General features: G+C 38.8%; 6 protein-coding genes across 6 annotated transcripts in view; 4 read left to right on the top strand and 2 right to left on the bottom strand.

Annotated features, from left to right (window-relative positions):
* Positions 1-24,125: 24,125 nt before the first annotated feature.
* On the bottom strand, positions 24,126-29,166 carry LOC104609114 (putative disease resistance RPP13-like protein 1). Its single transcript, XM_010275340.3, has 2 exons — positions 25,242-29,166; positions 24,126-24,937 (listed from the first exon to the last, which is right to left on the bottom strand). Exon 1 carries the CDS (start codon positions 29,002-29,004, stop codon positions 26,071-26,073), a length of 2,934 nt encoding a protein of 977 aa, XP_010273642.1. The 5' UTR covers positions 29,005-29,166; the 3' UTR covers positions 24,126-24,937; positions 25,242-26,070.
* Positions 29,167-48,668: 19,502 nt separating this feature from the next.
* On the top strand, positions 48,669-78,696 carry LOC104609113 (nucleoid-associated protein At4g30620, chloroplastic-like). Its single transcript, XM_010275334.3, has 7 exons — positions 48,669-48,830; positions 53,249-53,403; positions 61,773-61,873; positions 61,975-62,014; positions 76,317-76,388; positions 78,267-78,323; positions 78,406-78,696. The coding sequence occupies exons 1-7, from the start codon at positions 48,740-48,742 to the stop codon at positions 78,475-78,477; spliced, it is 588 nt and encodes a 195-aa protein (XP_010273636.1). The 5' UTR covers positions 48,669-48,739; the 3' UTR covers positions 78,478-78,696.
* Positions 78,697-79,678: 982 nt separating this feature from the next.
* LOC104609112 (serine carboxypeptidase 24-like) lies at positions 79,679-87,962 on the bottom strand. The gene is made up of 9 exons (XM_010275333.2): positions 87,540-87,962; positions 84,256-84,363; positions 83,636-83,731; positions 83,444-83,536; positions 83,102-83,187; positions 82,143-82,543; positions 81,922-82,017; positions 80,207-80,312; positions 79,679-80,094 (listed from the first exon to the last, which is right to left on the bottom strand). Exons 1-9 carry the CDS (start codon positions 87,784-87,786, stop codon positions 79,951-79,953), a joined length of 1,377 nt encoding a protein of 458 aa, XP_010273635.1. The 5' UTR covers positions 87,787-87,962; the 3' UTR covers positions 79,679-79,950.
* Positions 87,963-100,149: 12,187 nt separating this feature from the next.
* LOC104609110 (protein DSS1 HOMOLOG ON CHROMOSOME V-like) lies at positions 100,150-112,622 on the top strand. Its single transcript, XM_010275332.3, has 3 exons — positions 100,150-100,309; positions 101,135-101,244; positions 112,121-112,622. The coding sequence occupies exons 2-3, from the start codon at positions 101,154-101,156 to the stop codon at positions 112,249-112,251; spliced, it is 222 nt and encodes a 73-aa protein (XP_010273634.1). The 5' UTR covers positions 100,150-100,309; positions 101,135-101,153; the 3' UTR covers positions 112,252-112,622.
* An 11,454-nt stretch (positions 112,623-124,076) lies between these two features.
* LOC104609200 (uncharacterized) lies at positions 124,077-134,823 on the top strand. The gene is given in 12 exon segments (XM_010275454.3): positions 124,077-124,145; positions 124,385-124,476; positions 131,461-131,694; positions 132,687-132,771; positions 132,854-132,949; positions 133,075-133,227; positions 133,342-133,388; positions 133,390-133,447; positions 133,569-133,688; positions 134,231-134,356; positions 134,461-134,544; positions 134,632-134,823. Coding segments are annotated over 12 exon segments (1,290 nt in total). The 3' UTR covers positions 134,758-134,823.
* Positions 134,824-141,911: 7,088 nt separating this feature from the next.
* LOC104609109 (magnesium transporter MRS2-1-like) overlaps positions 141,912-144,179 on the top strand; it is an 8,833-nt gene continuing 6,565 nt past the window's right edge. Inside the window, exon 1 of the mRNA XM_010275331.3 lies at positions 141,912-142,664. Within this exon, the coding sequence (XP_010273633.1) occupies positions 142,077-142,664 (588 nt within the window). The 5' untranslated portion in view covers positions 141,912-142,076. The remainder of the gene's footprint in view (positions 142,665-144,179) is intronic.

Raw genomic sequence — 144,179 nt, 5'->3', positions numbered from 1 at the left:
AGATGCATGATAGTTGTATAGCCTCCACCACATACTATCAAGTCTTTCTTTTAAAATAATGGCTGTTAATCTAAAAGACTAAAACACTAATAATATATTATATGTTTTCCGAATATTCTATTCTTCATCTCCTCTTTGATGTTTACCGCCTATAGTTTGTTCCCCATAAAAAGATCTATCATAAGCCATAACTCATAATAAACCTTAGTTATTTCAAATACTTTTTTTCTGTACTTTTTGTACTAAATGAACCAGTAAAACACTTGCTTAAGCCTTTTTCCTAGCATGCCAGAATGCCCTCCCACATGAGCATGCAATATTCGTATCAGCTTAGTTCATTGGTTACCAGTACTCCCAATGCACAAACTACCTTCGTACTTAAGGATCTCACTAGTGTAAGGCCATGTTTGGGAGTACTTATGTTAAAAATAAGTGCTTAAAAATAAGTGCTTATTCAAATAAGCACTTATTTGCATTTGGAACTCGAATTTTTGAAGTGCTTAAAAACAAGTGCATTTGGAATCTCCAACATCAAAGAAGAGAAATCCTTCACATAGTTTTGAAGGGAGCTTGTATGCTTGAGTCTCTTAAGGTTCCTTCGGACCAAATACTCCGCATTCTCAGGATAGAATTGGGGCTTAATTTCATCTGTGAAGTCTACCCAAGTGTTGATGAAGCATAGCTCCTTCTCCATACAAGGCTGCAGTGTTAGTGAGGTACCTAGTGGAAATTTGAATCTTGGCTTTGTCATCCTCCATGTGGATAGCTTCAAAGTACCGCTCTGCATGCCACAAGAAGTTGTCTAAGGTCTTGTCGTCTCTAGCCCCCTTGAACTTTGCACAAGGCCAAGTCGCTCTTCATGTCTTCCAGTTCTGCCTTAAGTGTTGCCATCTCGCCAATGGCCTTAGCTTCGAGGGCATCTCGGTTAAGTGCCTCCTCATGCACCAACTTATTGAGAGTGACAAGCACACTATTCCTGAGGTCTCCGAAGTCTCTCACAATGCCTTCCACACTTGAGCTGACCTCATCAACTTTGTCTCTCATGTTGGCCATTGCCAATTCTACCTTGGCAAGCCTAGCTTCTAAGGCAGCAATGATATCCCTCAACTTATCCCTCTTCTTCATGTGGCCCTCCAGCTCCTTCCTAAAGCCACCTCGGTTGTTTTCAACAAGGTTACCCCTTAGCTGTGAGCACTCAAGATGTAGGCTTTGATACCAGTTGTCATGATCTGACTACTCCCGTTGGCTAAGTCGTGTGGCCCTCACTTGGCCCTCCAAGCAAGTTAACTATACTGCACGCCCAAGACCCTTTTTACCATATTGCTTAAGTGCTAAGGACACACACTAAGGCACACAAGAGCACATCAAGTATTGTAAGAGGAAAGGTTGTATTGCACTAGAAGGAAGCTTACAACTTGGATGCCTTCTACAACTTGGAAGCCTATTGTAAATGAGGGAGGGGACCCCTATTTATACACTAACCCCTCTAGGAATCCTCTAGAACTATGTACAGTTGGCATGATCTAGAAGCACCTTTAGAATAATCTACCTTCTACACTCTTCTAGGGGATGCCTACACCATAAGATACAAGAACACTCTAGGGGAATTGCTCCCAACCCCTCTACGTTGTTTCACACAAACCCAGATGGTTTCACAAGGTTGTAGAGACTTCCACCACTATCTAGACCCTTCTAGACGCATGGAACACTCTAAAACGCCCCAGAACGCTCCAAAATTGGCTAGAAGCCTCAAGAAACATATGGAAAACCTCTAGTCAAGCATCCTATTGTGTCACTTTGTGACATCCCGCACCGAATGTTTTGGAGGAAACTGAATAAGGCACAAAGCTAGGACTTCGGACTTGCCAACCACGTCTTTTCGGAGATATCAAATATAGTGCATGAAGCCCATGCCAAACAATGCCTATATAAAGGTCTCATTTCCAACCTCCAAAGGTACGTGCAATTTAGCTCTCGCAACTCTCTAGATCTCTCACTTTTAGCTTTCTCTAAAATCTCTAGTTCATTGACTTAAGCATCGGAGTGCTCACCTCAGGTAATGCAGCCCAGACACAATAATACTGTCTCTTTGCAGGTCGACCCAACGAATAAGTCAGCTTAGCATCTGAGTTGTTGTTTAGCATGGAGCGGCCAGATCGCACATCATTAGTGGTCTTTTTCTCCAATAAGCAATTGTGACTCTTTTGTCCTCCATTTTCTTTCAAAATTTCAAAATACCAATCCAAAGTGAAGGAATGAAAGTACTTTGATGGAAGTGCTTTTATAAACGTGTGTTCATAAAAGCACTTTGATAAAAGTACTTCTGTAAAAACAATTTTATAAAAATACCTTCGTAAAAGTGTTTTAATAAAAGTGCTTTTCGTAAAACTACTTTCATAAATGTACTTTTATAAAAGTACTTTCATAAAAGTGTTTTCATAAAAATACTTTAATAAAAGTGCTTTTGTAAAAGTACTTTCCTAAAAGTGCTTGTATAAAAGTACTTTTGTAGAAGTGCTCTGATAAAAGTAATTTCATAAAGGTACATTCGTAAAAGTACTTTTATAAAAGTGCTTTCGCAAAATTACTTTTATAAAAGTGTTTTTGTAAAAATACTTTACTTTCATAAAAATATTTTTCATAAAATTACATTTATAAAAGTGCCTTTATAAATTTACTTTTGTAAAAGGGTATAATTGGTATTCTAAAATTTATCGGGGACAATTCTGAGAGAAAAATTTTGAATAAATACTTATTGTATGAACACTTAAAAAAAGTTAGAAATTTGGGCTTGAGCTTTTATTTTAAAAATAAGAACTTATTTGAAGCTTATTTCCCAAACACCAATAAGTGCTTAATGGTATGATCTCCACTCAAATAAGCACTTATTTTTAAGCACTCCCAAACATGGCCTACGTATATCCAAGATTAGAATCTGGTTGTAACAAAATAGCAGCCGCCACCAAGTCCTTAGGTAATTTTACTCTTCTATTCAGGAACGAGAGAACTGGCACTGCACAATGTCATTCCTTCTCCATTTCGAGATAAAGCAATAAAGCATCAGCTAGCTTGTTTTCTTTTCCTTTCTTATAATGAGTGACAAATCTAGTCCTAGAAGTTTAGTCATGCCCTTCTATTTCACAACAATGATGATTTGCTGCTCCAATAAAAGCTTCAAATTTTCAAAATCAATTTTGATTATAAATTAGACATTTTGTAAATAATGTCTCCACTTGGAAACAACCATGAGTATAGCTAAAAATTCCTTCTCATAAATTGAAAGACCTATACTCCTAGGACTAAATGATTTGCTTAAGAAAGCAATCAGTCTTCCATTTTGAGATAAAAAAAACCCCATTCCCCAATTTCAAGAGTGAAAGTTTGACTAAAATCTAGAAGAGACAAAACTAGTATAGACATGGCACACTTGAGCTTATTAAAAGCCAATGTAGCTGCATTATTCCAATAAAACCCATCCTTCTACAGCATGTCTGTCAATGTCTTTTTAATCACTTTGTACCCCACTATAAACTTCATATAATATCCTTAAGGCTCAGTTTGGAAGGAATACAAATGCAAATTTGTAGAGTGCAAATACATACAAAATACAAGGTTTTACACTCTACAAATTTGTATTTGTACTCCTTCCAAACTGAGCCTAAAGCTTTCATTGAATTAGGTAAAGGCCAAGGCATCATAGCTAGCCTCCGCCTTAGAAGGCAAAACAGAAAATAGTTGATAATCACAACCCCATCACCATTGTTACCAATATATTATAGGAGAACGACGGTTCAGCCCAGGGTCAGAAATTTTAAGCCCAAAGTACAGTTGGGATGGGTGCCAGCTCGGAATTGATGCAGTTCACAGGCAGGCATTGGTGTATAGAGTGAGGGATTTTGACATTTTCAATGTTTATAAGTCTGCAGTGGAATTCAGAAATATGCATTGGGCCTGTCCATACTTTTCCATATATTATATTATTAGAGAGAGAGAGAGAGAGAGAGAGAGAGAGATGTTAGGATGTTTGAGTATTTTAGGCCCCTTTAAGGACTAATGAACTCATGGTACAAAACCCCCAAACCCCTAATATTAATAAAATAATATAATATTATTAAATTAATAATAAGATAATAATAATAAAATAACAATAGCGAACAAATATATTAATTATTAAATATATTAATAATGTATAAATAAAATATTAATACAATATATTTTGGGTAAAAAATAATTTTAGTAATAGTAATATTACTAATAACTAAGTAATAAATAAACAATAAAATAAAAATTATAATATTAATATTAATAATTAAATAATATAAAGTACAAAAATAATAATATTAATAAAATTCATTATAAATACTAAGATATTAATTATTAAAGACTAATAAAATAATAAAACAACAATCAGAGTTCAATTTCAATTCCGATACTATCCATGAACCAAATAGACCCTAAAATAGATTTATCTTATAACAGTTAATAAGAATGAAGAAATTTTGGTTTCCTTAAAATGTTAATTAAATTGCTTCAATTCCACTTAAAAATAAAACATAATAAACACTATATATATATATATATATATATATATATATATATAATCTTACCCCGTTAATCATTAATTTAACTCTCTCTCCTCCAATAACCCACTCCACTAATTCTCTCTCCTCTCAATTACTCCATCAAATTGCTTTTTTTTTCTTTTTTCCTTTTTCTCTTTTCCTTCTTTATTTTTATTTTATTTTCTCTCTTATCCTTCTTTATTTTTATTTTATTTTCTCTCTTATCCTCATTAATATAATAAACCAAAATCAATTTGCTTAGGGGTGACCATTTTTGTCTGGCCTAGGCCCTAGCCCTTGGTTGCATCAGGCCCATAAATTTTAGGGCCAAGTTGGGCCTAATATATTAAGCGAGCATGGGACCAACTAGACCTATTCATGGGTCGGGCCAGGCCGGGTTTGGGCTGGGCTTTTCCTCTTTATAAATTGAAAACGACTGGCCCAAGCTCAAGCTCTGCTTGACCATCAGTCCTAGATCTTGAGGCTGAGTCCAGCCTTGTATAAAGTTGAAGCCCGACCTAGACAAATATTTTATATTATATTAATTATATATTATATATTATATATTACTTTTCTACTAAATATGTAATATTATTGGGTTAGGGTCAGGCTTGGGCCAGGTTTATAGTCAGGCATGATGTTTAAAGCCTGAGTCCAAGTTCATTGGGCTACTTGACCCCATGAACAAATGATAGAGAGAGAGAGAGAATTCTAAGACATAGTTCCCACAATTTCCATAATTAACCTATTTAGCATCTTTGCATGCCCCCTACTATACAATGAAAATAGATCACCAGCTCTCTTCTCCTTCCAATTTAGAAAACCATTCAAATATTAGTTATGAAGTCTCAACCTCTCAACCTCTCAACCGCTCTTCTCTCTTCTCAAAGACCACCAGTCCACCACCGTTCATTGCCAATGATTCCACCATTCTTGTTGGTGGAAGTGAAAAACCAAATTCTTCCGCATTATAAGACTAGATTCTTCTTCTTCTTCTTTTCTGCTTTTGAAGTGAAGCAACGGTCTCTCCATAGTATCTATGGATTTTGAGGGAAACAAGAGATGGCGAGAGAGCATCAATAGAGTATAAGTGGAGGAGGTGGGAGTAGTAGAGGGTATTTAATGGTGGTGGCGGGTAAGAGTAAGATGTGGGATGAATTGGAGCAGCAGGATGCATAAGTGGATGAGCTGTTGGTGGTGTTGGGATACAAGGTTAGGTTGTTGGAGATGGTGGAGGTGGTGCAAAAGCTGGAGAAGGTAGACATGGTGTTGGATAGCGCTCAAGAGGATGGGCTTTCCCATCTTTCTTCTGAGAATGTTCATTACAACCCATTTGATCTTGTTAGTTGGCTTAAGAGGATGCTTTCTGAGCTCAATGCTCCTCCCAACTTTGATCATACTCCATCTCAACAAGCTTCTTTGCCTCAGTCCCTCAATGACTTACTTCTAGCACCAACTGAATCTTCCTCCATCACCACTGCCGATTTTCCTAATTCTAGGTAGCAGCAGCAAAAGATTCAACCTTGGCAGCAACAACAACAATAATAGCAACAGATAGATCAACCTTCTCCAATTTATGATGAGCCTACAAATTATGATCTTAGGGCAATTCCAAGCAGGGCCATTTACAACCAGATGGAACCGTCGAACAAACGGATGAAATCCACATCAACATCAATGTTTGCATCTTCATCATCATCAACTTAATGACTGATGTCAATTTTCACAAAACTTGGGGGTACTTTAAGATAATTTGTAAACAATAAGGGTAGAGTTGGTCAATAGGGGTATTTTAAGAAATTTGCCCTTAAAAATTGGATAATGGACAATCCTTCTTTCCTTTTTTGGTAAAAAGGATTAATAAAAAGAAAAATAAAATATAAAATGCTAACAAACAAGGGAAGTAAGATGATGTGGCAATAATATTTGAGTTGAGGGTCAACCCAAGCCCAATCCTAAGTCTCAAACCTCGAGTTCAAACTTGTTCTAACTCAAGGTTAAGTCCGAGTTTATAATCCGAGGCCCAACTCGAGTCTAACCTAACATTGGGCTTGTGTGTTGAACTTTGTAGCCCAATTTTCAAATAGAATAAATTGTAATATGTAGATATATATATCATAAAATATTAGGCGGGCTCAAATTGGGTCAGGTCAGATTTGGGTTATAAGGCATCAACCCAAGCCCAACTTGAATTTATAATTAATCATGAGGGTAGCTAGGGATACCATTACATATGTATGAGTGTAAAGATTTTGAAAGTTAAAAGTCCAAATTATTTGGAATTTTCATCACTTTTATTAAAGAGGTTCCTACCTTGTGGATAGGGATACCAAAGGACTCGGCGGGGTTTGGGCTGGAGCCAATCCGAATCCAATACTACTAGAATGGATTAGAGCGGTCCAAACTTAATGATCCAATATCTTGGAGTAGGATTTAGGAGTTTATTTGATGGGAGGTATTTTAAATAATGAGCTAGTAGTTTTGTATGGTTGTTGCTCATACTAATAAATCTTCATTTTATTTGGCTGCAGGCGGGAACGTGCAGATTATAATAAGGAGACTTGTTTTTGCAAGTTAAACTATATTTCAAGTTGTTGCTTGCTATATACAACGATGGAATCTTTTGATTCTTAAATCAGTTAGTTATAAAACCTTTTATGGTAATGATCGATATGGCCATTCCCTGGTCTCTCAAACATAATTTAGACAATATTTTCCTAGTTTATTCAAATTTGCTGAAAGTGTAATTTTGTCATTTTAGTTGAGGATTAATAGAATATATAGTTGCTCATAAGTTGGTCTAGTTTGCTAATTTTTTTTATAGGGAATAAAGTTTTGTGTGGAGATATCTACTTGTTTACTTAAAGAAGTATCTTTGCAATCACTTTGATTTCTGGATAATGACTTGTTGTCTTATCAAGAAGAAAAATCTAATTAGAAGTTTTCTGTATTCCAACCTTCATGAGCATCACATGCAAGGTACCAATCAAAGGGTTGGTAAGATCTCATGCTAGTCATAGCGGAGACTTTAGGATCGTACCCCACCTGCATCTCGGTTGGGGGATGGGCTAGCCCCTAGAAGGAATTCAAAAAAAAAAAAAAAACCTTCAGCATCATATGGGCTTCCTCAACTACACCAACCCACCAACTAACAACCTGCAGCACTTGTAAAGTTGTAACTCATCGTTTGCATTCATTCCATCTTCATTGCTCATGATGGTGTAAGTTATGTTGAGTAGGAGTGGAAATTTATGTTCTTGTATGATATATGTTATGTTAAGGTAGGGGTATTTGAACATATGGATTGACACGAACATGATGTTGTTAGTTAATTGTGTCAAATTTTTAAATACGAATATGATTTATTGTACAATTAATGTGACACGATCTACATAACCTAAAATTAATGGAATGAATTATTAATAAAACAAAAAATAATTATTTTATTTAATAATTTATTAATAAGAACTTATTAAAAATAATGAATTATTAATAAAACAAAAAAAAATAATTTGCCCATTCAGCCACTATTAATTATAGTAGTTATATTTTAAATTTAAATTATATTTACAAATAATTTAAGTTATAATTTAAATTATATTTATATAAATGAGCCCTCTAGGGAAAATATGACACCTAGCACCTCATGCCAACTAAGTGCAGCCACTTAGGGGCAGCTCGGAACCTACAAGTAGCTCGGCATAGATTGCTTGCCACTTAGGAGCAGTTCGGCATAGGTAGCATGCCACTTAGGGGCAGCTCAGCGTATCGCAGGAAGATCTCCTGCCTGACAACTGTACCTAATAGATCCGGAGACCTGCGCCCACGTCTCTCGCCAGGCGGCGCCGTGTTTGCCAACCCTGAGAGTTGTCCCTTGCCTGGCAGAGCTGTACCCTGCAACAGCTGCCTGCACCTGCCACCTCAGCTCTGTCAGTAACAGCTACGACAGAGAGATAGAGGCGGTTATGCCTGACTTGACAGAGGCGGTTACGCCTGATTTGACTGGACACCGCTAAATAAGGACTCGGACACCCAAAGACAAAGGGTGGAGAGAATGGAAAAATAGAGGTAATCCCTGCTCTCTAGCTCTCTCATTTCTCTCCAAGCCTTCTGCAATCAGAATGCTAACTTAGGCATCGGAGAGTCCCCACCGGGTAAATACCCCCGGGTCCACTGATTCAATTCTGGCAGGTTCCTCAGTTCCCGCCGCCTACAAAGAGGAGGAAAAGATGGAGTTCTCGCAGGTGTCTTAGCTCCCGCCGCCTACAAGGAGAGGAGATCACCTCATTCAGAGTGCAGTCGGGTTGCACTATACCAGGGAGCTCGTCACCAGGTAGCTCACCACCAGGGAGCTCGTCACCAGGGAGCTCCATCATCCTCTGAGTCACAAGTCACCTAGGAGTAGGTCAAATCATGGGGTACTTAGCCAAAAAAAATTGATACATCACAAAAAATTGGTACGTGACCAGAACTAGTTAAATCAATTGGAGTCGTCTGTGGGAACACGCGACAAAAGGCTAAGTTCTCATCCGACAAAAGCTAAGCCCTCTCCTCCCAAAAAGATAAATCCTCACTTTTTAGAAACTGAAGCTCTCTCTTCATAGTTTCTATTTTGTATGAACTCAAAGACTATGCAGGGAACTAACAGGCTAAGTAGCTCTACCAACTTTACTTTCAATTCAGATAAAACCTCGTCAGTCCTCTTCGTGAGGTCCCCCCCTACAAAGATGAGCTCTTCGTGGTTTCCACGGCAGTTGGCGGCCAACAGATTGCACGGGCACCCTTGCTGGTCGAGCCTTCCAAGGCTCCCGGGTGAGCTGGCAACCTAAAGTTAGTAGTGCTGCCCCCGAAGGTCGAGCTCCTAGTAGCTTCTTGTAAGAGTAGGTGACCGGCATTATGAGGCTGATGCAGCGCAATCATAGCTCTAAGGCACCTCACAGGTAGTTCGGCACCCGGTCAGCCCGACACCTTACAGGTAGCTCGACACCTGGTCAATTTGGCACCTCACAGGTAGCACGACACCTGGTCAGCTCGGCGCCTTACAGGTAGTTCGGCACCTGGTCAGCTCGGCACCTCACAGGCAGCTCGGCACCTAGTCAGCCCGACACCTCACAGGTAGCTCGGCACCTCGTAGGCAGCTCGGCACCCGGTCAGCCCGACACCTCACAGGTAGCTCAGCACCTGGTCAGTTCGGCACCTCACAGGTAGCTCGGCACCTGGTCAGCCCGACACCACATAAGTCCCAGTCACCTCTTTGGCATGGGCAAAGTCAAGAAGAGTGGACTACGAGTCACTCCCAAAGCCTACGGGCCACATTACTGCTAAAAAACCCAGTCGCCTCTACGGCATGGGCAACACAACTGCTAAAAAACCCAGTCGCCTCTACGGCATGGGCAACACAACTGCTTAAGACCCAGTCGCCTCTTTGGCATGGGCAAAATCAAGAAGAGTGGATTACGAGTCGCTCCCAAAGCCTACGGGCCACATTACTGCTTAAGACCCAGTCGCTTCTTCAGCATGGGCAAAATCAGCAGAAGTGTACTATAAGTTGCCCCCAGAGCCTAAGGGCTACAGTACTGAACTGGAGGAGACCTCCTCACCTTACAAGCAGCTCGCCACTTGCAGGCAGCTCCTAGAGCCTAAGAAATTGGATTAGCGCTTACTAGCTTGTCGACTTATGGGCCAAAAGGAGAAATCTACTCCCTTCGACGAGTTACTCTCAGCTCGGGAGTGGGGGCAAATGATGAGGGCGGATTTGACCCTCTAGTGAAAATATGACACCTGGCACCTCATGCCAACTTCGGGAAAGCGAGGAATGGCCGCACCTTCGACAAGCTACAACTTCGGGAAAGCGACATCTAGCCCGCAAGTACATCTCTAGTGGGCTTCAGTGGAGAAGAAGTCAGGCCCCTCAGGCGAATTTCATTACCCGTAGAGGTCGGGACATGACCTTACATCGCGAGGTTTGAGCATGCCTTCCTAGTAGTCGCAACGCCTTTGCTATAGAGTGCCATTATAGGATGGCCCATCACCCATGCACCTCGCACGGTGGTATCTACCTACTACCTGGCCATGAAGTTCCCCACGGACTTCGGGGTAGGGGTAGTTTGGGGCGACCAGCTCGAGTCCCAGAAGTGTTACGTTGCGGCCCGCAAGGGGAAAGCCAAGTTGGCAGAAGGCGTCGAGCTCGAATGGCCCATAGAATATCCTGAGGAGCAAGCTACACCATCCGAAGGAATAGTCCTCATTCTGACCTCGAAAGGAGATCCGGCCAGGACTCCCCAGATCGGGGCAGCAATCGAAGAACCTCTTCGAGCTCAACTAGTAAGTTTTCTACTAAAAAAATTAGATATATTTGCATGGTCCGCGGTAGAAATGCCCGACATATTCTCGATAATAACTCACAAATTAAATACTGATCCCATAGTCAGGCCCGTTAGACAGAAGAAACGGAACTTCGCCCCAGAATGCTAGAGGAAAGTCGATGAGGAGGTCGGGAAACTTTTTGCAGCTGATTTCATCAGGGATGTCCATTACCCGAGGTGGGTAGCCAACCCCGTTCTGGTAAAGAAGGCCAACGGTAAATGGCACATGTGCGTCGACTATACCGTCCTGAATCGAACCTGCCCGAAGGATTGTTTCCCGCTCCCCAAGATCGACCGTCTAGTGGATGCGACCTCCGGGCATGAGTTGCTGAGTTTTCTAGATGAGGGCGGATTTGGCCCTCTAGTGAAAATATGACACCTAGCACCTCATGCCAATTAAGTGTAGCCTCTTGACAACTAGGTAGCTTGCCACTTAGGGGCAGCTCGGCACTTACAGACAGTCTGGCATCTTACGAGGAGCTCGCCACTTAGGGGCAGCTCGGAACCTACAAGTAGCTCGGCATAGATTGCTCGCCACTTAGGAGCAGTTCGGCATAGGTAGGTCGCCACTTAGGGGCAGCTCAGCGTATCGCAGGAAGATCTCATGCCTGACAACTGTACCTAATAGATCAGGAGACCTGCGCCCATGTCTCTCGCCAGGCGGCGCCGTGTTTGCCAACCCTGAGAGTTGTCCCTTGCCTAGCAGAGCCGTACCCTGCAACAGCTGCCTGCACCTGCCACCTCAGCTTTGTCAGTAACAGCTACGGCAGAGAGACAGAGGCGGTTATGCCTGACTTGACAGAGGCGGTTACGCCTGATTTGACTGGACACCGCTAAATAAGGACTCGGACACCCAAAGACAAAGGGGGGAGAGAATGGAAAAATAGAGGTAATCCCTGCTCTCTAGCTCTCTCATTTCTCTCCAAGCCCTCTGCAATCAGAATGCTAACTTAGGCATCGGAGAGTCCCCACCGGGTAAATACCCCCGGGTCCATTGATTCAGTTCTGGCAGGTTCCTCAGTTCCCGCCGCCTACAAAGAGGAGGAAAAGATGGAGTTCTCGTAGGTCTCTTAGCTCCCGCCGCCTACAAAGGAGAGGAGATCACCTCATGCAGAGTGCAGTCGGGTTGCACTATACCAGGGAGCTCGTCACTAGGTAGCTCACCACCAGGGAGCTCGTCACCAGGGAGCTCCATCATCCTCTGAGTCACAGGTCACCTAGGAGTAGGTCAAATCATGGGGTACTTAGCCAAAAAAAATTGATACATCACAAAAAATTGGTACGTGACCAGAACTGGTTACATCAATTGGAGTCGTCTGTGGGAACACGCGACAAAAGGCTAAGTTCTCATCCTACAAAAGCTAAGTCCTCTCCTCCCAAAAAGATAAGTCCTCACTTTTTAGAAACTGAAGCTCTCTCTTCATAGTTTCTATTTTGTATGAACTCAAAGACTATGCAGGGAACTAACAGGCTAAGTAGCTCTACCAACTTTACTTTCAATTCAGATAAAACCTCGTCAGTCCTCTTCGTGAGGTCCCCCCCTACAAAGATGAGCTCTTCGTGGCTTCCACGGGAGTTGGCGGCCAACAGATTGCACAGATACCCTTGCTGGTCGAGCCTTCCAAGGCTCCCGGGTGAGCTGGCATCCTAAAGTTAGTAGTGCTGCCCCCAAAGGTCGAGCTCCTAGTAGCTTCTTGTAAGAGTAGGTGACCGGCATTATGAGGCTGATGCAGCGCAATCATAGCTCTAAGGCACCTCACAGGTAGTTCGGCACCCGGTCAGCCCGACACCTCACAGGTAGCTCGACACCTGGTCAGTTCGGCACCTCACAGGTAGCACGACACCTGGTCAGCTCGGCGCCTTACAGGTAGTTCGGCACCTGGTCAGCTCGGCACCTCACAGGCAGCTCGGCACCTAGTCAGCCCGACACCTGACAGGTAGCTCGGCACCTCGTAGGCAGCTCGGCACCTGGTCAGCCCGACACCTCACAGGTAGCTCAGCACCTGATCAGTTCGGCACCTCACAGGTAGCTCGGCACCTGGTCAGCCCGACACCACATAAGTCCCAGTCACCTCTTTGGCATGGGCAAAGTCAAGAAGAGTGGACTACGAGTCACTTCCAAAGCCTACGGGCCACATTACTGCTAAAAAACCCAGTCGCCTCTACGGCATGGGCAACACAACTGCTAAAAAACCCAGTCGCCTCTACGGCATGGGCAACACAACTGCTTAAGACCCAGTCGCCTCTTTGGCATGGGCAAAATCAAGAAGAGTGGATTGCGAGTCGCTCCCAAAGCCTACGGGCCACATTACTGCTTAAGACCCAGTCGCTTCTTCAGCATGGGCAAAATCAGCAGAAGTGTACTATAAGTTGCCCCCAGAGCCTAAGGGCTACAGTACTGAACTGGCGGAGACCTCCTCACCTTACAAGCAGCTCGCCACTTGCAGGCAGCTCCTAGAGCCTAAGAAATTGGATTAGCGCTTACTAGCTTGTCAACTTATGGGCCAAAAGGAGAAATCTACTCCCTTCGACGAGTTACTCTCAGCTCGGGAGTGGGGGCAAATGATGAGGGCGGATTTGACCCTCTAGTGAAAATATGACACCTGGCACCTCATGCCAACTTCGGGAAAGCGAGGAATGGCCGCACCTTCGACAAGCTACATCTTCGGGAAAGCGACATCTAGCCCGCAAGTACATCTCTAGTGGGCTTCAGTGGAGAAGAAGTCAGGCCCCTAAGGCGAATTTCATTACCCGTAGAGGTCGGGACATGACCTTACATCACGAGGTTTGAGCATGCCTTCCTAGTAGTCGCAACGCCTTTGCTATAGAGTGCCATTATAGGATGGCCCATCACCCATGCACCTCGCACGGTGGTATCTACCTACTACCTGGCCATGAAGTTCCCCACGGACTTCGGGGTAGGGGTAGTTTGGGGCGACCAGCTCGAGTCCCAGAAGTGTTACGTTGCGGCCCGCAAGGGGAAAGCCAAGTTGGCAGAAGGCGTCGAGCTCGAATGGCCCATAGAATATCCTGAGGAGCAAGCTACACCATCCGAAGGAATAGTCCTCATTCTGACCTCGAAAGGAGATCCGGCCAGGACTCCCCAGATCGGGGCAGCAATCAAAGAACCTCTTCGAGATCAACTAGTAAGTTTTCTGCTAAAAGAATTAGATATATTTGCATGGTCCGCGGTAGAAATGCCCGACATAATCTCGATAATAACTCACAAATTAAATACTGATCCCATAGTCATGCCCGTTAGACAGAAGAAACGGAACTTCGCCCCAGAATGCTAGAGGAAAGTCGATGAGGAGGTCGGGAAACTTTTTGCAGCTGATTTCATCAGGGATGTCCATTACTCGAGCTGGGTAGCCAACCCCGTTCTGGTAAAGAAGGCCAACGGTAAATGGCACATGTGCGTCGACTATACCGTCCTGAATCGAACCTGCCCGAAGGATTGTTTCCCGCTCCCCAAGATCGACCGTCTAGTGGATGCGACCTCCGGGCATGAGTTGCTGAGTTTTCTAGATGAGGGCGGATTTGGCCCTCTAGTGAAAATATGACACCTAGCACCTCATGCCAATTAAGTGTAGCCTCTTGACAACTAGGTAGCTTGCCACTTAGGGGCAGCTCGGCACTTACAGACAGTCTGGCATCTTACGAGGAGCTCGCCACTTAGGGGCAGCTCGGAACCTACAAGTAGCTCGGCATAGATTGCTCGCCACTTAGGAGCAGTTCGGCATAGGTAGGTCGCCACTTAGGGGCAGCTCAGCGTATCGCAGGAAGATCTCCTGCCTGACAACTGTACCTAATAGATCAGGAGACCTGCGCCCATGTCTCTCGCCAGGCGGCGCCGTGTTTGCCAACCCTGAGAGTTGTCCCTTGCCTAGCAGAGCCGTACCCTGCAACAGCTGCCTGCACCTGCCACCTCAGCTTTGTCAGTAACAGCTACGGCAGAGAGACAGAGGCGGTTATGCCTGACTTGACAGAGGCGGTTACGCCTGATTTGACTGGACACCGCTAAATAAGGACTAGGACACCCAAAGACAAAGGGGGGAGAGAATGGAAAAATAGAGGTAATCCCTGCTCTCTAGCTCTCTCATTTCTCTCCAAGCCCTCTGCAATCAGAATGCTAACTTAGGCATCGGAGAGTCCCCACCGGGTAAATACCCCCGGGTCCATTGATTCAGTTCTGGCAGGTTCCTCAGTTCCCGCCGCCTACAAAGAGGAGGAAAAGATGGAGTTCTCGTAGGTCTCTTAGCTCCCGCCGCCTACAAAGGAGAGGAGATCACCTCATGCAGAGTGCAGTCGGGTTGCACTATACCAGGGAGCTCGTCACTAGGTAGCTCACCACCAGGGAGCTCGTCACCAGGGAGCTCCATCATCCTCTGAGTCACAGGTCACCTAGGAGTAGGTCAAATCATGGGGTACTTAGCCAAAAAAAATTGATACATCACAAAAAATTGGTACGTGACCAGAACTGGTTACATCAATTGGAGTCGTCTGTGGGAACACGCGACAAAAGGCTAAGTTCTCATCCTACAAAAGCTAAGTCCTCTCCTCCCAAAAAGATAAGTCCTCACTTTTTAGAAACTGAAGCTCTCTCTTCGGGAAAGCGAGGAATGGCCGCACCTTCGACAAGCTACAACTTCGGGAAAGCGACATCTAGCCCGCAAGTACATCTCTAGTGGGCTTCAGTGGAGAAGAAGTCAGGCCCCTCAGGCGAATTTCATTACCCGTAGAGGTCGGGACATGACCTTACATCACGAGGTTTGAGCATGCCTTCCTAGTAGTCGCAACGCCTTTGCTATAGAGTGCCATTATAGGATGGCCCATCACCCATGCACCTCGCACGGTGGTATCTACCTACTACCTGGCCATGAAGTTCCCCACGGACTTCGGGGTAGGGGTAGTTTGGGGCGACCAGCTCGAGTCCCAGAAGTGTTACGTTGCGGCCCGCAAGGGGAAAGCTAAGTTGGCAGAAGGCGTCGAGCTCGAATGGCCCCTAGAATATCCTGAGGAGCAAGCTACACCATCCGAAGGAATAGTCCTCATTCTGACCTCGAAAGGAGATCCGGCCAGGACTCCCCAGATCGGGGCAGCAATCGAAGAACCTCTTCGAGCTCAACTAGTAAGTTTTCTGCTAAAAAAATTAGATATATTTGCATGGTCCGCGGTAGAAATGCCCGACATATTCTCGATAATAACTCACAAATTAAATACTGATCCCATAGTCAGGCCCGTTAGACAGAAGAAACGGAACTTCGCCCCAGAATGATAGAGGAAAGTCGATGAGGAGGTCGGGAAACTTTTTGCAGCTGATTTCATCAGGGATGTCCATTACTCGAGCTGGGTAGCCAACCCCGTTCTGGTAAAGAAGGCCAACGGTAAATGGCACATGTGCGTCGACTATACCGTCCTGAATCGAACCTGCCCGAAGGATTGTTTCCCGCTCCCCAAGATCGACCGTCTAGTGGATGCGACCTCCGGGCATGAGTTGCTGAGTTTTCTAGATGAGGGCGGATTTGGCCCTCTAGTGAAAATATGACACCTAGCACCTCATGCCAATTAAGTGTAGCCTCTTGACAACTAGGTAGCTTGCCACTTAGGGGCAGCTTGGCACTTACAGACAGTCTGGCATCTTACGAGGAGCTCGCCACTTAGGGGCAGCTCGGAACCTACAAGTAGCTCGGCATAGATTGCTCGCCACTTAGGAGCAGTTCGGCATAGGTAGGTCGCCACTTAGGGGCAGCTCAGCGTATCGCAGGAAGATCTCCTGCCTGACAACTGTACCTAATAGATCAGGAGACCTGCGCCCATGTCTCTCGCCAGGCGGCGCCGTGTTTGCCAACCCTGAGAGTTGTCCCTTGCCTAGCAGAGACGTACCCTGCAACAGCTGCCTGCACCTGCCACCTCAGCTTTGTCAGTAACAGCTACGGTAGAGAGACAGAGGCAGTTATGCCTGACTTGACAGAGGCGGTTACGCCTGATTTGACTGGACACCGCTAAATAAGGACTCGGACACCCAAAGACAAAGGGGGGAGAGAATGGAAAAATAGAGGTAATCCCTGCTCTCTAGCTCTCTCATTTCTCTCCAAGCCCTCTGCAATCAGAATGCTAACTTAGGCATCGGAGAGTCCCCACCGGGTAAATACCCCCGGGTCCATTGATTCAGTTCTGGCAGGTTCCTCAGTTCCCGCCGCCTACAAAGAGGAGGAAAAGATGGAGTTCTCGTAGGTCTCTTAGCTCCCGCCGCCTACAAAGGAGAGGAGATCACCTCATGCAGAGTGCAGTCGGGTTGCACTATACCAGGGAGCTCGTCACTAGGTAGCTCACCACCAGGGAGCTCGTCACCAGGGAGCTCCATCATCCTCTGAGTCACAGGTCACCTAGGAGTAGGTCAAATCATGGGGTACTTAGCCAAAAAAAATTGATACATCACAAAAAATTGGTACGTGACCAGAACTGGTTACATCAATTGGAGTCGTCTGTGGGAACACGCGACAAAAGGCTAAGTTCTCATCCTACAAAAGCTAAGTCCTCTCCTCCCAAAAAGATAAGTCCTCACTTTTTAGAAACTGAAGCTCTCTCTTCATAGTTTCTATTTTGTATGAACTCAAAGACTATGCAGGGAACTAACAGGCTAAGTAGCTCTACCAACTTTACTTTCAATTCAGATAAAACCTCGTCAGTCCTCTTCGTGAGGTCCCCCCCTACAAAGATGAGCTCTTCGTGGCTTCCACGGGAGTTGGCGGCCAACAGATTGCACAGACACCCTTGCTGGTCGAGCCTTCCAAGGCTCCCGGGTGAGCTGGCAACCTAAAGTTAGTAGTGCTGCCCCCGAAGGTCGAGCTCCTAGTAGCTTCTTGTAAGAGTAGGTGACCGGCATTATGAGGCTGATGCAGCGCAATCATAGCTCTAAGGCACCTCACAGGTAGTTCGGCACCCGGTCAGCCCGACACCTCACAGGTAGCTCGACACCTGGTCAGTTCGGCACCTCATAGGTAGCTCGACACCTGGTCAGCTCGACGCCTTACAGGTAGTTCGACACCTGGTCAGCTCGGCACCTCACAGGCAGCTCGGCACCCAGTCAGCCCGACACCTCATAGGTAGCTTGGCACCTCATAGGCAGCTCGGCACCCGGTCAGCCCGACACCTCACAGGTAGCTCAGCACCTGGTCAGTTCGGCACCTCACAGGTAGCTCGGCACCTGGTCAGCCCGACACCACATAAGTCCCAGTCACCTCTTTGGCATGGGCAAAGTCAAGAAGAGTGGACTATGAGTTACTCCCAAAGCCTACGGGCCACATTACTGCTAAAAAACCCAGTCGCCTCTACGGCATGGGCAACACAACTGCTAAAAAACCCAGTCGCCTCTACGGCATGGGCAACACAACTGCTTAAGACCCAGTTGCCTCTTTGGCATGGGCAAAATCAAGAAGAGTGGATTACGAGTCGCTCCCAAAGCCTACGGGCCACATTACTGCTTAAGACCCAGTCGCTTCTTCAGCATGGGCAAAATCAGCAAAAGTGGACTATAAGTTGCCCCCAGAGCCTAAGGGCTATAGTACTGAATTGGCGGAGACCTCCTCACCTTACAGGCAGCTCGCCACTTGCAGGCAGCTCTTAGAGCCTAAGAAATTGGATTAGCGCTTACTAGCTTGTCGACTTACAGGCCAAAAGGAGAAATCTACTCCCTTCGACGAGTTACTCTCAGCTCGGGAGTGGGGGGCAAATGATGAGGGCGGATTTGACCCTCTAGTGAAAATATGACACCTGGCACCTCATGCCAACTAAGTGCAGCCTCTTGACAACTAGGTAGCTCGCCACTTAGGGGCAGCTCGGCACTTACAGGCAGCCTAGCGTCTTATGAGGAGCTCGCCACTTAGGGGCAGCTTGGCACCTACAGGCAGCTCGGCATAGATTGCTCGCCACTTAGGGGCAGCTCGGCATAGGTAGCTCGCCACTTAGGGGCAGCTCAGCGTATCGCAGGAAGATCTCCTGCCTGACAACCGTACTTGATAAATCCGGAGACCTGCGCCCACGTCTCGCCAGGCGGCACCGTGCCTGCCAGCCCTGAGAGTTGTCCCTTGCCTAGCAGAGTCGTACCCTGCAACAGTTGCCTGCACCCGCCACCTCAGCTCCGTCAATAACAGCTGCGACAGAGAGACAGAGGCAGTTATGCCTGACTTGACAGAGGCGGTTACGCCTGATTTGACTGGACACCGCTAAATAAGGACTCGGACCCCAAAGACAAAGGGGGGAGAGAATGGAAAAATGGAGGTAATCCCTACTCTCTAGCTCTCTCATTTTTCTCCAAGCTCTCTGCAATCAGAATGCTAACTTAGGCATTAGAGAGTCCCCGCCGGGTAAATACCCCCGGGTCCTCTGATTCAGTTTTGGCAGGTTCCTCAGTTCCCGCCGCCTACAAAGAGGAGGAATAGATGGAGTTCTCGCAGGTCTCTCATCTCCCGCCGCCTACAAAGGAGAGGAGATCACCTCATGCAGAGTGCAGTCGGGTTGCACTACACTAGGTAGCTCGTCACCAGGTAGCTCACAACCAGGGAGCTCGTCACCAGGTAGCTCACCACTAGGGAGCTCGTCACCACGTAACTCACCACCAGGGAGCTCGTCACCAGGTAGCTCACCACCAGGGAGCTCATCACCAGGTAGCTCACCACCAGGGATCTCGTCACCAGGGAGCTCCATCATGCTCTAAGTCACTGGTCACCTAGGAACAGGTCAAATGGTGGGGTACTTAGCCAAAAAAATTGATACATCACAAAAAATTGGTACGTGACCAGAACCGGTTACATCAATAAATTATATATATTTTAAACTGTAACCAATTGTAATTAGATTTTAAACTGTAATTAATAGTAATTATATTTAGATTATATTTAGATTATATTCTAAGTAACATTTAAATTATAAATTTGTTGATAAATTTTAAAAAATTACAAAGTTATTATTTTTAAACTTAATTATTATTAATCTAAGATCCCCTAATCCATTTAGAAATAAGAAAAATTAATACTAAATAGAACTTTAGTAAAAGTTAAAACAATTTAATAAAACATAAAAACTCATACAATTAGGAATGTCATAATGCTCCTTCTTAGGGTGCAATTTGGTTAGGTTGGGTTGAGTTGAGTTAAGGGTCAACCCAGGCCCAATCCTAAGTCTCAAACCTCGAGCTCAAACTGTTAAGTCCGAGTTTACAATCCCAGGCCCAACTCGAGTCTAACCTAACATTGGACTTGTGTATGTTGAACTTTGTAGCCCAATTTTCAAGTAGAATAAATTGTAATATGTAGATATGTATATCATAAAATGTTAGGCAGGCTCAAATTGGGCCAGGTCAGACTTGGGTTACCTAAGGCCTCAACCCAAGCCCAACTTGAATTTAGGTTAGGTTTGAGTTTTTTGGCCTAGCCTATGCAAAATCTTTGGTTGAGCTGGGTTATGCTCGGGTTGGGCCTCCCCAAGTTGCACCTCTAGCTCATTTTGCCTCAAATTCTTTTAACAAAACCCTTGCATTGCATAGGTCATGGATGCTAAACCTAGATATACCTAGGCCATGTTTGGGAGTGCTTAAGAATAAGTGCTTATTTGGGTGGAGATCACCCCATTAAGCACTTATTGGTGTTTGGGAAATAAGCTTCAAATAAGTACTTATTCAAAATTAATTTCTCAGAATTGTCCCCGATAAATTTTATAAAAATTACTTTTATGAAAGTAAAGTATTTTTGTAAAAACACTTTTATAAAAGTAATTTTGCGAAAGCACTTTTATAAAAATACTTTTACGAATGTACCTTTATGAAATTACTTTCATCAGCGCACTTTTAGCTTTGTGCCTTATTCAGTTTCCTCCAAAACATTCAGTGCGGGATGTCACAAAGTGACACAATAGGGTACTTGACTAGAGGTTTTCTAGATGTTTCTTGAGGCTTCTAGCCAATTTTAGAGCGTTCTAGGGCATTTTAGAGTGTTTCATGCGTCTAGAAGCGTCTAGATAGTGGTGGAACTCTCTACAACCTTGTGAAACCATCCGAGTTTGTGTGAAACAACCTAGAGGGGTTTATTAACTATAGCCACCAGCCAATGGACAGCTTGCATCACTTGTCACTCGTCACTTGTGCCCATTTTATCTTTATTACTCATGTCCCCATGTTCTTGACAATGTCTAATCGTTTGATATTAAAAAGTGTGGAGAAGGTGTGAAAGGTTCAAAGTCGCAAGTAGTTGGAATTTTCATATAAACTAGTTGGATAGGAATGTTAAAGGAGCATGTTTGGTCTGGACCCAATCTGAGTCCAATTCAATTAGAATGGATAGCATCGGTTCAGAGTTTATGGTCTAATATTCTGCATTAGGATTTAGGAGTTTATGTGGAGGGATCATATGTACTGAGCAAGCTAGGAGTTTATGGGGTTATTGCTTATAATAATGAATCTTTATTTTGTATGGCTACAGGTGGGCATGTCTAGATTATAACAAAAAGACTGTTTTGCTGGCTGAACCACGAGCTTTATTTCAAGCTGCTGCCTTTGTTGTAGATCAAGGATGGAGATTTTCAAGTCTTACATCATATTGTCTTTTAGCTATTAAAGCATTGAATGGTTATGATATGGACATTCCATGGTCTATCAGGTAGTAACGGATAATGAGATGGAGAGTAGAAGAAATAAGGGAAAATGGTCTGAGAAGGTTTGGACCTACTATAGATTTATATATATATATATATATATATATATATATATATATATATATATATTTGGGAGTTGGAGGAGCGTTTGAGGGCATCCTTTTACATTTTACTTACAGTTTTAGGGACTCAGGACCCAGCTTGTCACTCATCGTTTGCGTTTATTCTCTCTTTTAACACTCATGATGATCATATGATGTTCCAAACAATGGAATAGGAAAAAACATAACCCATAATATATATATATATATATATATATATAAATGAATGTAAATGAGTGGAAAGTTCAAAGTCCAAACTATTTGGAGATTTCTTAGCTTCGTATTAAATAGATTCCTACCTTGTGAATTATGGTGTCAATGGAGTAGGTTTTGGCTGGACCCAATCCAAATCCAATCTGATTAAAATGGATTGGACTGGTCCATACTTAATAGTGCAAAACTTTGGATTAGGTGTTTAGGTGATTTAAGGGATCGTAAATATATAGGCTGAGTTTGGAAGGAGTGCAACTTTATATTTTGTATTATTTTGCATGTATTTATGTTGTACATATTTGCATTTATACTCTTTTCAAACTGAGCCATAGTGAATTAGGAGTTTATGGGGTTGTTGCTTATACAAATGAAGATGAGGAGAGTGTTATCGGATCACCAACTATGAGATCTGACCCGATCTTCATATCGGATCGGATCTAACATATATTACTGGATTGGAGGAGTGGTAATCATCAAACCCATTCGAAAGCAGAAGTTATCCCCAAAACTACTTTCAAGACTCACACCACATTCCAATAGCACATATAAATGGAATTTTTGCACCTTTTTTTATGGAAATTAATTTGTGCTTGTTTTCTTTGATGCATGGCATACTCATTTACAATCCATCCCTTTATATCCACCTCTAAAACTTGTCCTATATCACGCATGCAACAGCAACTATTTTCTAAAAGAGGAAGTACTCTTTTGGTCAGAGAAATGTGGAATACCCAGGTTATATTATCAATGGTGATGGGGTTGTGATTATCAACTATTTTCTGTTTTGCCTTCTAAGGTGGAGGCTAGCTATGATGCCTTGGCCTTTACCTAATTCAGTGAAAGCTTTAGGCTCAGTTTGGAAGGAGTACAAATACAAATTTGTAGAGTGTAAAACCTTGTATTTTGTATGTATTTGCACTCTACAAATTTGCATTTATATTCCTTCCAAACTGAGCCTTAAGGATATTATATGAAGTTTATAGTGGGGTACAAAGTGATTAAAAAGACATTGACAGACATGTTGTAGAAGGATGGGTTTTATTGGAATAATGCAGCTACATTGGCTTTTAATAAGCTCAAGTGTGCCATGTCTATACTAGTTTTGTCTCTTCTAGATTTTAGTCAAACTTTCACTCTTGAAATTGGGGAATGGGGTTTTTTTTTATCTCAAAATGGAAGACTGATTGCTTTCTTAAGCAAATCATTTAGTCCTAGGAGTATAGGTCTTTCAATTTATGAGAAGGAATTTTTAGCTATACTCATGGTTGTTTCCAAGTGGAGACATTATTTACAAAATGTCTAATTTATAATCAAAATTGATTTTGAAAATTTGAAGCTTTTATTGGAGCAGCAAATCATCATTGTTGTGAAATAGAAGGGCATGACTAAACTTCTAGGACTAGATTTGTCACTCATTATAAGAAAGGAAAAGAAAACAAGCTAGCTGATGCTTTATTGCTTTATCTCGAAATGGAGAAGGAATGACATTGTGCAGTGCCAGTTCTCTCGTTCCTGAATAGAAGAGTAAAATTACCTAAGGACTTGGTGGCGGTTGCTATTTTGTTACAACCGGATTTTAATCCTGGATATACGTAGGCCATGTTTGGGAGTGCTTAAAAATAAGTGTTTATTTGGGTGGAGATCATACCATTAAGTCCAGCTTTGTTAAAACTGATGTTACAATGTAGGCAAAATTACAAAAAATGCCGTTTAGATTCCCTTTTGCTCATTGAACTTTTATTTTACCTTTTGTTCCATATCATTTCCATACTTTCTTTTAATAAAGAATAAAAGCATTTGAATGGAGCAACAAAAATAAGTGAAAAAAAAGAAGAAAATCTGAATATGGGCATTTTTATAATTTTATCCTCACTGTAGCATTAATTTTAACAGAGTTGGACTCAAATGTATATTTCTAAAAATTTAAGGTACAAAAATGTCACACTTGAAGAAAAGGTTAGGTTTGTAAGTGTCATTACCCACAAAGCAAAGGATACCTATCTCTAATTTAACAAAAAAAAAATAATAAACTCGTGAAGAAACCAAAAAGGGAAAATCTATGATGTGGAAAAGATATGGTATGGAAAGAGTTTTAACTAATCAAAATTCACTCAAAATTTTGATAAATAACACTTGATTCGCTATCACGTTTATGATTCCAGTTGATTGGTCAGACGATTTTCCAATATCATGTCTTTTCCATATCATAGTCAATATATAGTAACAAAACACAATCCATTTAACTTCTATATTTTGCTTTCTCAAAAATACAAAAAGACAGAAAAGAAAACAGACAATCAGAATTACGAAGGCAAAAAGGACAACTTAATTGCGGCTTTGGTGCCGGTCGAAGAGACTCCCATGTTTTTGGATCACTGCCGAAGTTTTTGAAGAGAGGATAACAGGATTCATTTCAATCCAAAAGAGGGAATGTACATGAGAGGATTTACAAGAAATCACTTCCCATCCCTCGTTTCGCTAGGCTGGTGGTGCTGATGCTATCACAAGCTTGCAGAGATGTGGGCATCTAACGCTTGAAAAATGCTGAACGGTCTAATCAGAAAATAAATGAATTATGGTCCTGCAAAGATTGCCACCCATCATATTGTTATCAAAATCCATGTTTTTGTATCCAGCCTCAAGAGTTCGAAACATGCCTTCCGTAATTACCAGAAATGTAAACCTAAACCTTATGGATAGATCCTTTTTAATTTGTTAGGCCAACACTCTTGGGAAGGATTTTCCTCTTCTTCTCACCACATCCGCTGATTCTGGAGATTGGAAAGAAGATACAACAAACCAGAAGAAAATGTTCATCTGAGCAATACCAATAGCATAATTTTATTAGACAAAAACTAGTCAAGAAATTAAAAACGTAGTGACAACCATTTACAGAAAGAAGAGTTGAAAATTTTTAAAAGAATAGAAATGAGATACAAGAAGTTTTTAAAGCTAGGAGAAATATAAAATTGATCTACATTCAGTCTTTACAGAGATCATTTTGGAAAATGTTCAACCCAGATATCCATATTGATCTTTCTCCTTGCTGCATATACAAGAACCAAACAATATAAAATAAATGTGATGCTGAAAATAATTTGATTACCATAAAAAAGATTTTTCTAATGCAATTTTCTCTTCATCTCAAAAGAGGAAAAAGATTCAGCCTTTACAGAAAAAAAAAATAGAATGTTCTATTGAAGAAGGCAAAATAATATATGGTGCAGACTGCGGAGAACAATATATTTTACTTGACAAATTTTCAGTGTGAAATAATTGGAAAGGAAAGAAAGACAATAAGAAAAAAAATAAACGAAGTTACAGAGAATTCAGAAGATCACGAACCATACCGTCAGTTGCTTCAATGTTATCATCGGGACTCCCCTGTTCTGCAACAACTATCAAGTTCAGAAGTTGACACTGCGAAGCCCCATCTTGCATTTAGCAACTGTGACCAAGACAATAAAGGGTTCTTTTTAAGAAGGCTCTGATATAGAAGACCGCCGGCGCCGATGTTGTCACATGATTGCAAAGAGGTCGACGGCAAATGTGTGAGTATCCCTTTTGATTTGATATGAGGTGCTTGAATCATTGAATAAGCTAACCAGTGAACCATGATCCCTACGAAACTGACTACTTCTGCTTGACAACAAATTGGCTGATCTTTTCTTCATTATTGCACCGAAGAGAGAAAGGAAACTCTCTCCTAGCAGAAGCAACTGCTATTTACATTGGCTTCACAAACTTGTAGCAATCACTAGAAAACTGATCTCAGAAAATCTTTATAGATGGGATGTGAGCTATCTTGGGCCAATCTCTCCCTACATTCTTTTCGCACGATTCTTGTAGAAGAGGAGAGTTAGAGATAAACAAAAACTTAATTTGGGAGGGGATTCCCCCTTCCGGCAAGGAAGCAAGCCTGGGAACACGGTGAATTACAAGTTTTGTAAGAGAAGTGAGTCCACTGAGCCACATGGGTGGTAGGAATTCTAGACTCTGAAAATTGATGAGCTCTAGATGTGTAAGACTTGTAGGCAGCTGCCATTCCTCCTCCTCTGGTAAGGACTTGAGACCAGAACAATTGCTAATAATCAATGATTGAAGAGAAGTAAGTTTGTGTAGACCAACACTCTTGGGCAGTATTTCGTTCCTTGTCTCACCACATCCACTGATCTCTAGTTATTTTAGCTTGTTAGTAGGCAACCCCTCATTTGGAAAGGTCATCAAGCGGGGACATTTATAGATCTTCAAGTAATAAAGAGAAGTGAAGTTGTACATTTGTTCAGGTAGGGATTCAAGTTCCTCACATACTGCTATTTCTAAGCTTTCCAAAGAAGGGAAGGGAGTGAGCGCTGCCAATGCTCTAAGCTTGGGGCACTTGTATATACTAAGCCTATTTAAATTAGGAAGCTGTTGTCCTTGGGCAAATGCTGATGAGGATGAAATTTGAGGGCTTGTAAAAATTGTTGTCAATTCCTTGCAATTCATTATGCTTAAGGTTTTCAAAGCAGGATACCGGTAGAAAGGGAGCCCCTTGAGCTTGGGACAGGAGGAAATATTGAAAAACTGAAGGCAGGGGAATAACACTTCTTTATCTTTCACCTGGTGGATTTCTATTCCTCCTCCTGAGCACCATTCTCCTTCACAGATGTCCATTCCACTTATTCTGAGAAAGCGTAATTTTCTAAGAGGAGGAAGGAAGTTGCATCTACATCTGTCCAGTTCTAATTTCCATAAATTGGACATCTCTGCCATCCAATTAGGGAATCTTTCACCATAATACCCCTTGATAGTGAGTTCCCTTAACTTCATATTTGCTGGTTTGATACACTCTATTATTTTCTCAGCCATAGATCTCTCTCCCATTCCCCTGAAAACATTATCCCATACTAATGTTAACATCTGGGGATCTTGATAGTTCTTGAAATTAACATCATCTTTATTGACATTTACAACAACATTCTCTAATCCTGAAATGATAATGTTTTCTGCCCTGATGCACCTGCAACGCAACTTCAATTCTTCAACTCCGTTCTTTCTTCCATTTCCAGGTGCAACTCTGTATCTATAGGTATTGATTTTGACAATTTGAATGTCAACAAGTTGATTGTCAAGGCTGCTGCTGATGTTTTCAGGCAATTCCTTAATATAATCCAAGCCCTCAAGTAGCAATATTTGTAAATGGTAGAGGCTACAAACTGATTGAGGTAACCTTCCAATTTTAGTGTAGGAGAGGTCCAAGAACCTTAGCAGTTTTAAGTTACCAATTGAATCTGGCAACTTTTTGATAGAAAGATTGCGCAAGCACAACACACGCAAGAATCTCCATGTTTCAAATAAAATGTCAAGCTTTTCTAGTAAGTGTGGGATCCTCACAATAGATTTCCCTGATGATACTTCTAACTTCTCCACACTCGACAGTCCACCTAGCAGAAATGTGCGTGAACTCTTAACTTTGTACAAGGCATCAAATAATTTTTCATGCTTATAATACTTGCTTTCAGAAAATATTGACAAATGACGAGCCTTCATAAGATTAGGAATATTCCACAACTTATCATCATTCTCATCATGTGGTTCTTCTATTCTAAAACATACATCCTTGGAAATAAATTGTGCTAAATCGTGAATCATGTCATGCATCACAAACGTCAGTTTTTCATTGAAGTATGATCTCTCATGAAATTGATGAAAAAATGACCTGAAACATAGCTCATCAAAATACTCCCTTCCTATGTCTTCCATTTGTCTATTTCGCATAGGATGTATAAATCCTTCCCCCATCCACAACAAAACCAATTCCTCCTTTTTAAACAGGTAGTCTTTGGGGAAGATAGAACAATAAGCAAAACACCGCTTTAGATGCGGTGGGAGATGTAGATAGCTCAACCTCAGGGCTGGCATTATACCATCTTTATCCAATTCCCATATTTCACTCGTCAAAACATATTCCCACTCCCCCTCTTCAATTTTAGAATGCAAGAGGCCTCCAAGTGACTTTACTGCAAGAGGCACACCTTTGCATTTGTTTACAATTTTCTTCCCGATTTCTTTTAGATTTGGATGTGCATTCAAGGTGATATCATTTAGAAACGCAGACTTCCTAAATATTGACCAACAAAACTCATTTTCCAAGCCATTGAGACGGTGAACAGGAAGAGTACCCATGATTGATGAAACTCTTTCACTTCGTGTTGTTACTATAATTCTACTTCCTTTTTCCCCATTTGTGAAAGGAACTCGTAAGATATCCCAGGCATGCGGGTCTTCGTTCCAAACATCATCCAGAACAATTAAAAATCTTTTCTTATTCAGTGTGTCCTTAAGTAGACATTGGAGTGGATCAAGGTCGCTGAGTGACACTGCATCCCTAGTAGCAGATTCAAGAATAGCCTTTGTTATCTTGACAGTATCAACTTCTTCAGACACACAAACCCACGCTCTGAGCTTAAAATGTTTCTCTACGTTCTCATCATTGAATATAGACTGAGCAAGCGTAGTTTTACCTAGCCCACCCATACCAACTATGGGAAGCACTTCAAAATTCTTTTCATTATCAATACCATCCACCATCAACAGCCTAGCAATTATCTTAGCTTTATCAGTCTCTCGACCATAAAAGCAAGATTCGTCCAAAAGGGAGCTTGTTCGTGGCCTTCTTACCATTTCGTTAATCATCCTCCCTTCTACGTGGACCACTTTCAGACCTAATATGGTCATTATATTTTTAAGTTTCTCCAGCCTTTCGTTGATATTCTTTACCCCAGATTCTATTTGATGTTTGATTTCAGAGGGGATGGAGAAACATACCTGGTATTGTTCGACATAGATTGCATACTCATCCAATATGTCTTCAGTATCATAAACCAGATGGTTGAGTTCATTTAACCATTTCTTCAGTGCCTCCTTTTTCCTCTGTTGTGTCTTCTTGTTTATCTGTTGTTCGGCATCCACCAGCACAGTCTCGATCATCAGCAACGTTTCCTCTAGTTTTTCGAGATCTGCATCAATTCCCCAATTGGGTGAGGAATCTTTAATAATTGGGCTATCCAATTTGTCGAACAGCACTTTAAAAGAAGCTGATAGAATTGGTTCTCCCTGTTCAGCAGCCATGATCTTGTTTCGAACTCTAATAAAAGGAAATAAGCGACTCAAGGAAAAAGCAGAGATTATTTTGCAAGTGAAGCTCCAATAGATCAAAGCTTCAGTTGATGATACAAGTTAATAATGCGGTCCCCTTACCTCCTTCCACATCAGGAAGGAGAAAAAGTGGCTCTCTTATCTTTTAATTTGTATGAGAGCCACCAGTTTTTCCTTACCCTTTTTATCCTGTAAGGCTGTTACATATTAACCTTGTTCTTCGGTAATATACTCCAAGGTGGGTCACCATCCATGTAACTTCACAAGCTAGATATTTTGCAGTTAGAAATTGTTGGCCGTGTGAATTAGAGAAAAGGTTGTACTACCAAAGCAATTAGCAAATTAGTAACAAATAAAGTAAGGTGTTTGGAGTATTTCTTTTTGTAATTTCTACTTGCGTTTTGTATTTCTATTTTTAGATGTATAAATTGGACCATGCTAGGCCGGCATGGCAGGGCATGGCCTCTATGTAGCCCGTCTTTCTCTCCTTTAGTATATTTTGGGGTGTCAACCCGGTACAGTTCATGGTCTAAGTCTACACGGGCCTGTGCCATGCTACAGGCCGAGCTGGTTCGTGAGCCAAGCCTTTCGTCAGGCTAAGTCATAGATTGGTCCAAGTCATGTTTTTTTTTTTAATTTTAAAAAAAATAATGAAATTTTAATATAAATTAAAAAATATATCCAAAAAATTAAAAGGATCTTAAAATTTTATTTTATATGAATTTTGATATATACAATTGTTTGTATATGCAATAAAAATATGAAATAATATAATAAAATTGAAAAATAAAATTATGTATATTAATATATTATATAATATAATATATACATACATATTATACATATATGGGTCATGCTGAGATGTGTCGGCATGTGGAACGCGGGTTACAAGGCCCACTCGGTCATGACATGGCATGCTAGCCCATGGACCTGAAACTCTAGGCCTAACACGGCCTGCAATCTGTTGTGTCAGGCTGTGGGCGGCACAACCCGATTTACACCTCTATGCCTTTGGTATGTACAAGTGATAAAAGTTAAATCTAAGCATTCGTTTGGTTCATAGCTAGTCAGAATGAAATCAAAATCCCTTGGAATTGGAATCGGAATTGAAATAAAGTAGAATGGGATTTCATTCCTAAGGTAGGGGGAGGAAGTGGCCATTCCCTCAAAAAGGTCAATGCCATTCCAACAGGAATGAGAATGGAATTCTAATTCCACCCAACCAAACACTTGGAGTTAGAATCAGAATTTCAAACCCCTATTCCTGTAAACCAAATGGGCCCTAAATATCATATATAAAATACTTATATCTACAAGTACATATTATGTGCTTTACTGCTTTTGTTGTATAAAACATAATAGCAATATAAGATAATTCAACACAGGTCCTTTTTTACCTAGCAACAATGGAAAACATCCATTGTCAAATTGCAATCCAAACCTCTTATCCACAACCACAAGAGGATGCTATAGCTGTACATTGGGAACATCTCCCCATGAATAGTAACATGCACTACAAGAAATTTGGTCTAAGCCTGCAGTTGCTGGCTTAGGCCTTAAGACCTTCGGTTTTGATCTAAGGTGACGGTCTTCAGTCTGCCCCCTAAAGCTTTGTCGGCTTAGATGCAAAAGACCGCTGCCTTAGGTGGCCGATTCAAATTGCTCATAGCATTAAACAAGCGGCAGTTTAGACCGCTGGCTTAGATACCAAAAGACCGCCACCTTAGATTTCTGTCAAACTCCCTTGTGTTCTTAGGTGGCAGTCCGAACCGCCGGCTTATATATTAGATGACCGTCGCCTTATGTGTTATTTGTGGCTAAACCGGTGGTTTCATGACCGCCGGCTTAGATTTTTTTTTTCATTTTTTAATTATACTAGGGTAATTCTAACATTTTTAGGTCATGTTGATAGCTAAGGCGGCAGACATGACCGTCAACATATACTATTTTTTTTCAAAAAAAAATGCATATACCCACTAAATTGCAACATTTTTGTGGTACCATTTTTTATTGATTTAGCATTTTCATACATGTTTAATATAAGAAAACCATTTGATAAAATTCAATTTAAAATGAAATCTATTAATTCAAAGATTATATATTAAAATATCCAAAAGATATTGTTCAAATACCATATCCAGTTGACATATAAATACTACAAGAACTTAAAAAAATTAATCAAATTCTCTAATAATGTAGCACATCTTCCAATGCAAATCCACTTAACATATTGGTTGAACCTGCAAATCAAAACATATAAACATTAGAATTATATTCAAGTATTTTAACTATAAAGATGGGAATAGTAACTAAAATCTACATGGGCTGAATTCTAAGCAATTAATTGGAATATCAATAGTAGTTCAAAATATTCTATGGCATCCATAAGGGAATACTAGCATTGCATCACTTATAATTGGAATTCGAGCAGGAACCGTAAAACATGGTTTTAAATTTGAGTAGTTCAAAACATAATTTGGTATAGGAACTGTAAAAGATTTAAAAAAAAAAAAGAAAAAAAAAAAGAAAAAGACAAAAAATTCTAGTAAAACAACATGAGAAGGTTATGATTTTACTTATTTTCGATCTATTTTTGATATGCACACTTCTAGAACCCTTGAAGCTAATAAAGACATCAAATCATTCAATTGAATAGAACCCAAGAAATTGAATTGAAGGGCCTTCTTACAAAGCAACCTTGTTTACTTCATTTTACATTCACCCAACAATGATAAAAGCATTCAAAGACAAGCTAATATTGTTTCATGGTTTAACTTAGCAACTACTTGTTAGATTTCAGAACTTCCTGAAGCACTCCTTCATTACCTAGCATTAATGATGGTCCAACTGGATTAAATTAAACAGACATCCATGAATATGTATTGCAGTATATATGAATATCGAGGAATAGTTGGATAAACAATAATATAACCTATCCCAGCCCAACTCAACAAGGCCTGCTCCAATTATATGAGATTGGCTGCATGAATGTTCCATTCTATCAAGGACTATATCCTTAATTGCCATATGCTTGAAATTAAGTTGAAAATAAATTATTTAGGCCTAATTCCAATTATTTAGGCTTGGGACTGAAAATGAAAGACAAGCTCAATATTATTAGAATGAATTTACTAAATTATCATATACTACATAGTCATGCCAATTGTCAAGTTTTGACTCCTTATATTTAGGCCACAAGTTGCATGGAATTATGTTAATATTTATCTATTACACTAAAAATAGTGTTGATGCTCAAGCAAATTTGAAACAAACTGTTAAAGATAGTTAAAATGTTTAAAATGTCAGCTTTAATTACTTCGTTAGATAGGTTAAATCTTTTCATTTCAATTTTTTTGGAAAAGTAGCAATAAAGTACTCTCACTTTTTTTGATATATAAAGTACTCCCTCTTTTCTATCAATGGAAATAAAAGAAGATGCATTAAGAAAACTTCTTCAAAAGATCATAATAAAACTTGAAATGTTAAAAGGGCCTGACATAGCCCTACGTATGTTGATGCATTTAGCTTGGAAAAAAAGAAAATACAAGGCCCTTAGCACACCTTGACACTAGAAAAATCAATCATACCTAACTGACGCACTGCTTGGAGTCCTTCCCAATTATTTGCTTTGTTTCCCAGTTGGTGGTGTCAATAGAACTCCAAGTTCTTGCCGCAACAATCAAATGAAGGCAAGCCAAAGTATGCCATCATTTGATTTATAAACATGTATAATCATTACTAATAAGAAAACATGGATAACTTATCTCATCTTGCAGATAAAAAAACCAACAACATTAATGACGTAACTACAGGAAATTTGCCAAAGGTAAGACATTTGATTGTATGCTGCTATAAAGAAAGAGTACTCATACGGTTAGTGTTTTAAGGTTGATATCTTTCCTTAGGTTTTGAGAAGCTCAACCAATAAAAATAGCCAAACACACAGGAGGCCAACTTATGTCCATCCCTGGCCAAACCAATGATGAGTGTTAATATCACGCATAGAGTGAAGTAAACAATCAATAATAGAAATATTTTGTCAATTAGTATAGGAAATAAGTGTAAGTACACAAGTAATGACCATCTTAAATCATCCAAGTTTTTTTTTTTTTTTTTTTTGAGAACTGTAAGGTAAAGTATTTCATTAAAAACAAAAAGGCAGATTACAAAAGGCTATACAGCATAAAACGCAGAAAAACACAGAAAAGCCAGCATCCGAAAAACAACCGAACAAAAAAATATGATCTTCTTACAAAAAGGAAATCATGCTCAAAAAAAGAACAAGTTTGCCTATTTTTAAAGAGTGGATGGTTTGTCAGCCACGAAAACACCATCCCCATAATCCTATTGAGCACCTCTTCTTTTGATTTCTTTCACCCCATTCTGCCTATAAAACAGTCACGGGGAGGATACTTCATGCTATTTTTCCAGCCTCGCTAAGGCCTCCTAGGAACCAAGCCTCTAGAAAGCCCTTCACATCCTTTGGGAAACAAAAATTAACTCCAAAAATCTGTAGCAATCTTGTCCAAACCTAGTAAGTGAGATCACAATGCAGTAATAAATGACTAGTACTTTCCACATTTCCATTATAGAATGTGCATTCCAGATCTGTCACTTCTAAACCTCTTCTAGATAAATTCTCCTTGGTTAAAATCTTATCCAGCACTGCAGACCAAACAAAAAAAGCTAGTTTAGATGGAACATGCCTGATTCAGATCCTATTGCTTGGAAAGTGAGAGGAAGAAGAAAGATACACTTTTGTCCAATTTCCCCATTTCACCCCAAAATTCATCCTCCTCAACATGTAATCAAGGAAGTTCCAATTTACATGGTCATATGCCTTCTCCATGTCTACTTTGCGTAACAGTCCTGCATGACCACTTTTCTTCCTTGAATCTATTAATTCATTTGCTATGAGAACTCCATCAACTATTAGTCTTTCCCCCACGAAAGCACCTTAGGTTTTAGAAATCAAGCTTGAAATCACTTATGCCATCCTATTAGCCAAGATCTTAGTTAATATCTTGTAGACATTGGTTAAGAGGTTGATTGGTCTGAAATATTAATTTTACTGCACCTTTCTTCTTTGGAATTAGGGTGGTGAAAGTGTGACCAAGACTTCTTTCGAGAACACCTTTTTCATGGAATTTCTTAACCACCTCCATTACATCGTGTTTCATGAAACCCCAACACTTCTTATAGCATAAGAGTATGAAACCATCGGGCCTCGGGGCCTTATCACCCTTCAACCCTTTTACCACCTCCCACACTTCTTCCTCTACAAAAGGGCTTCTCCAAATCTCTAGCTTGCTCAGCTGAAAGGGACTCAAACTGCAACCCATCCAGCACTACTCTAGACCTCCATTCTTCCTTGTACAAGTCCTCATAGAATTATGCAATATGACCTTTGATTTGTCTTCCCTCTTCTATTTCCACCCCCCTAAACCTCTATCTTTTTTATTGTTTTCTCCCTTTTTTTGCTTGACAATTTGTGGAAAAAATTTGTGTTGTTGTCTCCATCTTTCAATCCACAATACAAAGCTAGATTAGTTGTCAAAGGCTATCGTCAAAAAAAAGGGAATTGACTTTGAGGAGATTTTCTCGCCTGTTGTCAAAATGTCTTCTACCCGAGTTGTTTTTGGTTTGGCAGCCAGTCTTGATTTAGAGGTTGAGCAGATTGATGTAAAAACTGCTTTCTTTCACGGTGATTTGGAGGAGGAAATTTACATGGAGCAACCAGAAGGTTTCGTGGTGAAGGGTAAAGAAGACTATGTCTGCAAATTAAAGAAAAGTCAATATGGGTTGAAACAAGCCCCGAGGCAATGGTACAAGAAGTTTGAGTCTGTTATGATTCAGTAGGGATTCAAAAAGACTACCTCAACCATTATGTTTTTGTGCAGAAGTTTTCTGATAATGACTTCATCATTTTATTGCTCTATGTTGATGATATGTTGATTGTTGGTCATAATTGTTCTAGAATTGACAAGTTGAAAAAGGAGCTTAGTAAGTCTTTTGCAATGAAAGACTTGGAACCAGCAAGACATATACTTGGCATGCAGATAACTCGTGACAGAGAGGCCAAGAAGTTGTGGTTATCTCAAGTGAAGTATATTGAGAAAATACTTCAACGGTTTCATATGGATAAAGCTAAAGTGGTAAATACACCTCTTGTTTTACACTTTAAGCTTAGTACTAGACAAGCTCCTTCTAGTGATAAAAAAAAAAGAAGACATGCAACGTATTCCTTATGCATCTGTAGTAGGAAGTTTAATGTATGCAATGGTTTGCACAAGACCTAATATAACTCATACAGTTGGTGTTGTTAGTCGTTTTCTATCCAATCCAGGTAGATAACATTGGATTGTTGTAAAGTGGATATTGAGATATCTCCAAGGTACTTCTAGTTTAAAACTCTATTTTGGAATTGGGAAACCTATTCTTCGCAGTTATACATATTCAGACATGGCTGGGGATGTCGATTCTAGAAAGTCTGCTTCCGGCTATTTGATTACCTTTGCAAGGGGAGCTATGGCCTGGCAGTCTAGGTTGCAGAAGTGTGTTGCATTATCTACGACTGAGGCTGAGTTCATTGCTATTACTGAAGCATGTAAGGAGTTGCTGTGGATGAAAAAGCTTGTGCATGAACTTGGTTTCACTCAACAGAGGTATGTCTTATATTGTGATAGTCAGAGTGCTATCCATCTTGGCAGGAATCGTACTTTTCACGGTAGATCTAAACATATTGATGTGCGGTATCATTGGATATGGGATGTTTTGGACTCTAAGTTGATAGAACTTGAAAAGATTCATACAGATGATAATGGTTCAGACATGTTGACAAAGACTCTGCCGAGGGGAAAGTTTGAAGCTTGTCGTTTGATTGTCGGTTTGGCATTTGCCTCCACTTGAATCAGAGGGGGAGTTTGTTGTGGATCCTCCTCAAGTGGGGGCCTACAATCCTTTAATATAAAAAGAAAAAAAAAACACCTCATTATTTTATCTCTATCGACGAAACCGCCAAATTGACTGAGATAAAATTTTTGGATAGGCGACCGTCGCTTTTTTCCTTTCTGCGAACGGAAAGAAAACCCTCGTCTTCTCTGCTTGTTCGACATTCGGTCCCAACCTTCACCGATTGCCGCTCCAGCGTCACCGCAATAGTAACAGTCACCACCGGCCGCCACATGCAGTAGCCAACGACGCCAGCCTCATCTTCAACCTTCAACGAGAGAAGATTTCTGCTCACTATCTTCATCAAAACGGGTAATCATTTGTGCTCTGTTTCTGATGATTTTTCAGTATATTGTTCTTGACATCATGGACTTTAATCTGTATGGTCAGATTTTTGTTTCTTCATCTCTTTTGGTTGGGCTGTTTGTACCCTATTGCGGGTTATTTGGACTGTTTTTAGTGATTTCCACTAGTTGATTGTGAGTAGGGGCTTGTGGTGAATCCTTTTGTTTGGAGACACTTTGTTGTACTTATTATATCTTTGGTGGAGATTTTATTGGACAAGGTCCCATGGTTTTTACTCTTACTCCTCACATTGAGGAGATTTTCCACGTTAAAAATTGTGTGTTCACTTGCCTATTTATTTTTTGTAGCATTATCTGTTGTCAGAATATTTTTGGTGTATTCCCAACAATTTGTTCAATTTGTTTTGGAGGTGAGGTCTCGTATTCTGCGTTGATGATGCAGTAGTTGTTTTTGCTTTTGAAAACAAAACCATTCACATTGTCGAATACCACCTTTGTAAACTGAAGTTTAACAAATTTTATATTGCATTCTACCTAATGGTTCAACGTTCTATATACCAATCCACCATGTCAGAATTAGGCGATGCATTTTGAAAACTAGTGAACTGAAAGGAATTCAAATGGAAGGCAAGCGAGTTGTCGCCTCATGGAGAGTATTAGGTGGGAACACGTTTCACATGCTGGCCTTTTAGACTTGGATTTCAACTAAAGGATTCTCATTCCTCTCTTTGATGTGGGATTGGGGGAGAAAATACTTGGCAGGTAGAGGTAAGCCTATACTAACATGAGGCAGGATTAGTGTCCTGCACGAACATCTAGTATCATGAATCCAGCCCCTTGATAAGCAATAGCTTATGGACCTTGAACATTGAATTTCTTATTCCCTGATGATTTTTCCTTTTAGAGTTCTAGTATTACCAGTTTGTCTCCAAAGTTTAATGCCAAATGAGTAGGGTTTTCATTCCTTAGATTGAGGGGATGAACACACACAGGCATACACAACAACGAAGGGCTATTATAAAAAATAAAAAAAAAAGCCCCCTAACAACAAAAACTTAGAAGGCGAAGAAGCTCACTATACAAAGAATCTGTAAAATCACCCTAGCTAACCCGTCTGCAATACAGTATATTTTTTTCAATGCCTTCATTAACTTTGCTTTTCTATGGCAGAAAGTGAATGGGAACAGGATCAATACACAGAGTGGTATTGCAGACAACATCATTCTGAACCATGACTTCTCAGGAGGGCTGCATTCTTGGCACCCCAGTTGCTGCAATGGGTATGTTGTTTCAGGACCGTCAGGTAACCTTGAAGGCGTGTCATCTATCTCAGGGGGAAGTTATGCCGTCGTTACAAATCGAAAGGAATGCTGGCAAGGCTTAGAGCAAGATATTACGGCCAGAGTTTTGCCAGGATCTACTTATAATGTCTCTGCTTGTGTTAGAGTGTTGGGGCCTCTTCAGGGATCAGCTGGAGTCCAAGCCACATTGAAACTAGAGTATCCAGACTCAACAACTAGCTATTTGTTTATTGGAAGGTACTGCTATTTCCATTGCTTCAAATGGTTTCCATTTGTTCGAATTCAAATTTGAATTTGATCCAGTTAAGGTGATTGGAGTTCATTTTGTTTGTAAATGGGTTGAATACAGATACAACCTATCAAATCCAATTTCATTTAAATATATATGCTTACATATATTTAAAATTTATATTGTATCTATTAGTAAAATTGGTTTGAATGTTGTATTTCTATACACAGTTTCAAGTTTCATACACGTTATTTTCAGTTCATTTTGTTCATGATATACAATATCAAAAGTCATTTCTAGTTCATTTTACTAATATTATATAATATTTTGATCATTTTAATTTAATTTATTGATGCTATTTAGTAACCGATTGTAATCTGAATTCAGTTTGAACCCAATATAAATCCGATGAATAAGTTTCAATTTGGATCAAATATTAATGAATCAGCTTTGGATCTAGGTGTATCCAATTCAATCCAATCTATTTGCAGCCCTAGCTATTTCTTTTTATATCATGGTGTCCTGCCTCTTGGTTTTACATCAATGACATTTGCTGGTTGCAGAGCCCCAGTGTCAAAGGAGCAGTGGGAGAAGGTGGAGGGCACATGCCCAGCCGGGTTGTATTTTATTTGGAAGGGCCTTCCCCTGGAGTAGACCTACTTATAGATTTCTGTTGTGATCTCTACTTCCAGTCTCAAAGAGCATAAGGTATACACCTTATCTAGTCTTTACCTGGGTCATAATACATTCAGGCATGTATTCCACCAGGTAGAACTGTGCCACATAATTCACATGTTGCAGCCAGGTCAAGCACATATGGCATAAATACCACATGACTCGCATGTTGCAACCGAGTCAAATTTATAGAACATAATTAGTTATTATGCATTTGCTTGGTTTTTGCTCCCATATCAGCAAGGTTTCTTCTTTTTTCTTAATTAATTATGTGATTGCAGCTTTTGACTTATTGATTCCTAATTTAAGCTTCCTACTTTATCTTCAAAGAGTGCATACCCGAGGTGCTTAAATGATGGAAATGAGAACATTATACTGAACCCTCGTTTTGAGGATGGACTTAATAACTGGTCTGGAAAATGCTGAAAAATTCTATTACATGACTCTATGGGAGATGGAAAGATAATGGCACTGTCAGGTAATTTCTTTGCTTTTGTGAACTTCCAACTGCACTTTTTTTTATGTATGTTTTATCGAAGAATGAATGTTTCTGTCTGTATTTCCCAACTCCAACCAACTGTGCTTTCTACAGTCACTCATAAAAAAACTGCAAGTGAATTTTAATATAATTGTTAGATAGGTGATAAAATATCTATATTCCATTTAATATAGTATTCAATGACGATTTGGCTGCTTGCATGATTTAATAGAGCTTGAAATAAGTTGAAACTCTATCCATATAAAGTGATAAATATGTCTAGGAATGCGAGGAGGAAGTCTTCTATCCAAATAAATTATGGTAGTGTAAATGATTTGAATGTAAATTCTGACCTATTTTTGCTTCAAATTTTAACTTATTTTGTTTGGTTGCAGTACCAATGAAGTAGACATGAAGCTGAATAAAATAAAATTAAACAAGAATTTGCATTTTTTTTCATTTGCACTCTCATGCCTTTATACTAGTGCAAATAAAATTGCACTGTAACCAAACACATCCTTAAGTGCATATTTTTTACCTTGAACAGAAGCAAGTGACATTGTGTTGTAGGGTTGATCATGGGTCAGAGCCCTATGGGCCGGGTTTTACATGGATAATAAGGGCTTTAGCCTAGACCTAGGAGTGGCCTGGACTGCACCCCGGGCCTAGATCACATGCCCAAGTCCGGGCCCTACATGGGCCTAGCTTGGGATCATAGGCTCTTCTGGGTTTGATCACTTTGGGCCTAATGAATCTAATAAAAGTTTAATTATTTAGAATTTTTTAAATTAATTAATATATATAATACATGAAAAATATTGCACAAATCTAAACTTGGTTGGACTTGTCTGGACTTTGGGCCTATGACACAAAAAATAAGGCATATTCTTTATTTAATTCTTGGGTTTGGAACAATACTCAATAGTGACAAATCCCGCATTGCTCACTAATGGGAATGAAAGCTTTGCCTTCATCTATACAAAGCCTTGCCATGGAGGACAGCTCTCATATTTGAATTAATTCATATATTGGCGCATGTGTTAACATGTGAAATGGAATATAAATATAAGATATAAAATATTAAGTATATATAATCTATTAAATATGATATTTAATATAATATATTGTGATATAAAAAATTATGTATGTTATATTATATTATGGGTCGGGCCGAGCCAAGCCAAGAATGATCACCCCCATTCGTTGGACATTTAAAAACCATGCTTGAATGGATGATATATACACACTATTTATAGTGAGTGCTGATGCAAGAATTAGAGTTTAAGAGGTAGTTCCCTCTCAACTTCTATACATCAAATTTGTTTAATTGTATGAGATTTTAATAATGCTAATTTGGTAAATACAGTGATCGGGGTGCAATAGTAACTTAGTAAGACGTCATGCTCACTTGAGTGTAGGAATATAAGAACAAAACAAGATTGATAGTCTCTTTCTCTCCAAGTCTTGAGGCAAATCAATTCATCAAAAATTAATTAGGTTGTTCTGCATGTAGAGCGGAGACAGTGAACATTCTTGAGGGAAGCCATTAAGGTTATGTTTGGTTTGAAGGAAAAAGTAGGGAAGGGAAGGGAAACATAAGGAAACCTATACAAGGTTTGTAAAGATTTCCCTACATTTCCCTTCCCTTCCCTTCCCTACTTTTTTCTTCAAACCAAACATAGCCTAAGGTCCTGTACTCGACTATGAAAAAAATGCACAGCCACTAGTTTGGGCTTTAAAGTTTGTAAAAAAGTTACTTTAAGCCGTATGCTCAGTTTGGAAAGAGTACAAATGCAAATATGTACAGTGCAAATACATATAAAATAATATAAAATATAAGGTTTCACTCGACATATTTGCATTTGTACTCCTTCCAAATTAAGCCTTAAGGCCGCGTTTGGAAATGATGCAATTATTGTACTAATTATCCTTCCAAACTGTATTACCCTCTTAGACAATGATGAAAAAAAAATTGATAATTGGACTAAAAAGTTACTGTATTACCCTAATAGACAAGGTAATAGTATCTGCTTACTACACTAACAACCTGTGCTATGTCAGGATGAATGTACAACATTGCATACATGAGGCTCCCCACTGTAGTGTTATAAGGAAACTTCATGTTTTCTACTTCCCCGGGTGTCTTTGATGGCATGCCCTTGGAGTGAGTGACTCCATGTCTAAATGATACCAAACCCTTCTTCAAGTCTTGCATGTTGAATATTTCTACAATCTTATCTATGTAAGTAGATTGAGATAGACAAATAACTCACTTCACTCCATCTCTATAGAGTCAAAGTCCTAAGATGTAGGAGCCTCCTCCTAAGTAGAGGTGTAAATTAGGTCATGCTAGCCCATGGGCCAAGCCAAGCCATGCTTGCTACCAAGGTTCAAAATATCAATACAGGGCGATACACTGGTAAGGCATATTGGCTTGTATCAATACTCTTTTTTATGTTTTTTCTTTTTTATTTTTTTTTTTTTTTTTGAAACTGGTTCAGGGGGGGCCAGTTTAAGGCTGGTCTACCCCCTAAACCACTCGTCAACCCGAAACACCCCCTGCAAGGGCATATCAGGAAGGCGACCGATAGAGCAAATATGTTGAGAAATTTTGATCCTTGCTTGCTATCTCTAGGATACTTTAGAAGTTTGGCCCAGGACAAGCCCAAGTAGGCCCGGGTTATGCAATGCCGTGTCACGGGCCGAACTAGTTCATGGGGCAAACCTTGGGCCAAGATAGGTTGCAGATTGAACCAATCTATGAGAGGTATATTTTAAAAAAATTAAAAAAAAATAGTGAAAATTTTAAAATAAATTAACAAAATAGACAAAAAATTGAACAAATCTTAAAATTTTATTTATATGAATTTTGATGTATACAATTTTTATATATGCAATAATAAAATTATATATTAATATATTCTTGTTATATAATTATTATATATATATATATATAGGTTGTGCCACGGGTCGGGCCACGTACTGGGTTGTGCTAGCCCATGGGCTTAGAAACCCAAGCCCAGCACGACCCAACATATCATGTCGTACCTGGCATGACCCACGTGCCATCATGCCAAGCCGACCCAATTTCGTGTTGGGCAACGGGTTGCACGGCTCAATTTACACCTCTACTCCTAGGTCTTTTATAACGAATTTCTATGAATGCCATGTCTGATAATGTATACTCTTAGCTCTAATCAAATTAATGTACATAAACTTAATTTTATGAATAAATAAAATCAATACATTTATTGTTTTATGTTCAGATTGATATGTTTCTATGAATCACTACTATAGAAAACAAGGAACAAGTTATAGTTGCTGATATCAAGCTTTCTCATCCATGTAATGAAGAGATGAACACCATTGAAAGAGCTATCCCTTCAAAACACAATCAAATTATCATGGAAGATGAACTTAGTATTACAGAGAATATCTAGACTGAAGAGAAAGGTTCCACAAGGATAAGGAAGTTGGGGAAGATACATGGTTCATCATGAGGATTTGAAGGTATGCTTTCTCTGTTCTGATGGTGGTTATCAGTTGCTTAGAAGCTGGACTAAATGGTAAGAGTGGATCCCATTTCACAGCAATATCATGCTTTTCTGGTTGAAGCAGCTTTTAGCTATTAGTATTTTCTAATTGATTTTTCTTATAGGTTTCTAATTAATGGAACCGTCTTTCCATGTCGACATTCAGAATCTGTGGTCATAGTTTGAAGCAAGGCCACATGCCGACCATTTGTAAATCAGGCTTTTCTGTGATCAAGAATTCAGAGGATCGAAGACCACTGTTTACGGGCTACATTTTCAGCTAGGTCAAATCTTGATAGGCGAAAACTTGTAGTCAGGGCCTGAGGGCTACTACAGGACCTGTTAAAGCCTGACGGGATTCATATATGTTTATGAGAAAGTCCGACCACGAAGATAACTATGCCAGATTGATCTTATATGATATTATAATTGCTGTGCTTTAGTGAATATTCATTTGGAGTTTAAAGAAACAAAATCCATGAAATCTCTGAATGGTAAATCACTGATCAAATGGCTGAATGTAATTTGATCAAGCCATTTTTTAATGTAGAAACTCTGTTAGATAGTATGATTTACTTTCAACCTATGGGAAATCCTGAATTTTATTTAATTTTCAGATAGCCTGCATATTTGATTATAAAGCATTTGTCTTCTATAGAACAACTATTTTACTCTGACTTGAAGTGTAAACTCTGAGACTGTGTTTGGTTGCAATGCAAATAAATTTATACTGATGCAAAACTATAGCAGTGTAAATGATTTAGTGTAAATTTTGACCTATTTTTATTTTAAATTTTAGTTTATCTTATTTTATTGTATTATAAATAAAATAAATTAAGACATAAAATAGAATAAAGTAAAACCCAAAAAATATTTAAATGAGATTTGCATTTTTTCATACTCCTATACATTTATACTAATACAAATAAAATTGCACTGGAACCAACTAGAGCCTATCAAACACTGCCAGGGAGGGGAAAATTTAATTCCCTCACTGGAGAGTGAACAACGAGGGAGGGGTATGATGATGAAACACGACTATACGAAAGAGAGAATACCGTCTAGGAGACGACTGATTCCACACAAAAAGATTAGTGAGATTACATGCAAGCTGTTTTCAAGTTTTTAAGTGGCGTCTAGAAGTCTGAAGCTCTAAAGTCTGGTTAGTTCTTGGTGGGGTAATAGCATATCAATTCTAGTGTCTGAACAGTCAATATGAACATATTTGCTCATGGATTTTAAAAACGAACCGGTGACTGAACTGGTCAGGGGTTCGGTTACCGGTTCGAACGATCCGACCGTTCGACCCGAATGGCTAGTCCGTTCTGACAAAAATATAAAAAATTTAAAAAAATTAAAAAATTGGAAAATGGTTAAAACCGTTCGAACGGTTTGAACGGTTAATCGGTTGGCTCAGCGGTTTGTTGACCAAAATCAAAGGTTTTGAGGGAAAAAGTGGTTTTGGAGGAAAACGGAACCAGTCAGGTGACCGGTTCCTGATTTTTCCAGTCCAACCATCCGGTCCGATTTTGAAAACAGTGTATTTGCTTGCAGTTAATTAGTGCTAATTTGAAAGCAACTTGCTCTTTGTCAACATTTCATTGTTCCTTACCAAGTACAATAGTGGCATTGACAGATTCTAAACATTATTTTAAGGGGTTTTTACCGTTCAGTCCACCCCTAGGTGGAGCTAGGATTTCTATGGGTGGACTGGAATCCTACCCGTGGATTGATGCCAGATTCACGGGCAGGATGCGGTTTATAAGGAGGGGGCTACTAGTAGATTAGGAGGGGGTGCAAATCAGATTTCTGAGGGGGATTGCAGTCCAAAAATTCCTTCTTTTAAATGCTGAAAACGAGAAATCCCTTGGTTTTTCAATCAACTAATATATATATTAGTAAGATGGTCCACATCAGCATGCCTCTCCTTGCTCCATTACCCCTACCCTGCATTCTCGTTGATTCTCTCTCATTTTCCCTTCCCACCACTCCTATTAAGCCATGTCGCCATTCCCAACCCAAAAATTAATAAATATGGTTAGTAAATTACCAAAAATTAATAAACGTTGTTATTAATTAACTCATTATGACTTTTTAAAGTATTTTGGGTAAATACTATTACATTCATGTTAATTAATAACATTTTATAGAAATTGAAAACTCTTTAGCTAATTTCAATAAAATTGAGGATTATATTTAACAATTATCAAAAGTATAAAGTTTTAGTTATTGCAATTATTATAGTTAATAACCAATGCAGATGGGGGAATAAAATATTATAATGTTGGAAAATAAAATTATTAATTAATTTATATCAGAAAATAAAAGATAAATTAGTGTAATTTTGTTAGTAAAATACCTAAGGAAATTTGATATTTAATAACAATTTAAAATAATTATCAAATTTTAGTTAATGCTATTATTATAGTTAATAACCGAATGCAAATGGGGCAATAAAATATTATAATGTTGGAAAATGAAATTATTAATTAATTTATATTTGAAAATAAAAGATAAATTAGTGTAATTGTGTTAAAAACTACCTAATAAAAATAAATATTTAATAACAATTTAAAATAATTTTCAATAAATCTCCATAATTACATAAATGTAATAAAAATTTCAAAAATTTTCATAAAATAACATTTTGAAAATTAAAAGATATAAAAATTTTGAAAGTTTATTTAAAACGTATTAAATAATTATTGGAATATTTTGGAAAATTTAGGAAATTTTATTGCATTTGATAGATTTTGAAAAACTATTGAAAATTATGTAATTTTTATTATAAATTATTGAAATTTATTAAAGATAAATGAGTATGGGAAAGGGAAACTATAATTTGAACCAATAATTGTATAAATTATTAAAATAAATTAATATAATATTGGGAAAAGGAAATTATTGATTAGTTTATATTAGAGAGTATAAGATAAATTAGTGTAATTTTGTAAGTAAACCATTTAAAAAGAAAATAAATTATTTAATTACAATTTAAAAATAAATTTCAATAAATTTGAAAATTACACAAATGTAATAAGTTTTCCAAAATTTTCATAAAATTATGTTTTTAAAAATTAAAGACAATTTAGTGTACTTTTAGAAACTTACCATGTGGCTCATACTCAATATATCATTTTGTCATCAAATTGAATTGGGTTGACAAGGAGTGGGTGCATTGCCTTGAATCCACCCAACATTGGGGATGGGACGTGGAAAATTCAAGGATTCCCCATCCTTAATGAGGAATGGGTGCCTTGCCCTAAGCTCGCCCAACATTAAGGACAATGTGGGAAAATTCAAGGATTCCACGTTCCTAATGGGGAGTGGGTGTCTTGCCTTGAACTCGTCTAATATTGGAGGCAGAGCGGGGATGGGGTAGAGTGCCTTGGCTAGAGGATGGGGACAAGGATGGGGTACCCCACCTCATTTCCATTCCTATATAATTGTTAATTATTAGTGAAATTAATAAAAATGTTAGCTTTTATAATTATTTTTATTTATTTAAAGTCAATAAAAATTTCATTTAAAAATAATAAAAATAATAATAGTTATTAAAATTACTACAAATGATTAATAAAATTAAAATTATTAAAAAATATTTGTTCATATTAAATTAATAATAATTATTTTCTGTAAGTCAACATTAAATGAAAAATACAATTATTAAAATTTTAAATATTAACAATAATTTAGAATACTCTTAATTAATTAACAACAAATTTTGAATTTATCAATTAATTAATAGTAAATAAACTTATTCAGTCTTTTGGATTTTCCCATGCATCGCACGGGTCTCCGCTAGTACATATACATGGGAGATCAATTTGAGGTGGGGTCCGATAATGTCTATCTATCTATCTATCTATACATGGAAAATTAATTTAAAGATCAATTGGCAGGGACTTAACTGGGACGTTTTGGGAGTTCAAGTACTGGATTGACACGTTTTGAAATTTGAGTACCAAAGTGAGACTAGCCCCAAAGTACAAAGTACTAATTTACAATTCCCCCTTATTTTTATACACAAAAATATAAAAGTTGTTGACAAATTTGGGAACATTCTATTTCTATCATCATTGTTTTAAAGGCTTAAGTCTTGAGTGTATGCCTTAAGGAAAGGCACATCTTAAAGCCTTTGTCAAAATGAGGCGTAAGCCTCAAGCCTCAACGCAAGAGATGTAAAAAGGCATAAGCCTCAAGTATTAATGATTACTTAGTGATTTCATGCAAAAAGAATATACATTTTTATAATTTAAAACATATATAAAACAATTCAATATTTATAGGCCACATAAATAAGTAAAAAAAGAAAAATCAATAAGGCAAATTGAATTCTTTTAGTTTTTCCTATTGTTTCAAGAGAGTTCAATGCAAAAAGTGAGTAATCAAGTGAGATTTTTCTTGTTATTCTAAATGTAATGTCCCAAATTTGTTATTTTTCTCATTTCTTTTACTAATGGATCTTTTTTAACAACAACAACAACATCAAATCAACTAAGTTTTTTTTTTTTATAAATTGTTTTATTACATTAAATATAAAATATTTATAATTGTTAGTTGATTAATTATTATTTCCCTTTATTCTAGTTTATTGGTATGCGTACTTTCTATTTTTAATTTTGCATATTATATGTTATTTTCATTAATTTATAAAATTTAATTAATTTTTCCCTTAAACTTTGAGGCTTATACCTCACCATTTTGGGCCATTATGACTGAACTATGCTTTAACCTTTTAAAAACTTAACTAGCATGGCTAGTTCAAGAAGAGGAGCGCCTAACTTTTAAAGGAAATGGGTCATCATTTCAGCTTTGATTTTTTTTTTTTTTGCAAAATAATCACTCTATTTCTCTATGGGAAAAATCGTAAAGCCAAAAATTTCAGATTCAAATGGATTAAGAGAGGGAAGGTGTTAGACATCCCTCTCTCCAAGTTATTGTAATAGTCCAATATGAGAGTTGTTTAGCCTAAACTTTAAGAAAACCAACAAGAAAGATTGCTAAAAATTTCCAAAATCTTATAAAAATGCTTCCTACTTTTTTCAAAACTTGGTTTGAGGAAATACTATTAAATATTAGATATGGATTTCCCTACAACCCTAATATCTTTATCTCTTTATCCAAGTTCAAAAGAAGTTGGGAATGCAAGTTGTTATTGAAATTTTCAACCTAAAACTAGAATAAACCAAGAAACTACAAACTTAATGAACAAGAAGACAAAATGAGAGGTTTACTTCTCATATACAACCTTAACAAAGAATTATCAGCAGCTGCACTAAGTTGAAATGATGCTTAAATCAACTCTTTTGCGTAGGGTGTGCTTGTAGGCCAGAAAAATATAAAACCGTAAAAGCTTGGTATAATAATTATTAATTTCCTCTAGAACCACTCTTTAGCTTTGTCCCTTGAGGGCTGCTCGAGTTCTTTGTGCAGTAAGGTCTATTTGTAATTGTCTTTCGGAAGAGGACTGTCCCCCATTTATTATGGAGATCGTCTTCCCCAAAACAAAAACCTATAATCACTTATTCTTTTAATTTAAAATTCCACACATTTTATTTAAAAAATAAAGGGTTCTAACCAAACGGTTAAACCATTCAACCCATGATCTGCTCATCAAACTAATTCTCTATACGGTTTAAGTCCGATACATTGCTGGATGAAACCAGATCTCCTATCCATTACAACTCTACTCACGTCTACCTACAACACACTATTTACTTGCATTGAGAAATGAAAACATGTTCCCGTGTAAGAGAATGAAGTATTCCTCATGTGCGACTGCGACGTCATGTGAGCAAAATTCTTGTGGATTGGAGATCCGGACTCTTGCAGTCTTGCTGGACAGGCACCGGGACCAGGTGTACAGCGTAGAAGTGATAGTCAGTTTGCACCGATCCAAAGGATCCATCATCCATCCGCATGGTGGAAACAGATAGATTCGTTTGGCAGTGAACCGTCATTGCACCGTCTGGCAGGATCAACTCAACGGTTCCATCAACTAATTCGTATCTCGGTTCGCCGAGTTCTAAAAAGTTGCGTACACGTGATTCATGCGCGCAGAAGATACAGATTACAGAATATAAGCAATCGTAAATAGGCAAATAATTAAGGGTATTTTCGTCATTATCAAATGACACCGGATATTTCGGGAACTTGCGTCATTTTATCCTCCAAGGGGAAAATCTCTTCTCAGTCTCCCTCGTTTCTCCTTACTCCGCTTTCGGTTCTCTGTAATGGCTTCCACGAATGCTCCAACCGCTCAAATTACCAACTTACACTGTGTAAATGACCGTAGAAGCCCTACTTGTTCCTCAATATCCATCTGTGAGTATTCCTCCTTCGTTCTCTCCTGATTTATCCTGTACAGTTCTTCTTGCTGTTAGTGATCTCTTTTGCACCTACTTAGCATTTTGTATCCAATTCTAGAATTTCAGTTTCATGTTAAGCTGTTGAACACAGATATTGAGATGTCCAAGTTGAAAATAGACATTCTGTTTGGTTTCATAGATTGCGTAATTGAATTTTGATATACTGAATTATTAATGAAAATTCAATTTTCGAATGTTTGATGAAAGGTTGCTTTTTCTTCTTGTTATTTATTTTATACGGTTTTCTATCTCATTATTTCGAGCGCCCTGGATTGTTTTTGTACTTCAACTTCAACCTTACTGTTTGTCTTCAGTGAGTGAGCTGCTGTGGACATTAGCTATAATGCTTTAAATTATTTGGTGTAATTTAATTAATGATTCCGAGTTCTATTTGATGGTGCCATGCATTTGAGGTAGTTAATGAATTTATGATGATGATATTTACTAGTTCCTGGGTCCAGTTTTAGGTGGTGTTAATTTCGAGTTCTTAGATCGTTTAGATAAATAATATAATCACTAAAAGAGAATATGAGAAGTTTTGAGCAGCATTGTTTCATAAACGCTGCAGCTATAAATGTACAAGACATTTGACCACGAAGATCATGTAGAATTCCGCGGAGCCATATTTTGATTAATTTGATTCCAGAGTATCATTCGTAGATTTTGTTCTTGTGAAGGTGTACGAGACACAGCTTCTCTCCTAGAAATAAGGCCATGAGCATGTGTGTGCATGCATCTGCTTAGTGTTCATGATGTTGTCCGGTCAGTAATAGTATATGCAATAATTAGGGAAGACAATTTCCTATGCGTGAACCTTACATTATCCAGTTAATTCAGCCCTTTATTGTTTGTTGAGGATACGCAAGCAAGCCATATGTAAAATTTCAAGGAGAAACTGAAGCCACTGAGTTTTCTGCTCTACCAAAAGATATTTGTGGGTTCTTTTCATAAGGAGTTTCATCACTTCTATGTGGGCTTTGAAATTTGTTGGGATGCTGTTAGGGTGGTTGGGAAAGGAAGGTGATCTTCAGGATCAAAAAATGAAGGTGATCTTGTTTCCTTTTGTCCTTTACTGTATGGAGATGGAAAATTTAAATCTTGCTGTCTAATAGAGATTTAATTAGTAACAAGAAATGCAACCAAAATTTCATTTTGCATTTTGAGCCTAATAATTGGAAAGTGTTGAGAAAATAGTTGGAGCTTGGTGGTGAGACACAGATGTTTTGTTTCCTATTCAAGTTGCTCATTGACAGTGTGGGGGGAGATTCTTAAAATCCTATTGAATGGGCCAACATTTTGAAAGAGGATCTATTTTATTTGCAGATTCCATAACAGGATTTTAGATATTTGTGAAGTTGGTCCATCGAAGTTACAGATTATATGGTCTTAATGATCTCATTTGATGCTTTCATTACTTGAGAATAAGATGATTGGTAATGTGATGTTTCATCAAGATGTAGTTTGGATTTGGAGTAGTTGTGGTTTTCTTCTCTTTTTAGATAGCTCCCTTCTTATTATTGACAATATTTAGGATGCTTCTGAGTTTTAATGCTATGCATGACAACTATTTGAAAGTTTGGGAAATGAGTAGAATGAGGTAATGTATAAATATATTTTCAAAGTATCTGATGATCCATTGGGATGCATGGTAGGCATGATAAGATATGATTTTGAGAAGATTCATGGTCTTAGGCTTCACCTACAGGCCTAGATTTTTCAGTTCTCTATGTGACAAAAGATAAGAGGACTCTGATGAAGATTTGTTTTAGTGGGGATTGACTCAAGCATGACTCACACAACCTAGAAGAAACCTAAATGGTTGAGTGACTGAATCAATTTTTTTTTTCAAATGATTCAATGGAGCGAGCTTTCTAGTGGATTCATTTATGTGCTAAAGATATGAGTGGTTTAATAGCATTGGGGAGAAGGATAAAGTGGATCCTAATGAATGTCTCTTGTCAAATACTGCTATATTTTTCTGAGGGTTTCCCCTGATGTGTCTTTTCCTTGGTGGGGAATTTGGTGGCTCATTCTTCATGTGGACTGCAGTTTTGACAAGATTTGAACAATCAATCACATGATATCACAAGATTTGAACAATCAATCACATGATATCACAAGATTTGAACAGGTACATACTGTGTAGAAGGATAGATGTATCAGTTTCTCACTTTTTATCCTTTATCCCATGCCATATAAGGTCTAGTCATATTTCATTGTTCCCCAAGGGGGTTTATTGTTAGAGGCTGAATTCTGTGGAACCCTGCACCATTTTATATCTGCTGGGACCTTCAAAGGAGCACAATCGCCATGTGATTAACAGAGTATCCTGCTCAATACTGGTGCTGATTGTGAAGATCAGATGTCAATTAGTATTTTTCTGTGTCCACCTTAAATGACTTCCATGGTCTGAGATATGAACACTTTTGTGGACAGTGAGATTCAATCATTTCAATTTTTAAATGCTTCTTTTGATATAAAGAGGACTATACATGATAGCTTTTTACATGATTGCTTACTCATTAGCCATGTAAAGTCCATTTATACAGGACTAGGGCCTCTTTTAAATACTTAATGCAATGTACTATAATTATAAAAGAGAAGTGGTTGGGCAGTTTCTCATCTAGGACTTCTGCAGAGGAAGATCAAGTTTTATTTAAAGCAGCATTGGCTGTGGTGGCATGGATCATAATATGCTTCATATTCATCTCTTGTAGAAATGGAATTAAAAGGCTCTACTCTTCTTCTTTTTATTTTGGTAGGTCTGTTTTATTTTGTTATACCCAGATAACTGCATTCTTTGTGTAGCTTTCACCTATAAAGCTGCTGCTGTGTCTGGGCATATGCAGGTAGAATTTAACCCTTTTAATGTTATACAGAATCCTAGGAATATCCTCATTGGTTTATGATAGAATACAGAAGGTAGGCATCCTCCAAGGTTTGCAATATCCCCAGAATATGCCAATATTATCCATGAAATTTCCCATTTTAGGGGGTTCCAAAATATGTACAGTGGAACTTTTATAACTTTTATAACTAAATAAATTGCTAAGCTATTTGGAATCTTTCAAAATCTCAGGATTTACATTTTTTTGGCAAGTCATGAAAGATTTTATTAATAGCAAAAAAGAAGTTTCAGTGACAACTTTCAAGCAGAGTCGCGAGGTGCAGCCCCCATTACATAATCAAAATTACACTTGAGCCCCAAACAATTCAGACTTATACACCCTCTGTTTTGTAAAACATAATCAGCTAACCCTTTTGCTGACCTCCTTTCCCATTGAACAATAATTGTCATATCTCTAATTAGCCATTTAAATATTTTCATAGAATCCCTATATTTTCAGACCACTGTTTCTGGTTCCTTCAGCCACCTAGTACCAGCTTAGAATCACCCTCAATTACCAACCTGCCAAAGTTCAAGTATCTAGCAATTTGTACTCCTCACAAGACTGGTTTGAGTTCAGCACACACTGAATCCCCTTCTCCAACAGGGCCTGAAAAGACAGCAAGAATGTGCCCACCAGAATTTTTAAAGACTCCTCCAATACCATCCAGCCCTTGATTTTCAAAACAGCTTCCATCAAAATTTAATTTAATAAAACCATCTCCTGGGGGAGTCCAGATTGCAATTGGTTTATCCTTCCTAACAGAACTTCTTGCTACAGCTTCCCAATTTACATTATTAGCATACCATACTTTGGTGGGAACTAGAGATATACTGACCAGAAGCACATTTACATGATTATTATTTTACATGTGATGAATCCTACCTGTATCATAAGTAAGTTGTTCCTTAATCTTGTGATACTTGTTTTATATGGTTGTTTTTCATAGTATCATATATATATATATATATATATATATGTATTGGTATTAACTGTGTATTTTAAAAGCTTATAGCCTTACTGCAAGAAATTAATTCTCTTCAATGTTTCATCAAACTGAACAAGTTTATGCCATTCAATAATTTTTGCAAAGTTTCCTGTAAAATTTCTTATTTTTGAAGGTTCAAAGTTTTTTTTTTCCTCCAAAATTGATATTGCAAACATTGGTTATGATGTCCAGTGAAACTATAGTGATGTAAAGAAACTACATGTGAACTAAGCTATCGCAATATGAAATAAGTTGTCCTTTCTTCATGTCATGCAGCAAAAGAAAGAAAGATAGAATCTTTATGACATGGAATTTTCTCCAATTAACCAACCTCATATAATTAGACAAGGATTAATTTAGTTGAGCTGAGAATGTTATTTTTTCCAGTTGGTTGTTGGCTTCTGACTTAGTTCAAAAAGATCTTATTATGGGTTTTATGCATCTATCTGACCTTTTTTTAATCTTTATTGCAATTTATCTTCTTGTGCTGATTTCCAGGCAACAAGCTAAAGTCAAGCACAATTCCAGTTGGTCTACCAAGTTTGTCTTGGCCTAGAAGGAGATCTGGGCATACACAGAAATCTATACATGTTTATAGTTTATTTGGTGGAAAAAAGGAAAATAATGAGAAGAATGAAGACACTCCATCAAAGGTGAGCTCAGATACCTTCTTGTCTCGATGGAATGTTCAATAGAATTTGGAATGATTTCATCTCTTAAAATTAATATGATATTACTTTTATGATTATATGGAGACCTTCCGTTCTAATTCATATTTCTTTCATTAACAAATATAAAGTCTTGACACATTTATTCATTTCAATAAATACATCTTAAACCCTTACTTTCAACCTCTTTCTCTCTCTCTCTCAAATACACATAAACACATTCATTTATGCAAGAGAAACTTGTATTGTTTGTTAACAATCCAAACATGATAAAACAAAAAACATTAGGTAAAATTTGTGTGCATTATATGAAAATTGCTGAATCATAACTCAAACATAAATGGACCAATGATAAAGCAACATGTCACAATGAAATCTTTAATGTTGTTAAAGTCTTTCATGATAAATATGCCTTGTGAAACGTGAACCAATGAAAAGAGGCTAAGGAACCTTCTACAGGAGATAGAATACAATGTTAACACTCCAATGAAGCTCTACTATGACAATCAGGCTGTAGTTCATATTTCTTCTAATCCGGTGTTTCATGAAAGAACCAAACACATAGAGGTTGACTGTCACTTTGTGAAAGAGAATGTGCTGAGTGGAGTGATAGACACTGCATATGTTAACACAGGGAACCAGTGGGCAAACTTATTTACTAAAGGGTTGAGTCGGGGAAGAGTGGACTACATATGTAACAAGCTGGGATTATATGATATATACTCATCAGCTTGAGGGGGAGTGTTAGTGTCGAGTATGTAGGGGTATTTCTGTCTTTATACTTATGTTGAGGTTGCTGATGTGTAATATTATGTTATAACTAGTGTCTCACACTTAAGTAGGGGCACATGTGTCTTTTCCATTATGTTAGTAATATAAAACATATCTGGCCGAATGGGAGAGGTAATTTTTTCTCTCATTTGAACCAGACTTTTCTTCTCTCCTTTTCTCCTCCTTTCTCTCTCTCTTTCTTTCTTCTTTCTTCTTCTTCTTTCTTCTTTGCTGTTATTAGACTAATAGAACTCAAGGGCAGGCCGAATCATAATAAACAAGACTATTAATTATGAACAGACCCATTCAATTGGGCTCTCAAGTGATTAATGGGCCCAACAATGATGCTGTAAATAGGCCAGCACTTAATCATGGGCTTGCTACAATAGTGAATGGATCCCACAATCTTTGACAGTGGATGGGACCCACTATAGGTTTAAACCTTTGTTTAACAGTGGGTATTGCCCACTAATCAGAGCATTAGAATATGGGTTACAAATCAGGGGTGTTACAATTTATTTTATCAGTGGGCCCCATTGATTAGATCATTGAATTATATTTTTGACAGTGGATGGGACCCACTATAGGGTAAATTTTGATTTAACAGCGTGTATGGCCCACTGATCCAACCATTAGAATATGGGTTACAAATCAGGAGTGTTAAAGTTTGTTTTAATAGTAGGCCCGCTGATTAGATCATTGATTTCTGTTTTTGATAGTGGATGGGACCCACTATAAGGTAGATTTTGGTTTAACAGTGGGTATGGCCAACTGATCAGTTCATTAGAATATGGGTTACAAATCAGGAGTGTTAAAGATTGTTTTAACAGTGGGCCCCACTGATTAGATCATTGAAGTTTGTTTTTGACAGTGGATGGGACCCACCAAATCAGTATGATTAAAATTTATTTTATTCGGTAAACTCGAAGCTGGTAGGCTTAGGAAAATTCCTGGGAGTCTGAATTGTAGGCTTGGAGGAAGAAACAGTAAGATATTTGGAAAATATGGAGAAAAGATGGCTAGAAGAGAAGGAAAAATCAAAAGGAGAGAAAGGGAATCAGGGAGGGAAGAAAAACAGAGAAATGTTGTGTCTTCCCTGGAGTTTAAATGATAAAGCAGGGAAGGGGGAGGGGTCATCTAGGGGTGGAGGGGGAAAAAGCTGTAAGGTTCAGGGGCTGGGGGTTTTCCATTTTGTTTTCAGATGGATCTGAAAGTACTTTCGTGGAATGTTAGGAGTCTGGTCAGGCAGGAAAAGGTTGGTGATCTACAATTTGCTTAGAAGGTGGGAGTCAGATATAGTGTTCTTTCATGCAATAAAACTGGAGGAGGTAGATGCAGGTCTAATCAGACGTGTTTGGGGTCAAGGCCAAGTGAGGTGGGTGACTAAATCAGCCAGAGGGACAGCAAGGGGTCTATTAATTCTCTGGAATTCTTCAAAATGCAAACTGGTCTCTTCTCAGGCTGGGGATTTCTCAATCTCAGTGATTTTGGAGTTTGAGTTCAGGGTTAGTTTACAAATGTCTATGGTCCAACTATAAACTCAGAGAAAGAGAGATTGTGGGAGGACTTGGCGGCAGCTAGAGGTGGGACCGCTTTACCATGGGTGATTGGAGGGGACTTTAATGTTGTAAGATTTTTGAAGGATAAGAAGGGAGGAACTCGTAGATCAAGGGACATGAGGAGATTTGCAGATTTTGTCAATCAATTTGAACTCCTTGATCTCCCACTTGTAGGGGCCCAATAAACAATCAGGATAATCCAGTTCTGGAAAAGTTGGACAGATTCTTGGTCTTTCCTGGATGAGAGGATTCTTTTCAAACTCTAAAACAGGTTGCTCTCCCTAGGCCGGTTTCTGATCACTCTGCTATTCAGCTTGTGTGTGGAATTCAGAGGACAAGGAAAGTTCCTTTCAAGTTTGAAAATGCATGGTTTGAAGAAGAGGGGCTGATCTATCTACTTTCTTCCAAGTGGTCAGAAGTTCAACTTGATGGAACAAGCTCTTTCATTTTTGCAAAAAAAAAAAAAAAAAAAATCTCAGCCTCATTAAGGATTATCTGAAACTCTGGAAACAGGAATCCAAAGGTGGTGTGGAGCTCGAAAAGAGGTTGTGTCTAGAAGCTATCAAGGAAGTTGATTTGGCTGAAGAGTGGAGTCCTTTGTCAGAAGTGGGTAAAAGAAAGAGGGCAGAAGCTAAACTGAAGTTAGACAGACTAGCCTATGAAGATAAGCTGAAATGGAGACAAAGAGCTAAAGTTAAATGGTTCAAAACAGGAGACAAATTCTAGTTTCTTCCACAAGATGGAAAACACAAGGCAAAGGTTCAATCAGCTGGAGAGGTTGGAATTAGATGGTGAGGTGGGAGAAACTTGAACAGACATGAAAAACATTGCCACAAGGTATTTTTCAGATTTGTTCAAAGAAAACTAGAAAAGAAGACCCCTCCCAGTCAATCTGGCTTTCAAAAGGCTTTTAAAGGAGCAACAAAGGGAGCTAGAAGCTCCTTTCTCAGAGGAGGAAGTGTGGCAAGTGATTGAAAATATGGAAATAGATAAATCACCAAGGTCGGATGGTTTAACTAACTTATTCTACAAGAAATGATGGGAGGTGGTGAAGGGTGATTTGATGAAGGTTTTTCAGGACTTTCATTACAATGTTGCTCTGGAGAGAAGTCTGAATGCAACCTTCATCTCTCTAATACCCAAGGTAGAGGGTGCAACAAATGTCAAGGACTTTCAGCCAATTAGTTTATTGAACAGTTGCTTTCAGATCTTGGCCAAGGTCCTAGCTGAAAGACTTAAAGAAAGTTCTTGATTCAGTAATTTCAAAAAATCAGTTTGCTTTTGTGCCTGACAGGCAAATGCTAGACAATGTTCTGGTGGCTAACGAACTGATAGATTCAAGGAAGAGGGAGGGCAGGCCAGGGTTGTTATGTAAGCTAGACTTGGAGCAGTAGCACACATGACTGCATCCATCCAAAACCATTTTGGCACATTCATATGAATTAATAAGCCACGAGCTACTTCGAGAAGGTGGCGGTTCTTCCGTTCAGCCACACCATTTTGTTGGGGTGTCCTGGCACAAGAGCTTCGCTGAAGTGACCCACTCGAAGCAAAAAACTCCGTGAGATCACTATGGAAATATTCCTTCGAATTGTCCGACTGGAAGATATGGATTTCCGTTTGGAACTGAGTGAACACCATGCATTGAAAATCTTTCACAATTTTTGGCACTTCATCTCGAGATCGCATAGGGTAAACCCAAGTGTATCTAGAATAATCATCAATCAAGGTAATGAAGTACTTATAGCCAGCCTCAGTAAGTAGAGTAACAGGGCCCCAAACATCAGAATAAACAATATGAAATGGAAATTCAGATCTTTTATTTCGCAAAGGTAAAGAAATTCTACAATGCTTACTCAATTGACAAGTCTGACACTGTAACTGACTCACTGACAAGGACTCAAACAACTTTGGAAACATAACTTTTAATGACTCAAAAGAAAGATGACCTAGATGACTCTGCCATAAATAGGCTTGACTCTCATTTGACGAACTCATGGACTCTGTAGCCACAAGACCAGCATTATTCTCCAACACGTAGAGACCATCCACCATGCTTCCTCTACCAATCGTCTTCCCCGAGGCCAAATCCTGAAACACACATGAAGACGGAAAAAAAGTGACTGAGCAGTTCAAGGAGTGAGTTAGACTACTAATGGACAGAAAACTAATAGGTAATTTCGGAACATGCAGTGCATTAGGAAGAGTAAGGCCAAGTGGGAGAGGTATGGTACCTCGGCCAGCTATGGTAGAAAAAGAATCATCAGCTAGTCTTACCTTATCTCTCCTAGAGAGAAGGTTATATGTCTGAAACAAATTTGACTTACCGGTCATGTGGTTTGAGGCTCCGGAGTCAATAATCCAAGGAGAATCATTGGTATGAGATGACACATGGAAGGTTGTGGCAGCATTACCTGATGTAGACGCAAACGAGGTAGAGGGAGTAGGACCAGAATCCATCTGGCGGAGAGTCCTACTATACAATTCCAAATGTTCACGAAAGGAGTTGATAATATCTTCCTTAGGGTCAGAACTGGGATGCCTCTCCTGAGTTACCAAAGGACTAGTCTCTGTTGATGCCATATTAGCTGAGTTATACCTTTTTTGATTTTGCTGGCCTGGTTTCTTGCCCTGATCAGGTGTTGACTTCTTACCCAAATCCTGTGCCCATTTAGGTTTTCCATGGAGATCCCAACATGTATCTCTCATGTGTCGTGTCTTCTGGCAGTGAGTGCACCAAAGTTTGCTCGTATCATCTGTTTTTTTCTGAGAGTCACATTTTTTAAAACCACCTCCGACATTTGTGTCTGAATTTCCCCGGACAGCTAGGGCAACTGACTCCCCTTCTACACCATTCATCGCACTTCTACTCTCTTCTGACTGCACCAAGGCATACACCTACTGAACTGATGGCAAGTCTTTACTACCCAAGATCTACACCCTGATGGACTCATATGAAGGATTCAGCCCTAAGAGGAAGGTAAAAACTCGTTGCTGAGATACAAGTGACTTATATGCCTTTGCATCTTCATCACACTTCCAATTCACATTCTGATAGTGATCAAGTTCTTTCCATATCGATGTCAAATCAGAATAGAGTTCACTCTCCCATTGATGTATCATATTTTCCCCCTAACAGTGATGTAGAGTTTTATTCCCCTAGACCACTCAAGGTAGTTCAGACCATCAAAGGGAATAACAGCCATGGGAAAACTCATATCCATTCCCCCACCCACTCCATTGTGGCTCCCTGAAATCTCTGAAGTAGCAGAATTCTCAGACGACATAGTCAAAACAGATAATCAGTCCCAAACACCGGACTTAGGACCCCTCCTTACTCCACAAAACAATGTTCCACTCAGTCCACACCCACACACTTGGCTTTAAAAAACAGGCTGAGCACAAACAGTACCAAATTCAGGACAAAACAGAGGCAATATTCGGCAGATTTCAGACCTGTACAGTTTTAACAGTCCCAACCTACCAGCCTTCCAGAATGTCTAAAGCCATTAATCAGCAGGAGAGATCCTTATCACTTATAATCAAGTCAAATTATTGAGATGACAGGTCATCCTTGACCTACAGTCGTCTTAACACATGAACAGGATCACACGATCCAAAAAGAAACAGAGGTATACAGATCCGACAGCATTCAGCAGCCCAGATTCATTTGGTTTTCACTTGGTACACGACCAAGAAGGGTAAAGAAGAGAATGGAAAAACTGTACCAGTTGTAGAGCTGTTTTCCTCAGTCCAGATTCAGATCTCTGTTCCACCCAGGTTCAGCAGGTCTGTTCGATCTGTTCTCTCAGTAAAGGTTGTTCGATCTGCTCTCTTTAGTCAGTATTCCCGCTCTGATACCATCTTGACAGTATGGCCGGCCAGAAATAATAGGAAGAGAAGAGAAGAGAAGAGAAGAAGAGAGAAGAGAGAGCAGAAGAGAAGGGATTTGCGATGTAACAGTACTGGCGGCGCCAGCCTTTATTATAATATATATGGGGCGGCAGAAATAACAAGGGAAAAGACCCTTGTGCCCCTGAGTACAATAACAGACATAACAGAAGTGAAAAAACGAAATAAAAAAACACTTTAACTAGCCAAACAGACCCTAACACCAACAACTAAATTATTTTAACATTATCAAAGTACCTACTTTAATTTTACTTCACCACAAATGATGGGAGATCTCTACCAAGGAGATTTTAACAATTCTCAACTCTAGTCTACCTTAATCCCAACTATTTGGGTTGGCTACACAAATCTTCTCACCATTGTTACTTATCAAGAACCATTTTTTCTTTCAAATTTGAAGATCATTTCTCACTATTTGAGCCCATGACTTCTTTGGTCTTACCCTTACTCTTTTACAGTCACCCATCATTGATGCAGTCATTTGTCATCTGTGCACTTGACCAAACCATCTCCGTTGACTTTCTCTCATCTTGTCACCAGTCAGGTTATTCCTATGAGAATTCTAATGTGTTTATTTCTAATTCTGTCCTTTCTATTCTTGGCATTCCATCTCAGCATCATCATCATAGATACACTCATTTTTGAACATGTTTCTTGATTGCACAACACCCTGTCCCATCTAATAATGCTGATCTTATAGTTATCTTATAAAATTATTCTTTTAGTGTTATTGGTATATCCTAGTTACACAGCAAATCAGATGCACAAGTGCACCTCTCTAGTTCTATAGGCAATCCTGTCTTTAATTTCTACTTCATTGTTGATGATTGATCCAAGGTATTGGAAATGATTAGTTTAGGGTGTCTCCTGATCATCAATCTTAATTCCACAATAGAAACCTTGTTTAGAACTTTAGATAAAGATTTTGTATCCTTGTTTTCCCCTTATTTCCTCTCATGCTCCTTATATTTCTATCTAGTTACCTGATACCCCTACCCTGCAGCTAGCCTTGTAACTTTCCTATTGACGCAGCACAACTTCTTTATCTACTTTTTGTTTCCCCTTCAAGTTCTTCCCTCCTGTCCCTTTCTGTAAGCCCTTCCAATGTAAACTCTTCCTTTACCTTGCCCCCCATCCTTGAACTCTTCCTTTACCTCCACCCCATCTAGGACTGCCCGCCCCTCTTCAATTCTATACAAGTTTCAAGTCTTTTTATATTTAGAAAAATAAAAAAAAAAAGTCATGAATGAATAGTGAAGAAACTTAGACCTGTGGTCTAAGAAGACAAGAAGAAGAAAGTTTGGAAAGAAAAAAGGGGCTAAGGTCATATGGTTCACCATATTCTCCTTCCTTCATTTCAATTAAAGAACTAAAATGGTCTCAATATGATGATTGTAATTTCTGTCACTGTCCATATAGGTATAACATTTACATGGCTGTATTTGTGCACCCAATCCACAAGTTGCACCTGGAGCTCTTTTCATGATTTCCTTTGGAAAATACTAATTCATTTCAATTATATGAAATAATATGTTATTGCAATTAAATACTATACCTACAGGAGGTATTTACATAATATTCTTTAGGATATATGCATAATAGTCATCAGCTGCCTAGAACTAATGTAATTTGAAGGGATCATGGCTAAGCAAATCTTTCTATAGGCTGTAGCAATTGCTTGGGTGATGATTTAACTGCATTGTGCTGTTTGTGAGCATCCTTATGGATGTGAATGTTGTGTCTGCATCTATAGGGCTGCATACTGGTTTTTAAATTACTACTGTTTCTAGATATTCTTTTCAAGATCTTTTAGTGGACAACAATCATATAATATATCCCATTTTCCAAATAATATTTTGTCCAGTATGGTTGTCATTTGATTAATATTTATCTGTCTTTTCTTTTCTTTTTCTTCAATTCGCTTACTGACCTGAAGTTCTGAACTTTGTTATCAGTTGTGTTTCGATCAGCTGTTTTTAATTATTATGTTGCATTTTTGAGAAAAAAATTATATTATGGCCTTTGCCTATTTTGTTTGAACTGGAAAAACAACAAAGAATCTTTTGGTTTGTAGTCTTCTTTGGAAATTGAACTTCTGTTATTTGATTGTAGGCAGGAATTTTAGGAAACATGCAAAATCTATACGAAACTGTTAAGAAGGCTCAGATGGTCGTACAAGTTGAAGCAGTGCGTGTACAAAAAGAACTTTCTGCGTATGAAACACTGTCAACCTTTTTGTTATGTGATTTTATCTTTTTCTTCTGGTGTTGTGAATGTCTTACTCTGTCTTTTATGCTTTCTACCTGTTCTGCAGAGCAGAATTTGATGGTTATTGTGAAGGTGAGCTAATAAAGGTATGGATTTTCACATTTTGTTTTAGTTGTAGGGATCAGGTCAATATTTGTGTATAATATGATCCAAGCAAAAGAATAGGAGAACCTGACATTAGATGGCATAGCCTACAGGGGCTACTGGAGGGATCCATTCTCTTTTCTCATTTTAAATGTTTCTGTGAATCCATCTTTTCCCATTATACCAAGTCAGATTATCAGATAAGAATTAGATTCTGACAACCTCATCCAAATCAGTGCAAAACCAGTCACAAATGATATAGATGCGTGGCATGTTTTGGTTATGTACCATCTACAGCATGTAACATGCGTGTCCTCGTATCCTACATGCCATGTAGCATGTTTTGTTGTGCCATACCATTTTCTTTTTTTTATATTTCATTTTTGGTTGTATTTTGTATTTTGTATTCCAGTGTTTGCAATTTATTACATATATGCTGTGTCATCTTGCATTTTGGTGTAGTTTTCTTCTGAATATTAATTTATATATTTCTATATTAATTTCTATTTTTTGTTTAACTGCAACATTTCCATGCCGGATCAAAGATCTTTGGGCATCTAATCCATTTGTAACACTAATGATGCCCTCATGTCCTGTCATTTCAAGTAGGAAAAACATGGAAATTGTAGAGCCATAATGTTTTCGAGGAAGTCATTTTTCTAACTCTCTAGATGTCATTATATGGATTTCATCCTTTCTAATAGACTTATATTTTAGCCTACTGGTAGAATCCAAAGTTGGAGTATGAAAACCACAAGGCAATATATTTTCTTTCCAGCATTAGGAATAATGGTACATAGAGGGAACGGTATAAAAGTACCATCTTTCTTCTTGTGCAGTATGTTGCTGTTTGCATTCTTATGAATAAAGTTAACCGGTTTAAAATTATAGCATTATCAAGAAATATATTCAACAAAATGTAAGATGGTCATTTCTCTACCTGGAATGGGCTTGGAGTAGATAAAGGAATGTATGGTATCTCTGAAAGCAAAGCTACTTGTTGCAAGATTTGCTGGAAGTGATTGTGTTGTTCCACTTCACTATTAAAAAGGGTAAATTACAGATTACCACCCTGTACTTTGGGGGGGGGGGGGCTCTTTCCCATTAACAGAGTTGACGGAGAAGATAAAATTACTAATCTGTCCATTTAAGGTTGTTGAGTTGGGCTTTGTTGTTTTTATTCTTATTTTAAGTTATTTAGTTAGGAAGTTGTTGGGCTTTAGGCCCATTAGTTTATGTTTTTAAGTTGTGACTGTTCAGCTACTTTAGTAGCCGCCCTACTAAGGGCATTCTTGTAATATCTCATCCTTTAAGTTAAGTATAAATTATAATGAGGAGTTGGCGGCTAGGGTTAATCTAAGAATCCTGGTTGACTTCCTACTCCTTTCTTCTCCTGCTGAAATCTTCATCTTCTTCTTCTTTTCCTTCACAAGGAATTCAACTAAATCTGCAATCAGTGATTTCTACTTGGTATCAAAGCAGGCCGAAGGTTCCTTAAGTTGTTTTCTCATGCAGCCCTAGATCGACCGACTGCATGGTGATTTAAGAGGCTGATCGAAGATCTCAGGTAAGCCCAGTTTTTGGATTTTTTGGTGGATCTGTTTGCCCTGTAGCTGGTCTAGGGTTTCTCATCAAAATCAGGAAAAATTGGAAAAAGGGGAAGAGTCTTGTTTTTGTTGGACTCTTCAATTTTGGCCTAGGAAGTGGCGCCCTAATTTTTTAGGGTTCCTTGGAGTTTTCTGTAGGGGGCAGCTCAAGTCCTGCTTGATTTGGAGACTTATAGAGAGAGCGGCTGCCTCTTCTCTCTTTTCTCCCGTCCTGCAGAAAAGGAATCTTTTGTGGGAAGACAGTCTAGGACACCAGAAAGGTGTTGTTGGTTCCAGAAGTGTTTCGTTTGATCTTGCATGTTTCAGTTATTTTCTTTACACTTTTTGACAAGCATAGGAGTGAAATGGAACCAGTGGGAGGAGGTGCTAGAGACCTTTTCGGGACTGGGACCATTACTACAGTTAGGTTGGATGGTGCAAATTACTTAGAATGGTCACAATCTGTAAAGATGGCCATTGGTGCTCGTGGGAAATTAGGGTATATCACTGGTGAAGAAGTGAAACCCGAAACTAGCAACTCCCGGTGGTACAGGAGAATTATATGGTGATGACTTGGTTGTGTAACTCCATGTTGCCCCATATAAGTAAAATTTTTTTTATGGGCAAATACAGCTAAGAAAATATGGGATGGGGTTGTAGAAACCTATTCACAGAGGGAGAATGTTGGTAGGGCTTATCAGTTGAGAAATCAGATTATTTCTACAAGGAAGGAAATATGGTCCATAAAATTTTTTTATGGATCTGTTGCAGCCTATTTTTCAGCCCTTAAAACCCTGTAACAGGAGATTGACCATTTAGAGACATTTGCTTGGGAAACCACTAAGGATGCAACTACCTATCAGGAACATCTAGAGAAGTATAGGGTGTTTGAATTTCTTGTTGGCCTTAATCCTGAGTATGATATTGCGAGACAACATCTTTCCAGGGACAGTGTTACCCTCTCCCAGGCATATGCCTTTGTGTTAGGGGAGGAGAGCAGGAGAGATGTGATGATGAAAAATCCTGTTTTTGATCAGTCTGCCATGGTGAGTACTGTGAAACCTAAACAAAGTGGAGATCGGGGTGGTAGTGAAATCAAGAAAGAAGATAAAAGAGATTTGATCTATGACTACTGTAAGAAGCCTAAACACACAGAGATACTTGCTGGAAGCTTCACCCACATCTTGTGCCGAATAGACTAAAAAATAAGAAGGGAAATGCTCACATGGCAGTTACTGGTGACATTCCGGCCCCTCCTACTACAACTGCTCTAGAGTCTGTTGCAGTTGTTGTAGTAAGGGCCGAACTTGAGAGGTATGGGCAACTTCTGAACTAGCGGGATACAACCAGTTCCAGTTCAGCAGCAAGCGGACGGCAAGGTCCAGGTGGTACTGGTGGAGTCCACTCTACTTCTTTTGCTCACACAGATAGTTCACATGTCACTGCAAATTATGTTTCTACTTCAGGTAAGGAGGGACCTCCTTGGATTATAGATTCTGGAGCCTCAGAGCACATGACCCATAACTCCTAGATGTGCTTCCTCCTCTGTCCTTCATGTTCCCAGATTGAGCACTAATTTGTTATCTTTTAGTAGGTTTGATTAAGAACCGGAATTCCTCAGTAATTTTTTCTCCTAGTCATTGTATTTTGTAGGATCTGGATTCAAAGAGGACGATTGGGAGTGGTCGTGAAGTGAATGGAATCTACCTCCTAGATGTGCTTCCTTCTCACCAGAGTCATCATGTCAGTAGGGATAGTAAGTGAGGGTCTATGGGTCAAATTATGTTTTGGCATAATCATTTGGGCCATTTACCTTTTTCTTCTTTGAGTCTTTTGTTTCCAAAACTTTTTGAGTCTGTTAGTCTGTCAACTGGAGTGTGAAGGTTGTCAACTTGGAAAGCATTGTAGACATTCATTTAAACCTAGTAATAAAAGGTGTTATTCTTCTTTTGATGTTATTCATTCTGATGTGTGGGGACCTTACCATGTTCCTTCTATGGGAGGCTATCGATATTTTCTCTTATTTGTGGATGATTTCTCACGATACTCTTGGATTTACCTGATGAGATCCCGCAATGAAGTACCATCCTTGGTGAGGCAATTTCATCAGATGGTGTTAACACAGTTTGGAACAAGAATAAAGGTGTTTAGATCAGACAATGCCAGGAAATATTTTGAAAAACACCTTGCCTCATATCTGTTAGAATATGGTGTTGTCTATCAGAGCAGTTGTCCCTACAGTCCATAGCAGAATGGTGTTGCAGAAAGGAAGAGCAAACACATTGTTGAGATTGCAAGAAGCATGATGATCGCATCTACAGTTCCAGTTCGGTTTTGGGGTAATGTAGTTCTCACAGTAGTATATCTGATTAATAGGGTGCCCTCTCATATACTTGGATTCAGCACCCCATTCAGTCTCCTTTTTCCTGAGGGGGAGATGTTTCATATTCCTCTCAGGGTGTTTGGGTGTGTCTGCTTTGCACATATCCTTGGTCCCCACCGCTAGAAGCTTGATCCCAAGGCAAAGAAGTGTGTCTTCCTTGGATATGCAGAAAATCAAAAAGGGTACTGCTGTTATGGTCCAGTCTTTGGGAGCCGGTATGTTACCATGGATGTCACCTTTTTTGAATCCACATACTTCTTCTTAAAGAATCCTTCTCAGGGGGAGTGTTTTGGGGAAGTGAGTCAGCAGTCTATTCCTCTCCCAATTTCAGTCCCTGTGTCTACTCCTGTACTTGACCCTCCTGTATCACCTACCTTACCACCTCCTTTGCGTCCTGCTTCTCAGCATTACTCATGACAGAGACTTCAGAGGGAGGTTGATTCCACTACAGTAGAACTCACATCACTTCCTGTTGGTTCTTTGGAGACTCCAAATTCAACTGACATGGATTTAGGTATTCCTCTTGATCCCACTACTATTTCAGTTCCTATTGATTCTACTAACCCTATTACAGATAAACTCAATCTTCCTATTGCTCTCAGAAAAGGGAAGAGAAAGTGTACTGCTCATTGTATTTTACAGTACTATCCTACAGTGGACTTTCTCCTTTCTACCGTGCTTTTCTTTCCTCTCTTGACTCGGTGTCTATACCCAAGGGTGTTAGTGAGGCTCTTTCCAAACCTGAGTGGAAGACAACTATGCAGGAAGAGATGGAAGCTTTGATTAAGAATCAGACATGGGACATTGTGGATCTACCAGAGGGCAAGGAGACAGTTGGATGCAAATGGGTTTACATAATAAAATATAAGGCAGATGGAAGTATAGAAAGGTACAAGGCCAGACTTGTTGCAAAAGGGTACACACAGACCTATAGCATTGATTACTTAGAGACCTTTGCACTAGTTGCAAAGATGACCTTTGTTCGGATACTTCTTTCTCTTGCTGCCACATACTCTTGGCCCTTGTTTCAACTTGATGTGAAGAATGCTTTTCTAAATGGGGATCTGCAAGAGGAAGTGTATATGGATCTTCCTACTGGCTTCTATAGTGATGCTGAAAGGGAAAGGTATGCAGGCTTAAGAAGTCACTTTATGGCTTGAAACAATCTCCCAGAGCATGGTTTGACAGATTCAGAAAGGCCTTGATTGCTTTTGGCTACACTCAGGCTCAATCCGATTAAGGATCTTGGAGTACTGAGATGCTTCTTAGGCATTGAAGTTGCAAGATCAAAACATGGAATTTTTATCTCTCAAATGAAGTATGTCTTGGATCTTCTTCAAGAAACAGGGAAGCTTGGAACGAAGGCAATAAGTACCCCTATTGATCAGAACCATAGAATCAATGCATCAGAAGGTGAGCCAGTAAAGGACATTGGGAGATATCAGAGACTTGTGGGTTGGCTGCTATACTTGTGTATGACAAGACCAGACATTTCCTATGCAGTAAGTGTGGTAAGTCAATACATGCATGCTCCATGAGTCCAACATTGGAGGCAGTTGACAAGATTCTTGCTTATCTGAAGGGACACCTGGGCAGAGGCATATTGTTTATTGATCATGAATAGTTGAAACTAGAGGCTTACACAGATGCAGATTGGGTAGGGTGCCCTGATGATAGGAGATCAACTTCAGGCGTGTGCACCCTTGTTGGGGTTGGGGGTAACCTTGTCTCGTGGAAGAGTAAAAACAAACAGACAACAGTGGTGGCAAGATCAAGTGCTAAAGCTGAATACAGGGCCATGGCACATGGAGTTTCAGAACTTCTCTAGATCCATTCCCTATTAGAAGAATTGGTGTACAGGCAGAAGAACCTATGATGTTGTACTGTGATAACTAGGCAGCAATTAACATTGCCCATAACCCAGTCCAACATGACCGAACTAAGCACATTGAAGTGGATAGGCATTTTATCAGAGAAAGAGTGACTTCTGGAGAAGTTTGTCTTCCATACATTGCTTCTGATCTACAACTCACTGATGTTCTCACAAAAGGTGTTGCAAAGAACAAGCTGGAGCATGATCTACGCAAGTTGGGAATGTGTGACATTTACTCCCAACTTGAAGGGGAGTGTTGAGTTGGGCCTAGTTGTTTTTATTCTTATTTTAAGTTATTTAGTTAGGAAGTTGTTGGGCTTTAGGCCCAATAGTTTATGTTTTTAAGTTGTGACTGTTCAGCTACTTTAGTAGCCGCCCTACTAAGGGCATTCTTGTAATATCTCATCCTTTAAGTTAAGTATAAATTATAATGAGGGGTTGGCGGCTAGGGTTAATCTAAGAATCCTGGTTGACTTCCTACTCTTTTCTTCTCCTCTTTTCTTCTCTAGTGCTGAAATCTTCATCTTCTTCTTTCCCTTCACAAGGAATTCAACTAAATCTGCATTCAGTGATTTCTACTAAGGTTATCATATTCTCAAACTGTATTCCAAGATAACCAGATAAGAGATTAAAATGGCAGAAAAATGGGGGCAAGGAAAATGCAGAAAACACAGAAAGAAAGGTGGGTGCTTTAAATAGATGGAAGAAACAGCAGAGTGCAATAATCCAGCAACCAGGAGAGAGAGATTGTAATTAATTAGTTCACAGCTGTTTGATTTTATAATGAGAAAAATCAGAGACATAGGGTGGGTGGTAGTCTGGTTGGTACTTGGTAGGTAGATCTTAAGGTGGGTTTTGACCTTTGAATTGAAAGTTTTTTTTTCTGATAGATAACAAGAAGATTTTATTAAAAAAGAAAAGCTGAATACAAACTTGAGGTAGGTGATAAGATAACACCCCTTGGCCCACCAACTACTTCATCTAACTGCCTACAACAAAGAAGAAACCAAGAAAGAGAAACATGAGAAAGCACAAAGACAGCAAGCACTACACTAGCCAATCAGATCCTAAGTGCAGATCAATCTTACGCCTCATCAAACTTTTTTGGACCCCCTTACTCATCCCAAATTTCTTCCCCCAACTCTTCTGGAACCTTTCTCATGCTTTCCAACTTCCTCTTTTTCTCCATAGTTTCAAAAGCTCTTCTAGCAAACTCCTCCCCTCCTAAAAAGAGCAAACCCAAAGACTTGCTGGTTTCCACCTCTCTATCAACTAGAGTCTTCAAGTCCACTCCTTTTAGCTCTGTTGCCTTATCCCCCACCGTTACTTGACTCACTTCGGTAGAAACCTCTTTCGATATAACATCGGATCGATTTGTTTTTTCTGAACCGTTATGCCCTTTCGATTCCATCCTTTGGGACTCCACCATAGGGGAAACCTTTCCAGACCCTTCAGAAGAGAGAGATGACTCGAGACATGAGTTCTCAAGACTCGGGGAGTTATTTTTAATCCCTTTTCTTCTGTAAATTCTTTTATACTTATTGGTCAGTCTGGCTCCCACCAAAACATCTTTCAGTCTTGAAAATACCTTCGTAACATGAATCATGTTAAGCTTGTTTGAACCTCTGGTATTCTTAGGAATTTCCGAAACCTCACCACTCTCTTCTCCTTATCCCCACGATCCAAATCCAATCCCAGCTTTCCAACAACCATTTCGGAAACCTCATAATCGACACCATTCCTAAATAACTTATCTTGGAGGTTCGAAGCAATCCCCTTCTCTCCTTCAACTTCTAAAGAGCCACCTCCTACTGCAATGATGGCTCCTTCCTCCCCTTCCTTGATATCGGTGGTTGAAGTAGAAAAGTTTGGATGACCTGTTTTGATATGAAAACTGTAAAAGAATGAAGAAAGGAAAGCGAAGAGAAGGTTTTTGCAGAGAAAGAAAGAGAAGAGAGATAAAAGAGAATGGGAGAAGCCAAAATTAGGTATGGCCGCCCCTTTCACTAGATTATATACTCACAAATAAAAAAGAGTACAAAGACAAGTATGCCCTTAGTAAGTTGGCTACTTGTAAGAACTGAATAAGCACTCTTAACTTAAAACATAAACTAATGGGTAAGGCCCAATAACTCCCTAACTATGCTATGTAAATAAAACAAGTAATATCAGCCAAAAAACTCAACACGCCCCCTCAAGTTGGGAATAAATGTCACACATTTCCAATTTGTGTAGATCATGCTCCAGCTCGTTTCTTGCAACACCTTTTGTAAGAACATCAGTAAGCTGCAAGTCAGATGCAACATATGATTAGCAAACTTCTCCAGATGTCACCCTTTCCCTTATAAAGTGTCTATCCACTTCTATATGTTTCGTTCTATCACTTAGATCATTTCTTGTGACTACAATGTCATCCACATACACTATCAAAATTGACACCAGTGAACCTCTCCTCTTTACGAAAAGAATATGATCAAATTGAGTTTGTGTATAGCCAAATACAACCAATGCACTTCTAAACCTGTCAAACCAAGCTCTAGGTGATTGCTTCAAACCATATAGAGACTTCTTCAACCTGCATACATTTCCCTTTTCCACATCATTGTAGAAGCCAATTGGAAGATCCATATACACCTCTTGCAAGTCTCCATTGAGAAAAGCATTCTTCACATCAAGTTGGAAGAGTGGCCAAGGTATGTAGCTGCTAGTGATAGAAGAATCCGGACCGAGCTCATCTTTGCCACTGGTGCAAAAGTTTCCAAGTAATTTATGCCATAAGTCTGAGTGTACCCTTTTACAACTAGCCTCACCTTCTACCTTTCTATACTCCCATCAACCTTATACTTCACTATATAAATCTACAATCTCCCACATTTAATTTTTAATCAATTTTTTCATTTCATCCTATATAGTTGTCTTCCACTCAGCTTTGGAAAGAGACTCCCTAACACTCCTAGGTATCGACACAGAGTCGAGGAAGGAAAGGAAGGCTCGGTATGAAGGAGATAATCCAATGTAGGAAAGATAGTGTGAAATGCAATGTGCAGTACACTTCCTCTTCCCTTTTCTGAATGCAATAGGGAGATCAAGGTCATCTGCAATGGTGTTAGGAGTAGGGGTAGTATCAATAGGAACTAAACCATCAAAGGTAACAAGAGGCATACCTGGGTCTATGTTAGTCGAACCTGGAATCTCCGATGAGCCAATAGGGAGTGACGTGGGTTCCACTACTGTGGAATCAACTATCTTGTACTACTGTAGGCGCTGTTTGTGTAAAACACTGAGAGACAGGATGCAATGGAAGTGGCAAAGTGGGTGAGATAGCTGGGTTAGACATCGGAGTGGACAAAGGAGTTGGAATAGGAAGTGGTATAGATTGCTCACTTCCCTCAAAACACTCCCCCTGAGAAGAACCCCCCGAGAAAAAATGTGTGGACTCAAAAAAGGTGACATCCATAGTAATATATCAACTCCTGAAGATTGGATCATAACAATAATACCCCTTCTAATTTCTTGTATACCCAAGGAAGACGCTTTTTCACCTTAGGGGCCAACTTTGAGCAGCGAGGGCCAAGAACATGGACAAGGCATACACATCCAAACACCCTTAGAGGAACATGGAACATCTCCCCCTCAGGAAAAAGAAGGTTGAACAGAGTGCTATATCCAAGAACACGAGAAGGCACCCAATTAATCAAGAAAATTGTTGTAAGAACTGCATCACCCAAAAAGCGAACTGGAATAGTAGAGCTCAACATCATGCTTCTTGCTACTTCCACAATATGTCTATTGTGGAGTATATGTACAACTACTCTAATGGACTACTCCATGCTCCAATAGACAAAGTATTCTCTGGCATTGTCTGATCTAAACACTTCCACTCTTACACCAAACTATGTCAGCACCATCTGATTTCATCAAATATATCCAAGAGTATCAAGAATAATCACCCACAAACAAAAGAAAATACCGATAACCACCCATAGAGGAAACATGGTATGGCCCTCACACCTCAATATGAACAATATAAAAAATAGAAAAACATCTTTTATTACTTGCTTTAAAGGAATGCCTACAATGCTTTCCAAGTTGACAACCCTCACACTTCAAGTTGGACAAACTGACAGACTCAAACATTGTTAGAAACAAAAAACACAAAGAAGCAAAAGACAAATGCCCTAACCGATTATGCCAAAGCCTAATCTTACCCATTGACTCTAACTAAAAGTTCCTACTGACATGATGACTCTGATGATTGGGAAGCACATCAAGAAGATAGATTCCATTCACCTCACGACCACTCCCAATCGTCCTCTTTGATTCCAGATCCTACAAAACACAATGACCAGGAGAAAAATCACTGAACAGTTCAAATTCTTTGTCAAGCTACTAACAGATAAAAGATTAGTACTCAGTCTAGGAACATGAAGGATAAAAGGTAGGGTAATGGTATCAGTTATCTTGATAGACCCTATCCCAACAATGGGAACATGTGATCCATCATCTATGGAAACTCTCTCTGCCAAAGCAAAGGTGGTATGAGAAAATGGTGGAAATGTTGGTCATATGTTCTGAGACTCCTGAGTTTATAATCTAGGGAGGTCCCCCCTTACCTTTAGTGGATACATAATTTGTAGTGACATGTGAATTACTTATATGTGCAAACGAAGTCGAATGGCTACCTCCTAATCCACTTGCACCTTGTTGTCCACTTGATAATGAGTTGGAATTGGTTGTATTCCTTTGATTAAAAAACTGCCCATATCTCTCCAATTCAGCCCTTACTGCAGTTGCTGCTACAAACTCTAGAGAAGTTAGTAGGTGGTCTTGATAAATCACCAATCATTGCCATATTCACATTTCCCTTATTGTTTTTGAGCCGGCTCGGTACAAGGTGTGGGTAAGGCTTCCAGCAGGTATTTCTAGTATGTTTAAGTTTCTTACAGTAGTCACAGATCAGATCCTTCTTGTCCTCCTTCCTCGGTTCATTTCCACCCTTGTAGAAACTCAAAAACCTTATTCTTCTCTACCAGCTTCTGATAAGTTGCTACATCTTTGCTACTTTCCCAAACCACAGTCTCCAAATGATCTATCTCCTACCATAAGGTTTTGAGGGCTGAAAAATAAATAGCAACAGACTTATCTCCCTGCCTAGTAGCAATCACCTGGTTTCTCAACTGGTAGGCTCTAGCAACATTCCCATTCTGTAAATAGGTTTCTGCTACTACATCCCAAATCTCCTTAGTTGTGTTAACCCATAAAAAGTTCTTACTTATATGGGGCAACATGGAATTGCACAACCAAGTCATCACCATGTTGTTCTCTTATACCCACCGGGAGTAGTTAGTTTCAGGTTTCTTTTCTTCACCAGTGACATACCCCAATTTCCCACGAGCACCAATGGCTATCTTTGTAGATTGTAACCATTCTAAGTAGTTTGTACCATCCAACTTAACTACAGTGATGGTCCTGGCCCTAAAGAGGTCTCTATTACCTCCTCTCCCTGGTCCCATTTCACTTGCAAATTTGTTTTCAACTCCATAGCCCTCCATAACTCCCAGAATAAATTAGGAAATCAAATTGAGATGAAAGGAAAGGTATTTATCTCCTTTAGAAACCTCAAACACCTTCCTGGTACCTTAGAAGCTCCTCTCTCCAAAGATTTCCTTTTCTGTGGGAACGGGAGAAGAGAGAGGAGGTTGTCCCTCCCTCCAAAGGCCTCCAAAAAGGCTGGGACTTGAATCACCCCCTTCATTAAACCTCAAGGAACCCTAGAAAACTAGAGTGCCTCTTCCTACGTCAAAAATGAAGAGTCCTACTAAATCAAGAATCTCCCCTTTCTCCAGTTCTTCCTGATTTTGGTGTTAAACCCTAGACCAGTTATAGGGAGTTGCAAATCCACCAAAAAATCAAAAAATTGGGCTTACCTGAAGTCTTTGATCCGCCCTTTACCTCATCATGCAGTTGGCCAATCTAGGGTTGCATGATGGAGCAACTCAAAAAATCTCTAAACTTGCTCTCATACTAAGTAGAAAAGTTTGGATGACCTATTTTGATATGAAAACTGTAAAAGAAAGAAGAAAGGAAAGAGAAGAGAAGGTTTCTATATAGAAAGAAAGAGAAGAGAGATAGAAGAGAATGGGAAAAACCAAAATTAGGTATGGCCGCCCCTTTCATTAGATTGATTATATGCTCACAAATAAAAAAGAGTACAAAGACAAGTATGCCCTTAGTAAGTTGGCTACTTGTAAGAACTGAATAAGCACTCTTAACTTAAAATATAAACTAATGGGCCTAAGGCCCAATAACTCCCTAACTATGCTATGTAAATAAAAACAAGTAATACCAGCCCAAAAACCTTACTAGTCGACCCTTCTTCTGCCTTCTCCACCTTACCCTTGCTTCCTTCACTACCGCCTCCCTCTTCGAGCCACCCTTTTGGTGACAAGCAACAGTACCCCCCCAATCTCCTGACTCAGACCCAAACATGGAGATGAAGATAGCGGATCTTGCTTACCTCTAGCTTCATCAAGAGGCAGGAACACCTTGCCCTGTGACACTCGAAGTGCCTCGCTCGAACTCAAAGAAGTCCCTCCAGTCCCTAAACCATGCCTAGTAAATCGGGTGCAAGGAACATCCCCCTCGGCTGAGATAGCTGCTGAAACCTTCTTCTGATGGGTTCTGAAAGATGCCCCAGGCCTTTCACTAGGTCTTCCCTCGATTCTCCCTAACCGAAATCCAACCTTGCCTTTACCCATGATGCAGGGCCCACCCTTGTTAAAGTTACATACCAATCTCCTAAACTTGTAGGACCCACTCTTGAACTTAGCCACATTTGGTCTCAAGGAAGAACAACTAGCTTTATCAGGAATGCTCCCTCTGCGTGTCCCTCCAAGTGTCCCTTCACTGTATATTTCTCAACTCCTTCCTGGAAAATAACAAATTCACCCCCCTTTTCCAGATTTTCTCCTTTCGCCCCATCCAGATTATCTGTCTTCCCGACCCTTTGGATTCTATCGTCTTCTTCCTCCATACTTCTAGTCCCCTGCTCAACCAACTCCCCTAGTTTCTCTGTGAGACAGACTGATTCCTGAGTTTGATCAGGAAAGATCGTTGATTCCCTCTATCACTAACCTCAAATCGTACCACTCCCCAGCAAAGTTTAACATTAGGCTTAGGGAATCAAGTGAAGGTTCTCAACTTTAACCGGGATTCTTGCTGCAACCAGATTCTTCAACTTATACATTCCGGGCATCAACACTTCTGGAACAACCACAGGCATTCCCAAGGGCACAAAATGTATTAATATTCCAAGCATGAAGAGGAATTCCAAAGATATTAATCCAGACAAGGCTCCTGCTTCCTACTTCTCGAATTGCCCCCACAAGAGGATTCCATCTACCCAGCCAAAGGTCTGGTGTCCTAAGCTTAGTAGTTCCACTCTCCAGGATTTCATCCGCCTTTTCCTTGCTACAGAAGATGAATAGAAAAAAGCCTGCGTTCAATTTTCTCACCTGAACAGCTTCCTTTTAACTCCATTCCAGTCTGACCCATCTTAGAACCTCTACCTCATCCGGATCAGAGTTCACGAACCAACCCACAAGACACTTCTCTAACCACCTCACTCTCTCACATGAGTTCACGAAGATTTCTTTCATTGTCATCATAGATGTTTGTCATGACACCACCTTTGAATTGAAAGTTGCAAACATAAAAGAAGGGATTAACGGATCAAAATTCCTAATTGGCTACAATTAATCTGAGGGTATACTATAAAGTAGTTGTTGGATGAATCACAAGGTTTTGTTTGGTGCCCAACCCACTATAGAGTATAGACTTTTAATCTTCAATTTAATATCTTTTAGACAATCAGAATTGATTAAACACAAGGTTCTAAAGTTTTAATCTGGACACAATACTTAACTTTCAGAAAAGAATATAGCGGAACTCTGTTCATATTACCAAAAGAGAAACCAGCAAGGATGCTCCACTGCCATCAACTCCCCATTTACCACCACCATTGCCACTTGTTACCAGAGAACCTCCTATTTCCAGCGTGTGACACACTGACACTCAATAGCAATCTTAATAATTAGACATGGAGATGAAGAATGAAGTAATAGATAAGCTTACTTGGATTTAGAAATTGTACAAAGGGCAAAATAGTCCAACAAGAATGGGTAGTTTGGGAATTTACAAATGTTTAACAAGCACATTATAGTCACCTGAGATTATTTTTTGAAGTTTACTGACAGAATGTTAGCGGAGGGGGAAAAGTGTCGGAATCTGATAGTTCAAAGGGGGTCTTTGTCACAAATGAAAGTTCAGGGGGCTAAGTGTCACTACCTCCAAAATAAAGGGTGGTAATCTGTAATTTATGATTGTGTTGTTCTACTTTCATGTCAAGTTGTCTTATTGATTCAAAGTACTTTACTTTCATTTCTCATTTAAATCTTCTCCAGGCAACACTATCTGGAAACCAGCAACCAGTACGTACTGAGATCACTGAGGCTGCAATGGAATTAGGAACAGAAGTAAGTGATCTTGTTCTAGTATTCACTTTAGTGGAAATTAAGTAAAATATATTTTTCCCCTGGGCATGTAAAACAGTAGGAACCTATTATAAATATGCTTTAGGCTATAGCTATTATCTAAAAGTGACAAAGGAAACATTCTTCTGGTTTGAGGTTAATAATTTTAGTTGTAGTATGAACAATCAAAAAAAGTCTTAGTTTTATTATGTGCAAGAGGGGCCACTACTTTATGCAATGGTAAAATCTCTGTCTGACAAGCATGTGAATGTGGGTTCAAGTCTGAGAACAGCCACTTTGTGGAAAAAAAAAAGCCAAAGTTTAGGTCCATATACAGTCTACCCCTCCCAAGACCCTGAATAGCTGGGACAGTCATTGGGTAATGACCCTTTCAGTATATTCAAGGACCATACAACTCATTGTTCTGGACCACTACTGAAAGCTTCACTCTTTGATCTCCTAGTCCAAATATGTATCCAGTCAGGTTATCCTATCGGCATGATTGCACTCTCTGGGTAGCCATTTTGTATTTTATGAATCATATGATTAATCTAAATTTGAGGCTCCTAGATCTGTTGTGCTGGATTTAATAATATGGATTCAACTATTCCTACACTGTTTACCCAGTAGGGACATCATAGAGCTGGTACAATATCTCCACCTGTTGACTTCTCTGTACGTTTATATGTAATGTTCAGGATTCTGATTTTAGCACTTGTCTTCATGTTTTAATGTTTACATGTCATAACTTTTAGCCCTGTTGCTGATTGTTTTTTACAATGAAGTTCCCTATGTTTCTGAGTATTTCTTCTGTTATACGATCCATCTTTCTAATCTTATCTTGAACTCTTGAACTGGATAGGAGAAATCAATTAATAAATGTTAAAGTACAAAACAAGTGATTTTCATATTTATTCAATAGGTTAACCACATACCTATGCTTCCTGCCATTCATTACAAAGCAAAATGTGGAACAATACATCTATGAAATGAGTGTATAAACTAAGAAGTTGGTGTACCTAAAACAAGTAAAATAAAGCCAGTGAATAACCAATTAATGATTTATTGCAAGTTGGTTCTAGAAGGACAAGCAAAGCCCAACAAGAACTTTGGGTTCGGGTAGTTAAAAAACATATTCAAGCTCATCTTTTAGTGGATGGTAAGGACATAGATGGGATGAAATGGAAATCTAGCATGTTCTACTTCTACCCCTGTTCCACTGGATGTCATCAAATTTAAATTTGATGGTTGTTTGAGAATCCAAGTCAATATGAGATTGTCTTGATCTTCAAAACCATTGATAGTGAGATTCCGGCCACTTGTGTTGATCCTATAGGTGTGGATAACTTTTTCAAAAGGTGGGAAAGTTAGCCACCTCCAAAGACATAATTATGGTATTCTTTTTATACAAGTAAATGTTAGTTAAAAGGAGTGGAGTATTCATAACATCACTGAGTGTTTGAGTTGATAAAAGATGAGTCAAAAGGACTCTAGAGACATGATTATTTCATTAAATCTTTGGCTTCTATGTCAAATACCTTGTTCACATGGATTCTTAGAAGGGATTAAATTGATTGTCGACAGGTTTGCTGGAGGTGTCTTTTGGGGATTTCTATCGTTTCTATTGTACTTTCTGGCCCTTTATTATACGTTGTGAACTGTCTCAACTCATGACCCACTTTGGCTACCTGTATTCACAAACATTTTATGAAGTTTTGCAGTTTGTTGTGTGCTAACTATGTCAGTGCAAAAATGCTCCTAAGAAATTGCAGACCTACTATTTATATTCCCTAGTCTTAAAATTGCACTTTATGCTTCAGATTGCACTGCCAGATAAAAATATAACTAGAGACTTACTGACAGAACTTTTTATTCCTGCAGAAGCTGTCTCTTTTAGTAACAGAGGCATACAAAGATGCCCACCAGAAGAGTGTTCAGGTGAGATAACTGATTCTCAAAAGCTGAATCAAAATTCTTTTTTCCCTTCAGTGAGCTTAAATTTTGGTGTTGGATTTCTCAGGCAATGAAGGAAAGGATGAATAACCTTGCACAAAGCTTAGGTGTGCCACAAGGCCTCGAAGGGCTAAAGTGAAGATGGTATTCCCTGATGCTGTCGATTGATACAATCTTCAATTTTGTATACCAGCTGAACCAGAATGGTCATTTGCATTGTGAATATGCTGTTAGAATCTTATCTATTTCAATCTTGCCTAATCAAGTGTCCCTAAAAGAACTGAGGCGATACTGGTTTTGCATGATTCGTTCACAACTCAAGTTCTTGATCCTATCAAGGTAATTTTAATCTTGTATCTCCTCAGTTGCTACGGCCCCAATACCTTCCAAGCTAATCGTGGGGTTGGACCATCTAATTGAGGTACGAGCTATAACGAATTTAGGCCAACATTTGCATTAGTATACCACATCAGTCATAATTAAAGCCAATATAGTTCCTAAAGGACCCACCTTGATTTGAATATACATGGAGAGTGCTAATGGCCATCTAGCAATTGGGGACTGGTTTCTATCCACAATCCACCCATTTACCAACTTAGCATGCTATAATATCTTAAGGCCTTTTTAGAGTTCAGTACCCCTCAGATTTGGTTTATTGATTTCTCAATTGTATTTAGCCCCCCGCCCCCCATAAACCAAGTCAGGATTGACTAGACTACTGACTACCTGCAAATAAGAGATTGATTCTGACTAATAGATCGAAATTCTTGGGTTGCACGTGTAAAATATCATGAAGGATAAAATTAGAGATGAATTGATCATTAAATGACGAGGAAATTTGACTGAAACACAATGGCCATGTACATTGAATATTGATTGTGACTTGTGAATCAACCAGCTGCAAGAGTGGTTTAATGTAAAGTCGAAATAGTGAACAAGGGTTTTAAGGACCATAATTTATAGGATATGACCCTTGAGTCGTTGACCCTAAGAAATCCAAAGGGGCAGATGTACAATAAACATTCATGAATATGATTTATGTAGCCAAACCTAATTGCTCATCCTTACCTAAAGGAATTTCCTTTGGGTTCCAAAACTCAGAGGTTGAAGTGACAACTAAGAACTGATTTATGAACTGCCGGTGATTTCGTGATTGGGTGTTTTGGATATTACCCTATTTCATGGGACATGAACAACATACCAGCCCAAGAAATTTCATGAAAATTAGACACCCTTGTTTCAGTCATGATTATACAGCACATTCCCATTCCAGAAACAAAAGCCAGAGATTTTGGTATTGCTCTGTTAAAGTGATCTTCAAATATATATGAGCATCTATTTCATAATTAAATAGTGTACTGTGTAATCTATTTTTGGCTGAATTGATTAGACTTTCTATAGGATTGAAAATTTGTTTTTTTTTTCCCCAACATTTGATACTGAAAATAACTTAAATGAATGATAAATCAGACTCTAATGCCCGCCCATGAATTTTATGGGCGTCCTGAACTGAATATTCGAAAGCGGCTCAATACCAATTCAACCGCCTCCAAGGTAACGAATCAGCCTATGAATTATTTATTAGTCCCCATTCGCTTTGATTGACGAGGACCTAAGATTTTGGTAATTTTTTGCCGGCTAGGAATGAACGGAAGAGTGTGAATGCCCGATCAGGCTGAAACAGTGGAACCTCATGGCCAGCCCCTCGAACTGTTGCAAAGGTCAGTCCTTGATAGACCTCGGTCCATCCTCCTACCTGGTTAACATACACGGTACAAAAGAAAAATGAATGAGTAAATAAAAGTGATATCAGTTTGGTTCTCATCATTAACATAAACTTGCCACTGAGATTGGTAGAAGCTGTGCACCTGGCCACCTGAGTACCATGGATACCACCGGGTCTTTACAGTGAGGTTCAGATGGTTCAGGGAGAACTTAGTGGCAGTAACTGGAACTACTGAATCTGTATCACCGCTGCACCAAACCACCGACAATGATCACCATAAACTTTAAGCCTTCTCTTTTAGGTAGATTGGTTTAATTGGTTTTTAGAATAGAAGAGTTTGGGTATTTTAAGACATTGCATACAAGATTTTTTTTTTTTTTTGGCGGGGGGGGGGGGGGGTAAGTGTATATAAGATGATGAGAAATAAATTTTGAATTATATTCATGACAAAAATACAAATGCTTAGATGGATAAATGGTAAAACTAGAATGACAGGATTAATGACAATGTTATAGGAAAACACCTAGCTGTAGGTCTAATAGGTAATAAAATAAAAGAAAGTAGATTGAGATGGTTCAGTCAGATAAGACCATTTACATCACTTGTAGATGGTCTATTGCAAGTTGAAGGGGGATAGAAGAGCTAGGGGCAGACCAAAAAGGATTTAAGTGAAAATAATAAGAAATTATTTAAGTGCCTATAATTTAAATATGAATGGCTCTTAATAGAAAAGAATAGCATAGCAAAACAGGATTCTTATGGTTGACCCCATATAGTTGAGACATGACTTTGATGATAATGATGCCTCCAATTCAAAACTCTGCACATAAAACTTAATATTTCCTCTTATATAAAGTGCCTTAGAACCCCCAACTCTTGTGTTCTTTTCTATGAAACAACTAGACTAATTTACTTGGAAATTTACCTAATAATTAGGAATCTAGAATTATATATTAATTTCAATATCAAAAGAATCCTAAATTTTGAGTCAATTCTGGTGACGCTAAGAGTTTAACTCCGCCAGTCACGAGGATTTTCAAGGTTCCTTTTTTGGGCCCTTTGACTCAAAAGTACAAATCCACATGAATCCATGATCCAGCTAAAACCAAAAGAAAAACATGACCCAGCAGGTTTCAAAGCCTAGCCCTACATTAGTTGTTCAGACACAAGATGTTAAGTTGATTATAATTTCCACCTACAAAAACAGTAGAAAGCTGCATTATTACTTATCTAGCGACAATGAATGGATACATGACTACTAAAGTGATTATCATGAAGACCATAAATTTGAAAATAGTTTGTTGATTTGCTCTGCAATTAGATCTCTTGTGTCAGTATAGTCATATAAAAATGGAGAGAAGTACTGAAGGTCTGTTTTTCTTTTATGATAGACGTCCAATCAAAGCTTTCAATATTAATTTGGAATTACTTGCCAAGTTGCCATCAGGGTAAGTAGTCTGAAATAGATATTGACTATGACTTCGAGACTGAAAAGATGGACAGTAAAGAGATTGACAATGTACATCAATCCTACGTTGTCTCTACCACTCTAATATGCGTAAATAGAAAGACTGATACGCCTGGGAATGTCTAAGAGTTGGTGCACGTTAATACCCCTCCATGCATTTAACCTGTCCATCTAGAGAGAGAGAGAGGGAGAGAGGGGTCATATCTTATATTTATTTGCCCAAATCTATGAGTCTGTTTGTTTTCTGGACAATTGACCAATTGATCTGATTGGGGGAGAGGGGCTTCTTAGGGAGTAGTGATCAAATGGGGTCCTGCCAGTCTGTCATCCATTCATCATGGAGTTAATGTTGAAATAAAATATTAGATCGAGGTTGTTCAGTGGTTTACCTGAAAACCCATATCCTGAGGCCACCTTCAATCAGCTCTTTGTAAGTGGGTAGCATGGAAAACTGAGAATCCTTCCACTTCTTAAATAACAAATCACTGTTTATATCCACACCCAAAAGGGGGAAATTAGAGAGAGAGAGAGAGAGGACCATTAGACCATTCTACTTCTATTCATTTCTATGGAGAAAAAGAACAGTTAAAAGAACGCTTAAGAAATAGACCTGCAAGCAGTCCACTTATAGGGAATGCCAGTAGTGTTGGCTTGCATGGCCTTCTGTACATCAGGCCTGTTATAGTATTTCTCTGCGTAGTTCTCTGTACAAGGATCATATCCATACACACGCCGATGTAGGAGGCTGTTCTTGAGCCTGATTGGTCTTGTGGTATTCTTATTAGCTGCTTTACAAATGGGTGTGTAGATGCTGTACTGATCTATATCACCAAACTCATGATTCATTGCATAATCAATGGCCTTTCCGCACTTCGAGGAGTACTTTGTTGCTGTAAAGTTGCATTTAGATAGAATAGAATGATAGCTTTCGTCCGATATCATTGAGTGGCTCCACCAGTATGCCACCGTTCCAATGCTGTCGTAGTAGCTATCTGTTACGCCATTCCCAACCTGTATATATCCATTTAAAATTCTTAATCCCAATAGCTTAGATATCTCTACTTGTATTTGAAATTCGGAGCAGAAACTTATGGTCGTTCCATTTGGTACTTTCACAGTCAAAATCAAAATGGTTTATTCTCATAATCTGTTTGGTTTACAGGAATGGGAATGGAATTAAAATCAATAGAAATGAGATTTCATTTCAAAGGGAGGGGCAGAGAATGGTCAATCCCTTTGAATGCCATTCCAGCAGGAATGAAAATGGGATTTTGATTCCGCCCAACCAAATAATTGGAATCAAAATATCCCATTCCGATTCCAATTCCAAACCCCTATTCGGTTATTCCCACCAACCAAACCTCAGTACTTCAATGCCCAAGTTAGACTTGGTCATTTCATAACTAGATCATGAATTAAGTTGAATCTGCATGTAGTGGGAATGTAAGCCCAAGTGAGCTGACTACTTGGCTAAGTGAGTTAAAAGTGAAGACACAGTTTTCAATGAAAATTAATAGTACTAGTTAGGTTTAACGGTATGTTTAAAATGTTAGGAGAAATTTAACTTACAATAAATCCCTTAAGGTTGATGAAGGGCTTGGATAAATTTTTGTTGTAGTCGTATATTTTCTTTGCCAACTGAGGGACATAATGTCCTACAAATACACAATAAGAATCAGACCTGTGTTATTGAAATTGAACATGGGTCGTGAATTTGGCATTAATTAATTTGGGTTGATCTGGCTCAATCCGGCCAGCTGGTTTAAGTTGGTATGATCTGAGGAGGACCCAATTCACCCAAGTTTACTTCTTGCCAACCCAAAATATGTGATTTCAACTATCAACTAGTTGTAGTAACAATGGATTAAGATAGTTAAAACAAGATAAATAGTTGAGGAAACATTGATATACCTGCATAGCTCTCCCCAGCAATATAGAAATCTCTATACTTGTACTGAGGAAATCTTTCCATCCATCTTACCATGAACACAAAAGCTTCCCGAGCTGCATTTCAAATTGCCAATTTTGAGCATTATTTCATGATAACAATGATAATTATAACAAACAAATTCATATATATATATATATAGTAAAACATTTTACCAGTGCGTCTGTCTCCGGAATGTTTAAGATCTGAGCTTGTATTGGTATATGAGAAGCCCACACCAACAGGTGATTCAAGAAAGAGAATATTTGCCTCTGAACCACAAACAAAAGAAAAACAAAATTGTGCAACTCTTCCGAAATTCAGAGAATTAAAATGCAACAGAAAAACTACATAGGCACCCAGCCCACGAATATATTGAGGTAAAAGCCATCCTTTAATAAGGTAGCAGCCACAAACAAGGTTCAAAGCATCGATACGTATACACCCCTTCAGAAATTGTATCGGGTCAGACCATGATTCAGAGCGTAGCCGGGCCTTAAACCAACTTGTTAGTTGTTGCTTGGATATATATCATCCGAAATGACAAATTATCAAGTTGATTAAAGTAAATTTATCTGTGCATTTTTTTAATGTGTGTTTATTTTGACAATTCTATGTGGGTTCACATTTTATTTCTTTAAGAATATTCCTGGGAACTTGGGAAGTGAATGCATTTATGATAACAAGTGAACTGAAATTACACACACAGACAAAAACATAAAGGAAAGAAAAAAAGAAGTTAAGCACAAGCTTTTTCTTTCCTAGCTTGATAAGTTAATATATGTAATTGGTGTACCTTTATTCCAAGAGTACTCGTTCAGATAAAGAGACGATCCATCTTTGTTGATCCTAAATGGGCCGATTTCCTCAGATGCACCATATGCAATTGATGAACAACCAGGACCTGCATTCACCAAATTAAAGTCAAGATAAGGTGAGCAAAAGATCAGAGAAAAGTTAAAGTAAAGAAAAAAATCAAGAAATCTACAGTCCACATGTATTACCCAGTATCCACCCACAAGCACTTGGAGCTTTTATAGTTTAGAAATTTTAGATGAGGGATTCTAAAAGCTACCATACAAAGAATCTCTTTAGGTTTAGTTTGGAAAGAGTACAAATACAAATATAAATGCAAAGTTTTTGTACTGTACATATTTGCATTTGTACTCTTCCTAAACTGAGCCTTAAGAACAAATTGCTTGGATTCTACTGAGCTAGCCAATGTCACAATGAACATATTTCAAAATCAAACCACATATCAAGAATCCAACTAGCTACATTATAAGAACAATCTTCACAAAAGAATTCTATATGGTAAGCCTATATAGCTCAAACATCATATGTTTGAAGTGTATTCAGAAATTCAATGTATAACAAACATATTGGTTAGCTTGGTTAAACTCAATTTAGAAAACCAAAACTAAAATTCAGTGGGGAATTCAATAGAAATGTTAAATTCAGTTACCTGTCTAATCTCGTTTTCTCTCAAAAATTGCACTAATAATTTAAGTTTTATGTGTAATGCATTTAATTTATATGGTTCTCTATGTACATAAACAGAACTAATATACAATTATTATTATTATTATTATTATTATTATTATTATTATTATATGTATAATGCATTAAATTAATATGTATTTTCCTTATTTTTTATTCAATATATTTCTGAAAATTCATATTACTTGTGTATTGCATGTAACTCTGACAATATTGGTTAAACTGTGTGAATATTTATTTACAGTTGTTACATCCATATAACATGGTGAGTATTTATTTACTTATTATATAGATATTGAAAAGCCTATGTTTTCACTATGCTTCTCAATTGCTCAAAGGATATAATTCATTTCAAGTTTTATATAATCAAAAACTAAGATTCTTTAGAATCCCAATGTTCTAAAGTCAATTGATCCAAGATACAAACAATGCCAAACATGAAATCCAATAAAATAATTTGCAGAAGAAACAAGCAATTTGTTAAGATTTAAGCCCAAGATCCAAGAACTTATCCTAAATCATCCATTCTTAATTTCTTATTTTAACATTCCTGAAGGGATTAGGAAGTTTCTCATGTCCATTGCATTAAGACCTAGGGCTTTCCACATGACTATATTCAAATCATCAGGATTCAGACCTGGTTTTGCTAGCCAACCTAGACGAAAAACAGAAAGAGAAGCGTGGAGGCATGTTTGGTTGTTTGGGTAAAAGCTAAAAAGTAAAAAACATGGGCTTTTACTTTTTCAGTGGCTTTGAAACCTTTTCAGCATGGAGGGTATTTTTGGTACTTGTGCACGTAAAGCCTCCAGAAAGAGACACACACGTAAAAGCGACGGAAGAGAAGAGTAATAGAATGTCAAATCGCTTTTGTGGGTCAGGTGGGCTGGGATTTCTTTTGGACAATAAAGGACACTGTTTCTTTCGCTATTTACATTAAAGCGACTACACTTCTCTTGGTTCCTTTCATTACCGTACTTCATCCTCCAAACCCCAAACAAGTCTTTAGAGTAATTTTTGTCTTAAATGCATAGACGTGGTCCTCTCTGACTCTGCATGGCCACGTGAGACAAAAAATAAAATATCTCAAAATAAAAATGAAATATTTTTTGAAAATATTACAAAGAGACGTCAATCGGACAATTACCACACATAAATCTATTTGGATTTTGAATTCAAAATTCAATGAAGGTACCCGTCCTCCTCACAAATGGGCGCCTCACAGTTAGACCGTGAGATGTTCCCAATATACATAGTAGGATGTGCGTGTGAGGCGCTAGGTGTGAGGAGCAGATCCGGTCTCCACTCCATGGCCCATGGACCACTTTTATGTCGTCAGATTGGAATATAATTAATACCCATTTCCCCGCCTTGACACGAGAGCTATTGATTTTCTCAATTTTCCAATATTTTAATCAAATAAATATAATAATAAATGCTTTGATAGATATATAATTGACGATTTAAGACTACTCTATTTCCATATCTGGGTGTGAGAAAGAAGAATCCCGACGTCATCCCTTTGGAGCAATCTGCGTGGATCAAGGAGGATACAAGGAGGTCTGGAGGTGTTGTATGAGCTTCCCTGCTGCCTTTATTCCTTCCATTCTTGGTCAAAATAGAGAGAGGAAAAGAAGGAGATGAATCTTTTGTTAAGACAAATCGGAAAGTTCAGAAGAATCATTTGTAAAGGTGCAAGAGCTAAGAGTTTATCGTGGAGTTTGTGTTTTCTTCTGTCTAACGTTTAAGAAAAAAGAAGGGAACTCAGCAGGGCTCTTGAGTGTTCTAGCAGAGAATAATTCTTACTTGTGGAAAACAGACAGAGAGAGATCACGAGTTCCAACTGGATCTGTGAAGAGATGCAGAATTTTAGTGCAAACCCAGTCGAGATATTCTTTGGATGATTGTGTATTCGGCGCATATTAGTACATATGGACAAGACAGGCTAACGTGGACAGTGGGTAGAGTATTGTTTGCCTTGTCTGTTCTCTGGTGTTGATCACTTGATCTTTGTCCTTGTATTCAATACATTGCAGTTTTTTTGTCAGATTTGAGAGAAGAATAGAAAGCATGGCGATCGATAGTACACGTGCATGAAGGTTGAAGAGAAAACGTGGATTGATCATTTATTGAGAACCCAGAAAAGAGTTTTTATCTGCTCATCATTTCAGAATCAATGGCATCTCCTTTGCATCTCTCTCTCTCTCTCTCTCTCTCTCTCTCCCCATGAATTTGAAGCTTTATCTTCAATTATTTCTTGTTTACTCTTACTAAATTTCTGTATCCTTTATCTGAGTTGAAGGAATCAAATAAAAAGTTTAATTATGAAAAGGTAAAACTACATAACTTCCACTACAGTGAGTATTTAGAAATCTACAAAGTTAGAATTATGAAGCTAAATATCTATAGCATGCAGAGAACATAAGTAGAAGGCAATGTACTGATTCAAACTGTGCTTACTAAGACACATTTTCTTCTAGTTTTCTGTTAAGTTGTCTTCTGATTAGAACCCAGGTCATGGTAGAAGTGAAAAACGCAGGAGATAATGAACTAAATTTGTAGGATAAGAGCGAGCAAACTGACCTCCATTGAGCCAAAGCACAAGAGGCTTCTTTTCAGGTTCAGCGGTGGCCTCTGTCAACCAGTAAAAGAGAGCTCGGCCTCTTACCGGATCCACTGTGACATAGCCAGAGTACTGCAAAAATTCTACCTGTGGCTGGCCAGGAAGCGCCCATATTCGATCCAGCTCTTGTTCTTTTGCAGCATCAATGGTGATACCAACCAAAGATATGAATATGATGAATAAGATGTCTCTCCTTTGACCTGCCATTGCTCTCTCTCTCTCTTTCTCTCTCTGACTCTCTCTCAGACCCCCTACCCTGATAATGAATGAGGGATCGATATTAATACATGAGACTGAGTGCTGGCATTGATTGCGAAGATTAGGATGTGAGGTGGCTTCTATTCTACTGTTGACACATAACTACAACATCCAAGTTGGACTCTTTCTCTCTCTCTCTCTCTAGGTGAAAGTGGAGTAGCTGGTCCTACAGAGCAATTAATAAAAGCCAGATCTGAGTTAGAAATTCCTAAAAGCAGGCCCATAAATGCATCACAAGAGTCTGAGTGAGTCTCTCTCTCTCTCTCTCTACATTCACTTATGGGAAGTAAGAACAGGAATGGATATGGATGGTGAGTTGTAACCAACATGGGCCTGTATTTTGGATTGCTTAAACATGCTATCAAGCCGAAAAAGGGATGGGTTGAGTAATAATGGACTACCCACAAATACCACACAAATGCAGCAAGACTCTCTCTCTCTCTCTTCTAAATTCGCTTACTGGAAATATGAGGCACAGGAATGGATATGAATAGTGATCAGTTGCAACCAACATTTTGAATTGCTTGAACATATGGTATACTATAAAGCCCAAAAAAAGAGATGGGTTGAGGAATGATAATGGACTACCCACAAACTACCACCCAAAGGGTTTGTGATAATTATTCTAATTTCACTATAGTTCAGAATACAAAGGGTTTGTCATCTTTCCAATCCTTGATTTTCTTTGTTATGGAAGATTTTCATTAATTGAAGCAGGTAACCCTTCAATGACAAATCTCTCTAATTAACCTTCCATAATCTTTAACCATAATCTATCTTAATGTATGTGTGATTTTCAATATGCTTCCTTTACTTGTAGGGAACATAGAGAAATGGCTGATGTAATATAGTCAAAACTTTGGCCTAAAATTATAATTTTCAGGTGGCAAACCAAACGTGCATTCTCAGGACTCACAGCATCAAGGGGTCCCACTAAGGTTCTTTAGACCAAATATTGACCAGATTGGGAGATCATGACCATCCAATCATTTAGAATTCTTTCTGACTGTTTGGATGAAGAGAAAGTGTTAAACAACCAATTGGCAATATTTAATAATTGGATAGCTTTGATGATCAGAACACTTTTGAGTTTGGGACCCACTGAATGATGTGTCGTCCCTAATTAACTGATCTTACAAATTAAAATGCAACTGATCATGTACTACTTCACAGGTTTGTCTAACCATAGTGTACCCATCAGTCAATCTGACTCGATAACCCCAGTAATATCGTTTCCTTGCTTAAGTAGTGCTTTGAACTGTTAATAGTTAGAACAGATCTATCCATGATTCCCGAGATTTTGCTTCCTCCTGCTCTTCTCATAATCAAGTCTTCTCGAGATCCACAAAAGTCCCATGTGAATGCAAGCGTGCAAGTTAGGTATCTGAGCCTTCAGAGCAACAAATCAATAAAACAGTCATTTAACAACAATAAAGAAGCCATAGAAGTTTCATCTTCACTCAAAATCTATGAATGGAAAACAACCCATCTGATGATTTATAATATTTGTTTCGGATGCTATACATGATCTCACTGCTTAGACCATCAGTCCCCAACCCCAATTACTATTAGACTGCACCAGATTTTTGACTCCCCAATATCAATCCATATGTTTTATGGTTTATAAAGGCCTTCTCTGGTCAAGGGTTTTATTTGTCCCATCCAAGGTATATATATAAGTACTTGGAAAATTGTCTTTGTCCTTAGAATCAATCAGCATTCAGGTAGTTTAGTTTAATTATTGATCTTTTATATAATGTGTTCATGTCTCAAAGAAATATTAGAATTATGGGTCTGATCATTCTATACTGTAGATGGATAGAGATATTTTTATCCTGTTTTGTACATAATCAAGCAGGATAAAGACATAATTTATAGGAGGCATGGGGTCCAGATATTTTTGGCCGGATATTGCTGATTAATTGTTAGATTATAATAAGAAATGGTGGTCAATGAAATGCTTTGAACCAGCAGGAAGAAACAAAATGGCACCTTAATGGTTTGATTTATATTCAGATTTAATAGGAAGAAAACAAATAGTATTGGTCATACAGTAATTCTTTCTTGACTATTAACAGCCTAGATGTGGCCTACTACTTTGTTTTTTGGTATGTCTTAATCTACAAATTCAAACCAACTTTTAGGGATCATGTTTGATAATAAAGAGTGCATGTGATTGGTGTTTGGAGTTTAGGAATTGTTCTTTTATTAGGGTTGAGAATCAATTCAGGTTTCTTTTTTGACATTGGGCTGGAGCTCATATATGATATACATCCATTTACTCTGGGTTTTTGTCCCACCTTCCTTATTAGCATTATTGGCTTATTTCTTCACTCTTGAGTTGACATAGGAGTGTAGACTACAGTAAGCTCTAGCTGGGTTGCATTTACTCAAAAGTGAATTAGGTGTTAGTGATCTGCTAGCTGAAGAAGACATCCAACTCAGGTCATTAATGGACATAACAATTCAAACTTCAAAGTTCAAATGGCATTTTGTTAATGGCTTGGATAAATGGAATATTATGTACTACAAGTCTGTCACCTCTAGGCGGCCATATATATAGCTTAAGAAATTGGGTCATATAGGACTAGTTAGGGAGGTGGCAATAGGTCAGATTAGGTTCAGCTTGGTCATATTGGGTAGGAGTTATGGTTGGTAGATACCCCCTCTCTCTCTCCATCAATTTACACACAGAGACACAGTTGGGTGGGTCAACTTGGTTTGATTTAAAATCTTTATGGCACAAACCTGATTCAGGTTAGGCTGAAGAAAGGTGAAACGGGATTTTACTATGAATAGAAGATTTGAAAAAAGTTTGTCCTTTCATGGATTTAACACCTCACGTTCAATAGAATTTGTCCTTCTCATATATCTATCACCCATATATTCAAAATTCTTGAACCTCTTCTAAATTTATTACCAAACATCCTCTACTGACTGAAAGCAAAAATTATGGAGTAACTTTGCAATTATATTGACCACTTTGAAATATTTAATTAGAGAGTTAGAACTAAATCAATAAATCATGGACATTCCAAGAGAAAATTAAAGCTAGTCATTAGAAAACGAGCGTTTACTCCATGATGAAATTGCAATTTCTCAATCATGGATGAGTGTTAATTAAAAGGACATATCGAATAATATCAGAATTATTTTGGTAATTAAATAGCATATCATCATCTTGTGAACAAATTCAACCCTTGGATATATCTGCTTATCATATTACACTCTAAAACCAGAAAATAGAATTTTGGACAACATAAACCTCCTATGGTGAGAATGAGCAATAACCATTGTTAGTAATGAAGGAAATGGATAAAGATGAAAAAAAAAACAAAAAGAATTAATGTCTGACTCGTGGCCCTCTAACCAGGTCAATTGGCTGCAATGATTCAACCAACCAGGTCATTGGAATGTTAACCTAATTAATGTAATTTTGCAAGTGAATAATTCGGGGGATAATAATGGACTGGCAAACCCGGCCAGATGACTGATCAGCTGGTCCAACCGGTTGGTTTGACGGCAGGTTGAAAACATTGCTTAAAGGAGGTAGCATTTATCTACACAAAGAAAATAACAAACGTGCATATATATTAATAGCTCAAACACAGAAGCAGCCAGACTACAAGCTATCATAAAGAACAATTTCCCACAAACCTGGGGTTTCAATCATGGCGGAGGGGAGAAATTCTCTTGCAGCCAAACACGCCCTTAAGATTTGAACGTGGGTTTCTGATGGGTCAAGTTTTTTGAGATATTCCACACCTTTCCGGACTCTAGTACATAGAAATTACCCCAAACGTATTTACATTAAGACCTCATTCACTTTTGGATAAGTTATTTACCCATATTCTTTTATTTTTCATATAAATAAGGCAATGACCATTTTAGTCATAAAAATCTATTATTAAAAGGGGTACTTTTGTCCCATTCAAGTATTAGTGAGAAAGTTATTTATCCACGTAAGAAATGGGTATCACTTACCCGGGTAAATGATACTCATGAAAATAAAGTTTCTCTGATCCCCACATAAATCTGAAAAAATAATATGGGTTTCTTGGTCAATGGGAATCAAAATCCCATTCACCAACTCCCCCCCCCCCCCTCAAAATCCAAAATATGAACACCCCATAATTGTTAATACAACATAGAGAATACAAACACAACGTCACGCAGATGAGTCTTTGTTTCCCTGTTAATACCAAGGTTAGCAATCTCTTAAACCTTAATTAATTGGAGCAAAAGTCAACCTTTTCTTAAGGTTGTGTTTGGTTGTAATATAAATTTCTTTTGCACAAGTATAAATGCATGGAGTCTGGATCACCTGCCAATTTCAGAGTATAAATTTCCAACACCCTATCAACATCATCTGACCCCACACATCTCATATATGGCAGGTCTCACTTTTATTGGTGGGCCCCAATTTCAGAGTAAGATGTACGATGTCACATCAAATTGGTAGGGTGTTGGAAGGAGATCCCAACTCAAATGCATAGAAGTGTAAAAAGGGATAAGTGCAAATTCTGGTTTATTTTTGTTTCATATTTAATTTTATCTTATATAATTGTTTCCAAGAAATAAAATAAAAAGTAAAATAACGTAACCTCCACTTTAAATGAAAGAAAATAAAGGTAGGACGAGGATAATCTGTCTAGGAATAAGTTATGGTGCAAGATGATGTGATACCAACTTTATATGAGAAATTGAGGTAGAAGGTGGTGTAAATTTCGCATCAATTTTGGAGATGCAAAATTTGCACTGCAGTGAATATAAAAGAGACAACAAAAGGCACATAATAGGTAGGGATATAAATCATAGTTACAATCAAATGACGACAAAACTAAAGTAGATACGAATTTTATACCCAGTCAAGATTTGAACTGCAATGAATTGCAGCCTAAGGCCCTAAGCTACAAAATCGCTAGTGTAAGGTTCTCTTGTAAGTCAAAGTTATAGACAATTGATTAGAAAATCCTATCATTCTATTAGGATAATTAGTAAGTGTGCACGTGCAATAATTCTAGATGATGATAATAATAGTAATAATGAATTCAAGATTTTCTATAAGCTTTATACTTTTTTTTGTTTTTTATTATTAATCGGATACAGATTGCAAAATTCAAATCTGATTACGTAAACACTACATACAAATATGTGATAATTGGATCGAGTTGTGACAAGTATCAATGATTGGCTTACCTACTTGGATAGACACATCTATAAATTTTAGTCAAAAGAAAGTTTCACAATCTTATTCATAACTTTAATAGTAGTGTAAATATAAAATTTATAGATGTGTTCAATTTTTTCTATTATTTTTTATATTTTTTGTGTGTAAAAATAATACTGATATGTCACACTTACATTTTGTTTCACTAGTAACAATGTACGTGTGTTGCACATGGCAATATCAAATGATGATGATGATAATAGTCAACAACCAAATGACCTTACTGGTTGAACCATTAATCTATTTAACCAGGAAAATGGACTATGATTAAGACATTAATTCATTTTTTTCTTTATATTTTAGTCATTTCTATTTTTCCTAACAATAATTTTTATTTTTCAAAAATATTTTTGTTTAATATGAAGAATATATAATATTAATGCATGTTCAAATTTTTTCTTTAAAATTTATAAAAAATCTATATTTTTTTTATTATTTAATTTATGAGATAATAAAAATTACTTATTTACCAAGAGAAAATGTAATTCCAATATATTGTTTGAATATTAGTTTTTAATATTGTGGTCAAATTAATATATATATATATATATATATATATCATAGTTTTCAAGGCGCCTAGGCGAGGCTAGGCGACCACAGGGCACCCAAGTGCATAGGCGGGTGCCTAGGTGTCGCCTAGGCGTTGGAATTTTAAAATGCTTGCTTTATTGAGTTTTTACTTTATATATGCTTTTCAAACATGTAATTCAACCATAAGAAAAAAAAAACATTTGATTCAATTCAGTTATACAATCACTGAATCAGCCATAAAAAAATCAGTCATAAAAAATTTGAATGAGAAGAAGAATCAGCCATAAACATTTGATTCAAGTTTCAGATTCAAGACATTTAATTCAGCCATAAAAAAATCAGCCACATAATCATATATCTAATGATATAAAAAAAATGAATGAGAAGAGGAAGAATTAAAGAAGAGATTAGAGAAGAGAAGAGATTAAATACTGAGATGATTCAAGACTTCAAGTGTGAAACTGTGAATGACTAAAGGGAGGAGAAGAGTAGGGCAAAGCCCTTGTTTTTTTCAAAAAAAAAAAGGGACTCATGGGGCGAACTGACGACTGAGAGTGGTGACTGACTGAGAACACCACTCATGGGGTGGGTGGAAGAAGAAGAAGAAGAAGTGGAGAAAGGGAGGACCGAGGAGTATAGGGGTGGAGCCCCTGTTTTTTCGAAAAAGAAAAAAAGAAAAGGACTGGCGAGCCCCTGTTTTTTTTACTGAATTGATATTTGAGAAGAAGAAGAAGAAGAAGAAGAAGAAAGGGAGGACTGGCGGAGCCTCTTTTTTTCGAAAAAGAAGTAAAAAATGCTGAAACTCTGAAATCTGAAGAAGAAGAAGAAGAAGAAGAAGAAGTACTTGCTCGAACTAAGGTGCGAGTGCAACTGCGATGGAGCTGGGCTACTCGAGCTTGCAAAGTTCACCTGTTCAGTTCCCTCCCTCTCCAGTCAAACCAAAACCCTTGTAAACCCTTGTCTTAGTTTAGTTGTATACACTATTCTATAGTTGTCTTGATACTAAACTATTATAGTGTAACAAGGCTTATTTTAAAAGAACACAACAACTATGAATATTAAACTAATAAATTTTAAAAAATATATTTTAGATACATTAGGCGCCCGCCTAAGTCTCTGGGCGGGCACCTAGGCGTCACCTTGACATATATATATATATATATATATATATATATATATATATAATATTATTTATTATTTATTTTTAAATATGTTATTTATATTGCATTTTTGTAAACTTCTTAAATGATGAAAATAGTTGAAAAATTACTTATATTTTTTGTTTTTCTTTATTTCAACTATTATATTTTTCTTTTTCTTTTAATAATTTATTATTTTTTAAAATTAAATTGAGTCATATCATATTCAGATATCCAATATTTATGAGATCCGATCAGATCTTCAGATTGAATTGAATTCAAATTTACATTGATTCAAATCCGATCCGATCTATTTGCATCCCTTCCAAACCACTTGCCTACAATGACCTATCTAATTAAATAATTGAACCATTTGACATGGTTAGTGGGGTCATGTGTTAGACATTAAGCTCTTTATTTTTTATTCTATTTTTATCCCATTTTTATAATTAATGAAATTAATTCTCATTAATCACACATTTTTATATGATGAATATATAATATTATAGAATATACCCAAAATTATCAACACATTTCTACATTTTCTAGAATTTTATGTATTTTATTATTTAATAATAACGTCCATTTGATATGGATAGTTTAACCACTAACCCATCACTTAGATGGAAAAACCATTTGCTTTTTCGGTTAATTTTAAATCACGTATTCCATTTTCATTATCGATAAAAGTAATTCTTATTTTCACATTTATTTTTGTTTAATATGGTGAATATATAACAATTTTCAAAATGCTTTATACGAAGCTTATACTTTTCTTTGAGTTTATGTATGTATGTATGTATGTATGTATGTATGTATGTATGTATGTATGTATGTATGTATGTATGTATGTATGTATGTATGTATGTATGTATGTATGTATGTATGTATGTATGTATGTATGTATGTATGTATGTATGTATGTATGTATGTATGTATGTATGTATGTATGTATGTATGTATGTATGTATGTATGTATGTACGTACGTACGTACGTATGCATGCATGCATGCATGCATGCATGCATGTATGTATGTATGTATGTATGTATGTATGTATGTATGTATGTATGTATGTATGTATGTATGTATGTATGTATGTATGTATGTATGTATGTATGTATGTATGTAATATTCATTACTTAATTATGACATCATAGATTGACCCATTTGAACCGGAATGTTAGATCATTGGCCTACCTACCATCTAGATATGGAAATGATTTCATTTTCAAACTGGTTTTAAATTTTGCATTTCATTTATATCATTGATAAAATAATTATTATTTATCATACTTATTTTTTTACATTATTTATATATAATATTATAGATGTGCCCAAAATTGTTTCATATTTTTTATATTATTCTATTTAAAAAAATATTTTTAATTATACATCATATGTTAACATATTTGACCTAAAATGTTGAACCACTAACCCACCCCCTTAGATAGGAAGATGGTTTAATTTCTCATTGATTTTAAGTTGTATATTTGATGTCCATCATTAATAAAATTATGTATATTTTATCATAATTATTTTTTAATATGACAAATATATAATAATAGAAACATGCCTAGTTTTTTTTTTCAAAATTTATTTTTTCTATATTTTTTGTATTTCTTATATTTCTAAATTTGTATTATTTTATTTATGACATCATGAAATTATCCATTTGACCTAAATGGTTAACATATTTGACCTGAAAGGTTGAACAACTAACCCACCCCTTAGATAGAAAGATGGTTTAATTTCCCATCGGTTTTAAGTCATATATTTGATGTCCATCATTAATAAAATTATGTCTATTTTATCATAGTTATTTTTTAATATGACAAATATATAATAATAGAAACATGTCCAATTTTTTTCTATATTTTTTGTATTTCTTATATTTCTAAATTTGTATTGTTTTATTCCTGACATCATGAAATTTTCCATTTTGACCCAAATGGTTGAAGTACTTACCCACGACCTAGATGGAAAATATGATTTCATTTTTAGGTTTATTTTGAAAATATAAAATTCCATTCTATTAATAATTATATGGATTTATTAGTGAAACTTAATGATGATAAACAAAAAATATTTTTTATATTTCTAAATTTGTATTATTTATTTATGATATCTTTAAACTATCCATTTGACCCAAATGGTTGAACTACTTACCCACCACCTAGATGAAAAATATGATTTCATTTTTATGTTTATTTTAAAAATATAAAATTTCATTATATTAATAATTATTATGTATTGATTTATTAGTGGAATTTAATGATGACAAACAAAGTACAAGTGCTGGATCCAATGAGAGAGAATTTGATTTATTTAATGACTTATATGTGAGACTTAATAAGAGGTAATTGAATGTACTTAATGGTATTCTTTTAATTACATTTGTTGCCCTTTCAATGGAGATAAACTAAATTTAAGAGGAAGGGTATTTTAGTAAAGAAAAATTCCAGAAGTCAATACCTCCTCATTCATACTTTTATAAGTAGTATAGATATGATAATTATATGATATTATACATGTGGGTGAATGTTTTGGTGCAAAAATTATGTATTTGTTTCATTTTTGTATTTCTTAAATCTTACTAATTTTTATTGTCTATTTATGACATTAAATGTTAACACATTTGCCCCAAAAGTTGGACTATTGGTCTTTGTCAAACTATAAATAGTTCCATTTTTGGTTAGTTCCAAATTATGTATTTTATTTTCATTAATAATAAAAATAATTCTTATTTATTCCACTTATTTTTTAATTTGATTAATAAAAATATCATAAATGTGTCTAATTTGTTCTACATTTTTGTAATTTTCTATATTTATTTTTATTTTAAAAATTTTATTACCTAACTATGATTTCATAAGTTGACTAATTTGATTGTGATGGTTGAATTGCTTAACCACCACTTCAATAAAGAATGGTTTTGTTTTTAAGTCAATTTTAAAATAAATGGGTTTATATTGTTATAAATATTGGCATAAATCTAATTAGTAGCATTTATTAGTGAAAAATAACTTAAATATAGGATTTAATAAGAGAATATGAGAGTTAATACCTTAAGTATAAGATTTAATGAGGTGGGAAGTAATAATAGAAGTTACATTTTTAACCCTTACAATTAGAGATGGACTAAATACCACTGTTCTCAAAACCAAACCGGACCGAACGGTCAGACCAGAAAAACCGGGACTTGACCGGTTCCGTTTTCCTCCAAAACCGCTTTTTCCCCTAAAATCGTTGATTTTGGTCAGCAAACTGCTGAACCTGCTGGTTAATCGTTCAAACCGTTTGAACGATTTTGACCATTTTCCTATGTTTTAATTTTTTTTATTTTTTTTATTTTTTCGTCAAAACGGGCTAGCCATTCGGGTCGAACGGTCAGACCGTTCGAACCAATAACCGGACCCCTGACCGGTTTGGTCACCGATTCGTTTTTAAAAACCATGCTAAATACACAAATATGCACATTTTAGTAGCTATTAAAGCTATAATAAAATGACTTTTATACCTTTGTCTTAAACAAAGAAATAAAGAGTATTTCTATTTTAGTCCAAAAAACTCGCTCTATATCCACACTTTTTATATAGTATAGATAGATGTATTTCATTACCAAATTCAACGAATAAGGAAGGAGAATTTCTATCAGTTATGTATTAAGGGTCCGTTTGGTTTATGGGGGAATAGGGATTTGGAATTGGAATCAAAATGGTCAATTCTAGTTCCAACTCTTTGGTTGGGCAGAATTGGATCCCATTTCCATTCCTAGAATGCCATTCTCCCATTTGAGAGAATGGCATTCCCTCCCCCTCCCCTGGGAATGAGACCACCAGGTACCAAAGGTTGGTCAATAAGAGTGTATAAGGTGCCGTATAGGCAGCCCTCATATCCATGGCTTTCAAAACCAGATCGGACCGGATGGTGGGATCAGAAAAACCGATCACTGGTCAAGTGATCAGTTCACCAGAATTGTTATTTCGCCAAAACCTGTTGATTTAGACAACAAATCACTAACCTAGGTGGTCAAACCATTTGAATCATCCAACGGTTTGATCTTTTTTTTTTTTGTCAGAATAGGCCTTCCATTCGTTTTGAACAATAAGACCGTTCAACCTAGGAATCAGACCCCTAACCAATTTGTTGTTTGGTTCAGTTTTAAAAACCTTACTCATACCAACTTTACTGAGAGACGTAGGGCAACTTTTGGGGTTTAATATCAACAAAAGTAATATATTAAAAAAAATTCAAAAATGGGTTAACTTTTTAAAAGTAATATCAATAAAGGGCAAAAACAATGTTTATCATCTTCTTCTTGCCATTTGTTCATCAAAGCCGCTGTCCACCGCTGCCTGCTGCCGTCCGCTGCTGCCTGCCGCCGCCTCTGCCCACCTCCACCTCTGCCTTTGGCAATGTTGCCGGAGGTGGCTGGAGGCAGAGGTGGCGGCAACGGCACTGGTGGTTTCTCTATCCAACGCCGCCACCTCCGCCCATCTCCGCCTCCGCCTCCGACAACATCGTTGGAGATGGGTGGAGACAGAGGTGGCAGCGGCGGTGAGCAAAGGAATGACCACCAGCACCGTTGCTGCCACCTCTGCCTCTAGACACCTCCGGTAATGTTGTTAGAGGTGGAGGCAGCAGCGGGCAACAATGGACGACGGTGGCAAACGGTGGTGGGCGGTGGTTCTGATGAACAAATGGCAAGAAGAAAATGATGAATAGTATTTTTGCCTTTTATTGATATTATTTTTAAAAAATTAACCCATTTTTGAAATTCTTTTAAATATATTACTTTTATTGATATTAAACCCCAAAGGTTGCCCTTATATTATATGCTATTACCCCTATAAATATCAAGCATATATAAGCATAAACATGTACATTTAAATCGAATCTAATTGAATTGGATCTAGATCCACCCACTCCAGTCCAATTAAGGTCAGATTTGCATATGTCTATAAAAAATTAATATATTTTTGTTGATATAGTTGGCTTTTTCTAAATAATAAAGTTGGTTAAATATCATATTTTCATTAAAGGCTCATAACTCCAGCTTTTTTAGAAATTAGTTTTAATTCATTTTACTAATGTTATATACTAGCCAAGCCATTTCTAATTCTTTTTATCAATAAAATATAACATCTTGGTTATTTGTGATTTCATTTATTAATGATAAATAATATCTAGATTCAATCAAAATCCAATGGATAAAATCCTATTCGAACCCCGATATCAAATCTAGGCTGATTCGATCCGAGTCCAACCCATTTACAGCCATTGTTGTTACGGGCTTTGCAGGCCCAATAGCCCTTACCTGGGCCCGTCGTAGGGGTAGGCTGGATCTGGCCCGATGATTTCTCTTACGTGTATAGGATCTCTTCGTTGTTGCAGCAAAGTTTGCAGCAATAGATGGAAGCATCTGGTTTCATTCCTCTCTCAGTTCCGGTACCTTAAGCTTAAAGCCAGCTTCGCTAACCTTTCGTCATTGTTGCAAAACGCCCTTCCACCTCCCAACCATTGTTTCAGAAGGAAAATCCTCCACATTTTTCGAAGTTCACGTTTTTCAGGTATGAAATAAACTAAATTAGGATTTTCATGTAAGGGTTTGCACGGTTCCTATTCAGAGTTCCTACTTATCTGGGTATTTTACTCTACTGTTTTCTTTGGTTTTGAACCATAAAAATGAAAGATTTTTTGAGAATTTTCTGAAACTTGGTTTGTTAATGCTATTGTGTGGGGAGATGGGCGGAGCCTAGTGGTTCCATCAAAGAAAGACACCTCATGAATATTTCGGTTTTCAAGATCCTGATTGAGATCTTTTCAGAAACTAAGCTTCCATTGGTTGATGAATTTGACTGCTTATGATCAAATGATCAATAAGGATCACGCTGAGAGCAAAGGAAGGAAACGAAAGTTGAAGATCTTGGAGAATCTTAGTTTTTTTTTTTTTTTTTTCATTTTCAAATTAGGAAACTTATACATGTAATACATAGGTAGGGCTTTACTGGATAAGAAGTTGAGTCTGCAACTCTGTTTGAAACATAGTACTCATTTACTTGGACTAGAAGTCTGACAATGATACTAGCTGGGTATTTTTGTGAAGGTAATTGTAATGATTGCAGTAACTAAATACTCATCACGGTTTTACAATGCCAATAAATACACGAGTCTTTTACTGGTATTAGAAGAGTTTGTGTTGGTACTTGTGGATATTGAACTTGAGAAAAGATGCCAGTCTTACTGACTTATAAGGTTCTGCCATTATGGGATATTTGGTGCTTTCTTTTGTTCCAATAGCAATTTGTTCTACCATTCGCATACATTTTGTTACGTGTTATGTCAGGGCTAAGTTCATTTATTGAGTCACTGTTGGCATTTGCAACCATTTGCAGGTCTTTCAAGTGTGTTATCATGGCAACTGAATCAAAGGTAGCAACTGAAGATGCCAAGGTTGACCTTTTTGAAGATGATGATGAGTTCGAAGAATTTGAAATTGGTGAAGGTAACTCTTATTAGATATACTCTACAAAATTTTGTGCTGTGGTCTGAGGATGTTCTATTATTTCTCAGTTCACTACCATCTTTCTCAAATAATTTCTCTTCTGAAATTGGTATAGGGTTTGGATAAAGACGTTGACATTTTTCATACTTCATTTTTTTATTTAACCATAAAAACTATCACAACAAAAAACATATCATTCTTCTCTTACATGTTTTTTAACTATTATCTTTTTAGAAAGTCTTTATGATGAGCTTTTTTATCAAAGCAGTTAGATTGCATTGATCCTATATTTGATTGACGCCTACAAAATTCTGTGTTTTGCACCAAAATATTGTAAATGTCAATGCTATCAATTTTACATCTTTTGGAAAATCTCAAAAGCCCCAAATATCCAAGTAATAACCAGTTCATGAACTTCAAAACTATTGATTTGAATAAGTCATGAAACGTGATGGTGCGCGATCTGGTCACTCCTAGCTGGAAGTGGCTGCGCTCCTAGCTGGCGACGAGCGAGAGACACCTGTGAGGAAGAAGATGAAGGATCCCGGGGGGCTCACCCGGCAAGAACACTCCGACGATTAAGTTAGTAAGTTGGGAGAGCGAAAGAGAGAGAGAGTTGTAGAGAAATTAGAGCTAGAGTGAAGATCACGCAATACCTTCGCCCTTGGGGGTCGGGGTCCTTATATACTGGTATCCTGACATGTCAGGTGCAACCGCCTCCGAATCTCTGCTGCGGCGATCTACTGTCAAATAACGGCTTGGAGTGGCTGGCCGTTATTTGTCAGAGCTGAGCTGTCGGGCAAAGGTGATCGCTGCAGAGTATGACCCTACCAGACAAGAAACAACCTCCAGTGATGGCAGGCACGACGTCGCCAGGTGAGAGACGTGGGTGCAGTATGGTAGGTATGGTTGTCAGGCAGAAAATCTCTCACGATACGCCGAGCTGCTCTGCAGCGAGCTACCTAACACCGAGCTACTGGTGATGCGCCGAGGTGCTTCTCCGAGGCGGGTCTTTGAGGTAGCCTACTTAAGTTTAGGCAGGAGCGAGCTTATCCTAGTTAGGGGGCTGGCGAGCTTAACCCGAGGTGTCTTCAGTTCGGAATGCTCCCTACTTGGGAGAGTCTTAGCTCGGGGTGCTTCCTATTTGGGAGTCTTAGCTCGGGATATCGGAGTATCATCTTGTAGCGAGCTGCCACTTCCGGCGGGCTATCAGGCTGGGTTATAGCGAGCTTGTTACGCTGAGTTGTACCGAACTCATTATGCTAAGCTGTCACTTATGTCGAGTCACGTCCACGTGTCCCCTTATTATGAGGTCGGGCCAAATCACCCTCCATCAATTGCCCCCCACTCCCCGAGCCAGGGGTCCTGACCTGGTGCGGGGAGTTCACGGCGTGACGGGTGGATTTGGCTTGAGGTTCAGGCCGTCCAGTCAGATAGTTCGTCGATCGGACCAGTTTGGCTACTCGGCTCAACCAAGTATAACCCAGGTCGCGTGTGGTTTACGCGCGGACGTCACGCGATCTATAGACTCCGCGGACGCCAAAAAATGCACTAAACTGATTTCGACCTCGAGGGTCATGCAACCGGTTTTCTCAGGAACCGTCAGATCTCCTTGATCTTGACCGTTGATCCCTTGACCTTGCGGCTATACATAGGGGGGGGGGGCGAGTCATTTTCTTCGCCATAAGTTCACTAGCATTCGCCTTGAGGTCGCGGTTAAAGTCCTTAGCTCGGGTTTTCTAGTTTGTCAGTCCTTCAGTTCGGTCTCTCTTCTTGGTGAGTCTCCCCTAGCTTTTCTTTTTCAGTTTGGTTCAGTTCAATAGTCATGTCACAACTTAGTTTTGATAGTCTCTTGGATGAGCCCGAGGAAGGTACCTCGGCTCAGGTCGGTCCTCCTGAGGTGGAGTCATCTTGGGAGGCACGAGAGGCCGTGAATAATCCGGCGTCTACTTCTCCTCGAGGGCGTCGGACAGGTTCGGTCCCTCGACGCTGACCGTAGATAGACTTAGGGCTTTGATAGGTCGATACCACCTCCCGGAAGAGTACACCTACAGTCTCCCCGTACCTAACTTCCCTTGGGAGCACGATCATAACGAGATCGTAATCTTCGAAGAGCAGCTCGTGGCTGGTCTTCGCTTACCTTTGCATCCCTTGATCATTGAGGTTCTGAAGTTCTTCGACATTACTATAGACCAATTACACCCGAACTCAATTCGGAATGTAGTAGGGACGATCTCTCTTTTTTACGAGTACTATCTACCTCTCGACCTCGAAATTTTTTCTTCTATTTTATCAATCAAGAGAAATTCTTCCTGTGTCCTTCCCGAGCATAAGTGAACCTATTATCTGTCACCTCGCCCAGGCTATAAACTTTTACACGAACTACCCAATAAGATCCCAGCCTGGAAGCGGAGTTATTTCGTAGTTCGCAATCCCATAGAGTGGCCTTTCCCTACCCATTGGAGGGCTACCATTCAGGATTCCGGTGTTAGGCTGGACTTGAAGACAAGGGAGACGCTCCAATCATGGGCAGAGCTCGACTTCCATTGCAAGGACTACCTTGCCGAAGATAAGCTCGTGCAGGCCGGCTTGAGTCCTGTTAGGTCGTCTTTGGTTTAGAGTTATTTTTGACAGTTGGTATTTTATTCTTGTTGACGTTGCTAACGCCAGGTTTTGTTGTAGCTCCCATGCATCTCAACGCGGACAAGCTTCTTGGGCAGATGAAGGGAAAGAAGCGAGCTACTAAAAGAGCTCAAACCGAGTCTCCAGAGCCCGTCATCCCTAAGCCCGAACAACCTTCCCGTGCGCCTCCGGTGATTGACTTGGAGACGGAGAGGGTCCTACCTTGTGCGCCCGAGACGTCCTCGGGGCCCGCCCTGCGACGACTGTTGCTTCCTCGGGGAGCGGAGAGACAGTTCGGAGTATCCTGACTCCGCAATATAGCCTTCAAAAGAGCAAAGAGGCTGTATACTCTGAGGAGGTCGCAAGTTGGGCTGAACTAACGCCTGCTCAGCTCGGAGCTCGGGCGGCTACCCACTGCATGGTGGTAAGTCTTGTTTTACTTCGATTTTTTGTATTTGTGGCTGTGGCGGTACTAACTTATATTCTTGGCAGGTGAACTCCGCCGTGCATGCCTTGACCTACTAGTCTGAGCAGCACTTAAAGCGGGCTCTAGCTACTGAGAGTTCGTCTCGTGAGGCTCATACTGAACTAAATTTAGCTCACGGAAAGATCCATCATCTGGAGAATAGTGTGCGAGCTCAAAAAGAGCTTATCGAGTCACTGATATCAAAGAAGGCGGGTTTGGAGCGTAAGGTGGAGAACCTCGAGGCGGACGTCAAGGAGCGAACTGAAATCTTCCTCCAAGCCATGGAAGAGGCCAAGGTCAAGGCTGTCCAGGATTATAAGAGCTCGGAGGAGTTCGAGGGAGAGCTGGTCGAGGCTGGGGCGGAGGGCTACCGCAAAGGCTTCAAGCTCAGTAGGTGGCTGATCTAGTGCGAGTTCTCGTAGCTCGATGTGAGTGTCATCACTACCTTGCGAATCACAAAGGAGGTAGCCCTTGAAGCTGCTGAAGACTCGGACTCGGAAGCGGAGAGCGACGGTGATGACATTGCAGAGACCAATGCCGATGACAAGGCTGGCTCCTCCGCCGAGGCTTCGGGCAAGAGCGACGAGTGCCCCAAGTAGTTTTTTGTACTGTGAGCCTACGAGCTCAGTTTCTTTTTCTTCTTTCCCCCTTTTTGTAACGAACTCTTTTATAATGAAATACATTTTTTGTTAAGTGCTGTGCAATTGATCTTCTAACCATGGTGATTTTTTCCGAACTATTGAACTATCGAGCTAGATGACCGAAGTAGGGGTTCCTTAGCTATTACCCCAAACTGTCACTTAGGGACAATTTCACGAGGTGTACACCGAAGTGAGCGATATTGTAGGGTGCATGCCCGACCTGTCTGCGCATAGGTTACTTCGCCTAGGTCAAATTGCTTGATATGCCCGAGCTATTATAGGTGCTCATACCCGAGCTGCCTATACTTTAGACATTTTGTGGTGCCGAGGTCTTTTGTTAGCTCGGCGTTTTAGCCCTTAGGCTGGGGGAGTGACTTATAGTCCACTCTCTTCTGGAGTTCGCCCATGCCGAAGAGGCGACTGGGTCTTATAGTGCCGAGGTTCTTTTGTTAGCTTGGCATTTTAGCCCTTAGGCTGGGGGAGCGACTTATAGTCCACTCTCTTCAGGAGTTCGCCCATGCCGAAGAGGCGACTGGGTCTTATAGTACCGAGGTTCTTTTGTTAGCTCGGCACTTTGGTCCTTAGGCTTTGGGAGTGACTTGTGGTCCACTCTCTTTTGGAGTTCGCCCATGCCGAAGAGGCGACTGGGTCTTATAGTGCCGAGGTTTTTTTGTTAGCTCGGCACTTTGGCCCTTAGGCTTTGGGAGCGACTTGTGGTCCACTCTCTTCCGGAGTTCGCCCATGCCGAAGAGGCGACTGGGTCTTATAGTGCCGAGGTCTTTTGTTAGCTCGGCGTTTTAGCCCTTAGGCTGGGGGAACAACTTATAGTCCACTCTCTTCTGGAGTTCGCCCATGCCGAAGAGGCAACTGGGTCTTATAGTGCCGAGGTCTTTTATTAGCTTGGCGCTTTGGCCCTTAGGCTCAAGGAGCGACTTGTGGTCCACTTGACTCAGTAATTACAGGTAATATTGCCTTAAGTTGACAATATTCCATGCCCGAGGTGCCTGCTTCCCTTCTAGGGCTTTGATCTCATACGTTCTTTCCCCGAGTACCCGCTTTACTCGGTAGGGTCCTTCCCAATTTGACCCGAGCTTACCAACACCGGGCTCAGGTACCATGACTTTACAAAGAACCAGGTCTCCGACGCGGTGGTTTCGCTTCTTGACCCTGGCGTTATAGTACCGAGCTACTCTCTGTTGGTAGGCCGCGGTCCTAATGTATGCGAGGTCCCGTACTTCATCAAGTAGGTCGAGGTTGGTGCGTAGTTCATCCTTATTTGCTTCGTCGTCGTATGCTTCCAGGTGTAGTGTAGGGACCTCGATCTTGGCTGGGATCACTGCCTCCGTGCCGTAAGTGAGGTTGAAAGGGGTCTCACCCGTTGCGGTCTTCATCGTGGTTCGATAAGCCCATAGTACGTTGGGCAACTCATCTACCCATAGTCCCTTAGCTCGAGCTAGACGTGCCTTCAGTCCGCGGAGAATGGCTCTGTTTGTGACCTCCGCTTGACCGTTCGCTTGAGGGTGCACCACCGAGGTGAAATTTTGTTGTATTCCCATGTCTTTGCACCAGTTCTGGAACTTAATGTCCTCGAATTGTTTGCCGTTATCAGAGATGAGCACTCGGGGTAGTCCAAAACGACAAACTATGTTCTTCCAGAAGAAATTCTGCACACTTCGCGCCGTGATCGTTGCGAGAGGTTCGGTCTCCACCCACTTAGTGAAATAATCAACTGCTACCACCAAGAACCTCCCCTGTTCCGATGAACTGGTCCGCGAGCTTGAGGAACTCAGTTACATCCTTGGGCTTGTTGGCAACCACGTGCCACTTGAACTCTTTGTGCGTTATGCCTCTTTTGGCTGCTATGAGCTTCACTACGGGGTCTAGATCAGGTATCTGCAGACATGCATCATTGAACCTCTTGATGTAGCTGCGGATAAATTCCCCCTCCCTCTGGACTATGCCGAGAAGGCTCTCTTGGGACCTCGGACACCTCTTGCTAGTGATAAAGTGTGAGGTGAAGATCTGCACGAACTGCGCCCAACTCTTGATTGTCCCGGGCACGAGGTTTCTATACCATGTGCGAGCTACCCCTTTAAATGTAGAAGAGAAAGCTACATACATGTAGGACTCACCTGCCCCGGCTAAGTGCATCTGGGACTGAAAAGAATCTACATGATCATTCGGATCGAATGATCCATCATACTTGTCTAGGGGAGGCACCTTGAAATCTTTAGGCATCGGGACAGCTAGGAGTTCGGGTGACAGGGGAGATGGCACAGAGAGGAGCGGAGTGGCGTTTACTGCTCCCGAGCTCGCTTCTTCCTTTCCTTTGAGGAGTTCGGGCATGTTCTGGGTTGTAGCTCGGCGAACTCTGCGGCGTCTCCGTTGCTTCTTTGTCGGCTTCGCATTGGTGCTGCTGGCCTCTGTGTTGTCAAGCACAGTTCTCGCGGGGAGTGGCTCGGACTGCTGGCAATGGCTGTGGATTGAGGGACCTTGTCTAGAGTCCGAAGCCAGGACCTCGAACCGGTTTTCTACGAGCGGGATCTCGAACTTTGAAAGCCGAGGTGATGTGGGTCTGTTAGGCTGAGAATCTCCTGACCTGACCATGCGCGGCGAGGTGGGAGTAACTGGTTTCTCCCTCCTGCCGCGAGACGAGACTTGGCTCCTAGGGGGATTCTGGGTCTGGGAGGTCTCTCCCCGGCGAGAGGGGTGTTCGTTCCAACGGCGAAGCTTAGCTTGCTGTGTGGCCGGATGCCGAGGTGGAGCCGACTGCTGGTTTTGAGGCAGTAGTGGGAATTGCTGCTGATACTGCTGTTGATAAACATGGTGCAGTGTTGCTGATATAGTTGGAGCTGCTGAACTTGCTGCATTTGAGCTTGTATAGCTCGCATGCAGTGCATCAGGTCTTCGAATTGGTTCTGTCCGGCCACCGGGGGGATAGACGGTTCGGCGAAGGTTGTACCTATCGTGGAGGGGAGTGGAGCACTCACTGGTGCCGTGATCTGAGGCACGTTCAGAGCCGGGACCCCATCCATAGAGAGTGGTAGGGTGAACTAACCGACGCACACCGTCGGGGTCTGAGGTTGCTCCCCGGAAGTGTTCATATTCGCGCTGTGTCCGGCGTTGTTGGAGGAAGCCATGGAAACTGGACTTGAAAGGTTTGGTGGAAAGAGGCTTTTCGAAGCGATTCCCACAGACGACGTCAATTGATGGTGTGCGATCTGGTCACTCCTAGCTGGAAGTGGCTGCACTCCTAGCTGGCGACGGACGAGAGACACCTGTGAGGAAGAAGATGAAGGATCCCGGGGGGCTCACCTGGCGGGCACACTCCGACGATTAAGTTAGTAAGCTGGGAGAGCGAAAGAGAGAGAGAGTTGCAGAGAAATTAGAGCTAGAGTGAAGATCACGCAATACCTTCGCCCCTGGGGGTCGGGGTTCTTATATACTGGTATCCTGACATGTTAGGTGCAACCGCCTCCGAATCTCTGCTGCGGCGATCTGCTGTCAAATAACGGCTTGGAGTGGCTGGCCATTATTTGTCAGAGCTGAGCTGTCGGGCAAAGGTGATCGCTGTAGAGTACGGCCCTGCCAGACAAGAAACAACCTCCAGTGATGGCAGGCACGATGCCGCTAGGCGAGTGACGTGGGTGCAGTCTGGCAGGTACGGTTGTCAGGCAGAAAATCTCTCACGATACGCCGAGCTGCTCTGCAGCGAGCTACCTAACACCGAGTTGCTGGTGATGCGCCGAAGTGCTTCTCCGAGGCAGGTCTCTGAGGTAGCCTACTTAAGTTTAGGCAGGAGCAAGTTTATCCTAGTTAGGGGGCTGACGAGCTTAACCCGAGTTGTCTTCAGTTCGGAATGCTCCCTACTTGGGAGAGTCTTAGCTCGGGGTGCTCCCTATTTGGGAGTCTTAGCTTGGGATATCGGAGTATCATCTTATAGCGAGCTGCCACTTCCCGCGGGCTGTCAGGCTGGGTTATAGCGAGCTCGTTACGCTGAGTTGTACCAAACTCATTATGCTGAGCTGTCACTTATGTCGAGTCACGTCCACGTGTCCCCTTATTATGAGGTCGGGCCAAATCACCCTCCATCAAAACGTATATAGGTTTGTAAACCTGACAACCATAGATCCATGAGAAAGTTATTTAGTGCATTATGATATTGCTAATTGTGCACCACTTTCAACTTAACAAAACTATATCTTCTAATTTTCTCAGTGGCTCAACAAGTGAATTTCACAGTTGCTGACATACATGGTTTGATACACCTTTTACTTCTGTTTGTTTTGTAAGAAGATTCATCAATCAATAGAGGATCTACTTAACCTGGCACTTTCAATAATTAAATGGTTCTTCTATTGTTACACAAGCACTTGTAACTGTAGGGTCAAGGTTGGTGTTACCATGATCTAATTCAAGTTTCCTAATCTGGAGAAATTTAGGAATTGAAATACAAAAACATTTTGAATAAGCACCACCGAAAGATTCAAAACCATTAAAATCTTCCTGGCTGCATTGCAGATGGAGGGGGTGGGGGGCTTAGATTATACCTGCTTGCCTCTTCCAAAATAGATTTGGAAAATGTAGGATTTGATGCACTGTTTTGTAGCCTGACCTCTGGTTATGCCTGCTTGCAGGAGTGTGTGGAATGTCAAATGGGAGGGAGGCATGATTGCCTCTCTTTGACTGGCATAGAGTTAGAACTAAATGATCAAAATGCCCCCTAAAGCACTGCGTATTAATTATAAATTTATAATATAGAGGGCATTCGGTGATTTGACAATTAATCTGACAGTTTTGCAGTTTAAGAACTAACTTGTTCCTGAAATAGCAGATCGGTCTCTTCTGAACCTGACCTACCTGCCCTTCACCCAGTTAAGGGAATGGAAAACTTGCCTGATAGGGGTTGGGTGGGGCAGGTTGGATAAACCAATATAATATCCCCCCACCCACCCACAACCCTCCACAACAAATTTGAACAGTTGCCATCCCTATCTTTGGTAGTGGCAGCATAATATAAGCCAAATTAAAACTAACAGTAGTGGAATTATTGGAATTCTCCAACTTTTGCTTTTGTGAGTTCCAGCCTTTCCATAGTCTTATACTTAATTCTCCCCCTTTTATATTTGAAGAAACTTCATTCTTCTTGATCTATTTTCTGTATAACTGATCAAGAATACGTGTTACTTCATTCTTTTAGATTTGTTCGCCCTACATGTATTAGTGGATGATTGCAACCTTGCTTTGGTCCAGTGTTTTAAAAGGGGTGGGAGGCGTACGCCTGCACCTCCAAGCAAGACTCTCCCAAAACGCCCTGAGGTGTATGCCAGAGGTGCTGACACCTCTGAGGCGTACGCATCAGGTGCAAGAGGCATACGCCTCATGCACACATCATATAAAAAGACTGAAAACAAAAGAAAAAAGGAAAAAGGAAAGGAAAGGAAAAGAAAAGAAAAGAAAGGGAAGGGAAAGAAAAAGAAAGAAAGAGAAGAAAATAAAAGAGAAAAGGGAAGGGAAGGGAAGAAAAGATAAGGGGAAAGAAAGTGGTCTGCCCCCGGCTCCTTTGGCTGGGGTGCTCCGCCCCCTAGACCCCCCCCCCCCCCCCCCCCCCCCTTTTCCATGCAGCCCAATCAACTAGTGCTATGCATCTTTATTTTTCTCAATATAAAAGATTTTTATTTTATTAAAAATAAAGAAAAATGAGATCCCCCCTTCCTCTTCTTTCTCCTGACCCCCTCCTCTTAAGGAGGCTTTCGGGAGGCTTACACCTCACGCCTCTAGGTAATGGAATGCCTCGCATCACGCCTCTGCATTTTAAAACATTGCTCAGGTCCTAGACTTGAACATTTTTGTTAGATTTTTTTTTGGTAAATAATAATCTACATTTGGTATGGTATGCTCCATTTTGTTGATGTTATGCTTGACTACATCCTTGTATTCAATGTTGTTCTGCTCATCATCATATGATCTCCAAGATTGTGGTCCCATGCCTAGGATTTGGCATATTGTAAACCCTAATCTGAAACTTCCTCATGCAAATCCAACTTTCTAACTCATTTTATTTGGGAAAAGCTTGGGCTTGTAACTTGGAATTTTAGTATAGTAATTGTTTCGAAATGATGGGCCACTGTTCTCCAAGTCATTCTATTATTGAGTGGATCAACTATTACAATTAGTGATGCAACTCAAGTGGGTTGGGCTGCGATTAAGGCAATCGAAGCCCAACACTAAAAACTAGGGCCCAGGCTTGAGCCCATCCTAACTCCAAAGTTAAAGCCCAAGTTCGGGTTAGCAAGAACTTGGCACTTGGGCCTCTCTTCCTTTTGTCATAGAGGAATTAGAAGTGATAGAATAATCTAAGAATATTGATTGTTATGGTGAAGATCATTCTCTTCAATCTGAACATGATATTTTGGATGAGTTAGATGAGTAAGGAGTGTTTAGACAGGTTGTTGTGAAGGTGTGCTCAGTTGTTTTATTTTGGAGAAGTCATTATATGTGATGCTTATGGCATGTAGCTGCATAATCATTCAATACTGATGTTAGTCTTTGGTCTTATACTCTTATATCTTTTCTGTTTACCTTCAAATTCTGATGAAAGGTTGGTCTGTTTGAGTAGAGTTTCAAGAGTAGTTATGTGGGTTGTAGTCGTTGCATAGGAGTGGTGAGCAAGATGTTTGTAGTTTTTTAACTGTAAACTACAATCCTGTTTGAGATGTGGAGAGATCTCTATATTTAAGCTGGGGCTGCAATTCTCATATACCACTTGTATACCTCTTTTTCCTCTTTTGTAAAATTTTGATTTTGTTATAAAAAAGCTACAGCCTAAATTTTCCCATCCAAGTCCAGCTCAAGCTAAACCCAACGCCATTCAGGCTTGGCTTGGACTCTGTGCACGGTCAGGCAGGTTTGGTTGATGTCTTTCTGAAAATTAGATAGTAGGAACATGGGTGTATCGATACTTTGAACCTTAAAAATTTTCACAGGAGGTTTAATTTTTTGTTATTTAATTATTAAAAAATGACTTCTTTAAAATATCTTAAAAAGGGGTATTGGTACCCAAAAATAAGATACATATTGTCTTGATACTTAACTTTGAGTAGGAATACTGGAGTAGGAAATGAAATTATTTTGTGTACATTGACAGAGTGGGATGAAAAGGAGGAAGGTAAAGGAGCAACACAACAGTGGGAAGATGACTGGGACGATGATGATGTCAATGATGACTTCTCTTTGCAGCTGAGAAAGGAATTGGAGAACAATAGTGAGAAGAAGTAAATCTAGAATCCAGCTTCATCCTTTCCATTATTCCTTCTCTCTCACAATGTGTTTCTGGAGGCTTAAGCTCTTTATCTTCTATAAGCATCTAATGAAAGTTTTAACTTTTAAGGTCTTGTATTTTCTGACTGAAGTCCTCCATTTTAATAGAGTTCTCTTCAACTTTAGATGCACATGGCAAAGTGCCAACTGGCTAGTTGGTAAGCTCTCTGGCTGCTTGTAGCAGAGACTTAGGATGAATCCCGCCAGCACTGGGGTTGGGGAGGTCATGGATTTGGGGGATGCCTACTCCCTTTGTGTTGTGTAGATAGGAGATTAAACAAAAACAACTAATGTTGAAACCTTAATTTACTGTCTGTTTCTTTGGATCATGCCCTAATCTTACTTCAAACTGATCATCAAAAGTTCTCCACAGGTGCATAGGATATAAATGTACATGGATTTAAAAGTTAGCCTTAATTATTTAAGGGTAAATTTCTGAAACCTTCCCTTAAAGTTTTTTGATGGTTGCTGAAATCTCTCCAGAAATTTAGTAATTGCAATCACCTTTCCTGAACTTTCCCCTTTTGGTAGAATCTTCCAAAAAAACATGAAAATGTCTAAAATATCCATGCAGTTACTATTGAGGTTGGTTTCTGCAGGGAAAAAACAATACATACTTTATGAACAACAAAACAAAGATAATTTAAAGTTGCATCTTTACTTTTGAGTGATTGATATGAAGGGCCAAGTTGGAAAATAAATCAATTTCAGAAAAGAGATTGAAAGGGTTGAGTAGTGATTCATATGAAGAGAAAATTTGGAAAATAAATACTTTTGTTAAAAGTAACTGCATGGGTATTTTGGACATTGTCATGCCTTTTTTTAGAAGATTCTACCAGAGGGGTCTACTTGCAATTATATCAAAAAGTTTAGGGGAGGTGATTATAATTACCAGACTTCAGGGAGGTTTCAGCAATTTACTCAAATATACTCTATGGATTCACTAAACTACTTAAATGTATCCTATGTTTTCCAAAATTAAAATATATCAGGTGGCCGCACTTGACACAAATAGGACTTTCTTAATAAAATGTTTTGAGTAATTTGTTCTTTGGTCTTCGATTGTCAAAAATGCTCGACTGTTTGTGTTTTGTTAAATTCTCAAAATATGCCCTTTACTACTTCACCTGCTTCTCTCTCTCTCTCTCTCTCTCTCTCTCTTTTCCGTTAAATTCTCAAAATATGCCCTTTATTATTTAATTATTTTGTTGACTAAAGGGGCTGTTTGATAACAGCTGAGTTACTGAATTGAATGACTTAATGCTGTCTTTTTGATAAAATAATTAGATAATTAATTTTTCAAGGGTAAGGTGATCTACCCAACTTCATTTTCAGCCATTAAAGAACCCACAACCTTCTTAAAAATTTATTCACTAAAATACAAAGAAATAAGCTTTTTAATTCAGCTATTACCAAACAATCTCTTAGAGACAATAATGATGATTGAAAAATTGAAACTGAGGACATAAAAAAATACCCCTAAATAAATTCCAAGAAAGGTATGAAATTGCTAGTTTGGGAGGGATAAATGACATTTTGTTGGTTCTTTAACCATGTGCAGTGAGTATCAAATAACATATCTAGAAACGGAAATTAAAGGAAGAAATTAATGGTTTTCAATCATACTATGAACTCAAAAGCCCTATGCACATATGGGTTGGTACTTTTCAATATTTACAATCCAAATTTTAATATAAATCCAATGGATAAGATTTCATTTGAATTTGAATATAAACAAATTAAATTTGGATCTATCTATGTCAAATTCAATTTGATGAACTTACAGACTACCCTTTTAATAATACCAATCTTAGGTCTTGAAATAATATATATCCAAATTTAGCAATGACATGAGTTGCATGATTCCCTGTACAAAGGGGTCAAAATTTTGCACAAAAAAAAAAAAACACCTACAATTGGCAAGCACTATGTTGAATGTGTTTGAATTTGTTCTCAAAGAGTAAGCCTCACACCAATCTCATAACACGTCACAACCATGCATTGAAATACTTTCCATGAATGACAACTGTGTGGCTACAAGTGGTGTGAGGTGCACTTTTGGAGGAGTAAATCCGGACTAATGTTGAATGACCAAGGAACTTCCAGTAAAGAAATAATTTTTATCCATCTCTTTCAATTAAGTTATGTTTTTTATTGAAAATAAGAAAGAAATAGGAAGTTTAGGGAAAGTTATTTACAAAATCCATTCATATAGATGCCCATATTAAGTAGGGGTGATTGGCATCTCCCTTTTCTAATGACCAAATGATCTAAGCATGCGGCTAGCTGCATGTGCAAACCAGTATGGATAAGATTGAGCGTGGGAGAAGTTTGCTATTACATGATGGCCCAAGCCAACAAAATTAAATAATTTTGGTCGTTGAATACATTATTCGCTTTTTTTTGTTCTTCTCATGTGTGCATCTCATATATGAAAAGTAGAATATTTTCCTTTGAGACCCACAAAAAATAATAAAATATTCTAGATTTGTGGTGTAGAGTGCATTTATCATTTCGGAGTACACAAACAAAAAAAAACGTTGTGATAAAATCGTGAAATCACGGCCTTCGATGCATTGTGTGCCTTCTCTTTATGTCACTTCATCCAATTCAAAATGTAGCCACATGTCGTGACTCATGGTTTTAACCCGGTGCAATAGTTGATTTTGGAAGACATGGAAGCAAGTTTGTATCCTAACTTATTTCTTTATTATAAAAAATAATAATTCTTTTTTCGAATCCTTTAAAATAATTCTACCATAGCAGACACACTCGATAGTTGTTGAGTCAATAATAAAAAACAAAAATGATAATTGCTTCAATTAGTTATTTTGAATTTACCAAAAAAGAAATTCATTTATTTATTGTAAAATATTATTTTAATTTATTAATTACTTAAAGTACCCTTAAACTATATGATAAAATACTTAAAACCCCTGAAATTTAAGAACCTACTTAATCAAGAATAACGTAATATATATATATATATATATATATATATATACATACTACCTCTCTATTAGTAGTTGGTCAAATTCCATATACTCTCACTCACCAGTCTCAACCACCTTTCCTCATCAAGAAAAAACCAAATTTTTATTGCATTCACTTCTTCTTCTTTATTTCTTCTTCATTTTTCAATCCAACTTGAAGTGCTCTCTCTCCCTCTCCATAATTTTTGGGTGTTGGCGGGTCACTTGTTTTGGTCAAATGTTGGTTGTTAGGCTTCATGGCACTTTGGAGACTGTAAGAGCCTCTTTAGGTTGGGTTTTGGGAGGATTGTGTTTAGAAAGTTCTGATCCATAAGCTGATCATTTCTTTCACTCAATTGTCTTTTTTTCTCTCTCAATCATTAATTTGGTAAAAAATTTGTGTTTTATGTATTTTGTTTATAATTATTTGGAACTCTCCTCCCCCCAATTTTTTCTATAACAAGTACTTATGCTTTCAAAAATAAATTAAATTAAACATCAAAGCCATTAAGTTTTGGATTGGTTATTGCAATTTTATGACCTTATTTTCTTTCCTTGGATTATTCAACAATAAATGAAAAGCTTGAACTAATCTTGCTTATAGAAAAAGAAAAAGAATGTTCTTAGATTGTAAAATTCAGGCAAGTGAAGAGATACAGTGGGCTGAGTTTAAAACTCAGGTTTGTTATGAGAGACTTGACATCAAAATATAACTAACTATAGTTACTCTTCTAACACCCCATCCCTTCAAGTTGGAGCATGAAGATTCGAAGTCCCAATGAGAAGAAGAGTATGAAACTGATCACTGCTTAGTGACTTGGTTAACAAATCGGCAGGTTGAGCTTTACTGGAGATATGCATAGTAGCAATGTTGCCTTTGTCAATGTGCTTTCTAATAAAATGGCAGTCGATGTCAATATGTATGTTTAGTGTGTTCGTGGAACACCAGGTTAAGTAGCAAATGAAGAACTTCTTTATTGTCACAATAGATTTGCATTGGTTTAGTGACTGGTGTGGCAAAGCCTGATAATAATTGTTGAAGCCAAACAAGTTCAAAGCCAAAGAATAATACCCAACCTCAGCTAAGGAGCAAGAATTTGTGTTTTGTTTCTTGGTTTTCCAGGAAATAGGTGAATCACCTAGCATAATGATGAACATTGTTGTTAAGCGTTGGGTGAGAGGGTAGATGGCCCAGTCAGCCAGATGAGGGATAACCCAGAGGTAACACCATGTAAATTTCTTCATACAAATTTCCATGAAGAAAGGCATTGATTGTGAATAACAAGTCGATGAAGTTCCCAATGGCTAATAGTAGCAATATATAGTAAAAAGATATATATAATAGTGAGTTTGGCTACCAGAGCACAAGTATCATGATAGTCCATGCCTTCAACTTGTGTGAAACCTTTAATTACCAAACGTGCCTTGTAGTCTACAGAACCATCGACGTTATATTTAATCTTGTATACCAGATGTGAAGAGGTCAATCTATCATAGGTAAGGTGGGCAATAATAAGATAAGGTCCTTTGGCTAGAGTAGTTTGGTTGGTGTAGTCCTTGAGGTAAGCAACTGGTTTACATGTGCGTATGGGCCAACTGAGAGGAACTGAGGGGATGTGGTTGGGTGTGGCCCAAGGGGCACCGGAGGTACTAATGGCATCTTTGAACATGTTTGGGTTGCAAGATTGGGCTAAGAGGTGGTTTCACAAGGACTTGTGGAACCATTTGGGATTGATATGGGTTCATTGATGGGATCAAGTAAAGGATTGTCTTCTAGTACAAAAGGGTCTGATGTTGGTTTGAAGGGAAATTCTTCCTCATAAAATGATACGTCACACAATGTAAAAATTCTCTTAGTGGTCAAATCATTCACCTTGTACCACATGCCTCGAATGGCCGGGTCACCAAATTTGTCACTTGGTTTATTGGGCTTATGGGCATAACATAGACAACATAGATGCTTATAATCTGTTGGCCTAAAAAAGAACTCTGAAGGGAGATTTTCCATCAAGAATCGATGAAGGGGTATACTTAATCAAATATGCAGCAATGAGCATGCATTCCCCCCAAAACTGTGTTGGTAATGCGGCTTTAATGTGGATAGCCCAAGCAACATTTGGCAAATGGTAGTATTTACAATCTACAGTGCCATTTTGTCAAGGGGTCTCAACACAAGACCTCTGGTGGATCATACTATGGTGGCAAAGTATTGTTGTACAAGTTCAAAATAAAACTCAAGTCCATTGTCAGACCTGACTTGTTGAACTGAAATACCAAATTGAGTGTGCACCATACACAACAAAAGGAAACCAACATATGGGAAGCCTCAGATTTATTCTTCATTAGGTACATCAGGTTTGGCCATCAACAATTGTTAGAAAAAAGTGAGCTCTAGAGTGTAATGGGGTTCTGTAAATCCCCCATATGTCACAATGTAAAAGTGCAAAAGGCTATGTGGCTCTAGAATTATTATGTGGAAATGGAATTGTAGACTACTTTGGATTATGATAAATGTCGCAACAAGCAGGCAGATTCGTTGTAGAAACTTGAGGTGTTAAAGCTAATTGTTGCATGGAGGCATGCCCCATACGCTGATGCCAATGACTAAAACTGATGGTATTAACAACAAGTGAAGGCGATGGCGAAGAGGCTCGATCATGGGGAAGCCAAAGGAGAAGGTAAAGACCGATTGATCTAGCAATGCCAATCATTTTCATCGAGGCTCAATCTTAAATGGCACAATGGGTACAAAAGAAGGTGAGTACAATAGTAAAATTCTAAGTAAGTTTACTTATAGAGATGAGATTGCAATGGAAATCCAATATGCGTAAGATGTCAGTGATGATGCAATTAGGTAGGAGTTGTACAGTCTCATGGTGTGTGACATGGATGATAACACCATTAGGCAGAATTGTACATGTCTAACTTTGTCCAAGCAAGAAAACTAAGGGTCCGTTTGGTTTGTAGTTGGAATGGAATTGAAATCCTCCAGTCGGAATGGTCAACTCCCATAGCATGTTTGGTTCAGACAGGAATGGAAATGAAAATTGGAATCAGCAGGAATAGGAGGATTTCATTCCCAAAAGAGGGGTAAGGAATGGCCAGTCCCTCAAATGGGAAAATGCCATTCCACTAGGAATGAGAATAGAATTCTGATTCCACCCAACCAAACAGTTGGAATCGAAATAGCCCATTCCAATTCCAATTCTATACCCCTATTCCCACAAATCAAACAAGGCCCAAGTGAAGATGGATGCAATGCATGCCATATTCTTAGAAGCACCACTGTCTAAAATCCATGTGGTGGAATTGAGGGAGTAGTCACCGGCCATATTAATAGATGCAAGGTCACATTTCTCTTTGTTCAAAAGACTCAACAGTTGGTTGTGTTACTCCAAAGTGAATGATGGTGTTGTTGATTATGGATCGGGCGCAGAGACACATGCAACCTGTCCTGTATTTTTGTCATCCTTGGGATTTCGATGACTTTTCTCCCAATGCGCATTGTAACCCAGCAATTCATAGCATCGATTACATGTTTGACCACTTTTCTTCTAGTGATCACACTAAAACCAATTCCAATCAGTCTTTCAATGAGGTGGTGGTTTGATAGTGGAAGGGTGTAGTGTTGTCGCCTCAGAATGCAATGGACCACGAAGTTCCTTCACCATTTGATACTTCTCTTCCTAAACAACAAGTTAGAAAGCCTTATTGAGGTTGTGCAGTGACTCTGTGTCTAAGATGCTAGATTGGATTGCATTGTAGGTGTTATTGAAGTTGATCAAGCTAGGGTGCTCACGGTTAGGTTAACTAACTCATGGGCCTAAATTTCAAATTGAACCAGTAATATCGGCTTTCTTTGGAAACCATCGGTTTTTTAACTGTTGATTGGTTCGACTCATCGGTTTTTTAATTTTTTTACTATAAATATATATACTAATTGATTCAGTAAACCATCGGTTTTTATATTGGTTACCCAAAGCCAAAATGGTATCTTCGGTTTTCAAAAATACCAAATTGAATTTGGTTAACGAGAATTTTCAGTTTGGTCTCATTGATTCGGTTCGGTTTTTCTTTCTCACCCTACCATCAAGAACTGATGAAGCTTCTCTTTTTTCACGTTCTTGCATGAACTGCTTCGATGCTGCACATGTACAAGCTCTACAAGTGCGTGCATTCAGGAGTTACCGAGAGAGTGCTCAATTCATTCAAGAGTTCTTTAAGTTTGGTAAAATAAATCTTCTTGCTACAAGAGTGCTAAATCACGTTTGAGCTAATGAATAGGCACACTCCCTTGAATGAATCATTCCTCTAACTCTCTTCAAATATCATATGCGGTGTCGATAAACGCAACATTATAATGGAGTTTCTTAGCCAAAGAATTGAGCAACCAAACAACTACCATGGAGGTTGTACGAGTGATCCATCCATCAACAAAATAGAAATTTTTCTCAGTTGTAAAGTACACTTTTCATTGATTGTTGCTAGGTTGAAAAGTTTTCTCCATTCAACAGATAGGAGGTCAAAACTACTCCAAGATTGTCTGAAGGATGGAGGACATATGGAGATCTTGAATATGAGTCCAGGTTATCCATGAGAGTAGCAACGAAAATGAAAAAACCAAGAAAAAATGTAGAATAGAGATCAAGATTGAAAAACAGGAATGGAGATTGGTATCCAGCTCTGGCACCATGTAAAATGGTAACAGAGAAAGGCGAAAAAAGCTTGTTGAATGCATTAATGTTATATATATGAGATCTGACATGGTATTCCAAAATCTTCGTATAACTAATTTTAGTTACTCTCCTAACACTCGATAAAGGAAAAGAATTTGCTTAAAGTTCAACCCGCAGCTAAAGGCATCAAGTGCCTAGAAATGCAACCCGTTATCTTTCTGTTAGATTCCTTGACATGGTTGTGTCCTACCATGACTGAGCACGAGTCGAGTGGATTAAAATCTGAAATCATAGTAAAAAATATTTTGGGTTGTTCATGAAATGAACCAAACCGACCAAACCAATCAAACAAATATGGCTCGAAACAATTTGAACGGTTTTTAAATGTTAATGATCAGTTTCGGTTCAAGAAAACATAAAACCTGAGCAACCAGATTGGTGTTGGTTTATAAGTGTACAAACCAACAAAAAACGAACCGACCCACCTTCAATGCTGTAAATATAAATAATATCTCTTCTTGTTAAAGAAACTAGCATTGGAAATAGTTTATCTTTAGTTGGAGAATTAAATGAAAAAGGTATAATGATTGAATGCTGTACATTTTACTTTTTAGACTCTAGGATCTAGGCTCTAGGCTCTAGCCTCTCTTCGATGAATTTTAACTAGGCACTAAATCCCCTTTAAATGGGCTTCCACCAATCGAGAAATGCACAATATGGCAATAGGGCTAAACCATAATAGTTTATGATAATAAATCCAAACCTAAAATGCACAATACGCATATAGGAATTATGACAGCTACCACCACTCGAGAAATTGACTAAACCGAGAAATCTACGTTTGCTTTAGTTTTTAGGCTATCTCAGTCGATTTCGAGTGACGGAAGTATGAACCTGAGGGATGTTGGTTTGGTTGGATACATTATATACAATTGAATCGAACTGATTCATGTACAACCAACCCTAGATATAGTGAATTAGGGGAAAAATCCATTTGCAAAACTCCATGTGCTAATAACTCGGTCCCATAACTCCATAGGCATCAATGAAGCTTGCACATAAAACACTCAGACCAGAGATGTTGAACTCACAACCAAATGCAAGGTTTTTCAACCGAGCAACTCTTTCAGAGATCATGTTCAACGTCACCATCTCTCTTGCAAAAAGGCCACCTATTCTAGACCCCAATGTAATAGTAGTTGTAGCAGTAAGTATTGGGGTGGCGAGTATGGTTATAGGGCAGGTGTTTTAGTAGATGAGAGACAGGTTGGCATGTTGAGTCTTAACATTGAATTAGAGTAAATGTGGTTGAATGCCGAGCCTAGAGGATGTTTGCTACATTTCCAACAAGTAGAGTACTTGACCTAGATGAGACACTTCGATTACCTGGACTCACTTAAATAGTGGCATGTTTTGAAATTTAAAAAAAAATAATAATAATAATTAAGGGCAAAAGAGTCTTTTATGCAATTTAATGGCAAGACTTAATGAAACTCAAATTGTAAGTTTTTGAATTTCAAGGGTCTTTAAGTATTTATTTGTCACATAGTTGAGAGTATATTAATACTTTATTATTTTAGGGTAAACTATAAAGATTCTCTTGTATCATATTCATGGGGTTACTAATAAGCCCCAAAACTTTCATCTACAACAAATACCCCTTTGGGCATTAAATTAGATGACAAAATGCATTGAATTACCAAAATGCCCATTAAACTTTTGTCATTTTCTTTTCCTTACCCCTTTTCTTAAACCCTAATTGACCAAAAATACCTCCATTTTATCCAAATGAAATCAGCTAAAATAATAAGAAACATGTCACAACAAAGAAAAAAATTCTTTAAATTTTTAATTCATTTCACTAACATGAACGTCTCTCTCCATCTTAAAATATAAAAACTATTCACTCATTTCTCTAATAAATCAAGAAAAAGCAACATCTACCATTTCATTTGAATATTGAATCTAACCAAAAATTGGATTTTGATGTTATATTTAGAAATTAATCGAATCATAAATTGTTCAAATAAATAAGAAAATGAATAGTTTAAGGATTTAGAAATTTTTAACAGTTGAATGAGATTTTTTTTTTTTGAAGTTAACTGAGGAAACTCTAATGGAAGGGTATTTGTTGCAAAGTTTAGATTTCTTACAAAATAAAAATTCAAGGGCTCTTTGTCACAAGGGTATTTGTTACTAACTATGCAAGGGGGTCTTTGTAATTTATCCCTTGATTTATTTCAGGTGGGTTATCAAGGTAGGGGTGGCAATTTCTACCCTACTCGATGGGCACCTGCCCCTGCCCCTACCCACCCTGAAGGGGTGGGATTTTTTGCTTGAAGGATGGGTTTTGGGGTAGGAATCAATTTTGGGATTCTACAATTTGTAGGGTATGGTATTAGGCTAAATCTAGCCCACATATTGTTGAAAAGCATATTAACTTTATGTATTAGGTGTTAAATTTAATAATACTTTAAATTTTATGGGAAGGATAATTGATAATTGGGAAAATTCCCAATTAACCCTGTACTTTGGACCTAGTGACACTTTGGTCCCCGAACTTTAAAACACAACAATCCAGTACTTGAACTTTCAAAATGTGCTAGTCCAATACCTGCTATTAAATAACTGTTAACCAACCATTTAAGTGGCATTTGAAAAGATACAAATGCCCTTCAAATGTCATCTAATTTTTTTTTATCAACCATCCAAACATTGACAAAAAATGAACAATCCCAAATCCTTGCCTCTTCTTCTATTCAAGAAAGTTGGGGTCACCAAAATGCCCATTTGACGTGACTCCAACTTTCTTGATAGAAGAGGCAAGGATTTATGACTGTTCATTTTTTGTCAACATGTAGATGGTTGTTAAAGAAAATTAGATGAAACTCGGGGGGTATCTATGTCTTTTCAAATGTCACTTAGCGAATGGTTAACGACAAATATTATATTGTCACATTTTGAAAGTTTAGGTACTAAATTGTCGCATTTTAAAGTTCAGGGACCAAAGTAGCACTAGGCCCAAAGTACAGGATACTAATTGAGAATTTTCCCTTGATAATTTATATGTTTTTTTTATATGTTTTAATCAAATAATTGGAAATTTTATTATTTTGTTTGTGATATTTTACTTATTTATTCCTTATATATAAAATTTTACTTTATGCCTCGAACTTTGAAGGTAGTGTCAAATTAATACTCAATCTTTCAAATATATTGCTACAATACCCAAACTTCAAAATTGTTAAGTTGGTCCCTACCATTAACCGGGAGTCAATTATTTGATATGTGATGACATGTACAACTTGAAATTTTTTAAAATGTCAAGGCTAACTTTGAAGACACTATTTATTGTACACAAAACCGGTTGAGGTGTAAACCGTTGCTGTTTTTTGGTTTTTTAATTAATGTCCGAGGTGTAAAATGTTGGAGGTTCTCCCTCAAAGCGAAACTTGCGAAAGAAGAAAAACTCAAAAACCTATTGAACTATAGGCGATCCAAGACCAGGCCATGGACCAAAATCTGAGTTCTAATCCTCAGGCACAAGAATGGGAGATCAGGAACCGAGCTTTCTACCCTACCGAAGCAAGGAACGTGATGATGAGCGAGATAGAGGCTTGGGTTAACTTAAACCAGGCTTCTCTACCAAATGACCTCAAGTCGTTGCCTCGATCATAGCTATATCAGCGGTTTCTCTCCATTCACAAACTCGTTCGATGGTGTAATCAGGTTGAGAGATCGTTTCGTTTTTACTGGTCTGTCACCGGCGCCTGCAAATTCCATATCAGCATTTGAAATTCAGATTTCACACATATATTCATAGCCTCATAGTAGAGAGAGAGAGAGAATTGATACCTGGATTCAGGGTGGGATCTCGTCCAATACAGGGGAGTACTAGAACCCCATACAATTGAATGCTCATCGAGTGCAATCATAAAGCATTTCTTTCCACTGCATCTTTCCAATGCGAAGCTCTATTCCAAATAAATTTCAGTTTGAATTATTGGAATTAGAAAGAGGAAAGCAATCAGAAGCTCGCGTGTTCTCCACACGGTGCTAATCTAGTCGATACGCAAAATCAACCAACGACAAAGAAGCGAAAAATTTTCAGGTGGCATGGTAATTGGTATTCACCATGGAAAGGAGAAGTCGAAAAGGTGTTTACCTCCTTGCCGTCGTCAATGAGGATGGGGTGATTGCGAAGGTGAAAATAGAGGTCTTCTTCGACGGGAAATTTACTTGCCGCCGATCGAAACTCCGATGAGACCACCAATGATCGGCACGCATCCTATGGAGACGTGGGCTAAATGGGTTTTCGAAATGCAACCCTCCTGCAAGGCGTAGAAACTCATTGTTGTGCTGCTACTCCCTTCTTCCATTCTACTTTCTCTCTCCTCGTCTTCTGAGTTTTAATTGTCCGTCATTTGTTGGCTCTGTATATAGGATAACAGAGGAATTGGAGGCAAAGGCTTTGTACTCGGTATTGGGAATGACTTGTTCTGCTTGCACCGGTTCTTGGTATTGGAGATGATGTGGTTGATGTTCTCAACAACAAAGTCATGTTTTCCCGAAAAAACAAAATAATATATCAATCATAAAAAAAATTAAACGGAGAAGTACGGACAGGCTCGATGCAAATTTCTAATTTTCACTATAAATCTATAAATATTGTATGCACATTGTAGGGGATGTTTAGAATTGATGAGGGCGAATTTGACCCCCCAATGACATTGTGACACATGTCATATTGGAATAAGTAGGTGCCATCCGAAACTACTTAGGTAATAACTTGCCTTATCCAAGATGATGGTGTCCCAGTTGGCGACCTGGCACAGGCGCCGACCTGGTGACCTACGAGACGTGCTCGCCAATAAATTTAACATACATATCCCAACACTCCCACGATCCTTGGAAGTTGGCTCACGTACCAAATGATCCGGAGGGTGGTCAACGTGCATGACATTTGCCTTCGAGAATCTCAGACCACTTAGGCGACCTCTCGGAAATCTCGGATACGGTGCATGAAGCCCACGCCAGACAATGCCTATGTAAAGGCACCAACCCCAATGGCATGGAGGGGGGGCAAGTAAGCATATTCTAACTCTCATACTTTATGATTTTTAGCTCGCAGTCTACTATGAGAGTACTGACTTAAGCATCGGAGCGACCTCGCTGGGTTAGCCACCCCGGGTTCTCAAACATTGATTCCTTGTAGGGTCTCTAAAGAATTACGAAGCTCAACAATCAATCCAGCCCGGCGGTTCAGTCAACTCGGCACCGAGCCTGCCCCTAGCTCGGCCTGGTCAGCTCGGCATCCAGGTCCTCATCCAGCAAAAGTTCTCCACTTCGGCCTCTGAGACATCGGCCACTTGGAAGCAAACCAAATGACGAGGTACTTAGCAAAAAATTGATTCATCAATTGGCGTCGTCTGGGGGAAACACTACAAAAAGCTAAGTTCTCATCTTCTGAAAGGCTAAGTCCTCTTTTTCCAGAAAGCTAAATTCTCACCTTTTAGAAACTAAAGCTCTCACTTTCTAATTTCCATTTTTTATGAACTCAAAGACTAAGCAGGAAGTTGATGGCCAACAGACCAAGCAGCTCTGTTGACTTTATTTCAACTCGGATAAAGCCTTATCAGTCCTCTTCGCTAGGAACCCTCTACAAGATGAGCTCTTCGTGGCTCCCGCGAGAATTGGCAGCCAACGGACTGCATGGACACCCTTGCCGGTCGAGCCTTCGAGGGCTCCTACATGGGCTGGTGACCTAAAGTCAGTAGTGTTGCCCCCGTAGGTTGAGCTCCCAGTAGCTTTTTGTAGGAGTGGGTGACCAGCGTCACTAACGAGTCTGATGCAGCGCAACCGTAACTCTAAAGTGCCGAGCTGATAAAAGACCTCAGCACCACATAAGACCCAGTTGCCTCTTCGGCATGGGAAAAATCAAGGGTAAGGAGAGTGGATTACGAGTCGCTCCCATAGCCCAAGGGCTAAAGTACCGAGTTGATAAAAGATCTCGGCACCACATAAGATCCAGTCGCCTCTTCGGCATGGGAAAAATCAAGGGTAAGGAGAGTGGACTGCGAGTCGCTCCCAGAGCCCAAAGCTGCAAACATTTGGACTCTTCCGACCTGAGAAGCAAATTGGATCAACGCTTATGAGCTCATCGAATTAGTCATTCAAGGCCAAAAGGAGCAATCTACTCCCTTCGCCGAGTTACTTTCAGCTCGGGAGTGGGGGGCAAATGATGAGGGCGGATTTGGCCCTCCAATGACATTGTGACACATGGCATCTCGAAACAACTAGGTGACATCCGGAACCACTTAGGCAACAACTTGCCTTAGCCAAGATGATGGTGTCCCAGTTGTCGACCTGGCACAGGCGCCGAACTGGTGACCTGGCACAGGCACCAAACTGGCAGCCTGGCACAAGCGCCGACCTGGTGGCCTGGCATAGGCGCCGAATTGGTGGCCTGGCATAGGCGCCGAACTGGCGACCTGGCACAGGCGCTGAACTAGCAGCCTGGCACAGGCGCCGACCTGGCGGCCTGGCACCTGCGAGACGTGCTCGCCGACAAATTCAGCATGCATATCCCAACACTCCCACGATCCTTGGAAGTTGGCTCACGTACCGAACGATCTGGAGGGTGGTCAACGTGCATTGCGGTTGCCTTCGGGAATCTCAGACCACTTAAGCGACCTCTCAGAAATCTCAGATACGGTGCGTGAAGCCCACGCCAGACAATGCCTATATAAAGGCACCAACCCCAATGGCATGGACGAGGGGCAAGTAAGCATATTCTAGGTCTCATACTTTATGATTTTTAGCTCACAGTCTACTATGAGAGTACTGACTTAAGCATCGAAGCGACCTCGCTAGGTTAGCCACCTCGGGTCCTCTGACATTGATTTCTTGCAGGTCTCTAAAGAATTATGAAGCTCAACAATCAATCCAGCCCAACGGTTCAGTCAACTCGACACCTAGCCTACCCCCAACTTGACCTGGTCAGCTCGGCATCCAGGTCCTCATCTAGCAAAAGTTCTCCACTTCGGCTTCTGAATCATCGGCCACATGGAAGCAAACCAAATGATGAGGTACTTAGCCAAAAATTGATTCATCAAGAACTGTGGCCATTTTTCAAAAAAACGGTGCCACGTTGATCCATATAGGCATTTCAACAAATGCCCATATATATGAATGTTTGGTTTAGGCATTTATTGAAAAATCGGGCGTGTTTTGTAAATTTGGCGTTTTATGCATCGGTGAATCGTTTCCCCCAACAGTTGACTGATGTGTATCCTATGTGGTGTTTATTTGTCTTACATACATGAAAAACGGTGATGAGAATCACCTTACCAAATAGCATAGTGTTGCTCACTGCCTACGTGGTAGAAGCGTTTTTTTGTAAAAAACGGCTCTTGGAAGCATGGGCATTTTTTCTTGAAAATCGGTCCCAAAAAATGCCCACGCCTCCAAATACATCTTATGCACCAACACCCAGCTACCCGCCCATGAATTGGCATCAATTCCAAGCTAGCACCTACCCCAATAGTATTTTGGGCCTATAAATTTTGACTCTAGGATGAACCATCATTTTTGAAAAAGTACAAACAAGCCCAATACAGATTTATGATTTTCGGCTGAGCTAAACCATCATTTTCCCAAAATTAAATAATAGGTGAAGGGCATTTTTTATCTTTTTAATGATACTTACGTCAGTTAACCATTTCTGTGCCCCACAACGTCCCACAATACATCCTATCGTGTATTGGGAACATCTCCCGATGATAATATCATTATCTTTGGTAATCATTGGGAGATGTTCCCAGTGTACGGTGAGGATGTGTTGTGGGAGGTTGTGGGGCGCCCCTAGTGGGGCGTAGATGTGAATTCCAATTTTAGACCAATTTGACGGCCAATCTTATTTTGGTTTCAGCCGCCGGTCTGACTTGAGCACGCGACGCCTATCTTTTGTAAATTCAGCGAGTCGAGTCAATTTTATTTTGGTTTCAGCCAAGTGTGGGCGGTATGGCTATATTTATAAGGGTAAATTACAAAGACCCCCTGTATTATGGGGTCTGTGACAAAGACCCCTATACTTTGTTTTGCAACAAAGAAACCCTTATACTATGACCATAAGACAAAGACCCCCCTTGACCATTAAGCCAGATGACGGAATGTGTTAAATTACCAAAATACCTTACAATTTTTTCTATTTTCTTTTTTTGCCATTTTTCTCTTAAAACCTATTATTTTCCCTTTCTTCTCTTCTTTTCCCCTGTCCTCTCTCATTCTTTCTCTCTCCCAACTCTCCAAAATGAAAGGACAGCGAATATGTCATTGAAGTAGGACTATGATCACCACCACCATCACAAGTGGAAGAAGCTATTTTTCCGATGGAGTATTCGTCGTGATTTCATATTCATTATTGTAATTCTGTTTGCCATCTTCCTTGTATGGGCAATCCTCCGACCCTCCAAGTCCCAGTTCACACTGCAAGACACTATAGTGTACTAGTTTAACATCTCAGATGGAAACTTCCTCACCTCAAACTTTTAGGTCACAGTCTTGGTCGAGGAATCCCAACGACAAGATCGGGATCTACCACGATAAGCTCAATGTGTACGCGACGTACAGTAATCAGTAGATCACCCTCCTAGATTGCCACCCACCTACTAGGGTCACAAAGACATCAACGTCTGGTCTCCGTTCGTCTACGACATGTGTATGCCAATTGTGCCTTACCTCGCCGACGTTGGGTTCCCAAGAGATGACACTCGAGATATCTCATCTGGCACAATGGTTTGATTCTCGTTCCACGATGATGAACTGTCAAATCGGCCATCACCATCAGTTCCACTGGCCACCACTAGCGGACCTTTCCACCTCCACCACTGCTTCCCCCCACGAAGGTGATCTTACCGGCTGAAGACTAAACAGAAAACGTCTTAAATTGTCGAACCATCAAACTTGGCGCGCGAAGATCCCGATGCCTTTGTTGGTGCTGCAACGGCGGTGTTGTGACCCATTGAGTACACAGTGAAGTTGGCTAGAAGGATCATGACATAGACCATGAGATTTGGCGTGTGTGAGAACACCTGTTGAAAGAGCCACACAAATGAAGCGTGCATCTCTTTCTGCACTCGGTCCAAAATCCCTTGCAGATCTTCGTAGAAAAAGATCTGTTGCATCTGCAAGGCATAACTGTGAAGCTTTCGGATGATGAATACCATGAAGAGAAGGCTTCACGGAGCAATAAGCAGATTCACCAGCTTCTTTATGTGTTATTGGAGCCTAGATCTTAGTGTGTATAGAATGTTTGCTAGGCAAATATGCCTTATTGGAGCTTAGAGTGCTTCTTGAAACTTCTTTCTCACACATTTCAACTAAGCAGAATATCACAAATAAGAGGGAGTATTATTCAGAGCTAAGCATCTTCTTAGTGATTGTATAGGAGGACACTATACCCTTGAAGTGGTTGATATTACCTTTTCCCTCTCCTATTTTATTTTATTTTATCAAACTTTTTAATGTTATTATTGTGGGGGGTCATAACATCCAAAAATTACAGGTTGACATGTTCCATCAATCTAGGATTCTGGGGTATTGATTGGGCTCTTAGCAAGTAGTATTATGAGCCTACCCCATGTTTTAGTCAACTGCCAGAAAGAGCTACCTGAAACAAAGTGAAAGCCATTAAAGAAAGGGCTACTTGGAGTAAATTGACAGCCAGCAGACAGAAAATTGCCACTAGAGAGAAAGCCATTCAGGGAAAGGGCTGCTTGCTGCTGCAATGAAAGCTTCCCAAGGTGAGAACTCCCAAGATGTTGGCTGTGAATCCTGGTGGTACGTTATGGACCAGATTATAAAGATCATGATTTGACAAGTTCCATCAGTACTAGGGTCTAGGGCTTCATCTATATTGGTTGGGTTCTTATAGGGATGTTTGGTGCCTTGGGGTTGCTTTCCCATCTCGGGGTTGTTGGATTTTAATCTCATAAGAGATTAAATCCAATGGGTTTGATTGGTCAATTACATGAATAATTGCATCTGCACACTTGATTGGAAAATCAGTTTTTCTTTTACAAAACCCAGTTTTGAACTTGTCCCACATTGAAAAATTATAAGTTTTGTTTTTAGTATTTCAATAGGAGCTGATTTACACTCCTTAGAATTAGTAGAGGAGAGTATGGGGATTCGATACTGTGCAACGCGCGTGCACGCGTGTGCGCGTGTGTGTGCGGTGCAATAAGGTGCTTTAGAGGCGCACTTTGCTCGCACCCGCGTGGCTCGCGATGGGCGGCTCTGGTTTTGGTGCGTTGATGATCGTTGATCACCATTGATGAGATCAACGGTCACGATTCGATCGGGTGTGATTAAGAGGCACAATTCAAAGTTAACAGTCACCAACTATTAACTACTTTTTAAATAGTTTCAAGGTGCCTTCTCTAAACTAGCACCTACATTTTCTTCATACCTCTTCACAAATTATTTAAGGAGCATGAATCAGACTCCAAAACACACAATTTTCGATATTCACTCTCTCTCTCTCTCTCAGTCCGGTCTGCTACAGTCTCACAGAAGGTTTCTTTGGAGACTCTTCAACTTTGTTGGTTGCAGATTCTCGCCCAAGGCTCTGTTGTATCCTGGGAACAAATTTGCCTGTAACCCAACAGCAAACTCAGTAAAACTGAGTGGGGGCAAATAACGTTCTAAAGACAGTGTCTTCAGACGCGGCTCAGAGCTTCTCCTCCAAAATTACAGTGACCCCATCTTCTCCAACAACATTAGGATCTTCTCACCAATGGTTGAGAATCATGTTTGGTAGATCTTTACAACTTGTAATTAGAACAGACATGGTGATTGAAGAAACTTAATTTTGATGTTTCTTCAAACAAACATGTGTTCTTGTTTTACTTCTCCTATGTGGTGTATAGTGGCATTTATGATTTGTTACATTGAATTGCTTTTACCAAATAGATGAAATATCATTAAGAGGTCTAGACTAATACAAATTTGTGAAAGGGGATTTATGGGGTTGTTGTGCTTGTGTCCATATCGATCATAGTTTTGGATTCTCTAACTGTTTTGTTGACTCTTGATGTGTTTCATGCCTTATCAATTCCTAATATATTACATGTTCTTGTTTGAAATCAATCACATGACCTAATTGGAAATCTAAATACTAGATGCTCCCTCCAAAAAAGAAAAGAAACTAACAGTGTGTCTTAAACAATTTGTGGAGATGTACGAGAGCTGCTGTGTGCTGGACAATTTGAAAAGAAAGAAATCAAAGACTATTTGCAGAAAAGGAAAGAAATAGGGAAGCCCTCATTGAAGCAATTACAACCAGGGTGATCCATTGGGCAACGACTCTGAAAGTTTTTGAAGGAGTTTCTGCTGCTGATCTGATGAGAAAGTGGGGGGAAGTGGCTGACTCTATAGTCTATTCCTTTGAAAACTGTAATTAAACCATCCTCAACTCCACCATCTAATGGATTTCTCAAATTGAATTTTGATGGTAGTAGTGAGGGCAATCCTGGACCTTCTGGCATTGGGAGTGCTTTCAGAGATGAGGAAGGCACTATTACGGCTATATTTTCTGGCCCCATCGGTGTTGATGACTCTTTGAGAGCTGAAGTCCTTGCTGTGATGGAAGGAATTCAGAAAGCCAAGGAGTTAAATAATTCCAAGTTAATAATCGAAGGGGATTCAAAGCTTGCTATTTGTTGGCTCCAAAAGGAGGAGGAGATGGAACGGTGGGAGTATATAAACGAAGAAAGGGAAGTTCAGAGATATGGCTCAAGGAATGGAAATTTAGTTTAACTGGACTAAGAGAGATGGTAATAGCTTGGCTGATGTTTTGGATAAGCAAGGGGTGAGAAGAAATGACTTATTCTGGGCTATTTTGTAATGTTTTTTCTTTTTCGGGGTTGGGAGCTAAGAGAGTTTATCTCCCCTCCCCTCCTTGTACTTGATTAATTTTTCTTAATGAAATCCTTTCAGTTCTTGATCAAAAATAAAATAAAATAAAATAAACAAGCAACTTATCTAAATTTTACCAAAATTTCAGCACATCGTTTAATTGGAAAAACAGATTTTACATAAAGGAAGTACTACAAATCATCACTATATCCAATCAAGTCATTTTAAATCTCAAATCTTACCTGAAAGGAAAAAAAAGGGTGGAACACACTTGTAGAAATATGACAGACTTGTCTCCCTTCTCTTGGAAATCATCTGCTTCCTCTCTTCTTCCCCTAAATTTATTGTAAAGGCTGTGTTTGGAATTAGTTATGATTTATGGACACAGACACAAGTTCTGGACACAGCTAGCTCCATTTACGCTAACACATGCATATATGTAAGTTGTATGTATGCATGTATACATATTATTTCCTTGTTTTAACATTGTTTGTAAACAAGCCCTTATTGACAAGTAACAATGAATATTTCATTCATTCTAAAAGAAGAGCTTGCATCCCAAAAGGCTGGATAACAGAATGGCAAATTATAGAATATATGCACCACCTCTATTATCAAACCCAACACTAAATATAATACAATATTGCAAGCCCCTGGCCCTGGTTCTCCCCATAGGTACCTGTCACTAATAATCCCTGCTTTTTAGCTATTTTTATTTTTGGTTACTTTTTTGTTAGGTTCTTTGTTATGGGGCTGCGTGATTTCTGATTTATGTCAATTGTTAATTTTCTGCTCACTTCGAAGTCTTGCAATTCCCCAATATCAGTATTGCAGGGAAGGCAAACTTGGAGAAATCAGACTTAGAACCAGCTTTGAAAGCTCTCAAGGACAGGCTCATGACCAAGAACGTGGTATGTTAATCTGTCCAATATTTAAATTTCCCTTTGGTTCTACCAAGCCCACATACAGGTTTCCTGATTGTAATATTCACAGGCTGAGGAAATAGCTGAGAAGCTTTGTGAATCAGTAGCAATGAGCCTTGAAGGTAAAAAGCAGGTTTCGTTTACAAGGATATCTTCAACTGTTCAGGTCTGTGACCTTTAATTCTTTCGTCTATAATAACTTTAGTCACTTTTTTCCTGACTCCGTTGTGTTTCTATCCTCTACTTGGAAAAGCTTAGTTATTTAGTGTGTTTTACTTTTGATAACCGCAGACAGCAATGGAAGAGGCTTTGGTTCGTATTTTGACTCCTAGACGCTCCATTGACATATTGAGGGATGTTCATGCTGCCAAAGAGCACGGAAAACCATATGTTGTCGTCTTTATTGGTGTCAATGGAGTTGGAAAATCCACCAATCTTGCAAAGGTTTTATGAGGCCATACCCCCTTCTCTCCATCTCTAAATTAATTTTTTAGAGATATATGTCTACTTTGATAAGTTTGTTCATTCTAATTAAATTAATGAACTTCCAAAATGCAGGTTGCATACTGGCTTTTGCAGCATAAGATCAACGTTATGATAGCAGCTTGATACATTCCGTTCTGGAGCTGTTGAGCAGCTTCGGACTCATGCCCGTCGGCTTCAGGTATGGTAGAGATTACACTGTTCAAACTATTTTCATGGTTTTAGGTCTTCTTTTAGAAGTTGTTTCATTGCTACGTGAGAGCTAGCAAACAATATATTTAGTACAAGTTGCATTTCTTCAGATTCCTATATTTGAGAAGGGCTATGAGAAAGATCCTGCTATTGTAGCTAAGGAAGCTATCCTGGAGGCTACCCGCAATGGTTCAGATGTGGTTCTTGTTGATACAGATGGTCGTATGCAGGTGAGTAATCAACTAGGAGTATCTCTTATATTCATAATGGAAGTTGATATTGTTGCCATGTATACCTAGTAAGTGTAGCATATAAATTATATACCCATAGATGTATGAATGCATTTTGGAATATGAGATGGAGAATCCATTGTTACAACTTTAGTCTTCTTTAGATGATCTGATGGATGAAAAATTGGCCATTGAAATGATCCTAACCAGATTATCTGTCCAATTATGGTGTATGTTGTATCACCACAGACAAATAAAAATAAATAAATACATAAAATTGTTTAGAGCTGTTCTATTCAATTACCCACATGTTCTTTGTCATTTCTGTCCATCCATATTTGTCGTATGATTGAGGGTTATCCCTTTATTTTTTTTTCCCTATAGTTTACTTTAGCAAATGCATCAGCTGAGTTTAATCTGTCATGAAACATAAAACTGGTTTCAGTTTATCTCTGGAGTTTGGCTTGTGCTGTGATGAGAATTATTTTTGTTCCTTTATTTTCTGACAAATGGTGTATAAAGATGCATTTTTTGCCTTTCAGGATAATGAACCATTGATGAGAGCACTGTCCAAGCTCATCTACCTCAATAATCCAGATTTGGTCTTGTTTGTTGGAGAAGCATTGGTTGGGAATGATGCTGTTGATCAACTATCAAAATTTAATCAGGTTATCTATTTGGGATGCTTGGCATTTGTGTTAAATGGGTTCTTATATACATCTCTTGGATAAAATTGATGGTTACTTGAGAAAATTCACCTTCCCACATGCAGAAACTGGCAGACCTTTCCACATCGCCAAATGCTAGGTTAATTGATGGAATCCTGCTCACGAAGTTTGACACCCTTGATGATAAGGTAGGCACCGGTTGCTTTTAGTATAATGATTAAAGTTGTATGTTTCCTATTGTCTATATATTACGATTGTGGAATTGTATCAAACAGGTTGGAGCTGCACTTTCCATGGTTTACATCTCTGGGGCACCGGTGATGTTTGTCGGCTGTGGTCAGTCCTACACAGACCTCAAGAAGCTTAATGTCAAATCCATTGTGAAGACCCTCCTCAAATAAGAACTTGGTCTCGTGCTCTATCTGTTCTCTTAAAGCCGTGCACTGCTATTTTTGTGAACTTTCACTCTTGCTTAATTGTGTTTATTCCCCAATGACCTCATTCTCTTGACATTGGAGGTGAATTTTCCATTTATAGTTGTAAATCGTTAAATTGAAGTTAATTGATTGATTTGTTTTAACATGGGTTGTTCTCTCTTCTGCTCCTCTACAAACATACGTAAGTTTATACATCATCATCCTCATCTAAGCCTTTGTCCCAACCATACGGGTCAGCTACATAAATCCTGTTTTGCAATTCTGTTCTGTTCTGTGTACCTCTTCTATTTCCTTCCCCTTGTAACAGATGCATACTCCTGGCTAAATCATTGTTATCAAATTGTTCAAGTGTTCTATTTTCATTTTTCTTAGTTTTATAAAGACGGGCTTGGGGTTCAAAAGAATCAAAACACCTTCCATCAACCGATGGGGTGTTTGGTACAGTGGTGTTACGTTGCCATTGTATTTGGATTGATCTATACAATTTTATGGAAAACAGATGTTGCCAATCATATATGTGAAAAACATCATTTTAACCAATAATTTGTATTTGTATTGATCAATTCAAAACATGTTCAACCCTTCAAAAGAAAAACTTCTCTTACAAATTTGTATTGATCAACCCAAAGTACAATGTCAACCTAACACCACTGTACCAAACACTCCCAAAATAAATACTCTTCCAACTTTGCAATCTTTATGCTGGTACTAAGGAACAAGAACGAGGCCTTTTTACCTGCTTGAATTTTTACTAGAGAAAAAAAACAAAAAATCTGAAGCCTTACGTCTCTACCCTCTCTTTTTATGGCAACATAGAGAACTTTTCATTAAAGAAGAGGATGGAATTTACAAGGAGAAAAACAAGTCAACAAAACTATTCTCCGGCTCTCCGCATGGAGATGCTTTATTCAGTTTAGATCCAGGAAGAGTTACAGACATGTAGGGCAGACCCTCTCGCCTGAATTTTTAACCCACCTCAATGGGAGTGGAACTGCTGTCGTTTGATGCCTTAGCAAGTCACATCAGAAAAAGGCAACCATGTGCCGGACCTCGTTGATGTACTAGACTTGTTCTGCATCACTCTGAAGTCTGATCTTTATGATGTTCTAATCTCCACCGATTCTTTGTGGATCCATGGGCTACACGACGGGGGTAAAGCCCATCCCCAAAGTCCAAACCCATAACCCCCCCACCCCAAACCCTGGTGCAGTTGGGATTCAAGACCAAGTCGATCCCAAGTCTACCGGCTTGGGATTAATAGCAAAGAATCAAATCTGTTAACGCCCTGTTTGTTTTTCGGTAAATATTCATCCGGGTAACTGTTTCTTTTATTCTTTACTCAGGTAAGTGCATTTACCCATGTAGCAAAGTTATTTATCCACCTGGAATGTGTATCACTTAATCAATGGATTTCTTAATCAATGGAACCAAAGTCCCATTAACCAACTTCCCCCCTCTTGAAATCCAAAAAACGAACAGACCCTAAGACTATGTTTGACTTAAAGGAAAAAGTGGGGAAAGGAAGGGAAACCTTTACAAACCTTGTATTGGTTTCCTTACCTTTTCCTTCAAACCAAACATAGCCTAAGGGGTCGTTTTTTACTATTTGCTTGCTTGCCTTGCGTAACAATGGGCAGTAGGTGCAATTCCAGCTAATTATATATATAATTAGATAGATAGATAGATTCTTCCTGAGCCAGCCGGGCTTCACACCTAGGCTGTAACCTGGGCCTGGGCTGGACCAGGCTTTGGGCTTATATCATTAAATACATTATATATAATATTATAATAATAGAAAAATCTATGATGCAGAAAAGATATGATATGGGAAGAGTTTTGATCAATCAAAACCCACCCATGAATTTTGATAAATAAACACCTGATTGGCTACCACATTTATGATACTAGTTGATTAGTCAAAAAAATTTCAGATATAATTTCCATATCATAGTCGAACCCTATAATAATTTATATTATATGATATAATGTATGTTATAATTTATACAATTAATATAAACTTAGGACTAAAAAAATTATACAAAATGCAAAATATTTTGCATGTATGAAATATAATATTGGCTGATGTTGCTACTAGTAGCTAAGTAGCCTACTCTTTTTCTTTTTATTCTTCTCAGGCTGCTGTGTCAACAATAACAATGTTAGGAGGGGTTTCTAGAACTCGGGCATGGCGCAATCTCAGAAATCTTCTGAAGCAATGTGATTGGTGATGGGACTGAACTCGTCGTCATTCCAAGAAAGTCATTCGTTCTCTTCTGTTTTAGTACAATCAAACGAAACAATTCTCTCACGTATTCACTTTCACAATATGCCAAACTTTTCGTTTCACAATGAATAATATTAAATGTGTGAATATGCTCACCCCATCTACCCATCTCTTACAGTGTCTTATCTGTTCCATCACCATTTCTATGCTTTGAACCAAACAACACACGAATCTTCCTTGTTTGCGACATGCCGATGGGCTGGGCCTGGGATTTGAAAGGTCCAATCGGTTGTCCACCTCAAGTTTCTACTCCATACTACAGTAAATTTACACTCCTAACCTTCTACATTAAAAGGAATTGCTTGCCTTGCTTGCAGCATCAGTGCATGACCTCCTCCACTGGGTTCATGCAGATTGTGAGATAAGCCTACAGATCCGTATCCATTTATGACTCAGGATTCATTGCAGATCGGATTCTAAAATGAATATCCATTCTCCATTAATATGTATTAATCCTCTAATATTTATTATTTTTTCCTTACTTTTATGTAAAATAGCTTTGACAGATAGTCTAGATATTTTTAATTGTTCATTTTTTCATTTTTTTTATCTGAGCCAACTGGTTGGAACTATTTGACCCGTAGCCGAATCACTAAAACAGCTCTTTGCCCGACCGAGTCTTTCAACATTAGATTGGATTCTCACTATCGAACTTGGGTTGAATTTATTTGGAATATGGATCGTTATGAGATCCCTTCACATTTCAGACCTGAATATTATATAGATGTAGATCAGATTTTGGATTAACCCGTTTCATTGTATATAAGGTGTTTAAAGGCCTGGTCGTAGATCTGTCAATGGGTTGGGTCTGGTTCGGATAGTCTGAAACTTATTTTGAAGTGGTTCTATGAATAGACCCAAAACCAAACTTTAATAAAATTGACAATAAATAGGAGTTTTTTTGGTAAAAGAAGTGTTTTTGCCAAAATTATCTTACATACTATCTATGAAATTTAACTTTATAGACATAGATATAATAAAAATTATATGTAACTGAACTCAAAGTGATAACTTTAGAAACATAACTAATTATAAAAAAAAAGGGATTTTATCGATTCCCCCATCTCATAAACTTTTATTGGTTTGTATAGTTTGGAATAGTGACATGACATATCGCACAACTGGGTGTATCATAGGTGGGGGTTTTGGTAAGTAAAGTGTTATGATCCATTTGTCCCATGTTAGTAATATGGGATGCTAATGTGAGGTATCCCGCATCGGTAGAATAGGATGCTGTTGTGGGGTATATATGTGCTTGGGTTCCCTCCCTCTAACAGCTAGCTTTTAGGGGTGAGTTCTCCTAAGGCACATAACATAAAGCTAGAAAATCAATAAAAATTTATGAGGTGGGGTAAAACATAAATTTCCTTAAAAAGTTATCCACTCCAAAAGATGTAGGATTCATATTAATTTTTGTAATTTAATTTCCTAATTTAAATAAAAGATAGTTGCAAAGGATTTTAAATTACAATTAAACTCAATTTAATTATTTAAAATACATAAAAGTTCAAATTAAATACATCTCTGAAATAAATGGTGAATTTCAAATAAAATAATATTATTAAAAACAAAAAATAAGTGTAATTGTTCTATACTTAATATGGGGTCATTCTCTAATAATAAATTAAAATAAAACTCTTAGATTAGAGAGCTTTTTCTACAAAAAAAAACAGCATCTTATTTTCTCAAGAAAGAGTATCTTAGAAGTGGTTACTCTCACTCTTAAACAAATAACTTCCTTAGAAAAAGTGAGAATAGTTAATTTCACTTTTGAAAAAAGTGCTAACTTTTAACTTTGCACATGAGTACCTATAAAAAAGATGGGGGGATCATATTAATCTTTGTAATTCAGTTTTCATAATTCAAATAAAATAGTCATTATAAAGACTTCTAAATTGCAATAAATAAAATGGTATTATTATAAAAAAAACAAACAAATGATATAGGTTTAGTTGTCCCATACATAATACTGGGGTAATTCTCTAGTAATAAATTAAAACAAATCCCTTAGACTAGAGAGCTTTTTCCCCAAACAAGTGGCATCTTATTTTCTCAAGAAAAAACATCTCAAATGGGGTTACTCCCACTCTTAAACAAAAGCCTTCACTCCTTAGAAAAAGTAAGAATACTTAATTCCACTTTAGAATAAAAGTTCTAACTTTGAAGTTTAAAGTCATGTCTATCCATAGAACAAAGTATTTAATCTAAAACTTTACACACGTGACTACCTATAAAAATGATGTCTCATTAATCTTTGTAATTCAATTTCATAACTTAAATGAAAGATTCATTATAAAGACTTAAAAATTACAATAAATAAAATGGTATTTGATGATAGGTGAAAGTGGTACACCACTCATTTGCTGCCACGTGGACATTTATAGCCACCTCGGACCACCTTGGTATCTAAGGTGGCAACACCTCGGAAAGTATTCATTAGTAGGACGGTTCATGCCAACCAGATGCACCCGAGCTCGGGTGAAGACAACTCAGGGGGACTAACCAAAGACATCGGTCATCACTTGGGAGCGTTTATGTGGCCTAGGCATCCGACGAGTTATCTGACCTCATGGAGACTAACCTATATGATTTATCCACCTTGCACCATTCAAGACATTTAATTGCCCTAGGATATTCAGAGGGCACGTTGCCCACGTAGAGATAGTTATAACATGAGTCTCCCTCATTTCTAGGGAAAACGGTGAGTGGTTGACTTAGTGGCCGTTCCTGAGTGTTCCCTTAGATTCTGGTGGTTGAGGCCTGTTACCTTCAAGTATGTCAGGGGCTTTTTGGCTGTTCCTAGAGGTCTATATAAGGGTAGCTTCTCACCCTCAAACAGTATGCTCTCATAAGCCTTCTAACTCTCACTCTACACCTCTCTACTCTCAGCTCGGTACTAATTTGATCGTATTTGATCGTCGAAGCCTCCTCACCTAGGTCTACAACTCAGGCTCTCTGACATTTGTCTTCTTCACAGATCCAAGCTACATCATTATTATTACCAAAAAAATAAAAAATAAAATAGTGTAGCTGTTTCTCGTACTTAGCACCGGATCATTCTCTAATTATTTTGGGTCTTAATTAATTGGTTTGGAACAACTAGAACTAATCTCAATCCGATTAATAATCGAGACATAAAACCATAAGTGGAATAATTTATTCAATTGGTTCAATCTCTCAAATAGACCCAACCCATTGACAACTATACCTTGTTATAGGTTTGTGGATCTTTTATCCATTATTGAGACTAGTTAAAAGATACTTTGCAATTTGTACATGTTTGGTGTGATAGGGAGAGGAGAGAGCGGAAGATGAATAGGATGAGGAGGGAGAAAAACGGATGGAGAAAATCAGTTGGTAGGTTCTATGGCTCATTGTGGTGGAGACATGGGATAATCTTGCTACCACTTACCTCATATCTCTTGAAACATAACATCCAAGATATTCCCAATGTGTGATTGAATGCTGTTTTCTCAAGTAACAGTGGACATGAATGGAGTTCTTGGCTCATGAAAAATTAAATTTGACTTAATTTAAACCAACTTTTGAATCGAGCTCGAGCTCAATATATAGGTTCATTTGTTAAATTGATTCAGAAGTGCATGAATATATATATATATATATATATATATATTAATTTTTGCATATATATTTTTAATTCTTATATATAAATAAGATTGGCTCATTATCGAATTCGAGCCAAATTGAATTTTGAGTTCATGTTTATAACTCGAATCGAGCTTGAACCCAAAATCGAACCTCGCTGCACTTGAATAACCAAATAGTGAGCTCAGTTTGAAGCCAACCTTTTTCTCAAGGTGTGTATACAATTTTTTCTTTCAACCTACTATTGCCACCAAGGTTAGCAGGTCAAGGGTATGGCCGTATGGGGATGGGCTACCCCTGTTGTGTTAACCCATTTAGGAAAAAAACGGAGAAAGAAGAAACTAGGAAAATGAATAATTAGATTTTTGTAATGGTCACCTGGACGTGAAGACATTACAAGTATGGGCAATTAAGTGATGAACATAAAAAAGGATCAGTGACTGCTCCCCCTCTAGAACCCTCTATATTGGCATTGGCATGATCAAGAATCAAAATATTTATATTTCCTGTACCCAAAATTAGGTATTGATGCATGTCAATAAAACCGACATTCTTTTAAGTTTAATTAATTTCACAAGTTTGAGAGAGAATATCCCAAAACTTTCAAAACAATTTCCCAACCCTTTGTGTATCGATGTATCCATGAGTCTCCAAACAAATAATATATCATATTTTAATCCTTGGACACTACTGATGACAATCAGAGGTTCTTTGTTTCCCTATGCAAAATATTCCATATGTGTGGCATATGATGCAATTTTAAATATCCAAATTTTATTAGAACAATGGAAATTATACGGAATGGTCAAGAATTAAGACAAGGAAGCAAACTCTCAAGTGGGTCCCACATTTAGGTGGATCCAGCTCTCCTGAGTCCTGGACATCAGATGCTTCACCCCTTAATAGGCTCCAATCCAAGCCTCCAACATCTTTACCGACCAACCGAAAACGCTAACGACGATGCCTCGTCAAGATTCAAGAAGCAAATTCCCCACATTCTTTCTCTTTGGCCACAAGCAGCAGTTACAGAGAACACATTATGATGGATGATCATGCCAGATCAGCTCCATCAACGGTGTTCAGATGACGCGCTTCACGAAACGACGTAGTCCAGATTGCACGTAAACCAACATTCAAGGTTTCACACCCATGTGACACATAACATAGTCGGACTCTACACAATAACATATAATATAATAAAATAAATAAATAAAGGTAATGTCGGATACCGGATTGTATAGAGAGAGAAAGAGAGAGAGAGAGAAGAACAAACGTGTGAAAATTACAACCGAAGGAGTGTATCGAATTCGAAACCCGAATTCTTGTCATTTGCAGAGACGAGACTCGAGAGCTTCAATTCTTGTTGTTGCAGACCACCTGAAGCTCTCCATTAATGGCGGACCTCAAAGAGCGCCTGCTCCCGCCGAGGCCCTCGTCGACAATGAACCTTAGAGAGACGACTTCGAGACCCTCCGCCTCCGGCCGCCCGCTTTTCCAAGGCATGGACTTTCTAGGGCTGAAGAAGCGCGGTCAGGGTCTCCGCTCATGGATTCGCGTTGACACCTCCGGGAACTCCCAGATTATCGAGGTCGATAAGTTTACTATGATGCGCCGCTGTGATCTCCCCGCCCGGGATCTTCGCCTCCTCGATCCTTTGTTCGTCTACCCGTCGACGATTCTTGGGAGGGAGAAGGCGATTGTTGTGAATCTTGAGCAGATTCGGTGTATAATCACGGCTGATGAAGTGTTGCTATTGAATTCACTTGATAATTATGTGTTGCAGTACGTGGTGGAGCTGCAACGGCGATTGACTGCGGCTGGAGTAGGGGAAGTGTGGCAATCCGATGGTCCTAATTTAGGCAGGAGTAGAAGTAGGAGTTTTGAGAATTCGTTCGGGAATACATCGCCAGATTATTTGCCCTTTGAATTTAGGGCGCTCGAAGTCGCTTTGGAGTCTGCTTGTGCTTTTCTCGATGCTCAGGTTTGAAAACAAGTAGTTTCAGTTACTAGTGTTCGATCTAATTGATGTCTTAATTATTTCTTTTTCTATTGGAACTGGTTCATGGTCACTTTCTCTGAACAAAGACGAAATTTTGCTCGTCTAAGTAAGGTGAAAATGCTCGATTTCAGCATCTTGAAGCCCTCGGTTTTAGATTCTGGGACCTTTGAATTACATTCAGACGTTTCAGTTTTTATTTAGATGAGATTACCATTTTCAATAAAGACGAAAAAGAAACAATTTGTTAAACAACCGGTTAAGCTGGTTTCTATGTTGTGGTGAACAAGCACTTTCTTGAAGGATTGTAGGGGTAGTCGAGTGCTCCACTGTTTAAACCACTTGGTTTCGAGTGCCAATACATGTCAGATTATGTTCCGGTGTACCAAGGAGTTTACTTTCTGAAGAGGAACACTTTTCAACCAAGGAGTTTACTTTCTAAGAGCAAAGCAAACTTCAAGTTTTCTATCCTAGAAGGACATAACCTGGCTGCATTCCATATTCTATGTTTCTCTGCATAGTTTAGATCATTGGCCTATTAAGTTTTCAAATCTTCTATGGATATACCGTTATATTAAGGAATGTATAAACTCACCACATGCAATGGAGAATACTGTATGAAATGTCCATGGAAATAGTCTAGGTTTTTTTCCCTTCTTCTGAAGATGAATTAAAAAGAAAATCCATTAACTGAAAAGAAGGAAGCAAGTACAATCTAAAGGGTGATTAGAAGTCACCCAAAAGAAACAACAAAAGACAACAAATCATAACAAAGATACAATACATCCAATCCCCCCCCCCTAAAGCAAAAATCCTTGATGAGCTTCTAGGATTCCAACTGACCACACCAAACAATCTGAAGAAGAACCTCCACATGCAGTTTGAATTGTTCCACAGCACCAATAGATAAAGCACATCTTCCTTGACATTTCCATGCAAATAGCACCTGTTAACAAACTGCAGTCCTGTTCTGTTCAAATTGTCCTGAGATTGAAGCTGGTTTCTCATCCATATCACTCTGAAACTGGTTTTGGTTTTGATCACTACATTATGGTTCATTTCAAAAAAAAAAAACAATACATTATGGTTCTCAACTTTGATGGCATATTTCTTTCTTGCAGAAGATGAGTTGTGTCACTGGCTAATCCTATACTACTTTTCATTTGTCTTACCATAGGAAGAGCAAAGAAAATCATGTTCTACATTTTTTTTAATGCTTATCATATGTGTACTATATGGATGAGAATATTATTTTTTTCTTCTTGTTATCAAGTGCAATAGCAATTCCTGGGTCCAATAATTTAAAATGGTTATTGACAGCAATGTTGTTGGGTCAGATGTCTAGCCAACCCAAGCTCAGGAACTACAGTATATCATGCATGGAACAACCTTAACTGCATCTTGTAACAAAAATAGATAGTTAGCTGCATATAATAGTGTTGAGCATATTATTGAAGTTGACTCAATTATCGGTAGACTGCAGCAGTGGTAGAGAGGAAC

The sequence above is a fragment of the Nelumbo nucifera genome, chromosome 8, assembly GCF_055504915.1.
Source record: "Nelumbo nucifera cultivar China Antique chromosome 8, China Antique-T2T, whole genome shotgun sequence".
Classification (NCBI taxonomy): domain Eukaryota; kingdom Viridiplantae; phylum Streptophyta; class Magnoliopsida; order Proteales; family Nelumbonaceae; genus Nelumbo; species Nelumbo nucifera.
This window is presented reverse-complemented; position numbering and strand designations above follow the sequence as displayed.

Bases quoted from the DNA above. Each gene is read 5' to 3' on its own strand.
- LOC104609112 (XM_010275333.2), bottom strand. From the start codon at position 87,786: ATGGCAGGTCAAAGGAGAGACATCTTATTCATCATATTCATATCTTTG. The intron at 83,537-83,635 runs GTAAAATGTTTT...TTTGAAATGCAG, and splicing joins TTCCGGAGACAGACGCACTG to CTCGGGAAGCTTTTGTGTTC. The intron at 80,313-81,921 runs GTAAACCACTGA...GGTTTGGTGCAG, and splicing joins CTCAGGATATGGGTTTTCAG to CGGTGATACAGATTCAGTAG.
- LOC104609114 (XM_010275340.3), bottom strand. From the start codon at position 29,004: ATGGCTGCTGAACAGGGAGAACCAATTCTATCAGCTTCTTTTAAAGTG.
- LOC104609110 (XM_010275332.3), top strand. From the start codon at position 101,154: ATGGCAACTGAATCAAAGGTAGCAACTGAAGATGCCAAGGTTGACCTT. The intron at 101,245-112,120 runs GTAACTCTTATT...GTACATTGACAG, and splicing joins AGAATTTGAAATTGGTGAAG to AGTGGGATGAAAAGGAGGAA.
- LOC104609113 (XM_010275334.3), top strand. From the start codon at position 48,740: ATGGCTTCCACGAATGCTCCAACCGCTCAAATTACCAACTTACACTGT. The intron at 61,874-61,974 runs GTATGAAACACT...CCTGTTCTGCAG, and splicing joins GTACAAAAAGAACTTTCTGC to AGCAGAATTTGATGGTTATT. The intron at 62,015-76,316 runs GTATGGATTTTC...AATCTTCTCCAG, and splicing joins GTGAAGGTGAGCTAATAAAG to GCAACACTATCTGGAAACCA.